This window comes from Tachyglossus aculeatus, chromosome 9, assembly GCF_015852505.1.
Source record: "Tachyglossus aculeatus isolate mTacAcu1 chromosome 9, mTacAcu1.pri, whole genome shotgun sequence".
NCBI classification, from domain to species: Eukaryota; Metazoa; Chordata; class Mammalia; order Monotremata; family Tachyglossidae; genus Tachyglossus; species Tachyglossus aculeatus.
This window is the reverse complement of record NC_052074.1, coordinates 291,776-434,088: the sequence shown is the minus strand read 5'-3', so window position 1 is coordinate 434,088 and position 142,313 is coordinate 291,776. Positions and strand designations below refer to the sequence as shown.

General features: G+C 52.9%; 3 protein-coding genes and 1 non-coding gene across 6 annotated transcripts in view; 2 read left to right on the top strand and 2 right to left on the bottom strand.

Moving 5' to 3' along the window:
- Nucleotides 1–23,215: 23,215 nt before the first annotated feature.
- On the bottom strand, nucleotides 23,216–23,311 carry TRNAI-UAU. The gene is made up of 2 exons: nucleotides 23,274–23,311; nucleotides 23,216–23,251 (listed from the first exon to the last, which is right to left on the bottom strand). It is a non-coding gene; the product is annotated as a tRNA-Ile (tRNA).
- A 6,158-nt stretch (nucleotides 23,312–29,469) lies between these two features.
- Nucleotides 29,470–44,156, top strand: HAAO (3-hydroxyanthranilate 3,4-dioxygenase). Its single transcript, XM_038751448.1, has 10 exons — nucleotides 29,470–29,563; nucleotides 32,933–33,011; nucleotides 36,971–37,054; nucleotides 37,183–37,289; nucleotides 39,907–39,996; nucleotides 40,164–40,207; nucleotides 41,079–41,224; nucleotides 42,832–42,900; nucleotides 43,055–43,137; nucleotides 43,971–44,156. Exons 1-10 carry the CDS (start codon nucleotides 29,487–29,489, stop codon nucleotides 44,047–44,049), a joined length of 858 nt encoding a protein of 285 aa, XP_038607376.1. The 5' UTR covers nucleotides 29,470–29,486; the 3' UTR covers nucleotides 44,050–44,156.
- A 2,610-nt stretch (nucleotides 44,157–46,766) lies between these two features.
- Nucleotides 46,767–115,630, bottom strand: MTA3 (metastasis associated 1 family member 3). 3 transcript variants are annotated; one of them, XM_038751633.1, is made up of 17 exons: nucleotides 115,584–115,630; nucleotides 108,931–108,998; nucleotides 101,453–101,546; nucleotides 93,577–93,706; nucleotides 85,713–85,776; nucleotides 84,785–84,902; nucleotides 68,604–68,706; nucleotides 66,113–66,212; nucleotides 59,948–60,136; nucleotides 59,408–59,482; nucleotides 59,156–59,214; nucleotides 58,188–58,312; nucleotides 56,896–57,047; nucleotides 55,641–55,863; nucleotides 54,018–54,110; nucleotides 53,613–53,774; nucleotides 46,767–51,296 (listed from the first exon to the last, which is right to left on the bottom strand). In XM_038751633.1, the coding sequence occupies exons 1-17, from the start codon at nucleotides 115,609–115,611 to the stop codon at nucleotides 51,271–51,273; spliced, it is 1,809 nt and encodes a 602-aa protein (XP_038607561.1). In that variant the 5' UTR covers nucleotides 115,612–115,630; the 3' UTR covers nucleotides 46,767–51,270. The 3 variants fall into 3 exon arrangements, with proteins under 3 accessions (XP_038607561.1, XP_038607562.1, XP_038607563.1); XM_038751634.1 differs by having other exon boundaries at nucleotides 93,577–93,703; XM_038751635.1 differs by lacking the exon at nucleotides 53,613–53,774.
- A 23,578-nt stretch (nucleotides 115,631–139,208) lies between these two features.
- KCNG3 (potassium voltage-gated channel modifier subfamily G member 3) overlaps nucleotides 139,209–142,313 on the top strand; it is a 14,684-nt gene continuing 11,579 nt past the window's right edge. Inside the window, exon 1 of the mRNA XM_038751566.1 lies at nucleotides 139,209–139,912. Within this exon, the coding sequence (XP_038607494.1) occupies nucleotides 139,209–139,912 (704 nt within the window). The remainder of the gene's footprint in view (nucleotides 139,913–142,313) is intronic.

Here is a 142,313-nt window from a genome sequence, read left to right as displayed (position 1 = left end):
GATGGGGGGCGGGCGCTGGGCCGGGGCCGAAGCGCTCCGAAAACTTTTCTTCTCCGGGCAGCGACGGACACAATGGAGGGGCGCCCGGGGGGTGGGGGGTAGGGGAGGAGGGACGGAGGGGCCGGTCCAGGTCTGAAGTCCCGAGTCCTCCCTCGGCCGGGCGGGGGCCGGACCTGAGGCCCCCGGAGCCGCTGGGCGGTCAGCACCGGCCCGGCCGGGGAAGCCCCCCGTTGACTCCAGCTAGCCCGCTCCCGGGTTAACCGGCTGGAGTTTGCTCACCGCGGCCACACTGTAGCAATCGGGCTGGTCCCCTTGGGCCAGGAGTCCCGGCATTCCTTCAGTCGTATTTATTGAGCGCTTACTGTGTGCAGAAAACTGGACTAAGCGCTTGGAAAGTACAATACAGCAATAAAGAGAGACAAGCCCTGACCACAACGGGCTTACGGTCTAGAGAGGGGAAGACAGCCATCAAAACAAGTACACAGCCAAGGCCCGGACCCTCCATGTGGCAGAAACCGCACACCCCATCACTTTGGTCTGAACGATCCGCCATCTCGGCCCGTGGACACAGGCCCCATTAAGCAGATTCTGTTGGGGTCTCCCTCCCACAAAGAGATGGTTCCCAGGGGAGTCCCCTCGCCCCCGGGTGGGGAGGCCCAGACCCACCACATTTTAACCGGTGTGGATCCACACCCCCCCAACCCTGGCCCCCAGTCTCCAGCCCTGAGCGTTGCTCAGAGGATAGTGCTTGGGTCCAGGGGTGTGGGGAAGGCTGCCAGAGACCAGCAGCCTTGGAGTAGGTCGAAGAATTCCAGGACTGATGCGGCTCCGAGGGGCTGCGGGCCTACCGACCAAGCCAGCCAGGCCCAACAGGCCCGGCCTCCGGTTCGGTCCGATCCTCGGCGCCGTCGGCTCAGGGCAGGTCCCTCCTTCGCCCCAATCTCCGGGCAGGTCCGAGGAGCCTGGGGGAAGAAGCGGATGAAGTTCTCGACACCACCCCAGGAGAGGGGACTATGATGGAGGGATTTCTGCCCCCATTGGACTGTGTTGGGGTGGGGGGTGGGGTGCCCTCAGTTCTTCCCAGCAGGGTCCGGGACACTCCGTGGCCAGAGCAGAGAGTCTGAGTCGGGGGAGCGTCTGGACGACCCCAGGAGCTGTTGCCTGCCCTTGTGGAGGGAAACCCCGGGGCTGAGCCCTTTCCTCTGACCCGGACCTGCTGATGATGACTGACACGGAATCAGAGGCCTGGACCCAGCTTGGAAGGCCAGAGGTCATTGACTCCAATCCTCTGCTCCCTAAGAGGCCTAATGCCTCTGGGCGTGCCCGGACATTTGAGTGTGGCTGGCAGCGGGTGTCCGGCTACTCGCAGTGGACTCGGAGTCCACTGTCTGCTCCAGTGGCGGTCAGTGGAGAGTGGAAGGGCTGGGGGACAGAGCCAGACTGGAAACTCTCCACCCTGGAAGAGAGAGAGGCGGGGAGGGGCCGCCGGAGGGGTTCGGATTAGTTAGAGATCTGGCTCTGGAGAAGCAGGTTATTTGAGAGGAATTTAGGCGCTCGATAGACTCAAGGAATGAAAACCAGCTGCAAGAATCCCCCCGCCCCGCCCCCAACCCCCCCACACCCTTAAGCCCAGAGGGAGGGGGAGGGGGAGGGGGAGAGGTGCCGAGAACAGGAAGAGGCAGGCCCTAACTGCAGCTCACTGCCCCCTGGTGGACACTGAGGCTGTTTGACTGTCCAACGCGAGTCCCAACTATCTTCCCGAATGACGGATTGACTACCTTGCCGACTGTCACCAACATCGTCATCATCATCATCAACATCTCTTTCTGGACTCAGACTGTCTGCCCATCTTCTTGGCTACTCATCTGAACTGTGACTGTCAAGAAATCAATCCATAGTAATAGTAGTAGTGATAGTGTGATCAGGGAAGGGTGACAGGTTGGATTTTGCTTCTGCCCCCTTTGGCGCTCTCTCTCCTACTGTCTTTAGTAAGTCTAATTTCCTGGGTTTAAAGGTTACATGGTGGTTTGAGAATGTCTGGAGCGATCGTGAGTTCTCCCTTCGTAATAATAATACTAATGGTATTTGTTAAGCTCTTACTATGTACCAGGCACTGTACTAAGCGCTGGAGTGGATACAAGCAAATCGGGTTCTCCCACTGCCACCGTCGCTGGCCCTGGCTGAGCTGCTTTCACAGAGCCCTCCTTGGGTTCACCCTTCCCAGGCCGGGCCCCGCATCCAGCAAGTTTAAGCCCCCCGACCTGGCTCCTTCAGCTTTCTCAGTCCAGAGCGAGCCCAGCACCCTGTGGGAAGTTAAACCCAATCTGCTGGGGGCATCTGATTGATGATATAATGAAGGCACTGTTAGACACTTTTCTTTTCTCAAAGCACTTTACCCTCAATTATCTTCCTTGATCCTTACAACATCCCTGCGAAATGGGGAGCAGCAAGGAAGAGGGCCCCCATTATTACGGGGGTGGGTGGGAGGAGGAGGGAAGTGAGTCCACAGAGGTTGTGACTTGACAGAGGTCACACAGCAGGCCAATGGCAGGGCTGGGCCTAGAACCCCCAATTCTGGACCCCAGTCCAGCTAGACCTTGTGGGGGAGGTTGCCTGGGGGACAAAGGAAAATTTGAGCAGTAGCCAGCAGATGAGGGAGTTAGAGGAGGGCATATTTTGGAACCCCCTCAGCCATGGCACCCCACCCCCACCCCAACTCTCACAATAGTGTCCCCAGCCATCCTGGAGGAACTCCTGGGATTTCTGCCTCTGGAGAGAGGGACTAGGTGGGAAGACCTTTGGAAGGGAGGGATTGGAAGGGACTGGCCTGGAGATGGAGGTGACCCCCTCCAAACCACCTCCTGGTAGATCCCTGGCTCAAGGCAGCTGGTATACCCAGTCCCGCAGGGGGGCGGGGCTGTTTTCCCGCAATTTGAGCTGGAATGTTCACCCAGTCACGGGCAAGTTCCAACAGCACTGGGATTTCTGTCTCCCCCACCCTCCCGGGCCCCTGCACGGCCGCCCCCTCCCTCTCGTCCTCTCTCCTTCCTCCTCTCCTCTCCCCCAGTCTCTCCCTCTCTCCCTCCTCCTTTTCCTCCTTTTCTCCCTCTTCCCCTTCCTCCTCCTCTCCTCTCCCTCAGTCTCTCCCTCATTTATTCAATTATTCAATCGTATTTACTGAGAGCTTACTGTGTGCAAAGCTTGGTATTAAGCGCTTGGGAGAGTACAATATAACAACAGACACATTCCTGCCCACAACGAGCTCACCCTCCCTTTCTCCCTCCTCCCTTTCCTCTTTCTCTCTCTCCTGCCCTTCCTCCTCCTCTCCTCCTCTCCCCGAGTCTCTCCCTCCCTTTCTCTCTCTTCCCTTTCTTCCTTCTCTCCCTTCCCTTTCTCTCTTCACCCTCCTCTCCCGCCTCCCCTCCCTCCCTTACTCCCCACAGCCCTCCTCCCCTTTCTTCTTTCTCCCTCTGGAGCCCCGCGGGCAGGGCTCTGGCTGGGCCGGGGGCACGCTGTAAAAGTTAAAGACCCCAACTACCTGTCCCTGGTCTTCAGGAGCTTCCCATCAGGAGGAGACAAGAGGACAGAATTTGAGGTAGATGTGATAGGTTAAGTGGGAGGAGAAAACAGGACAGTTATGAGGGGAAGAGTTGGTAGAAGAATTCTGGGATATGAAAACCTGAGAAAATAAGAAATTCTCTGTAAATTACTCTCCCACCCAACCGAGCCTTTGGAGGGACTCTTTCTGGGTCGCTTGCCCCTTCGCTCCCTTCCTGAACCCTCTGCTACCCCTTCCTGCCTGGTGCCATGTTGCGCTGCCTCCCAATCTCATCCCCTGCCCAGCCTCTCAATTCCAGCCTCTAAGAACCTTGGAATCCCAGCCTCGGCCAGCCTCATTCATTCATTCATTCAATCGTATTTATTGAACACTTACTGTGTGCAGAGCACTGTACTAAGCGCTTGGGAAGTATAAGTTGGCAACACCTAGATATGGTCCCTACCCAACAACGGTCTCACAGTCTAGAAGGGGGAGACAGACAACAAAACACATTAACAAAATAAAATAAATAGAATAGTAAATATGTACAAGTAAAATGGAGTAATAAATCTGTACAAACATATATACAGGTGCTGTGGGGAAGGGAAGGCTCCAAAACCCATCCCCTGCACTGCATCCCAATCCAGCTACCAGCCTTTACCAACCTCCTTATCCCAGCCTCGCATTCCCATCCCCTTCCTTGCATCCAATCCCAATCTCAGCCTCTGCCAGCCTCCATCCAGCCTTCAAATCCCCATGGCTGATGGTCCCTGGACACCCCAGCTGTCCTCACTGTTTCTGATAGAAACAAGGACCCCCCTCAGTGACTAAACATCCCGATTGGGATAGCACCTCGGGTTTCAGGTTAGTCCCTCAGCCTGAGTTGGACGGTTTGTGTCCCAATCCAAAGGGGTGGTGAGGTGGGCAGACACATGTGCTTGTGGCAGCTGAGAACCACGGTCTTGGGGAGGGAGGCTGGCCCCCTGGCACCTCCTTCCTTCGTGAGTGGCAGCAAGCAGGGGCAGGCAGGCAGGGGTGGGTGAAGGGTGAGAGCCTTGTGTTCACCAGGGACAGTCCAGTCTGAGCATCTGGCAGTGCCCCTGGCCCGGTGGGGCAGGCAGGCAGGCGGGGAGGAGCTGGGGGATGTCTCAGGCCAGGTCCCGGCCGGGTGCCAGGCAGGTGGGGATGAGAGGGGTGGGTGCGGGAGCAGGAAACATTTCCCCAGGAAGCGGCCTGGCCTGTTGTGGGTCTCAGCAGTCCGGCTGACAGCCTTGGGCATCGAAACAAACTCCCCTTTGTTTCTGGTGCCTGGGGCCACAATGTAATCCCTGTGTCTCAGCAAATTCTGGGCCCTGGAGGAGACAGGGCATGAGTATGTGTCTGTGCGAGAGAGAAAAAGAGAGAGAGAGAGAGAGAGAGAGAGAGAGAGAGAGAGAGAGTAATTGAGGGACTGGGTGAATCTGTGTGTGTGTGTGATTGTGGAACTAGGCATGTATGTGTGTGTGTGTGTATGTGTGTGCTCATGACTGTGAGTAGGCTCATGATTGTGTGTAGGCTGATACATGACTGGTTTTCTTCAGGCTCATCACCAGGTGGTAACACACCTTTTTACTGTTGATTTACTGGGCAGAGGTGGCATGTGCACTTTGCAATGTGTGGCACACCTGCCCACCTACTTGCTCATTGCACCCTGTGCCCTGGTGGGAACATAACGGGTGGAAATATGAGAAAGAATCAACTGCTCCGTATAGATTCTCAGCCCTGAAGGCCGAGGTTCTGCTGTTGTTACTGATGGAGACCCTACTGGGGAAGCAGGCTACAATCATTTTTGGGTCTTCTTGGTTGTGGGCCTCTAGGAAGCAGTTCTAGGAATTATGGATCCAGGACTTTCGGGGCTACTCCAAATCTGTTAAGTTGGAAGAGTTTCCCTGAGGTGCAGCAGCATATTCTCACACAATAAATATGACTGATTGACCTGCAAGAGATCCAGGTTGCTTGTTGCGCCTTCCAGCTTGTCACGTAGATTAAATGAAACAATTTAAATGATTTAATGAAACAAGTCTGTACTCACTACACAAGAAACAGCGTGGCTTAGTGGATAGAGCTAAGGCCTGGGAGCCAGGAGGACCTGATTTATAATTCTGGTTCTGCTACATGTCTGCTGTGTGACCCTGGGCAAGTCACTTCACTTCTCTGGGCCCCGGTTCCCTCATCTGTAAAATGGGGATTAAGATTGTGAGCCCCAAGTGGGACAGGGTCTGTGTCCAACCTGATTAACTTGTATCTACCCCAGAACAGTGCTTGGCACATCCTAAGTGTAGAACAATTAATATTACTATTAATATTATTATTCTTCATATTTCAGTTTCCTCATCTGTGAAATGGAGATAAAATACTTATTTTCCCTTCTTCTTAGTCTATGTCAGACCTGATTGTGATTTATCTTAGTGCCTACTACAGTACTTGGCACATAGTGTGGGCTTAACAAATATCCCAGTTATTACTGAAAAGTCTGCAAACATGGCTTGCATGGCTCAAGGCCTCTGGGCTGAATGTTAACCCTTCAGCAGTGACTGCCCAAGGTTGGACCGTGGGAAGATGGGAAACACGGAACCCATGGGGGCAGAGAGTTGGAGGGGAGACAACTGTGGCCATAAGATGATGTGTTTACAGGGGAGTTCTCGCACAGCTAAAAAATGAGCCAATCCTAGAGGGCCATTCATTCATTCATTCAATCATATTTATTGAGCGCTTACTGTGTGCAGAGCACTGTACTAAGCGCTTGGGAAGTACAAGTCGGCAACATATACAGACCCTACCGAACAACGGGCTCACAGTCCAGAAGGGGGAGACGGACAACAAAACATGTAGATGGGTGTCAAAATCGTCAGGACAAATAGAATAAAAGCTATATGCACATCATTAACAAAATAAATAGAATAGTAAATATGTACAAGTAAAATAAATAGAGTAATAAATCTGTACAAATACATACAAGTGCTGTCGGGAAGGGAAGGAGGTAGGGCCGGGGGGATGGGGAGGAGGAGAGGAAAAGGGGGCCACATTCTTCTAGGCTGCTCCTGACCAATTACGTGAGAGCAGATTCTTCCAGACAGATCCTAAGCAATCTTTGGGACCAAGTTCTTCCAGGATGATTCTGGCCAATCACGGGATACCAGATTTTTTCCAGACTGATTCCGACCAATCAATGAAGCTCAGTCTGTCCTTGCCCATCCTCCTCGTCCCTCTTCCCTACCCCACAGGACAGGAATCGGCCACTTATTAGAAGTTAAATAGCAGGGAGGGCAGGGAGTTCTCCTGCTGGGAGTGTTTTCATAGCCCAAAGGGCTTGGATTTTGTTCCTGGTCCAGGAGTCCTTCTTTGGAAATGAGGCCCTGGGAAATTCCAAACAGATGGACGGATGGAAGGTTGGACGGTTGGCTCCTCTTCACTGGAGTTCTGGGGAGGCACTGCTGCCCCCTCAGCTTAGCCCAGCCTTACCAGCAAGGCCTCCCGCCCACCCGGGCCCCCTCTCCCCTCAACGTCCCACTGTTATCACAATGACTCTCCCCCACTTCAAAGCCTTATTTATTGAAGGCACATCTCCTCCAAGAGGCCTTCCCTGACTAAGCCCTCCTTTCCTCTTAATGCACTCCCTTTTGCAGTTGCCCTGACTTGCTTCCTTTAGTCAAGCCCCCTCCTAGCCCCACAGCATTTATGTATATTTCTGTAATTTAGTTATTTATATTAATGTCTGTCTCCCCCTCTAGACTCTAAGCTCGTTGTGGGTTGGGAACGTGTTTATTGTTATATTGTACTCTTCCATGTACTTATACAGTGCTATGAACACAGTAAGCACTCAATAAATACAACTGAATGAATACACACACACACACACAAAAATGACACCAGTACCCAGCATGTCACACATGTGCACACAAATGATACAATCATACATACTCACACACATCACCTCCAGGCACTTGCCTGCTGTGTGACATTGGACAAGTCACTATTTTCCCGTACTCCAATTTCCTCCTTTGAAAAATGGTGATTAACTACCTCTCCTCCCCCGCCCCACCCCCCCATCCCCTCCGCCATTACACTGTAAGCCACATGTGGAATAAGGACTGTGTCTGTCCTTGATTATCTTGTATCTACCCCTGTGCTTAGTATGGCGCTTGATACATAATAAGCCCGTAACACAGACTTCAGTGATTATGATTATTGGAGACAGAGAAGCAGAGAGGAGAGGAGAGAGATGGAGGGGGAGGTGGGGAAAGATGACCCGTGCCTCACTCTTGCCTCTCATCTCCAATCCCTTACTCATGCAATTTCCTCAGCCTATAGCTCCCTTGTCCCCTTAACTGCCAGGCCGCAGCTCTCTCCCATCATCAAAGGCCTCCTGGAATCCCATTTCCTCCAGAAAGTCCTCCCCTGTTTCTTTCCAACACTCCAGGGGCTTCAACCCAACACCCAGCCTGGGTGGACTTCAGATTCCTATCCTCAGGACACGAGGACTTGCATACCTTTTCCTTATACATTTGCACCTTCAACTCTTACCTGTCTCTCCCACTAGATTGTCAACTCCTTGAGGGCGGGGACTTGTCTTTTATTTCTGCTGTCCTCTCCCAAGTGCTTGGTGCTCAGTAAATGCCACTGACTGCTTAATTCCTCCTTTACTGCCTTATGGCTCTTGGGGCTCTGGGCTGCTGCAGGTGCACGATTATTAGGTGATCAGCAAGATAAGATAGGAAGGGCCAGAGTTGTTGGAAGGCCTTAAAGCCAATGGTGAGGAGACACTGATTCCACCCCTACCCCCACCTGCACCCAATAGCAAGGCCAAGGCTGGTTCCCGTTGTTGGGTAGGGACCGTCTCTATATGTTAACGATCTGTACTTCCCAAGCGCTTAGTACAGTGCTCTGCACACAGTAAGTGCTCAATAAATACGATTGAATGCTCCCTCCCGTTCTGTCCCCACTCTCCTCCTCCATCTTTACCTGGCTGTCCCCTGTCTGCAGCAGGAGGGATTTGCAGTAGACTCGAGTTAGCGGTTTGGCTCTGATGGCTGGAAATCTTTATCCCTGGCTTGAGCTGGCCAGGAGGCCGGGGGGAAACCGATTCGTGCCAAGCTGCCTGGAGGTGGGGGAGGAGGGGGTAAGCCAGCCTCTCCGGAACCACCCCAGGACCTCAGACCTACGGCTCCGGGTGGCTTTTCCCTCTGCCTGGTGGTGGCCAGGGACCGAGCCAGTGCTCTGGCCTCTAGGAAGAGCTGACAATCATTGCGATCATTTCCGCCTCGTCGGTCTGGTGGCTTGGGTGTGGGGGCAGGGTTGGGCGGGGCTGTTCATCCCCTCCCCAAGTAGTTCCCGTCCCACTCGAGCCTGGCTGGTCCAGGATCTCTGCAGCCTCAGAGGCAGGCTAGGGCAGGGCAGGGTTGGGCAGGGCTGAGCACAGTCGGGTCCATCAGAGACCCAGAGGAACACACGGAAAATGGGAGTGTGTGTGGTGACCTCCTCCACGCAGCTGGGCTGCAGCCAGGCCCCACTGCTGCAGGTCGACGCTGGGGCGGTCAGCGCTGTGAAAGCTGGCACTGTGGCTGCTGCCTAGGGGACGGGGATGGGGAATGGGGGTGGGGGAGTGGACACGGGGAGGGGGGGGAGAGGGAAGGAAAAGGGAGGGGGAAGGAGAAGAAGAGGAGGAAGGGGAAAGGGAGGGGGGAGGGGAAGGCGGTGGAGGGGAGAGTTTGTGTTTAAGTAAAACATCTGCTTCCGATCCCTCGGGCTCAGGCCAACACAAACGGCCTCACTGCCCACGCGGCTATGGCGGGGGGGAGGGGAGAGCGAGAGCGAAGGAAAAAGCCAAAACGGGAAAATTGTTCCAGTGGGGAACTGCCTCTTCCCAAATGGGAGCCGGGAAGCTGGGTGCAGAAACCCACCCTCAGCCCTGCTGGGAACATTGGAAAGTACCTGTGACTGTATGGGTGGGGGAAGACCCAGGGGTTCAGACCCCCACGCCCACCCCCAGGTGCCCTCGGCTCCAGAGCTCCATCAGCCCCCTAAGGGTGCCACCAAACATTTCTCTCCCCAACCCCCAGAGGGTCAGAGAATACTTGTGGAAAACCTCGTCCACTAAATCGTGTCTCCGATGAGGCCTCATGGCCTCCAGGGGCCCAGCCAAGAAAATGTGTTTTATTTTTAAAGAAAAAAAAGAAGCCTGGCGTAGTGGGAGTGGATAGAGCACCGGCCTGGGAGTCAGAAGGTCATGGGTTCTAATCCCAGCTCCGCCACTTGTCTGCTGTGTGACCTTGGGCAAGTCACTTCACTTCTTTGGGCCTCAGTTACCTTGTCTGTCAAGTGGGGATGGGGAATGTGAGCTCCACGAGGGACAGGAATGTGTCCAGCTCGATTTGCTTGTATTCACCCAGCGCTTCGTACAGGGCCTAGCACATAGAAAGCGCTTAAAAATACCATTATTATTATTACTGGGACTCCCGCCCCCCGTTCTCGGCTCCTGGGGCTCCCCCGGCTCCCGTACTCTTTGGACTTTTCCTGAGGAGGAGCAGATACAGTGTCGTGGTGGGGAGGACCCACGCATCTAAGGTCCCCTCAGGGCTCACACATGGCAGCACCCAGGACAGCGTTCTGCACACAGCAGGCACCCAATACAGCGCTGTGCATACGACAGGCATCCAATACAGCGCCACGCACACAGCAGGCCCCCAGCCCAGAGCTGTGCACACAGCACGCACCCTGTACAATGCTCTGAACACTGTTGGCGTCCAGCACAGCGCTCTGCCCATGCCAGGGGGCCTAACTGGCCTGGTCCTGAACCCGCAGGCCCTCCTTTCTCAGACTTGGCTGAGGGCTGGAGCTTCCATCCAGGCCCACTGGCCAGCTTCCCTTTCATTTCTATAAATAGGCCCAAGTGTGCTTGGTCTTCTGCTTCCAGTGCCCCCACCCCCACTCTTCCCAACCCTGGTCTCCCTCTGCTCTCCCTCTCACTGACCTCCAAGTTCTTCCCCTCCTTGCCTCCCCCTACTCTGACTCTCCCCACCCTGTTCTCCTTCTTCCTGGCCTCCCCCTGCTCTCCCTCTCCTGGCCTTCCCTCCTCTCACTTTCCCCTCTCCCCAGCCCTAGCCTCCCCCGCCTGCTCTCCCCGTCCCTGGCCTCCCTTCCTCTTCGAGCTGCCCCACCCCTACTGATCCTGCACGAGCCACAGGGGCTGTTTGGAAAGCAGATTAAAGAAGAACGTTTAGCCAATTAACTCAATTATCTTGGGGTGTGGAAGTGCCCAAGGGAAGTTCAGTCTTTAGAGCAGGAGGGTGTGTGTGTGTATGTATGTATTATTAATTAATTAATTACATTACATTCACATGCATGTGATGGTATGTGTGCATGTCCTTGGAGATGTATGTGATTACATGTATATATGACTGTGCATATGTGTGTGCATATAGGTAAACTAATAATAATCATTGTGCTATTTGCTATGCCTTTACTATATGCACCGTTCTAAGTGCAGGGGAAGAGCCAGAATGATCAAGATTATGGATGCAGGCATGATCGCCATGTGCATAATGTGAGGCTGTGTTTGTGTGTCCCTGTGCATGTCTGTGTTTGTGTAGGGAAGCAGTGTGGCTTAGTGGATAGAGCACAGAACTGGGAGTCGGAAGAACCGACTTGCCTGCTTTGTGACCTTGAGCAAGTCACTTAACCTCTCTGTGCCTCCATTTCCTTATCTGAAGAGGATAAAATACCGGTTTTCCCTTCCTCTTACAATGCAAGCCCAGTATGGGATGGGGCAGTGTCCGATATGATTATCTTGTATCTACCCAAGCACTCACAGTAAGCAATAAAGGATAATAATAATACTAATAACAATAATGATTATTATTACTATTATTATACTCTAGACCATAAGCTCCTCGTGGACAGAGAATGTCTACCAACTCTATTATACTGTATTCTCCCAATGCTTAGCACAATGCTCTGCACTCAATAAATATGATTGACATTATTATTATTTATGTGTTTGAGTGTGTGTCTATGGGTGGACACATAGTAGGCATCCTGTATAGTACTCAGCTCACCCACACATAGCAAACACCCAGTTCATGTTTATGAACTCACCCACCACCCCAGCTCGCCCTCTCCATTTACCCTCACTGCTCACCCTCTTCACCCACCCACTCCCAGCTCACGCTCTTTACCCCCTAAACTGCAAGCTCATTGTGGTCACGGAACATGTTTGCAATCTCTGTTATAATTTACTCTCTCAAACACTTAGTACAGTGCTCTGCACACAGGAAGCGCTCAGTAAGTATGATCGATCATTGATTGGTTGGTTCACCCCCCCCCCCCCCCCCAGTTCACCCTCTTTGTTTCTCTCAAGGTCTCGACTTCTTTCATCTCCAACCCCTCGCTCTCAACGTTCTCCTAACTGGGAACCTTCTGCCTCTCACAAATCATCCAGACCACAGTCAGTTCTGTCAGACCGCAGCCCTCACCACCTTCAAACCTCCTGAAATCCCATCTCTTCCAGTGAGCTTTTCCGGATTAATTTCCCAACACTCAATCCTGAGTCAACTCATCAGCCACTGCCAGCCCTTTGGTACTGGTGTTTTTAGATCCATCATCCTCAGCACATGAAGTACAGGAATACACCCCTCCTCAGCACCTGGTATACAGGTATACGCCTATGCTCAGCATCTGGTGTACAGGAATAGACTGTGAGCCCGTTGTTAGGTAGGGACCGTCTCTATATACTGCCAATTTGTACTTCCCAAGCGCTTAGTACAGTGCTTTGCACACAGTAAGCACTCAATACGATTGAATGAATGAATCCTCAGCACCTGATGTGCAGGTAAACACTCACCCTCCATTATGGGAAGCAGCATGGTACAGTGGATAGGGCATGGGCTTGGAAGTCAGAAGATCATGGGTTCTAATCCTTGCTCCACCACCACACTTCACTTCTCTGGACCTCAGTTACTTCATCTGTACAAAATGGGGATTAAGGGTGTGAAACCAATGTGGGACAGGGACCGAGTCCAACCCGATTAACTTGCATCTACCCCAGTGCCTAGAACTGTGCTTGGCAAATATTAAGCACTTAACAAGTACCATAATTATTATAGGTATTATTATCCTCAGCCCCTGGTGTACAGCGATATATAATATATACCGTTTAGGAGGGCAGGGACGGCCGACGGGAAGGGCCCGGGCAGCCGTGGGGCTACGGGCGTCATGGGGGACGGCGTGTTCGCTCAGGGAAGGCCTCGTGGAGGAGGAGTGTGGTCTTGGAAGTTTGGGAAGGGGGAAAGGGCCGGGACTGTGGGGGGCTTGGGCAGGGAAGGGACTTTGCTGCCTCATTTAGGGGACATTTGCTCGGCTCCTCCTTCTGCATCTCTCGTGTGGGGGCAGAGAGAGGGGCTGTGCCCGTCCCACGCAGAGCCCGCCCCACACGCTCAGGGACTTCCCAGGGCGGGAGACGAAGCCGGCTGGAGCGGGAGAGGAAACAGCTGGGGGTGGGGGAGGGGGAAGGGAGGAGAAGGGGGAAGGGAGCATTTCCTGCTCTTTAGCTCCCCAGGAAAATAGCTTCAGCCCCCCTTCTCCACGCCTTCAGTTTAACCCTTTTTTGCCCGCTCCGGCCCGGGAATTTTCAAAATCCAAGCCGCAGTGGGGCCCAGCACCCCGCCCGTCCCCCTTTCCTTCCTGCCCAACCTCTCCTTTCAAAAAAAACCAATAATAATAGTATTTGTTAAACGCTTACTATACTAAGCACTGGGGTGGATGCAAGCAAATCGGGATGGACACAGTCCCTGTCTCAGGTTGGGTTCACAGTCTAAACCCCCATTTTACGGATGAGGTACCTGAGGCCCAGGAAAGTGAAGTGATTTGCCCAAGGTCGCAGAGCGAACAAGTGGTGGAGCCGGGATTAGAACCCATGACCTTCTGACTCCCAAGCTCGTGCTCTATCCACTATGCCAGGCTGCTCCTTCCGGCTGGGAGACTCGGTTGGGTGACCCCCAGACTGAGCCAGGGCATCTGCCGGCACGCAAACACCACGACATGCTCCAAGTGAGAAGCAGCGTGGCCTTGTGGAAAAAGCCCGGGCATGGGAATCAGAGAACCTGGGGTCTAATCCCAGTACTGCCACTTAACTGCTGTGTGACTTTACTCAAGTCACTTCACTTCTCTGTGCCTCAGTTCTTTCATCTGCAAAACGGGCGTTCGATCCCTGTTCTCCCTCCTACTTAGATTGTGTGAGGGCCCTGATGACCTTGAATCTACCCCAGCGCTTAGTACAGTGCTCGGTACACGGTAACTACTTAAGGAATGCTACAGGGGTCTCTATATGTTGCCAAATTGTACTTCCCAAGCGCTTAGTACAGTGCTCCGCACACAGTAAGCGCTCAATAAATACGATTGATTGATTGATTGATTGACAGCCGATGGGAAGGGCCCGGGCAACAGGCTTGATGGGGGATGGCACGCTCAGGGAAGGCCTCGTGGAGGAGGAGTGTGGTCTCGGAGGTTTGGGGAGGGGGTTGGGCAGGGAAGGGGCTTTGCTGCGGGGAAGCAGTGTGGCTCAGTGGAAAGAGCCCGGGCTTTGGAGTCAGAGGTCATCGGTTCAAATCCCGGCTCCGCCACTTGTCAGCTGTGTGACTTTGGGCAAGTCACTTCACTTCTCTGGGCCTCAGTTCCCTCATCTGTACAATGGGGATTAAGACTGTGAGCACCCCCCTTGGGACAACCTGATCACCTTGTAAACTCCCCAGCACTTAGAACAGTGCTTTGCACATAGTAAGTGCTTAATAAATGCCATTATTATTATTATTATTTAGGGGGCATTTGCTCGGCCCCTCCTTCTGCGCTGCTTGTGTGGGGCGGAGAGAGGGGCTGTGCCCGTCCCGTCCAGACCCCGCCCCGCCGCACGGGGCCAGGGTAACTGCTTAATAATAATAATAATAATAATGGTGGCATTTATTAAGCGCTTACTATGTGCAAAGCACTGTTCTAAGCACTGGGGAGTCTACAAAGTGATCAGGTTGTCCTACGGGGGGCTCACAGTCTTAATCCCCATTTTACAGATGAGGTAACTGAGGCCCGGAGAAGTGACTTGCCCAAGGTCACCCAGCTGACAATTGGCGGAGCCGGGATTTGAACCCATGACCTCTGACTCCAAAGCCCATGCTCTTTCCACTGAGCCACGCTGCATAAAGAATACAACAATTATTATCACTCACACACACACAGACACACACATGCACGGGCGTACAAACACACTCCCCTGCACAGGTCTGCACACACACATGTGCAAACCCACCCGTGCGTCCACGGGCCCGGACAGGCCCCGAGAAGCCTCTCCCTTCCCGCGCACGTGGCCCGCGGCCGCGCCTCCTGCCGCCCCCTAGCGGTCAGGCCTGGGCCTAGCTCTTCAGGACTCCTCGGCCCCGAGTGAAGCGCATTTTCGGGTCATTATAATAATAATAATGGCATTTATTAATTGCTTACCATCATCATCATCATCAATCGTATTTATTGAGCGCTTACTATGTGCAGAGCACTGTACTAAGCGCTTGGGAAGTACAAGTTGGCAACATATAGAGACAGTCCCTACCCAACAGTGGGCTCACAGTCTAAATGGGGGCCCCGAGTGAGGTGAATTTTCGGGTCATTAATAATAATAATAATAATAATGACATTTATTAATTGCTTACTATGTGCAAAGCACTGTTCTAACCGCCGCAGAGGTTACAAGGTGATCAGTTTGTCCCACGGGGGGCTCACAGTCTTCACCCCCATTTTACAGATGAGGTAACTGAGGCACAGAGAATGATGGTATTTAATGATGGTGTTTTTTAAGCGCTTACTATGTGCAAAGCACTGTTCTAAGCCCTGGGGAGGTTACAAGGTGATCAGGTTTTTTAGACTGTGAGCCCACTGTTGGGTAGGGACTGTCTCTATATGTTGCCAACTTGGACTTCCCAAGGGCTTAGTACAGTGCTCTGCACACAGTAAGTGCTCAATAAATACGATTGATGATGATGATCAGGTTGTCCCACAGGGGGCTCACAGTTTTAATCCCCATTTTTTTACAGATGAGGGAGCTGAGGCACAGAGAAGTTAAGTGACTTGCCCAGAGTCACACAGCTGACAACTGGCGGAGCCGGGATTTGAACCCATGACCTCTGACTCCAAAGCCCATGCTCTTTCCACTGCACCACGCTCCTTCAATCGTATTTATTGAGCGCTGACTGTGTGCAGAGCACTGTACTAAGCGTTTGGGAAGTACAAGTTGGCAACATATAGAGACAGTCCCTACCCAACAGTGGGCTCACAGTCTAGAAGGGGGAGACAAAAAACAAAACCAAACATACTAACAAAATAAAATAAATAGAATAGATATGTACAAGTAAAATAAATAGAGTAATAAATATGTACGAACATATATACATATATACAGGTGCTGTGGGGAAGGGAAGGAGGTAAGATGGGGGGGATGGAGAGGGGGACGAGGGGGAGAGGAAGGAAGGGCCTCAGTCTGGGAAGGCCTCCTGGAGGAGGTGAGCTCTCAGTAGGGCCTTGAAGGGAGGAAGAGAGCTAGCTTGGCGGATGGGCAGAGGGATTGGGGGCATTCCAGGCCCGGGGGAGGATGTGGGCCGGGGGTCGATGTCAGGACAGGCGAGAATGAGGTACGGTGAGGAGATTAGTGGTACAGGAGCGGAGGGTGCGGGGTGGGCTGTAGAAGGAGAGAAGGGAGGTGAGGTAGGAGGGGGCGAGGTAGCCACGGAGAGACAGACAGTAGTGTCTAGAGGCGCACTGGGTGATAATAATAAGAACAATTAAAAATAATAATGATGGTATTAAGCACTTACTATGTGGCAAGCACTAGAGTTGTCCCACGTGGAGCTCACAGTCTTAATCCCCATTTTACAGACAGCATAACTGAGGCCCAGAGAAGTTAAGTGACTTGCCCAAGATCACACGGCAGACAAGTGGCGGAGCCGGGATTAGAATTTAGGTCTTCTGACTCCCAAGCCCGTGTTCTCGCCACTAGGCCAGGCGGCTTCTCTCCATCCGTGACTTCAGGTCGGGGCAGCAAACGCTGCACGTGGCTGGAGGCGGCGGTGGTGGCGGCGGGAAGGGCCCCGGGTCCCCGTTCTTCCACGGAGCTAAGGCATCCCCTCCCGGCCCGGGGGCCGGGGGGGGTCGGGGGGTGGGGGCTGCAGGAGGAAAACCTTCTGCGAAAAGCTCCAAAGGGCAGCCCGGCCCGGAGAACAACGTGGACTATTCATTTACTTGTATAATCATTACGGTATTTGTTAAGCGCTTACTATGTGCCGAGAGCTGTTCTAAACGCTGGGGTAGATACAAGGTAACTAGATTGTCCCACGGGGGGGCTCACGGTTTTAATCCCCATTTTACACATGAGGTAACTAAGGCACAGAGAAGTTAAGTGGCTTGCCCAAGGTCACACAGCAGACGAGTGGCAGAGACTCGAAAGTACCGAGCGATTTACTCTGTGCCCAGTGGGAATAATAATGATGGCATTTATTAAGCGCTTACTATGTGCAAAGCACTGTTCTAAGCACTAGGGAGGTTACAAGGTGATCAGGTTTGTCCCACGGAGGGCTCACAGTCTTAACCCCCATTTTCCAGATGAGGTAACAGAGGCCCAGAGAAGTTAAGTGACTTGCCCAAAGTCACACAGCTGACAATTGGCAGAGCCGGGATTTGAACCCATGCCCTCTGACTCCAAAGTCCGTGCTCTTTCCACTGAGCCATGCTGCTTCTCTACAAGTGGCTAGTCACTTTTGGCTAGTGGCTAGAGGCTAGTCACTTGTAGAGAAGTCACTCAGGTTCGTGCTAGTGGGAAGAGCACGGACCTGAGACTCAGAGGGCCTGGATTCTAATTCAGCATCAGTCACATGTCTGCTATGTGGCCTTGGGCAAGTCACTTCATTTCTCTGTGCTTCTGTTTCCTCATCTGGAAAATGGGGAACAAGACCATGAGCCGCACGTAGGACATGGACCGTGTCCAACCTGATTAGCCTGTACGTACCCCAGTGCTTAGTACAATGCCTGGCGCAGCATAAATCCTTAACAAATATCATTTTAAAAAATAAGAGACAGGGACATGGGCGAGCTGACCTCCTCTCCCAGGTAGATTCCAAGTCTGAAACCCGGCTTACGTTTTGGGGCCCACCCTCGCAGAGACCCCACTCACAGTTGCTTTGTCTCTTCCCTCAGCTTTTCCCCAAGTCCCTCCTGGAGCCCACAGTTAGCCAGGCTGAACTAGGGTGGGGAAGGGGAGTCCCGGCTTGGTTCTGACTAACCCAACTCCCACCCTCTTCCAGGCAATGTGGGATAAGAGTCTTCAGATAATCAATCAATGGCATTATTATTATTATTTCATTATCATTATTATTAATAATAATGGTAATTATGATATTTAAGTGCATACTATGTGCCAGGCACTGTACTAATCAATCATCATCATCATCATCAATCGTATTTATTGAGCAATTACTATGTGCAGAGCACTGTACTAAGTGCTTGGGAAGTACAAGTTGGCAACATCTAGAGACAGTCCCTACCCAACAGTGGGCTCACAGTCTAAAAGGGGGAGACTGTGGCTGGGAAGCGCTGGCTGGGAAGGATACAAGCAAATTGTGTTGGACGCGGACCCTGTCCGTCATGCAGCTCACAGACTTAATACCCATTTTACAGCTGAGGTAACTGAGGCCCAGAGAAGTGAAGTGACATGCAAGATCACACAGCAGATAAGTCTTTTAGACTGTGAGCCCAATGTTGGGTAGGGACTGTCTCTATATGTTGCCAATTTGTACTTCCCAAGCGCTTAGTACAGTGCTCTGCACATAGTAAGCGCTCAATAAATACGATTGATTGATAAGCGGTGGAGTCAGGATTAGAACCCACAACCTTCTGACACTCAGGCCCATGTTCTATCCACTATGTCATGCTGCTTCTCATAATAATATTATTATTGTTGTTATTATGTGCACAGGGGCACAGGCCCATTCACCCCTAAAGCTGGAACCTGGGGACACCGGCACCCTGACCCCCATGACTAGTTTCCTGGCCAGTGCAGGGGCCACTCGCGTGGGTCCAGCAGATCCCTTCATGCTGCGTAAGCAGAGCCTCAGGCCACCACTCAGTCCCACCATCCAACCTGTGAGGCAGTCAATCAATCAATCAATCATTTTTAATGAGCGCTTCCTACGTGTAGAGCACTGTACAATAAGCTCTCGGGAGAGTATAATTCAACAGAATTAGCAGACACGTTCCCTGCCCTTACCGAGCTTACAGACTAGTGGTGGAGAATAACATTAACATGAATAAAAAGTTTTCCCAAACGCTTAGTACAGTGCTCTGCGCACAGTAAGCGCTCAATAAATATGATCGAATGAATTTATAATATATAATTTAAAGATATAATGGACTTCAGCCCTCCTCCCCCAGCCTTGTTGGCTGCAGCCTAAGCAAACTGTGTGTGGGTTGGGGTGAGAGAGCAGGATATCTGGGAGTTCTGCTTTTTGTTTCGTTTTGTTTTGAAGAAAGTCGCTGTGGGTGTGTCTCGGGGTGTCTGCGGCGGCTCAGCCAGCTGAATGCCGACGGCTGGACCTAAGCCAGTCCTGCGGCCTGCAGTGGGGTGCAATGTGGTCACCACTGCTGGTGGCAGCTGGCCTTTCAGAATGTCCACACCCATGTACACTCACAAACACACTCCCCTCCATATCCATGCCCTTACACGAACACGTGAGAAGCAGCATGGCATAGTGGATAGAGCATCGGCCTGGGCGGCAGAAGGGCATGGGTTCTAGTCCCGGCTCCACCATTTGTCTGCTTGATGATCCTGGGCAAGTCACTTCACTTCCCTGGGCCTCAGTGACCTCATCTGTAAAGTGAGGATTGAGACTGTGAGCCCCCCCATGCCATCACATATTGTTAACTGCTCTGTGATGTCATCATCATCATCAATCGTATTTATTGAGCGCTTACTATGTACAGAGCACTGTACTAAGCACTTGGGAAGTACAAATTGGCAACATATAGAGACAGTCCCTACCCAACAGTGGGCTCACAGTCTAAAAGATGTCATCATCTGCTTATGTTATTATTGCCATCGCATGTTAATTGTTAACTACTCTCTGTGATGTCATCATCATCAAAGCAGCGTGGCTCAGTGGAAACAGCACGGGCTTTGGAGTCAGAGGTCATGGGTTCGAATCCTGACTCTGCCACGTGTCTGCTGTATGACCTTGGACAAGTCACTTAACTTCTCTGAGCCTCAGTTACCTCATCTGTAAAATGTGGATTAAGACTGTGAGCCCCACATGGGACAACCTGATCACTTTGTATCCCCCCCAGCGCTTAGAACAGTGCTTTGCACATAGTAAACGCTTAACAAATGCCAACATTATTATTATTACTTATTTTATTATTGCTACTGCATGTTAACTACCCACTGTGCTGTCATTCACCTTGCTGGCCTCACCATGAACTATCAATTCCCCTGCTCCCAACTGCCCTTCCATTCCTCACCTTTCCCTCTCCCACCCAGCTCTTTCCCTCCCTTTCCCCCCGCCCCATCCCAGTTCTCCTTTCTCATCGCCAACCCTCTTCCCCCTCTCCCTGCCCAGGACCCTGCCAACTCATTCCAATTTAAATCCTCCCTCCCCTCGCACCATTCCCCCTCTGTCACAATTCCCAGTCTGGGGAACACTGTTGGCCCTGGAGGGGGAGGAGAAGAAGGGTGGCTTTTTGTTGGGGGGCTGTCGGGCTCCGAGGGAAACCTAGATGGGAAGGCAGCCGCTGGTGTCTTCATTTTCTTCCCCACTCAGGGGCAGAATGGACACCTACAGGACACCAGCTGGAAACAAGCTTCCCTTTTGCCCTAGGGTGTAGTGCCCCTCTAGACTGTAAGGTCGTTATGGGCAGGGAATGTGTCTGTTTATTGTTATATTGTACTTTCCCAAGCGCTTAGTACAGTGCTCAGCACGGTAAGTGCTCAATAAATACGATTGATGAACTGACAGCGTCCTTATCTGGAAGCGCGCGCGCGTACAGATTCATTCATTCATTCAATCAATCGTTCAATCCTATTTAGTAAGCGCTTATGTGTGCAGAGCACTGTACTAAGCGCTTGGGAAAGTACAGTACAAAAATAAAGAGTGACAATCTATTGCAGAAGTAGCATGGCCTAGTGGCAAGAGCACAGGCTTGGAAGTCAGAGGATGTGGGTCCTAATTCCTGCTCTGCCACTTGCTTTTTGTTTTTTTTTAATGGCATTTATTAAGCACTTACTATGTGCAAAGCACTGTTCTAAGCGCTGGGGAGGATACAAGGTGATCAGGTTGTCCCACGGGGGGGCTCACAGTCTTCATCCCCATTTTACAGATGAGGGAACTGAGGCCCAGAGAAGTGAAGTGACTTGCCCAAAGTCACACAGCTGACAATTGGTGGAGCTGGGATTTGAACCCCTGACCTCTGACTCCAGAGTCCGGGCTCTTTCCACTGAACCACGCTGCTTCTCATTTGTGTGCTGTGTGACCTTGGGCAAGTCACTTCACTTCTCTGTGCCTCAGTTTCCTCATCTGTAAAATGGGGATTAAGACTGTGCATCCCAAGTGGTATAGGGTCTGTCCAACCTGATTACTTTGTACTACCCCAGCGCTTAGAACAGTGCTTGGCACTGTTATTATTAATCCCCGCCCGCACACCCTAGAGGCAGGGGGAAAGCGAAGTCCTGGACTTCCCGATTGGAGAGGGACCCGGAGGGGTCACTCTGGTCACCCTGTCCAGCCTCCGACCTCCAAGGCGACCAGGCTGAACTCTGGCCTGCACGTCCCCGGGGACAGTGATCCCACAGCCGGCCAGGGAGCGAGGTGGATACCCTTTCGGCGAGGAATTCCGTCTCGGAGGCTAGAGCCCAGGCAGGGGGCATAAGATCAATCAATCAATCAATCGTATTTATTGAGCGCTTACTGTGTGCAGAGCACTGTACTAAGCGCTTGGGAAGTACAAGTTGGCAACATATAGAGACAGTCCCTACCCAACAGTGGGCTCACAGTCTAGAAGGGGGAGACAGAGAACAAAACCAAACATACTAACAAAATAAAATAGAATAGATATGTACAAGATAAATAAATAAATAGGGTAATAAATATGTACAAACATATATACATATATACAGGTGCAGAAGTCAGAGGTCATGGGTTCCAATCCCGGCACTGCCACATATCTGCTGTGTGACCTTGGGCAAGTCACAACTTCTCTGGGCCTCAGTTACCTCATTGTGTGCAGAGCACTGTACTGAGCGCTTGGGAAGTACAAGTTGGCAACATATAGAGACGGTCCCTACCCAACAGCGGGCGCAGTCCAAGGTCACCCAGCCAGCAGACAGGTGATGAGAGTTTGGGGGGGTCCGGGGGGGGGGAAGGGGGAGGAGGATTAGGGGGTGGCCACTTGTCTCCCATTCTTGGAGGAAGCGCTGGGCTCGGTCAGGCCCTCCCTCTGCCCATCCGCCAAGCTAGCTCTCTTCCTCCCTTCAAGGCCCTACTGAGAGCTCGCCTCCTCCAGGAGGCCTTCCCAGACTGAGCCCCTTCCTTCCTCTCCCCCTCGTCCCCCTCTCCATCCCCCCCATCTTACCTCCTTCCCTTCCCCACAGCACCTGTATATATGTATATATGTTTGTACAGATTGATTACTCTATTTATTTATCTATTTATTTTACTTGTACATATCTATTCTATTTATTTCATTTTGTTAGTATGTTTGGTTTTGTTCTCTGTCTCCCCCTGTTAGACTGTGAGCCCACTGTTGGGTAGGGACTGTCTCTATATGTTGCCAATTTGTACTTCCCAAGCGCTTAGTCCAGTGCTCTGCACACAGTAAGCGTTCAATAAATATGATTGACGATGATGATATCTATTCTATTTATTTTATTTCGTTAGTATGTTTGGTTTTGTTCTCCGTCTCCCCGTTTTAGACTGCAAGCCCACTGTCGGGTAGGGACTGTCTCTAGATGTTGCCAATTTGTACTTCCTAAGCGCTTAGTCCAGTGCTCTGCAGATAGTAAGCGCTCAATAAATACGATTGATGATGACCGGCCGGTGGCGTCTAAACTCGTCCCGGACACGTACCCGTCGCCCAAGGCCTTGAGGGCGTCATCATCATCATCATCATCAGTCGTATTTATTGAGCGCTTACTATGTGCAGAGCACTGTACTAAGCGCTTGGGAAGTACAAATTGGCAACATATAGAGACAGTCCCTACCCAACGGTGGGCTCACAGTCTAAAAGGGGGAGACAGAGAACAAAACCAAACATACTAACAAAATAAAATAAATAGAATAGATATGTACAAATAAAATAAATAAATAAATAAATCGAGTAATAAATATGTACAACCAGATATCCATATGTACAGGTGCTGTGGGGAAGGGAAGGAGGGAAGATGGGGGGGATGGAGAGGGGGACGAGGGGGAGAGGAAAGAAGGAAGGGCTGGCCGTGGGCTAGGGGCGAAACCGGGAAATCTCTCGCTTTAAAAACCCCCAAAAAACAGGACTAAATCATTCGGTTCGCGCCGGCCCCGCTTGGGCCCCGGAGGGAGTGGGGGCGGGGCCGCGCACAAAATGGAGATGTGCTCCAGGTGAGGCTCGAACTCACAACCTCGGCATCGCTCGCTCGCTCGCACCGCTCTATAAGTACCGCGCGCTAACCGATTGCGCCACTGGAGCTCCGGCTCCCTCCGCCGCAGATGGCGCTATCAGCTCCGCGCAGGCTCGGGGGAGGGGGGCGGGGCCACGCCCGGGAGGAGGAGGACGGGCGCGCGCACGAACCCGCGCGCCCGCGAGCACGCGCTTCCTGCTCCACCTCGGGCCCCATCACACTAACGGCCGGGTGGGGCGGGGCAGCGATGACGCCACCACACCCGAGCCGTGGGGGGCGGGGCTAACGGCCGCTGGCGCCTGCGCACTAAGGCGGAGACCTGGGGGCCTCCAGTCCCGGCTGCCCGTCCATCATCATCGTCATCATCAGTCGTATTTATTGAGCGCTTACTATGTGCAGAGCACTGTGCTAAGCGCTTGGGAAGTACAAATTGGCAACATATAGAGACGGTCCCTACCCAACAGTGGGCTCACAGTCTAAAAGGGGGAGACAGAGAACAAAACCAAACATACTAGCAAAATAAAATAGAGTAGATATGTACAAATAAATTAAATAAATCATCATCATCAATCGTATTTATTGAGCGCTGACTGTGTGCAGAGCACTGGACTAAGCGCTTGGGAAGTACAAATTGGCAACATATAGAGACGGTCCCTACCCAACAGTGGGCTCACAGTCTCAAAGTCCAGCCGTTCATTCATTCGATCGTATTCATTCATTCATTCAATCGTATTCATCGAGCGCTTACTGCGTGCAAGCACTGGACTAAGCGCCTGGGAAGTCCAAGTTGGCAACATAGAGAGACGGTCCCTACCCAACAGCGGGCTCACAGTCTAGAAGGGGGAGACAGACGACAAAACCATCATCATCATCATCAATCGTATTTATTGAGCGCTTACTATGTGCAGAGCACTGGACTAAGTGCCTGGGAAATCCAAGTTGGCAACATAGAGAGACGGTCCCTACCCAACAGCAGGCTCACAGTCTAGAAGGGGGAGACAGACGACAAAACCAAACGTATTAAGAAGATAAAATAAATGGAATATGTAGAAATAAAATAAATAAATAAATTGAGTAACAAATACGTTCAAACACAACACAATAAACACATTTATTGAGCGCTTACTGTGTGCAGAGCACTGGACTAAGCGCTTGGGAAGTCCAAGTTGGCAATATGTAGAGACGATCCCTACCCAACACCTGGCTCACAGTCTAGAAGGGGGAGACAGGCAACAAAACAAAGCATGCGGACGGGTGTCAAAATCGTCAGAACATTCATTCTTTCAATCGTATTTATTGAGTGCTTACTGTGTGCAGGGGACTGTACTAAGCGCTTGGGAAGTACAAGTCGGCAACATATAGAGACGGTCCCTATCCAACAGCGGGCTCACAGTCTAGAAGGGGATAATAAGAACAAAACAAAACATATTAACAGAATAAAATAAATAGAATAAATATGTACAAGTAAAATAAATAAATAGAGTAATAGTAAGTGCTTAATAAATGCCAGCAGTATTATTATCCCCTTCTAGACTGTGAGCCCGCTGTTGGGTTGGGACCGTCTCTACATGTTGCCGACTTGTACTTCCCAAGCGCTTAGTACAGTGCCCTGCACACAGTAAGCGCTCAATAAATACGATTGAATGAGTGAATGAATTAAGCACTTACTAGTACTCTATTTATTTTACTTGTGCATGTTTATTCTATTTATTTTATTCTGTTTAATATGTTTTGTTTTGTTTTCTGTCTCCCCTTCTAGACTGTGAGCCCACTGTTGTGCAGGGTCCGTCTCTATATGTTGCCAACTTGTACTTCCCAAGCGCTTAGTACAGTGCTCTGCACACAGTAAGTGCTCAATAAATACGATTGAATGAATGAATGAATTAATGTGTAAAGCACTGTTCTAAGCGCTGGGGAGGTTGCAAGGTGATCAGGTTGTCCCTTGGGGGCTCACAGTCTTAATCCCCATTTTACAGATGAGGTAACTGAGGCCCAGAGAAGTGAAATGACCCGCCAAAAGCCACACATCTGACAATTGGCGGAGCCAGGACTTGAACCCATGACCTCTGACTCCAGAGCCCAGGTTTTTTCCACTGAGCCACGCTGTATTAATTGAGTGCTTACTGTGAGCAGGACACTGTACTAAGCGCTTGGAAGTACAATTTGGCAACATATAGAGACGCTCTGTACCCAACAGCGGCTCACAGTCTAGAAGGGGATAATAATAATGATGGCATTTATTAAGCACTTACTATGTGCAAAGCACTGTTCTAAGCGCTGGGGAGGTTGCAAGGTGATCAGGTTGTCCCTCGGGGGCTCACAGTCTTAATCCCCATTTTACAGATGAGGTAACTGAGGCCCAGAGAAGGGAAGTGACTTGCCCAAAGTCACACATCTGATAATTGGTGTAGCCGGGATTTGAAACCATGACCTTTGACTCCAAAGCTCAGGTTCTTTCCACTGAGCCATGCTGTATTAATTGAGTGCTTACTGTGAGCAGGGCACTGTACTAAGCGCTTGGAAGTACAAGTTGGCAACATATAGAGATGCTCTGTACCCAACAGCGGGCTCACAGTCTAGAAGGGGATAATAATAATGATGGCATTTATTAAGCACTTACTATTTGCAAAGCACTGTTCTAAGCGCTGGGGAGGTTGCAAGGTGATCAGGTTGTCCTTCGGGGGCTCACCGTCTTAATCCCCATTTTACAGATGAAGTAACTGAAGCCCAGAGAAGTGAAGTGACTTGCCCAAAGTCACACTTCTGATAATTGGTGTAGCCGGGATTTGAACCCATGGCCTTTGACTCCAAAGCTCAGGTTCTTTCCCTGAGCCACGCTGTATTTATTGAGCGCTTACTGTGTGCAGGGCACTGTACTAAGCGCTTGGGAAGTACAAGTAGGCAACATATAGAGACGGATCCTACCCAACTGGCTCACAATCTAGAAGGGGGAGACAGACAACTAAACATGTAGACAGGTGTCAAAACCGTCAGAATAAATAGAATTAGAGCTATATGCACATCATTAATAAAACAGAGTAGTAAATATGTGCAAGTAAAATAGAGTAATAAATACGTACAAATATATAGAAGTGTTGAGGGGAAGGAGGTAGGGCAGGGTGGGGGGTGATGGGGTGGAGAGGAAAAAGGGGGCTCAGTCTGGGAAGGCCTCCTGGAGAAGGTGAGCTCTCAGTAGGAGAGCCCGTGGGCCCTCGGCCCCTTATTATTATTAAGTGCCGTCGAGTCGTTTCCGATTCGTAACGACTTCATGCGTGTACTTTCTCCAGAACGTCCTGTCCTCTGCCATAATTCGCAACCTTTCTAAAGGTTCTTCCGTTATCGTTGTAACGGTCTCTAACCATCTAGCTGCCTGTCTGCCTCTTCCGTGGCTCAGTGGAAAGAGCACGGGCTTTGGAGTCAGAGGTCATGAGTTCAAATCCCGGCTCCACCAATTGTCAGCTGTGTGACTTTGGGCAAGTCACTTAACTTCTCTGTGCCTCAGTTACCTCATCTGTAAAATGGGGTACAGACTGTGAGCCACATGTGGGACAACCTGATCACTTTGTAACCTCCCCAGCGCTTAGAACAGTGTTTTGCACATAGTAAGCGCTTAATAAATGCCATTATTATTATTATTCCACGTTTTCCCTGGACTTTCCCTAGCATTAATGTCTTCTCCTGAGAATTAGTCCTCTTGATTATGTGTCCAAAATATGCTAATCTGAGTCGAGTCATTTGGCCCCTACCCTCAGGCTTTTAATGGAAAAACTCTCGCGCCGTGGATAAAAGCTCCCCGGAGGCTCCGGAGCCGGAGGAGCAGCAGCCACTTGCTTTCTGTGAGACCGTAACTAAGTCACTTCACTGCACCTGTTTCCCCCGCGTCTAGATTGTGAGCTCGTTGTGGGCAGAGAATGTCACTGTTTATTGTAGTATTGTACTGTCCCAAACGCTCGGTACAGTGCACAGTAAGCGCTTAATAAATACGATTGAATGAATGAATGAATCTGTAGAACGGGGATTCAATCCCTGCTCTCCCTCCTACTTATCCATTCATTGGGACCTGATCATCTTGTGTCTACCCCGGCGCTTAGAACGGCGCTTGACACGGAGTAGGCGCTTAACAAATACCACAATTGTGAGGGGAGAGTCAGGGGTGTTGGGTGGTCCTTGCTGTGCCACCGGGGAGTCAGGGGTGGAAAGAGGAGAGTCAGGTGTGTTGGATGGTCCCCGATTTGTTTGCATCCACCCCAGCGTTTAGAACACTGACTGGCACATGGTAAGTGCTTAACATGGTGAGAAGCAGCATGGCTTAGTGGAAAGAGCACGGGTTTGGGAGTCAGAGGTCATGGGTTCTAATTCCAACTCCGCCACTTGTCAGCTGGGTGACTTTGGGCAAGTCACTTAACTTCTCTGGGCCTCAGTTACCTCCTCTGTAAAATGGGGATTAAGACCGTGACCCCCAAGTGGGACAACCTGATGACCTTGTATCTACCCCAGCGCTTAGAACAGTGCTTGGCACATAGTAAGCGCTTAACAAATACCAACATTATTATTATTATTAATTACCATCATTATTATTAATTATTGTGCTGGGTGCTGCCAGGCTAGGCGCTGCTGGGCTCTAAAGTCGGACTGCAAAAGGGCCTTGTGGGCAGGGAACGTGTCTACCATCACTCTTCTACTCTCCTAAGTGCTTAGTACAGTGCTCTGCACATAGTAAATGCTCAATAAATACCATTTCTTGCTTCCTTGATTGATTGATTGGGCTGGGCGCTAGTGGGAGCCCACCCCCACCCAATGTAATGGGAAAGTCTGGAGGCTGGACCCGGTCCCCGCTGGTGACAAGGCTGGGGGCTGGCCTTCAGAGAGCTTGCCCTCCCGCTCCCGGCTGCCAGGATCGGCTCCGGGCTGTGTTCTCCTCGTTCCTCTGCCCGCTCCAGGTTCCCTGAAACCCGACCCCCTTCCCGCCCCGTCTCCACGCCCCTTTCTCCCTCGGCCCCTGACGGTGTGGGAGTCCAAGTGTCCTCGACGGAGGAGATTGGGGCGAGGCCCGGATATCCCCAGACCCGCTCCTCCACCTAGAAATAGGCAGCATGGTGTAATCCATAGAGCACACGGCTGGGAGTCAGAGGATGTGCTCCCTAATCCCTGCTCTGCCACTTGTCTGCTGTGTGGCCTCGGGCAGGTTACTTCACTTCTCTGTACCTCAGTTACCTCATCTGTACAACGGGGACTAAGACTGAGCCCCATGTGGGATAGGGACTGTGTCCAACCCGATTTGCTTGTATCCACCCCAGCGCTTAATGCAGTGCCTGGAACGTAGTAGGCGCTTAACAAATACCACATTATTATTATTATTATTATTGTTATTATTATTACCCCAGCCTGCTCCAGTTTTAGGCAGAGCCTTATCCGGGGCTGGGGGCCAAAGGGGCTACAGGCCTAGTCCGCGGGGGGCGGGGGGTGTTTCAGGCCCTGCGGGGGTGCTGGATCCGGGGCCCCGAAGGGCAGAGTTTCCCAGTGCTCCCCACTCCCGCAGCCTGGATCGGCCCCAGAGGTTCTAGGAAAAAGGGAAACGGAAGCCGGGCCTCTCCTGCTCCCTCCTGATCCTCCCCACTTCCTCCTCCCACCCGGGCCTCCCCACTTCTTCGTCCCCGACCTCTCCCTCCCCGCCCACCTGGCGGAGGGTCGGGGCACGGAACACGGGACACGAAGGGGGCAATTCTGCCTGATTTTGCCGAATTAGCCGGGCCGGCAGAAAGGGGCACAGAATTTTCCGTGTCATCCCACGACCCCGCCCCTCTGGGCGCCTGCCAAGAGTAGCCCAACTGGGTCTGGCAGTCCCTCACCGACCTTCTCCCGCCTCTCATCCCGGTAGGGGCCCACTTTCCAGATGGACAAACTGAGGCCACCTCAGCCCCCGCCACCCTCCGGTCCTGTCCCGCCCGCAAGGCTTCAGACAAGAGCCTCCTCCCCCACGGCGAAGTCCCGGGCTGCCTTAGCCGGCTCTGGCGGGGCCGGAGGTCACCCGGAATGTGCGGACTGGCGGAGGCCGGGACGGACCCGGTGTCCTCGGATCACAGACGGGCGATGCTGTGGGAAGGCCGGCTGGGCCAGAAGGTCACCCGGGGGGATGGGGAGGGGGAAGCCGCGCCCCGCCCCGCCCCGCCCCCCCTTGGTCCTCCCCTCCTACCTGCCCCCTCCAGCCTCCCGGGGAGCCGGGGAGTCCGGGAGCTGCGGACCATGGAGCCGGTAAACGTGCGAACGTGGGTGGAGGAGAACCGGGCGGCCTTCCTGCCCCCGGTGTGCAACAAGCTCATGTAAGGCTGCTCCCCGCACCCCAACTTCAAACAGCCCCAGCGAGACCCCCGACCCGACCCCCTCGCACCCGGGGATCCCCCACCCCAAGAGCACCAAGAACCCCAACTCCCAACCCCCAACCAGTGTCCGGCTCCCAAGACCCCCAAAGACGGGTGCCCCAACTCCAACTCCTGTGCCCGGGCCCCCAAACCCCCAGCACCCGGCACCCCAACTCCAACGCCCCAACCCAACCTCTGCACCCGGGCCCCCAAACTAATTCCCCGCACCCCAACCCCTGCTGGGGGAGAGGCTGCGCTGGATGCTCTGGCTCGCTGCACTCTCGGTTCCTCCCGGGTTTCCTGCCCCGTACCTCCCGCCCACCGAGGGTGGGGCAGTGCCCAGAGGCGCAGGGACACTCGGGTGGGTGGCTTAGTGGAAAGAGCACGGGCTTGGGAGACAGAGGTCGTGGGTTCTAATCCCGCCTCTGCCACTTGTCAGCTGCGTGACTTTGGGTAAATCACTTAACTCCTCTGGGCCTCAGTGACCTCATCTGTCACATGGGGATGAAGCCTGTGGGCCCCAAGTGGGCCAACCTGATTATCTTGTATCTACCCCAGCGCTTAGAACAGTGCTTGGCACATGGTAAGCAAGCGCTTAACAAAAACTAATACTATTATTTATTATTATTGTCCCCCGCCGCCCCCCGATGTGAGCTGGCAACTTCAGCCGAGGTGAAGGGGTGGGGGCGGGGGCGTTGGCACGGGCTCTCGGGGCTTGCGGGAATTCATTTTTATGCAGACAAGCCCCGGGCGGGTTGAGGTCGGACTGAGAATAAAATTCTCAGCCGAGAATGGGCGTTCAAAGGGGGTCGTGGGACCTGGCTCGCCACTGGCTGGGGCTGCCCCGTCCGGAGGCCGGGGAATGGTCGAGATGGTCGAGCCCCCTGTTGGGTAGAGACTGTCTCTATATGTTGCCAACTTGTACTTCCCAAGCGCTTAGTACAGTGCTCTGCACACAGTAAGCGCTCAATAAATACGATTGATTGATTGATTGATTGATTGATTGACTGATTGATTGAGAGCACCCCACTCCCACCCCAGACCGGTCTGGGGGGGAGTCAGGGTCAGGGCGGGGCCGGTTCGGGGTAGGGGAGAGAGGACTCAGAGAGCGGGGGGCTCTACTGCCTCTCAGGAAACAGGGGCTTCAGTTCTAGGTCCTGACGCCCCCCGGGAGGGCAACAGAAGCACGAACTCACCTTCCCCACCCGCTTCTTGCCTCCAAAATCAGTGAATCAATCAATCAACCGTATTTATTGAGCGCTTACTGTGTGCAGAGCACTGTACTAAGCGCTTGGGAAGTACAAGTTGGCAACATATAGAGACAGTCCCTACCCAACAGTGGGCTCACAGTCTAAAAGAGGGAGACAGAGAACAAAACCAGACATACTAACAAAATAAAATAAATAGAATAGATATGTACAAGTAAAATAAATAAATAAATAAATAGAGTAATAAATAGGTACAAACGCCCAGCCCCGCCCTTATAGCGGAGGGGGGGGGGGCGGGGAGGTTCTCCCCATTAAACAGAAGGGCACACCGAGGCCCGGAGGGGCCAGGGCCAAGGTCCGAGGTGAGTGGGGAAGTCAGGGGTCCGGGCTCGGGGCCGAGACCCGGGGGGGCCAGCCCTGCCCGCACCTGCGGACGACGACCGCAGGAAAGCCCCGCCTCGGCCACCCCGTCCCCTGGCCCCGCTGCAAGGCCGCCCCCCCGCATCCCGGGCCCCGCACACCGGGCTCCGTCCCCCTCATCCCGGGCCCCGCGCCCCGCACCCGACTCGGGGCCGCAATCTCGTCTTCACGGGGCAGCGTGGATCCGCCGCTCTGCTCGGGCCCGGGAGGGACCTTAGCCAAAGAGAAGGGGCCGAGCTGCCGAAGGGGCTGGACGGGACAACCGGGACGGTCAGGGGGACGGGATGGCCAAGGAGGACGGGACGGTTAGGGGAATGGGACGGTCGGGGGAATGGGATGGTCAAGAAGGGATGGACGGTCGGGGGACGGGATGGTCAGGAGGACGGGATGGTCGAGAAGGGAGAGACGGTTAGGGGAATGGGGAGGTCGGGGGACGGGAGGGTCAAGACGGGAGGGACGGCGGTCGGGAGGACGGGATGGTCAAGAAGGGAGGGACGGTCGGGAACGGGATGGTCAGGAAAACGGGATGGTCAAGAAGGGAAGGACGGTTAGGGGAATGGGACGGTCGGGGGACGGTTGGGTCAAGAAGGGAGGGACGGTCGGGAGGAAGGGATGGTCAAGGAGGACAGGACGGTCGGGGGGCGGGATGGTCAAGGAGGACGGGACGGTCGGGGGGTGGGATGGTCAAGTTGGAAGGGACGTTCAGGGCAACGGGCCGGTCAGGGGGACGGGACAGTCGGGGAGACAGAGCAGCTTCCGGCCGAGGACAGACTGGGGTGTCTGACGGCTGGACAGTGGCGGGCCTGGCGGGCCTGGCGGGCCTGGCGGTGGAGCGGTTGGACTTCACAGAAGCACGAAGGAAGTGGGCAGGGCGAACCCGGAGTTGCTGCTCCCCAAATCCCACTCCCAGAGCGACGATCCTCACTGAAGCTGGAGTAAGCGCTCAATAAATACGACTGACTGACAATGAATGAAAGCAAAGGCAGGTTCTGAACCAAAAGCGGGAGATTCATCTTTCCCCAGCGGGGCGCGGGAAGCCCGCCGGGCAGCAGGGAACCCCAGCGCGTCCCAGGGGGATTGGGCGGACTTTTGGATGAGCGTTCAGGCTGGGGCACTGGGGGAGAGGCAGGGACGAAGAGGGGAGAGTCGGAGTGTTGGCTGGTCTGTGCTGGGTTACTGGGGGAGTGTCAGGGGTGTCGAAAAGTCCGTGCTGGGTCTCTGGGGAGAGTCAGGGACGGAGAGGGGAGAGTCAGGGGCTTTGAAAGTTCTGTGCTGGGTCACTGGGGGAGAGTCAGGGATGGAGAGGGGAGGAGAGTCGGAGGTTTCGGATGGTCCATGCTGGGTCACTGGAGGAGAGTCAGAGATGGAGAGGGAAGAGTCAGGGACATTGAATGGTCCGTTCTGGGTTACAGGGGGAGATTCAGGGATGTCCAGTGGTCCATGCTGGGTCACTGGGGAGAGTCAGGGATGGAGAGAGGAGGGTCAGGGGCGTTGGGTGGTTCGTGCTGGGTCACTGGGGGAGAGTCAGGGGTGTGGGATGGTTCGTGCTGGGTCACTGGGGGAGAATCAGGGATGGAGAGGGGATGGCCTACCTCTACCCATATGGGTGGGGTCTTTGAGGGTCTGAGGATCCAGGACTGGAAGCCCCGAGACACCATCTTCCCCCTCCCCCTTCCTCAACCGCTCCCCTTTCCCTTCTTAGGCACCGAACGCAGCTCAACATCATGTTCGTCGGAGGCCCTAACCAGCGGGAGGATTTCCACATTGAAGAGGGCGAAGAGGTCCGTATCTCCCTTCCCTTCCCTTAGTCCCCGAGGGCTTACACTGCAGCAGGACGGATCGGGGTTAAACGGGAGCAAATTCCGGTCGGGGACCAGGGCCCGGGGAGGCTGGGTGGACCTGGGTACGGGGTCGGGGGAAATGACTAAGCCTCGGGTGCCCCCTCCTCAACCTCCACTGCCCAAGGGGTGGTAACTCTTTTGCTGGCCATGACAGCAAAATGCCAGGGGGACCCCTGGAGTCCTTCCCCACCACGTCCACCGGCTCTTCTGGTCCGGGGGGCTTTGGTGGGCCACGGCCCGGGCGGGTTCGGTCTAAAAGTCGGAAATCCAGCACCCGCTGGCTCCCCTCCCGTACCGCGCCCCTCCTGCACCACTCCCCTCACGCTCCGCTCCCGCCCTCCGGGATGGGACGGCGGCCTCCACTCTACCGGGCCCTGCGACAGCCTCGTTGAATAATAATAATGATAACAATTATGGTATTTGTTAAGCGCTTACTATGTGCCAGGCACTGTACTAAGCGCTAGGGTGGGTACAAGCAAATCAGGTTGGACACAGCCCCTGCCCCACGTGAGGCTCACGGTCTCAATCCCCATTTCACAAACGAGGTAACAGAGGCACAGAGAAGTGAAGTGATTTGCCTAAGGTCACCCAGCAGACAAGTGGAGGAGCTGGGATTAGAATTTATGACCGTCTGACTCCAGGCCCGGGCTCGCTCCCTCGGTCGCCTCCGCCCCCTCACCCCCTTCCCCCCAAAGCACGGGAGGCAGCGGGGGGCGGGGGGCACCCGGTCCCGTCGATCTGTGCTTCCGAGCGCTATCGCAGCATCAGCAAACAGCACCCGACCGCTCCACCGAGCAGGCAAAGCTCAAAAGTCCACGGCCGCGGGGTCGGGGGGAGGGGGTGGGTCAGCGAGGAGACACGGGCCGGCCGGTGGGGAGGGCGACAAGGGAGGGGAAGGGAGAATCGGGCACGGGGAGGGGAATAGGGGCTGTTGGACGGTCCGTGCTGGGTTACAGGGGGAGAGTCCGGGGTAGAGAAGCAGCATGGCCTAGTGCCAAGAGCCCGGGCTTGGGAGTCAGAGGATGTGGGTTCTAATACCAGCTCCGCCACTTGTCTACTGCGTGGCCTTTAGCCAGACACTTCAATTCTCTGTGGCTCAGTTACCTCATCTATAAAATGGAGCCCCACGTGGCACAACCTGATTACCTTAGATCTACCCCAGGGCTTAGAACAATGCTTGGCACTTAGTAAGCGCTTAACAAATACTATAATGAGAAGCAGCATGGCATAGTGGATAGAGCACAGGCCTGGGAGTTAGAAGGTCATGGGTTTTAATACCGGTTCCGCCACTTGTCTGCTGTGTGGCCTTAGGCCAGACACTTCCTTCTCTGTGCCTCAGTTGCCTTAAGGCTATGATTAAGACTATGAGGACCATGCAGGACAAGGGCTGTGTCCAACCCAATTTGCTTGTATCCAACCCAGCGCTTGGTACAGTGCCTGGCAATTAGTAAGCGCTTAACATCCCCCCCTCGTCCCCCTCTCCATCCCCCCCATCTTACCTCCTTCCCTTCCCCACAGCACCTGTATATATGTATATATGTTTGTACATATTTATTACTCTATTTATTTATTTATTTATTTTAATTGTACATATCTATTCTATTTATTTTATTTTGTTAGTATGTTTGGTTTTGTTCTCTGTCTCCCCCTTTTATACTGTGAGCCCACTGTTGGGTAGGGACTGTCTCTATATGTTGCCAACTTGTACTTCCCAAGCGCTTAGTACGGTGCTCTGCACAAGGTAAGCGCTCAATAAATACGATTGATTGATTGATTAACGAATACCACAATTATTATTATTATTATTAGAGAGGGAAGAGTCTGGAGTGTTGGATGGTCCGTGCTGGGTCCCTGGGGGAGAGTTAGATCTGAATTAGAACCCAGGTCCCCACAGTCTGCCACTTCCCCTCTCTGTAAGGTGTGCCTCCCTCTCTAGTCTGTCAGCACCCAAGCACTCAATAAATTCCACCGACTGGGCCGAAGCTGCGCACAGAGCCGTCCCCGGCCGCTCTCCCGAGGTCGAAGTTCCGCTTGCAGCTCCATTACCGCCAGGTGGCGCCGCAGGCCCGGCTCTGCTCGGCCGGCTGGGCGCCCCGGGGAGCCAGCAGGGGGTAATCAATCAATCAATCAATCGTATTTATTGAGCGCTTACTGTGTGCAGGGCGCTGTACTACGCGCTTGGGAAGTACAAGTTGGCAACATATAGAGACGGTCCCTACCCAACAGCGGGCTCACAGTCTAGAAGGGGGAGACAGACAACAAAACAAAACATATTAACAAAATAAAATAAATAGAATAAATATGTACAAGTAAAATAAATGGAGTAATAAATATGTACAAACATATATACAGGTACATATATATATATATACAGGAGGCAGTGGACCGAACTCTGGGCCGGGCCTGGCCTCGCCAGTTTTGGCGGGATGGGAGGGATGGGAGGGATGGGAGGGATGGGAGGGAGCCCTCCCCACAACTCCAGACCCTGCCCGACCTTTATCCCTGAGCCCGTGCTGTTCTCAGCTACCTCCCTCCCCCCCGCCTCCTCTCCCTGCAACCTTCCCCTGATGCCCACTTTTCCTCAGAACACGGTTGGTCTCTCGTCTCGGCCTCCCCGCTGGTCTCCCTGCCTCCAGCCTCTCCCCACTTCGGTCCGGCCTTCAGGCTGCTGCCCGGGTTACCCCGCTGAAACATCGCTCAGCACACATCTCCCCTCGCTCCAAAACCTCCGACTGCTGCCCATCTCTCTGGGCACCAAGCAAAAACTGTGGCCAGCTCCCTGCGCTAGCTCTCTCCACTCATTTCACCTATGCCGGCGGTCTTCGCTCCTCCCAAAGCCACCTCCTAGACTTCTCTGACCCATTCCTTACATATAGTCTCTGGCAGCATGGCACAGTGGAAAAAGCCCGGGCTTGGGAGTAAGAGGTCATGGGTTCGAATCCTGGCTCCACCACTTGTCAGCTGTGTGACCTTGGAAAAGCCACTTAACTTCTCTGTGCCTCAGTTCCCTCATCTGTAAAATGGGGATTAAAACTATGAGCCCCATGTGGGACAATCTCATCACCTTGTATCCCCCAGCGCTTAGAACAGTGCTTTGCACATTCATTCATTCATTCAATTGCATTTATTGAGCGCTTACTGTGCTTCCCAAGCGCTTAGTACAATGCTCTGCACACAGTAGGCACTGAATAAGTACGACTGAATGAATGAATGCAGAGCACTGTACTAAGCGCTTGGGAAGTACAAGTTGGCAACATATAGAGACGGTCCCTACCCAACAGCAGGCTCACAGTCTAGAAGGGGGAGACAGACAACAAAACAAAACATATTAACAAAATAAAATAAATAGAATAAATATGTACAAGTAAAATAAATGGAGTAATAAATATGTACAAACATATATACATATATACAGGTGCTGTGGGGAGGGGAAGGAGGTAAGGCGGGAGAGGGGAGGGGGAGGAACGCTTAACAAGTACCATTATTATTATTATCCACAAAACCTCAGTCCTCCCTCCTACAAAGTCCTCTTAAAACCCTACCTCCTCCCAGATGTCTTCCTTGATTAATCACCAAAATCCCAAGTCGTTATTAACCTCTTGCACTTTTTTATTTATGGCCATCTGCCGCACTTGTGAATGTCCGCACGCTGAAAGTCACCCCGTCCACCACCCTGCCTCCACTCTACTTCTCTCTCCCCCATTAGGACACAAGCTCCCTGTGGGCAGGGAACCTGTCCCGGGGTTCTGTTGTACTGACCAACCACTTAGCCCGGTGCCCTGCACTCGGCAGGCGCTCAATAAATAGCCTTTCCTCTCTTCTTCTCTCCCACCCGCCCCTCTGCCCCACGACCCTCTCCTTCCCACCTCCTCCATGGCCTACTCCTTCTCGGGCTCCAGGTTTTCTTCCAGCTGGAGGGCGACATGGTACTCCGAGTGGTGGAGGCCGGCCATCATCGGGATATTCACATCCGGGAAGGGGAGGTGAGGCCGGTGCCCAGGGGGTGTGGTGAATGGGCATCGTCGGCGGGGCGGGCAGGGCCCCATGGGGCAGACAGGACTCTGAGTGGGGGGCAGGGTTGGACGGGGCAGGAGTCCCTTCCTCTGGCCAGATGCTGCTGTTACCGGCACGGATCCCGCACTCCCCGCAGAGGTTTGCCCGCACCGTGGGCCTCGTCGTCGAGCGACGGCGGCTGAGCACTGAGACCGATGGGCTCAGGTGAGCAGGGATCGGCCGGCCCCCTCCCCATCCCCGGGGTCCAGGGAGTCAGGGCCTGCTGCTCTCCAGCCGCCTCTGAGGGGCGGGAAGCTGCAGCAGGAGGGACTGGGGCTAGACTGCATGGAAGACTTCCGGCCCCTTCTTCCCCGGGGAAGGCCTACCGGGGGGGTGGGGGGCCATGCCATCAGCCCGGATCCCGTGTGGAGGCAGGGTGGTGGGCGGGGTGACTTCCAGGGCCCTCACCCAGTGACGCGCGGAATAATCAATTCTCTCGGTCGGAACAGGTTTGAATCCGGGGAAGGCGTTGTGATCGGGTGGGGGAGGCAAGAGGGAAAACCAGCAAACCAACCCCAGGCCGGTCAGGTGGGGCTGATTTGACCCTGAGGGGGGCTGGCTGGAATGCGGAGGGGGGACCTGGGCGGGGCTGAATGCCAGGGGTGCCCTCTAGCAGAGCAGGGAAGTTAAGGGAAAGCCAGGATAGATCTGGGCCGAGGGGGAGGCCTGGGCAGAACTGAACTGGGCTGGCCAGATCCATTTTCAATCAATCAGTGGTATTTATTGAGCAGGGTGGAGCAGGGGGATTCGGACCTATGTGCTGGTTCAGGGTGCTGGGGTTCTGATCCTGTCTCTGCTGCTAGGGTGATGTGTGAACGCTTGGGTGGGAGAGAGAGTACACTGAAATGGAGTAGGTATCAATCAATCAATCATATTCCCCCTTTTAGACTGTGAGCCCACTGTTGGGTAGGGACTTTCTCTATATGTTGCCAACTTGTACTTCCCAAGCGCTTAGTACAGTGCTCTGCACACAGTAAGCGCTCAATAAATACGATTGATTGATTGATTGATTTTACTGCGTGCAGGGTACTATACTAAGCACTTGGGAGAGTACAACAATATAACAGACATATTCCCTGCCCACAACGAGCTTACCGTCTAGGGTAGGTGGACATGTTCCCTGCCCTCAAGGAGATTACAGCCTAGAGAGGGAGACAGACATTAAAATAAATTACAAATGGTTATGTACATAAGTGCTGTGGGCCTGCGAGTAGGGTGAATATCAAAGCGTTTAAGGGGTACAGACCCAAGTACCTAGTGTAAAAGTGACCCAGAAGGGAGAGTTTAGACAGGGAAGTGAAAGCTTAGTCAGGGAAGGCTGCTTGGAGGAGATGTGACTTTGAGAAGGCGTTGAAGGTGGGAAGAGTGGTGATCAATCAGATATGAGGTGGGAGGGAGTTCCAGGCCAGAGGGAGAAGGTGGGCAAGGGGTCAGCGGCAAGAAAGATGAGATGGAGCTACGGTGAGTACATTGGCATTAGAGCAGTGAAGTGTGCAGGCTGGACTGGAGTAGATCAGGGAGGTAAGGTAGGAAGGTGAGAAGTCTCTAGAATCCACCTTTATTGTCCGTCCAACATGCTACCACGCTGATCCAAGCACTTACACCCTATCTCACCTTGATTATTGTATCAACTTCCTTGGTGACCTCCCAACCTCCTGTCTCTCCCCACTGCAGTCCATACTTCACTTTGCTGCCTGGATCATTTTTCTAAAAAAAATTCAGTCCATGTCTCTCCACTCCTGAAGAACCTCCAGTGGTTGCCCATCCACCTCCACGTCAAACATAATCCATTCAGTTCTCCCCCTCCTACTTACACCTCACTGATCTCCTACTACAACCCAGCCCATACGCTCCACTCCTCTAATGCCAGTTATTCACTGTACCTCCATCTCATCTATCCTGCTGCCAAGCCCTTGCCCAAGTCCTCCCTCTGGCTTGTAACTCCCTCCCCTTTTATGTCTACTAGTCTACTAGATCTGTTAAATTGTGTTCTCCCAAGCGTTTAGTACAGGGTCTGCACACAGTAAAAGTGCTCAAGAAATACCATTGACAGATTGATAGTCGACAGTCCACTACTCTCCTAATCCTAAAATCACATCTCCTCCAAGAAGCCTTCCCTAAATCCTCATTTCCCCTCCACTCCCTCTCCTCTGCATTGCACTCAGATCTGTACCCTTGAAACACTTGTTACTTATCCCATCCCCAGCCCCTCAGCAGTCCGTCACTTGCCTGCTGTGTGACCTTAGGCACGTCACTTAACTTCTCTGTGCCTGTTACTTCATCTGTAAAATGGGGATTGAGACTGTGAGCCCATGTGGGACAGCCTGATTACCTTGTATCTACCCCAGCGCTTAAAACAGTGTTTGGCACATAGTAAGCACTTAACAAATACCATTATTATTATTATTATTTTGCATGTGTCCTTACACTCTGCTGTTTTCCCCTTTATGTAATTTATTTTAATCCTTGTCTCCCACTCAAGACTGCAAATTCCTTTTGGTCAAGATAGGGACCACTAACTCTATTGTATCATATTCTGCTTAGTGCCATGAGGACAGAAATGTTTAAGGGCTTTAAAACAGATTGTCCGCGGCAGTAGCAACGTAATCAATGTCATTTGCTTTACAAATGTCATTATTATAATTATTATTAAGTGCTGTGGTAGATACAGGATAATAATGTCAGGGTGGTGTAGCTGGGGGTGTGGGCATGTGGGGGCAGCTGGGGCATAAGAGCATAGTTGGGGGGGCAGAATGCCACATGAGTTGCGAATACTTCCCAGGTACTACGTGGGCGAGTCCACGGATGTGCTGTACGAGAAGTGGTTTCACTGCGAGGACTTGGGGAAGCAGCTGATCCCGATCATTCAGGCGTAAGCACCCCCCATCCCTCCCCGAGAGTCCCCCCCCCTCCCCTGCATGGCCTCCGTGGCCTCGCCCGTGTCTACCTCTCTAGGCTCTCTCTTTTGTCCACCCTGGCTGGCCCCTTGGTGGACACCAGGTGATCTCTCTCCCCAACGGGGCTCCTTTCTCCTTCCAGTTTCCTCGACTCCGAACAACACCGCACCGGCAAACCCGACCCAGGTAACTTGGCATTTTCCTTGGGTCAGAGGGCAGAGAGCCCAGTTCAGCCCAGCCCCACCCCGCTGATGGCTTCAGTAGAGGAGGAGGGAGGAGGCGGGGCCCGAGCTCACTAAGGTGGATTCAGGGTCATGAGGGGGTATGGGGGTGCCAGGGACTCAGTTTCCTCTGCCACTGGGGCCTTCCAGGGTGGCAGCAGGGGGATTCTGACCTGTAGGCTGGGTGGCAGGGTGCCTGGGTTCCAATCCTGTCTCTGTCGCTAGGGTGCTGTGTGACCATGGGATGAGCAATGCTCTGCAATGGGTGGGAGGAGATGGTGAAGGGAGGAAAGGCAGTGGAAGCAGTTCAGAGAGACAAAGGGAGCTTCTTCTTCCTTCTTTCTTGCTTCTTCTTCTTCTTCTTCTTCTTCTTCTTCTTCTTCTTCTTTAGATACAAGTTAATCAGGTCCCAACATGGGGCTCAGAGTCAAAAATACGAGGGAAACCAGATGTTGAATCCTCACTTTTGTGGATGAGGGAAATGCACAGAGAAGTGAAGTGACTTGCCCAAGGTCACACAGAAAAAACGTGGTGGAGCTGGCATTAGGACCCATGTCCTGTGAATCCCAGACACTTTCTCTTCCCACTAGACCACACTGCTTCTCATCCTTCCTCAGTGCAGCAGGCAGCTCTCCAGGGACCAGGGATTACCTAGGGGGCTGGGAGTCCTAATGGGGGCATTGGGTGGGGGTGGGTCTTTCTATGAGCAGGACTTTGTCCATCCTGTCTCCTTGCCAGGATAGGGCAGTACTGGGGGTGGGGGGGAGGGGAACGCACCATTCACTCTGTGTGTGTGTGTGTGTGTGTGTGTGTGTGTGTGTGTGTGTGTGTGTCAGACGAGCATTGCAGAGAGACCCCGTTCCCGCTGAATCCCCAGGCGGTGATGGCCCCGTTCTCCTTCCGGTCTTGGCTTGATGCCCACCGTGGGGCCCTCAAGCAGGGGCAGACCTGCAACCTGGTTGGAAACACCTTTGAGACAGAGGTAAATGGCACCGGCGGGCAGAACCGGCCCCAGGCCCAGCATTGCTGCTGCCCCCTGGGAAGGGCTGTGCCAGGGTTTCAGTGTGGGTGTTGGTGGGAGGAAGAAGACTCAGAGGCCGAATCTAAGAAATTCTCAATTCCCTAAACTTTCCATCCTCCCCTTCCCACATGGTAATCACACTTGGGACCTCGAGAAGTCATTTGGTCCAGCCCCTTGCCCCAGAACAGTGGTGGGGAGGTTTGGTGTATCAAAGACCTTACGAGCTGGCCAGTTCAGTGTGGCTCTCAGGGGCTTGGAGCACACATTGGCCAGGGGCCAGCGCCCACTGGCATCCTCAGTTTTCAGTCCTGGCCAGCCAGGTCAGTTCACGCCCAGCCAAGGCTCCAAACAAGTCAGAGGGCCTGCTGGGCTGGGGACAGGACCAGCATGAAACTCGGAGCCCACAGGCTGGGGGAGCAACTGTGGCTGCAAGCCCTTGGGCCAGAAACATCTGGCTCTCTAGACTGTAAACCTCTTGTGGGCACAAAACGTGTCTAGCACGTCTACTAACTCTGTTGTATTGTCCTCTGCTAAGCACTTGGTACCTTGCTCTTCATACAGTACTCAATAAATACCATTGATTGACAGATTGTTGCAGAGTGTTTGGAGACTGGGGTGTGCAAATGGGCAATCTAGGCCAGGAGTTACAGTATGGTTATGTATAGTCTGGGAGTTATGGTACTGAGAGAGTACAGACCTGGAATTATGGTACTGGGTGTGCATAGCATGGGGGTTATGGTACTGTGTGGAGAAGCAGCATGGCTTAGTGGACAGAGCGCAGGCCTGAGAATAAGAAGTACCTGGACTCTAATCTGAGCTCCGCCATGTGTGCTGTGTGACCTTGGGCAAGTTACTTCACTTTTCTGGGCCTCAGTTACCTCATTTGTAAAATGGGGATTGAGACTGTGAGCCCAACCTGGGACAAACAACTGTGTCCAACCTGATTTGCTTAAGGGAAGAAGCATGGCTTTGTGGTAAGAGCACAGGCTTGGGAGCCAGAGGTCATGAGTTCTAATCCTGGCTCCGCCACTTGTCAGCTGTGTGACTTTGGGCAAGTCACTTAACTTCTCTGTGCCTCAATTACTTCATCTGTAAAATGGGGATTAAAGACTGTGAGCACCATGTGGGACAACCAATTACCTTGCATCTACCTCAGTGCTTAGAACAGTGCTTGGCACATAATAAGCGCTTAAGAAATACCATCATTATTATTATTATATCCACCCCAGTGCTTAGTACAGTGCCTGACACGTAGCAAGCACTTAACAAATACCAGAAAAACTCAACTCCTTGATATAAACATAATGTAACCCCAATGTACCTCATTTTAAAAATAGGGATTAAGACTGTGCGTCCCTGTAGGACAGGGCCAACCTGATTACCTTGTATCTACCCCCGTGTTTAGAACAGTGCTTGGCACAGAGTAAGCGCTCAACAAATGCCACGATTATTATTATTACTGTGAAACTTTAAGTACCACAACTGCTAGAATATAAACTGGGAGTTAAAGTACTTGCCTGACTTGGTTCTGTTGGGGCCTAAACGTGACTCCGGCTCTGTTTCCACAGGCAGAAGTCCATGGCCGGGGAGATAGTAAAGGCAGAAAGCTGAATGCAGACATCTGGATCTGGCAGCTGGTGAGTGGGGTCTCCTGGGGTGAGGGGCAAGGCCCAGGGGGAAGAAAGGATCTCACCACTGCCTGGAAATCAGCTGGGAGCCCATTGGATGGTGCCAAACTCATGGCCGGAGGCTGTCAGGGATGGGGCGCTAACCTTTGCTTCTCCCCCTCAGGAGGGCGAGTCCACAGTGACCTTGGATGGGAAGACCCTGAGGCTGAATCCCCAGGATAGCCTCTTGGTGCCAGGGCAGACCCGGTGAGTATCCCGCAGTTGTGATGGGTGGGGCCTAGCCACCCCTCCCTCACATCTCCTCCAGCCCCACAACCCCACTTCACCTCCTAAACTCAAGCCCTGCCCTGGCATTCATTCATTCAATCGTATTTATTGAATGCTTACTGTGTGCACAGCACTGTACTAAGTCTTGGGAGAGTACAATACAACAATAAACCGACACATTCCTTGCCCACAACGAGCTTACGGTCTTGGCGGGGCAGCCGGGGAGGGAGAGACACCAATACAAATAAATAAAATGACAGCTATGTACATTAAGTGCTTTGGGGCTGTAAGAGGGGAATAGCAAAAGGAAGAAGTCAAGGAGATGTTGAAGAGAGTGGGAGATGAGAAAAAGTGGGGCTTCGCCTGGGAAAGCCACTTGGGAGAGATGTACCTTCAACAAGGTTTTGAAGGGGGAGGAGAGCAATTGTCTGTCGGATTTGAGGAGGGAGGGTATTGCAGGCCAGAGGCAGGAAGGCAGTAGGCATCCCTCTCCGCCACGACCCACGATCCACCTCCAGGGCATCCCGTCCCAGAAGAGCCCTGTTTGTGAGGAAAGTTCGCACGTCTTCGGGTAGAAGGGGCATCCAATTCCCAAATTTATTCAGTCGTATCTACTGAGCGCTTACTGTGTGCAGAGCACTGTACTAAGCGCTTGGGAAATACGAGTCGGCAACATAATAGGCACGGTCCCTACCCAACAACGGGCCAAATCTCTTTGAGGTGCCGCCTGATTTGTCAGCCGGCTGCCTGATTTCCGTGGGAGTCAGGGTGGGGCTCGGCCTCCAGCTGGCTCTCCTCCCCCGCCCGCGCAGGTTTGACTGGGCTCGAGCCGAAGGCTGCATCGCGCTGTCCGTGGCTCAGGACCCCGCCCGCAAGAGACCCTACCCCTGACACACCCCCCCCCCTCCCGCCCTGAGACCCCCGGGCCGAAGCCCGGGACCCCCCGCGCGGACAAGAAGTTTCCGCCCCTTCCTCGGGGCACCTGAATAAAAGGAATCAAAGACGATTTGTGGATTTGAAATCTCTTTGGCCACGTTAGAAGACGTGCTTTTGGGGGCTTCCCAGGAGGGGCCCCGTGCGCGGGGGGCTCGTTCGCGGGCCCACGTCATCCCCCGGGCCTGGAATGCCCTCCCTCTGCCCATCCGCCAAGCTCGCTCTCTTCCTCCCTTCAAGGCCCTACTGAGAGCTCACCTCCTCCAGAAGGCTTTCCCAGACTGAGCCCCTTCCTTCCTCTCCCCCTCGTCCCCCTCTCCATCCCCACATCTTACCTCCTTCCCTTCCCCACAGCACCTGTATATATGTATATATGTTTGTACATATTTATTACTCTATTTATTTTACTTGTACGTATCTATTCTATTTATTTTATTTTGTTAGTATGTTTGGTTTTGTTTTCTGTCTCCCCCTTTTAGACTGTGAGCCCACTGTTGGGTAGGGACTGTCTCTGTATGTTGCCAACTTGTACTTCCCAAGCGCTTAGTACAGTGCTCTGCACACAGTAAGCGCTCAATAAATACGATTGATTGATTGATTGATTGAGAGCGGGAGCCTCCGGACTCCACTAGAGGCTGTTTGCAGTGGAGAAGCCTGTCGGCCATGGGCCTCGCCCCACTTCCCCGCAGGCTCAGGAAGTGGTGAAATGTCCGCCCGTCCGTCCCGCCCCGGGGTACTCCTTTTTATTTATTTGGGTTTTTTTTTTTTACTCGTTTTCCGTGGCTACGTGATAAGGGGAAGGTTGTGGGGAGGGTCAGTCAGGGGACGGGACACCAGATCATCGGGCGCAATCGCCACCGGGGTGGCCACATCCTCACACCCTTCTAGACTGTGAGCCAGCTGTTGGACAGGGACCGTCTCTATATGTTGCCGACCTGTACTTCCCAAGCACTTAGTACAGTACTCTGCACACAGTCAGCGCTCAATAAATACGATTGAATGAATGAATGAATCCTCGGCAGGAAGAGTCTCCCCTCTTGGTAGAGGCTACAGAGGCCCCCCCGAAGGGCCGACACCAGCCCCGACCGCAGAACGAGGATGCAGGCCCCGGAGGTGGCCCTCGGCCTGTGTAACCTGAGCAAGAACCCGGCCGTGTCCGCCTTCCTGGAGCCCGCACTGGGCCTGGAGTTGGCCTTCGGGCTGCTGAGCCACGGGCTAGCGCTGGTCATCTTCAGCTTCCACACCCGTCAATGGGTGGCCAATACCGTCTACCTGGTCAGCCTGGTGGCGGTGGCCGACATGCTCCTCCTGGGCGGCCTGCCCTCCTGCGTCCATTACTACCGGCGGGGCGAGTTCTGGTGGTTTGGCGATGCCTTCTGCCATGCCAACCTGTCCCTGCTGTCCGCCAACCGCACGGCCAGCATTGTCTTCCTGACGGCGGTGGCCGGGCACCGCTACTTCAAGACGGTGCGGCGCTGGTAGCTGGGGCTACGGGGCCCATGCTGGGCGCGGTCCTGGCTGCCTTTACACCCTACTTCCTGCCCAGCCTGGCCCTGGCCTGCACCGCCCAGCAGGTCACCACTGAGCTGTTCCACGTCTCGCTGGCCTTCACTTACCTGAACAGCATGCTGGACCCCCTGCTCTACTGCTTCTCCAGCCCCGCCTTCCTTCTCCAAGCCCGGGTGCTGTTCGGGGGTCTCCTCGGGGGTCGGCAGGCGGAGGTGGGGCCCGAGGACCCCGGTGGCAGCATCAGCGACACCCACTACTTGGTGCCAGCGTGGGGCCCCCACCGGGCCTCCGCACCTTCGGACCCCCATCTTGCCCCCCGGATCCCACCCTCCCCATCCCCAGGATCGCCAGGATCCCATCTGCATCCCCTTCCCCGCTCCCGCCCTGAGCCCTGGTCTCGGGGCCTCACGCGCTCTCTGTCCCTCGTACCCCCGGATCCCAGCCTTCCCCGAGCTGGAACTGGCGATCTGGGTGGGTGGGGCGCTGGAACGGAGTGGACCTAGGGGAGAGGTGTGTGTGGGGGGGATGAGGTTCCCGCACTGACCACGGGAGTGGACCCTCGCCCCATCTTGCGACCTCCCCGGAAAGCTGTCCTTGGGCCTAACAGATGGCCGTACTGACCAAGGCCTGGGTGACTAGGTTCGGCCCTGGACCCTGAACAATGGACACCGTGAGCAGCATCAGTGTGCAGGCAATGCAGACCATGCTGCCCCTGCCCCCTGCCCAGCCCCTCCTCCCAGACCCCAGCGAGACAAACCAGTCTGAAACCGCAGCACCAGAAACGGAGGTTAGACTCTAGGGGTTGGGGGGTAAGGGGAGGATGGAGCGAATAATAATAATAATAATAATGGTATTTGTTAAGCTCTTACTATGTGCAAAGCACTGTTCTAAGCGCTGGGGGGATACAAGGTGATCAGGTTGTCTCGTGGGGCTCACAATCTTAATCCCCATTTTACAGATGAGGTAACTGAGGCACAGAGAAAAGTTAAATGACTTGCCCAAAGTCACACAGCTGACAAGTGGCAGAGTCGGGATTACCTGAACAGCAACAGTTTGGGAGATCTGCCTTCCCCTCCCCTCAGCCTCCACCCCCACCCCAGTGCACCCTCCCCGCGCTTAGAAGCTGCAGGCTCAGAGGAGCGATTGAGAAGTCGAGATAAGAAAGTTGAGCAATTTCTGTAAGCTGAGGTTGGGGAGGAAGACACGTCCACATTGGGCCAATAATCCACTTTCGGGTCTTATTTGGATCTGGGTGTTCACAGGCAAAAGCTAGCTAGATACTTCAGCCGTTTATGCCCCTGAATCAGAATTGTCTCCTCCAAGCACAGTACTTGATACTTGTGAACAAACCAGAATGTGTTCCCTGCTCTTGAGGAGCTCACAGTCTAACCGGGGAGACTGCAGACATAAACTGACGCATGCACGGCGGACAAGAGGAAGACGGCAGATATCCTCAGTAGACACAGAGGGGTACACAATAAATAGCAAATCAATGAACCGATCAATCCTTAAGTGCTGAACTCACTGATGGGGTAACAGACCAGAAGTTGGGGTGGGGTGGGAGGGAGGCTGCATATTAGTACAGTATTTAGCACTAAATACTTGGTACAGTTCTCTGTACATAGTAAACGCTCAATAAATGCCATTGATTGCATCCGGAAGGCTTCTCTGAGGAGAAGGTTTTCCAAATGGGAGAGGGGCAGGCACGTGCGGGGTTCCCTTGGGAGGGGAGCGTGAGAGGAGCAGAGAGGGGAAGCTGCAGAGCTGAGAAGTTGTGGATGAAGGGAAAAGTTGGTGGAGAACATCGAAGCCGGTGGTCAGGAGTTTCTGCTTAATACAGAGGGATGGGTCTCAACTGGACGTTCTGGAGGACTGGGGAAACGTGCACAGAACAACATTCTAAGGAAATGATTCCAGGAGCAGAACGAAGCCTGGATTGGAGAGGGGAGAGGCTGGAGGCAGAGAAGTCAGCAGAGAGGCTGATTTAAGTGGGCATAATGAAAGTTTGGACTGGGGTGATCATTGGGGTGGAATGGATTCTGGGGTGTAGTTCCGGAGCTGTGAGCCCCAGGTCATACTGGACCATTATGGTGAGTGTGGGGATGGGGATGGTCACCTGCAGGGTCACCGAGGTAGAAACCCTGAATCCTGGGGAATTCTCCACCTGCCCCTTGTCCTTGCACTCTGTGCTCATCACCATGCTCCCTCCCATCCCCACCAGCCCAGTTCCCTCTTCTAAAAGCTTCTTTGAGCTTCACAGAACCGGAGAGCTGAGTCAACGTCCTTATCTTCCCCCACCTCAATCCCGGTCCCAATCAGAACTAGCCCAGCTGTTGCCTCTGTTCTCTCAGGAAGGGACAGAGCCACTCTGTCCCTCCATCCTCCCCCCGCCCATGGGTGGCCTGAACCAAGGTTGTGGAACACACACACACACACACACACACACACACACACACACTGCCCCCCAGAGAACTCTGCCCACACCCCTACAGAGCACAGACTAAAGCCCAGGTCAGGGATCAAGTCTCTGTGTGTGTCCTATCCTCCCCCCAGCCCAGTGCCTTGTGAAGTCCTCTCCTGAAGCAATGGCCACTGGCTACAAAGCAGCAGGAAAGATTGTCAAGGAAAACATGGAAGAACTTCCAGGGGGGTGAACCCTAGGGTAGGTAACACAGCAATGTTGTGGAGTCACCCCTCTGGAGAGTTGTGAGGCCACACCCCAGAAAATTGTGAGGCCTGCCTGTCCTGCTGGATATATGTGTGTGTGTGTGTTGGGATGGGAAATTGTTCATCTGCTTGGAGGCAGGGTCCTGGACTGAATGACCTTCTAGGGAAGTATAAACACTTGGGACAGAGTCCTAGGAATTTTCCTCAACCCCCCAGGGGTCACTGCTGATCACCAGAGAGCCCACTCTTCACCTGCCCCTGAGCTGGGAGATTTGTGGTCACTAAGGGATAGAGCCCCACCTCCCCACCCCTGAAAACACATGCACACACATCTCATGAAACAGCTGCTGGGGCTGGGTTGGACCCTTCTACAGAGGAGCAGATGAACAGACAGACAGATACAGGGGCAGAGAGAGACGGGGGGTTCCAGAGACGGGGATCGAGACAGACACAGGCACAAAGACAGAGACACAGAAATAGAGACAGTGCAAAGATAGAGCCATAGTCCCAAGCTCCCAATATAACGCACTACATCAAGTGGGTGCTCAGTAAATTCTACTACTACTGCTAGTACAGCCACTCAGAGACAGTAACAGAGGAGCAGAGATGGACACAGAGAGAAAGACAGTGACAAAGAAGCAGGGTTCCATAGTCTGTGGCCAGCGATCATCTCCCATTGACCAGGCCCTCACCATTCCTTTCCTGCCCACAGAAAGTCCGTGAGAGAGGTGAGATCAGATTGGGCAATGCAGGTGGGGACTCTGGGCCTGGTCAGGGGAGCTGGGGGACAGGGCCAGGGGTGGTGCTGGGCTGGTGGCATTCAGGCTAGGGCTAGTACTGTAGGGTCATTGGCAGCAGGTGACCACACAGAGAAACTGCCCTTCAGTCCTGAATGAGTCCAGCTCTGACCAGCGGCATGGCCCCCATGGAAACCAAGCCTCACTGTCAGCAGCCTTCACTTGGCTCTGCCACCCTCCCCCCTGCCCCTAGTAGTCCCGGCCTCTTGGGGATCTCAGAACCAAAGGAATCTGGGCCAGGCTTGGAAGAAATCAAGCTGCAGATAAGTAGGAAGCTGCATAAAACCTGGAAATTCAGGAAGTGGCCCCAGTGTGGCCCATTCCTGGCTCATGCTCTGGCAGAGGGATGGCAGGGGCATGCACATGGGGAGAGGCTGAGTGTTCACCCTCTGGGCAGCGACACACTGAGCAAATCTCTGCAGCACCAGATGAAGGGGCCAAGCACTCTGGCAGAGTCGGGGTCCAAAGCAGAAACATCAAAGACATTTTTGTTCACAGAGAATACCGGCCGGTCATGGGGGTTTGGACAGCTCTGAGGATGGGCATCCGTGCTGGGTCACTGGGTGTTGGGGGGGATGTTGTGGGCACAGGGGTCAGGGATAGAGGGGCATGCTGAAGGCCCATGCTGGGTCACTAGGGGAGAGTCAGGGATGGAGAAGGGAAGAGTTGGAGGTATTGGATGGTCCGTGCTGGGTCACTGGGGGAGAGTCAGGGATGGAGAAGTCAGGGGCTGTTGGATGATCCATGTTGGGTCACTTGGGGAGAGTCAAGGATGAAGAAGAGTCAGGAGTGTTGGTCAGTCTGTGCTGAATCAGTGGAGGAGAGTCAGGGATAGAGACAGAAATCAGGTGTATTGAACCATCCATCTCTACTACCCAAGAGGATGGGTGTCCAGGAGGGCACAAAACTCCTGGATTTTCCTGGCATCCGATTGTGCTGTTGGAGGTGGATCCCGGGTTGGAGGGACCGTGGGGCTGAGCCAGAGTAGGAACCATCACACAGAGGCCGGCAGATGTGGAGAGCCACACTGACCTTCAGGGACAGGACAGACTCTGTCCATCCTCCAACAACAACCTGCGTGACTGTGATAGTGAGAGAGTGTGTGCATTGGGGTGGAGAGGGAGGGAGAGAACAAAGCAGTGGAAGAACAGGGTCTCAGGGCTGAGGTTGGTGGGACTGGCAGTGACAGCTAGGGGGTAGGGCTGGACCTGGCCTGAGGCCCTGTGGCCTCCAGGAGCTGAGTGGCCAGTTCAGGGAGGAGGAGCCCCCAGAGCTGGGGGTGAGGGGAGACGGGCATTGGATCAACAAATCTTGCACTGGTGACTGTTAACCCAGACTCTCCCTCTACCCTTGCCCGGGACATCCGCCCAACCTGCAGACATCCCAAGAACTCTCTAGATCTCCTCGACCCTTTTCTCCCTTCATTCTCCTCTCCCCATTGAGCTCCAGGCCCCAGGCTGTGGGGATTGGGGGCAGAGCTGGGCCTAGGGCAGCTGTAGTGTGAATGCAGTGATAGCAATGCAACTGAAGAGATTCAGCAACAGCAGGGTGGAGTAGGTGCAGTGATCGCAGTATGTGAGGGCAGTAACAGCCATGGGCCGAGCGAATGCAGCAGCGGTAGGGCGACTGTGCGGATGCAGTGATTGAATGCAGCAACAGCAGGGCAGCTGTGCAGATGCAGTGGGGCCCAGTGGCTGTAATGGTGCCCGGGGACTGGACTGGCCACATTGGCTCCACAAGACAGAGGTGTTGGGCCAGGACTGACAATCTCTTACTCCCGTCACTGTAGAAACTGTGGGAAAATCCACTCTAAAAGAGGCTCAGCTGCTGGCCTCTGGCTCACTCCAGCTGGGGCCAGGCTCCATGGACTCACGGACTGCCTGCTTTGCAGGCCCAGGGCCCAGGGCCCAGGGGAGAATCTTGGCCAGGGGTCCATGGGTGGAGACATGCACCGCCTGGCAAGCACAGGAGACAAGTGTGTGGGGGACAAGGTGCAGGTGGTCCTGCAGATGCAGTGCTGGTGCCACCTCCGGCTGGGCTGGAATTCCCACGCCGGCGTCCCGGGCCCCAGCCCCGGTGCAGGCTGTCCTCTAGGCGGGCCACGCACCCCCACGAGGGCAGGGCACAGCTGGGCAGGGCGGGGCTGGGGACATCTCGCCTTGCGCAGGTGGGGCCCAGTGGCTGCAATGGGCAGATGGACGGCGGCTCAGTCGGAGACGCAGCACGTGAGATCTGCAAAGGAGAAGCGCCATCAGGGGAGGGAGGACTGGGGAGGAGGCTGGGCCGGGCCAGGGCCACGCAGGCAAGGGTGAGGGCCACTGGACAGGACCTGGTCCTGGCTAAGGATCAGAGGAGCCCTGGTGGTATGAGGCTCTCTGCTCGGAGCCCAGGAAATTTTTAGTGGTGAATCGGTCTTGCAAAGATTTGGCTCTAGTTTCCAGGTTGCTCCTCTCCCTCGTTTGCCCCAACCAACCAGCAGCCAATGCTGGGCAGTGTTCCTATGGCTTGTTAAAAGGCCACCTACTCCTCCCTGTAGGGGGCTGAAACCCAGCTGTGGGGGCGGGTGAGGGGAGGGGGGCCCACCACGGCGTGGACATGCAAAAAACTGGGGCTGGGCTGGTTCCCGGCCACCAGTCTCCAAACTCTCCCCAAACCCTCACTGTGTCCCATCTTCCTCCTGGGTCAGCCCTTCAGCCCACCCAGCCCAGGACTCTTGTCTCCAATAGCCGCATCAGGGCACTTGCAGGAAATGTATGTTGGTTGCCTTCTTGGACACCCATCTGGTTGGGATGGATCAGCCAATACTCCCGACTCCCCATGAGCCAGGATGGACCACCCAACAACCCGACTCCCTCTCAGTGACCTAGCACAGACTGTCCAACACCCCTGACTTCCCTCTCCATCCCTGACTCTCCCACAGTGGACCATACAACACCCCTGACTCTCCTCTTTCCATTCCCGACTCTCCTCCAGTGACCCAGCACAGAAATTCCCACCTTAAGAGCACCTCAGCACCACTCAAAGGAAACAACAAAGGCTGGGAGTCAGGACTCTTGGGCTCTAGTCCAGCTCTGTCCCTCTCGTGCTGTGACTTGGGCAAGTCACTTGACCTCTCTGAACCACAGTTTTCTCTGCAAAATGGGATTCTTGCTTTCCCCTTGTTAAACTGTGAGCCCTGTTTGGGGCAGGGATTGTGTTTGGTCTGATGATCCTGTGTTTAGCATAGGCAAAGTTCTGAATAGATGTTGTAATAAGAATTACACTAATTAATAAGATCCTAGAAGAAGGACTCAGTAGATGGGATGCTCAATGTGATGATAGGAGCTGGAAAGGCTAGACCAGGCAGGGAAAGCCATAGAACCAGGGCAGGGACTTTGATATCCTCCCTGGGACTGGCTGAATACAGCCCGTTGGCAAGAGAGCTGAGGGCAAGGTTGGCTGTTTTCCTCCATCATCATCAATAATATTTACTGAGAGCCTACTGTGGGCCGAGCACTGTACTGAGCACTTGGGAGAGGACAACAGAGTTAGACAACACGTCCCCTGTCCTCAAGAAGCTTACAGTCTAGCATCCTATTTTCTCAAAAAGATCCCCTGGAAAGGTCATAGGAGGGATTTAGAAATGCCATGTTGAGGACCCGGGATAAATGGGGGTCCCAAACAGATACACCAGACAACCAAGCAGGAGTCCTGCCCAGCTAACTGGAAGGGTAAAAGAGGTCACCAGGTGGGGAAGGTTGTCTGCAGAACCAAACAAGGAGGGCAAGAAAATCCAGAGAGAGAGACAGGTCAGGAGCAAGAGGAATCAACTGGGAGCTTTGTACAAGGAAGGTCCAAGTCAGTAACTGAAGATTAAAGATTCCTCCCACGCTGTCCCAAGCAGGAAGCCTGCCGGGAAAGCAGTGGGATCACTGGCAATAGTGGGGGGGATGGAGGAGGCAGTGGAGAGATGGGCAATTAATTCTTCAGTTGTCAGTCAATCCTATTTATTGAGAGCTTACTGTGAGCAGGGCACTATATTAAGCACTTGGGAGAGTACAATATAACCCTATAACAGGCACATTCCCTGCCCACAATGAGTTTATAGTCTAGAGGGGGAGACAGACATTAATAGAAATAAATAAATTATAGATATGGACATAAGTGCTGTGGGGCTGGAAGGAGGTGATGAATAAAGGGAGCAAGTCAGGGAGATGTGGAAGGGAGTGGGAGAAGAGGAAAGGAAGGCCTCTGACTTGTGAAGCTGTGACTTAACTGAGAACTTCTGAGTGGATCTGGAATGACCCCAAATCTGGAATTTTGGACCTGGTTGCCCCGCTCAACCTTCCGGCTTACATCCCCTGGTCCATCCCGGGCCTCATTCCAGGCTGAACATCTCCCAGGCTTGGACAATGGATGTTAGCAAAACCAGGAGACATCCCTGCTCCTGTTCCAATACCCTCTCCCTCAGCTAGGTCCCTGGACATCCAGGCTGCTGGGTTTACCCTCACCGTGCCCACCAGCCCCCACCCCACCGTGACCCACCGTCCTCTGAGCCCACCCACGCACCTCCGAGCCCACGGTGGTGGCTGAAATTCCTCTTGCCCCGGAGGCTGAGGGCCGTGTGGCTGGGGGCTGGGAGCATCCGCTTGGTGGCTGGGCTGTGCAGGGGCGTGGAGGGGTGGGGTGAAGAGGAGCGGGTCCCAGGGACTCTCCTGGTGGGATGGATCTCTGGAGACAAGCACGACATCCAGGATGGGGAACAGAGTCACTGGGGATTGCCCAGCTCCCCCCAGGATGAGGTGGAAGCTGGGAACTGCTCCCAGGCAGGGGGCCCTGGGCTGTTGGGATGGCATAGCACTTTTCACAGTTTCTCAGAGCATCCTTCACAGCTGTGGTCACTTTCCCCCACACCCCTCCCCCCTGCCTCCCCCACAGGTGGACTGGAGAGGGAGGAGAAGCCTGTACTCTCACCTAAGTAGCCCACGATACACGACAGAGTCTTCCGAGGAATCCTCGTCTTCAGGGGACTCCTGGAGGCTTCAGTGTCCGGGTGTCTGTCTGCGTCTGAGATCAGAGAGGAAGCAGCCCATCAGGCCCCATCTGCACCATGGGGACCCTTTTATCTGGTGGGCAAAAGCCCCAAGGCCTCCAGCCAAGGGCATAGTGGGAGGAGGTGGCAGACATCTGCCGGGCTGGAATCTGCCCCCTGCCCCCACCTTCCCCCTTTGCCTTCTGCCCCCTTTCATCTCCCCAGCCCCTCCCTCTGCCCCCTGCCTCCTATGCGGAGCCACCAGCTTGGGGCAGTGGCAGCTCTGCACGGGGAAGGAGGGTTACCGGTACAGAGGGGTCACCATGGCACAATGTGCCCCTGAATGGCTGTTTCCTCCTGGTTTCCTCTCACCAGTGGCTGTCTGCCCCCTTTGAGCCAGTGGCCAACAAAGCAGAAGGAAAGACCCTATTAAGCCTTGGTTGCTGGCAACCTCATGCTGACCCTTCCAGTCCAGCATTCACCAAAGGGAACCTTCACTGGTACTGCCAGGTCAAGCCCCAGCGGGCACTCTCTGTGGCTGGGGGGCTGGGCCACAGCGGTCACTCTCTCTTTCTCTTAGGCCACCAGGCCAGGCTTCTCCATCCCCCAAGCTGCCTTTGGCTCTGATGCCAGACTGGGCCATCCTTCCAGAGGGCAACTAGCCCCAGCCAGACCACGCAAAGGTCCAGGGGCAAGTGGTGCATCTGGCTTGCCCCAGGAGAAACCTGCTCCAAGAGCTGGTAAGTACTGGCCTGGGTATTCAGATGCCCAAGTGGTTGCCTGGCAGGAAGCTGGCAGCTGGGCCAGTTCCCAACAGGACACGCCAAGAGGCAGAAACAAACAGCTCTGAGGGGTTTTGAAAACTGTCCCTGGCAGAGCCTGTGCTCCCCCTGCCTCCCAGGTCTGCTTGGAAAGCCCCTTCCCTGGCTATGGCGGAGCGGCCAGGGGTCCAGTCTCCCCAGGGATGACTTGATCAGGACAGCGAGGGCCGTTCTGGGCAATCCCAAGGCGTTGAAGAAGCAGCTCAGGACGATGGTTTCCACATCGCCCGACGTCCGCTCCGTGGCTCTCCTCACTTCCAGGCAGAGGTAGGCGTCTACACTTACCAGAAAAGGCTAATCCCACTGAAGAAGGAAAATGGAACTGCCAGGCAAGAGAGGTCCAGATTCCTCCAGATTACTCACACCAGGAGCACGCAAATGCAGCAGCCGCAGCCCACCGCTGCAACCGCCGCAGCCGCAACCGTTGCGACCGCAGGCACGGACACGGGAATGTCTATGAGTGGATGAGAGAGAGCGGATGGACACTGACACGGACATGGAGATGGCCCCGGGGCAGCCGATGGGACACATGCGAAGGCGGGTGCCCGCCCACCTCGGGCCCACATGGACACAGACATGAGGTGCGAAATAAAATAAAAAATAAACCGAATGACGGCGAGTTGACAAGAAACCGTGTTTATTGCGAACAAACCAACGAGCAGGCAGCAGGCAGGAGGATGATGGAGAGCGGCGGCCACCCCTCCCCCCGGGGACCCCACAGCTAGGAATGGAAAAATGTCTTACACTCTGCCCTGACGGCCGCACAGTTGAGGGGCACGAACGGGCGCCGGGCCGCCCTCCGCAGCTGCAGCGCACCCCTGCACACCTGCCGCGCCAGCTTGGTCAAGCACGTCGTGTGGAGGAAGAAGGCCTGGCGCGTCTTCACGGCCGAACGTGGGCTGCCCGTGTTGCGCACTGGTGCTCCCTGAGTGGCGTGGCGGGACATGTGACCGCGGACACGGGAATCCTGCAAATCACAAGTCTTAACCCCTCACCCATGTCCGGGACTGTAAACTCATTGTGGGTAGGGAACGTGCCTGCTTAATTCTGCTGCATTGTGCTCTCCCAAGCACTTAGTGCAGGGCAGATAGTAAGCACTCAATAAATACCATTGGCTGGTGAGAGGAGCGTGGGCATTGGCGCTGGGAGGTGGTGGGCAAACAGCAATGGTGGGCACAGAATGATGGGCGTGGGCAGCGTTGCTGGGGATAATGGTGGCCATAGCCATTGTGAGCACAGGCAACGGTGGGCAGGCCACCAGCACTGAGCGCAGTGAATAACCCAGGCTAACATTTGTTGGACCAAACCCAAGGTCCTCTCCTTTAGGATCTGCCCAATAAGGAACTGGGGGACAGGCTGAGCCAGACCAGGGGATGGCCCAGGAGAAGAGGGATTTTTCTTGAGGTCCCAGACCGAACACCCAAGGGCGATGCAAGGCTGTCTGGGAAAGAATGCAACCGAGGGGTTTTCCCTGGGCCAATCCTGCTGCGGGGTAGGAGTGGGGCCCGGAAGGACCTGAGCCAGCCTCCTGTACCCCCAGGCACCTGCGAAAGGGTGGGCACTGGGCATTTCCACTGCTTAATGGGTCCGCTTGGGCTCCTCCTCCTTCCTTCATAATAATAATAATATTGGCATTTATTAAGAGCTTCCTATGTGCAAAGCACTGTTCTAAGCGCTGCGGAGGTTATAAGGTGATCAGGTTGTCCCACGTGGGGCTCACAGTCTTCATCCCCATTTTACAGATGAGGTAAGTGAGGCACAGAGAAGTGAAGTGACTTGACCAAAGTTACACAGCTGACAGTTGGCGGAGCTGAGATTTGAACCCATGACCTCTGACTCCAAAGCCCGGGCTCTTTCCACTGAGCCACACTGCTTCATGCCCTGGCCAGACAGCTGACCAGGGAATGGGAGGACAGAGCAGGATGGCTGAGATGCTGGTGCCCCAGGTACCCACCTGCCCCCATGGCCGTTTCTCGCTGGGCCAGGAATTCACACCTACCTCCGTGGCGGGGTTGGGGGACAGTCTCTCTTCCTCAGTCTGTGTGGGCATTTTCAGGCCTCCATACTTTTTCCAATAAAGCCAACACGTCGCACATAGTCTACACTGCATGTTTGGTGGCCCCCAGGAATACCACTGGTGGGACTGCGTGGCTGCAGATGGGAAAACAGGGTCATAGCATTCTCCACTCGGTCTCCCCCACCCCCAGTCCTGGCTGCTGCCCCAGCCCCCTCCGGTCAGCAAGCTGAGAGTCTCGGGGTCTCTGCAGCTTGAGGAGCCTGTGCCAGCCCCTGGATGACCCCTCCCCACACAGCTCGCCACCAGGAAACACACATAAAACTGACAGTTCGATAGAGCTGAAGGTTACAAAAATGTCATGCCAATCCCATCCTGTAGAAATCAGGTTTCAGAGAGAAATCAGTGACCTCAAACTGCAGGGACAAAAGACTCTGCCCTCCACAAGTTCACTGAGTCTCCAGGATCCCATCCCCTCCCCGTGGCAGCCAACCCCCGCTGCCCCGCTCACCCCCTGACACTCCTGGGGTGGATGATGGGACGACATCATCATCATTATCAAAGTAATCATGGTGGGATTTGTCAAGTGCTTACTAGTTGCCAAATACTGGACTAAGCCCTGGGGTAGACGCAAGATCATAATGATAATAACAATAATAATTATAGCATTTGTTAAGCACTTAGTATGTGACAAGCACTGTATTCATTCCTTCATTCATATTTATTGAGTACTTACTGTGTGCAGAGCACTGTACTAAGCACTTGGAAAGTGTACTAAGTGCTGGGGTGGATACAAACAAATCGGGTTGGAGATAGCCTCTGTCCCACAAAGGGCATGCAGTTTTAATCCCCACTTTACAGATGAGGTAACTGAGGCACAGAGAAGTGATTTGCCCAAGGTCACAGAGCAGGCAAGTGGTGGAGCCGGGACTAGAATTCAGGTCTCCTGGCTCCCAGCCCTGGGTTCTATCCGCTAGGCCATGCTACTTCTTGCATGTGGTGGTGAGGAACTCAGCTCAAACCAGAGCCAGCTCACTCTTTGTACCACCCCTCCCTGGCCTTGGGCAAAGCTTGCTATTGGGACCCTCCCTTCCCCTGGACAAAAGCTCGGTGCCAGCCCTGGACCGGACTCTGTGACTCCATGTGCTTCCGGAACAGCACAGTGACCCGAGGGTGGCCACCGTGGTCTTGGAGCCCCAGGGTGGGCCCCTTACCCTTCTGGGGACTTCCTCATAGGGCTGGTGTGTCCACCCATGGTGAGTGGGAGTGATACTCACTGTAGCAGCTCTCACAGGCCCGGCCGGCCAGAGGGTTCTGGGGTGGGCCAGGGGGTCCAGTGGCCCCGTTCACGGAGCCCGGCTTTGTGCTGCCACTGGCGATCTGATTGGGGTTGGGTTTGTTGCTTTGAAGGAAATGAAAAGTGAGGTCTAAAAACTGGGGTCCCGAGACGGGAGCCCAAAACAAGGAAAGCCCCTGCTTTGGCCCACCTGGAGCTCCCTTCTCTGCCCAAGAGGGAGGGGCAGACAGGCAGGCACCGTGGGGGCCGGCTGTATCGCCGGGGCCGGGGTGGCTTCATCCCTCGGCCTTTCCTGGCTCAGTCTCCACAGGCAGCGCGGCCTCCCCAAGACTCCGGAGGAGCATTACAGGTGGGGAGTGTGGCACTACCAGCTAATACCAGGCGAGGCTGATCCCCTCATCCCAGCAGGGGGAAGCGCCTGGGATCCGGCTGGGGGAAGCATGCCTTCCTGGTCCCCAGCACAGAGAGGGTGCTCCCAGCTGGTAATGGCTTTAGCTGCAGCAGCTGAGGCCCACAGGAAGGCTGACCGCATGGATTTTGCAATGAAGACTGCCTGGACCGCAGGTGCCCACTGGTCAGTTTCATGGCATGAAGGTGGTTGAGAATGCTGTGATGACCTGCAAATACCTCCCCTCCTGCCCTCTGTGGGGGAGCGTCTGGTCTGGCCCCACCCCCAGCCCATCCATTTCCTGGAAGGAGAGGGTCATGCACAGTGTGGTTGAGTGGCTTGCTTCCAGGCAGGCGGCCAGCAAGTGGACTGAGGTGGAACCAGATCCTGGCCTTGTGGCCTGCTGTCCCATTAACCTGCAGTCCCATGGTTCCCGTGCCCCACAGCCTGGTGGCCCCCTGGGCCCGTGACCCAAGGGCCTCGTGGTCCCCTGGCTGGCATGGACCCCCTCCCCTCGCACCCCGTCCAGGAGCAGGCAGCCTAAAGCAGTTGGCACTTACTAGGATGGGATGTACACCTGTTTCAGCTTGCTCTCTGCTTCAGCTGCCTTCAGGCGTTTCTGAGGAAAAGGGCACACAAAATGTTGCACATTCAGCTCCCTGTAACCGGCCCCAACCACCGTTATCACTTCCCGGGACAGGGACAACCAGAGACCAGGGGATGAAGTGGAGCAGAGTGGAGTGTGCCCGTGGGGTCGAGCAGCATCTCCTCTAGCGAGGGGGCCGCGCTCTCTGTGATGGCAGGGGAGTCACCTGCTGCACGTATCTGTCCGTTGTCTTCCACATGTAGTAGTACTCGATGATGCTCGTCAGAGACTTCCATGGGAGCTGCAAGACATTGGGTATGTGCCTGGCTTCCTGAGCATCCAGAGCAGGCGGAAATGAGGCAGCTCCACCCTTGGATAGAGGTCCCCAGGAAGATACTCTTTGCAGAGCGCTGGACAGGGCTCTGCTGCGTGCAGAGAGCTGGATCAGGCACCCTGCCGCGTGAAGAGCACTGAATGGGGCACCCACTGTGTGCAGAGCACTGGACCATGCACCCACTGTGTGCAGAGCACAGTCCCTTTGTTGGAGATGATGACAATGCTGGAATCACAGAGAAACCCCCACCCCTCACCCCACAACCCTCTACAGCCTGGCCCTCTCAGCTGGGCGCTAGACCAGAGCTCTTTAGGCTCCATCCCCTCTAAACTTCCAGGACAAGGACGCCTCTGCTCAGGCTCCCGAGGCAAGAAGATCACCTCCATGGACCTCAGGAGCAGAGGGAGGAAAGCCGGGCCTTTCCCTACTTACGAAATCCTGCCGGATGTCGTTGAAGTCTTTGCCGTACTTCTCCAAAGCCTCTTCGAACAGGCTGGCCTCCGAGGCAGACCACTCTTCCATCTCGTCTCGACACAGGACGGGCCCCCCGAGGGGCACCAGCACCCCCAGAGCGCTGCTCAGGTCACAGCTGTGCCGGAACAGCGTGTCCATGGCGTGGAACTGGCGGGGACACAGCAAGATACCTGGAGGCCAGATCAGCTTCCCCGAACCTATCTCGTCCATCCCCTTCCACCCCAGGGCCACGTCCTTCCACACCCCAAACGGCCGGGTACACCGGCCAAGAACACAGGGATTTGAGTGACCCCCGGAGCACAGCCTCCAGGGACTCCACACAGCCTCCAAGGACTCTACCCAGCTGAATTGCTAATAAGATGCACTGCAGTAGATTGTGAGCTCCTTGTCTGCCAACTCTGTTGTTCTGGACTCTCCAAGCACTTAGTACTGTGCTCTGCACAAATACGTTTTTAATATTTAAGGGCTTACTACGGGCCAGACGTTGTATTAAGTGCTGAAATAGATATGAGTCAGGTTGGATACAGTCAATGTCCTACATGGGGCTCAAAGCTTTAATTCTCATTTTATAGATGAGGTAAATGAGGCACAGAGAAGTTAAGTGACTTGCCCAAGTTCACACAGCAGACAAGTGGTTCAATAAATACTACTGATGATGATGATGATGAAGCATGCCCTATAATGCCCAAGTAAATCAATCCTCAGGATCCCCAGGTCTTTGTAATAAAAATAATAATAATGACTGTGGTATTTGTTAAGTGCTTACTATGTGTCAAGCACTTTTCTAAGCACTGGGGTAGATACAAGCAATCAGGTTGGACACAGGCCCTGTCCCACGTGGGGCTCACAGTCTTAATCCCCATTTTACAGATGAGGTAACCGAGACACAGAGAAGTGAAGTGACTTGCTCAAGGTCACACAGCAGACAAGTGGCGGAACAAGGATTACAACCCAGGTCCTTCTGACTCTTATGCCCTTGCTCTACCCAGTAGGCCACACTGCTTCCTATCACATTCACACCTGACTACAGAAGGAATGGCTGAGGAAGCCGTTTGACCACTCCAACTGACCTTCCCTTTCTCTCAAGGACAGAGGAAAAAAAAGACTCAGTTTTATCAGTCAATAGTAGTTATTGAGATAGGTGGGCTCTAAGGGACAGGGAGGCAGGGGGGATTATGGGAAGAAACAGGAGGCTGGGAGGCAGGAGACTTTGGTCCCACACCGGACTGCTGGGTGACCACAAGCAAGTCACTTAATGCCTCTGAGCCTCTGTTTCCTCTTACATAAAACGGAGAGAAGGAAAGCTGCTCTACCTCTTCCTTAGAGTGGGAGGTGGGTCACTAGCTACTGGAAACCATAGCACCTCGCTGCCTTGGGCCCTGACGGAGGCCCCGGTGATGTGGCTTCCTGGAGGGCGAGTGGAATGGGCAGGGGCCTTTGCTTCGCCCACCCATGACTCCTGCTCCTCCTGGACCACAGTGCACTGGGCCAGACCAGACTGGACCGGATTTCCTGCCGCCATTTCCCCAGGCCTCAGCTGGACTGCAGCACTGTCTGAGACTGCACCTCATTGTGTCCTTGAAATGTCTCCTCTGCCCTCCTTGATTTGGATCCACCTCTTCCAGCTAACCAAACCGCAGCTGGTGCTGTCGGCTGTCCTGCTGCGTTCCATTTCCTGCACAGCAGACGCAGGATAATGTTGCTGCCATGGTGGGCCGGGAAGGAGGGGGCAGGGGGAGAGAGGTGTCGACTAGTTTCCCTGCCTCATTCAATATCTGTGCTCCTGATGCTCCTGGCATTTAGTTTCACGTTCCCCCACTTCCCGCTGTTGTTTGCTCATCAAGCCAAGCCTCTTCCCAAATGGCCAGGGGCCCTGCGCTCTGCCCCAGGAACGTGATCTTAATCATGGTCTTAACCGGATGTTGTTGTCGGCTCCGGAGATCGCCTAGGCTGGCATGCAGAGGAGGAAGAACTCCAGGGACAATTTGAAGTCAGCAGAAGACTTTCTGACGTCTAGCCTATGCAGCTGAATGACGCCGACCCTTGCCCAGCTGGTGGAATGACCCCAGAAGAGATCAAAGAGTGTCCGACAAGCCTGGGGTTGTGGATCGAAGGTCAGATTAAAGCTAAATGGAGATCGGGTACAACGAGGCAGAACCTGGAGAAAGGAGGCAGGAATTCTGCACAGTGCTGTCCTAGGTGCCTAACTGGTTGTAGAGCACTTAGGGTAGACAGAGCACGGGGCTGGGAGTGAGATGGATCTGAGTTCTAATCCTGGCTTCACCGCTTGTCTGCTGTGTGACCTTGGGCAAATCACTTCACTTCTCCGGGTCTCAGTTCCCTCATCTGGAAAATGGGGACAGGGACTGTGTCCAACCTGATTTGCTTGTACCCACCCCAGTGCTTAGTACGGTGGCTGGCATATAGTAAGTGCTTAATAACACCACCAGGGCATTGTATGGGGTGCAGACCACAGTACTGAGCACTGAACTGGACAGTTGGGACCCTATAAAGAAGGCTACCATTGCGAAGCTTACAGTCTAATGGCAGAGACCCTAACAGACTCGAATTGTTAAAATCTGGCATCACCTAGGCAGAGACAGAGGTGACTGTGAATGAACACTAGCAGAGTCCGTCTGCCTGTCAGTGGCCCCGGCCCTCACAGGAAACCAGAGGATGGCCCAAAGAACATGGTGATGGTGGAAACGAGAATGAGCAAGGAAACACCACAGATCAGAAGCAATGGGATACAGCCAGAAAATAGAGCTGGGGGCCAGGAAACCCAGGTGTCCAGGGGCCCAGCCCCACAAGGTGGAGGGGCCCAGTGCTGAGAGAACAACATGGGTGATCCCGCTAGAATCCCGGGCCCTGAGCCACCCTGCACTAACCTAAATGGGATCAGTTTCCCTGCTCTGGAAAGTGACGACTTGGGAATGGGGAGGGGGCCCTCAGGGTCTCTGGGCCATCGGTTCTGGGGCTGGGTTCTCCCGAGTCCAGAGCCTTGCCCCTGGGTCTGCACGCCCAGACCTGCCCAGTCCTCCAGGAGGCCTAAGTGGAGTAGGTGCTGGTGATGCTGCCGTGTACGTGTGAGCTTCTGTCTCTGCCCACTGGACATTCCTGCTCAAACCCACCGAGCCCCAGTAAAGGCTTTCCCTGGGACCCCAGCCGCTCTGAAGACCAGGCACCAGAACACCTCAACCTTCCTGGGGCTCACCTGAGCACTGGGCATTCCCCTTCCTGGCCACTGAGCCTGATCTTCTCCCCGGTGGCTGCCACTCTCAAACCCCATAGAATTTTGTGTTTCCCTTTTTTAAAAAATGGCTTTTGTCTGGCCTTTACTACTTGCCAGGCACTGTTCTAAGTGCTGAGGTAGATACAAATTAATCAGGTCAGATACGGTCCCCATTCCAAATGGGGCTGACAGGCTTAATCCCCATTTTACAGACAAAGTAACTGAGGCCCAGAGAAGTGAAGTGACAAGGTCACAGAGCAGGCAAGGGCAAAGCCAAGATTAGAACGCAGGTCCTTCTGACTCCCAAGCCTATGCTCTATCCACTAATAATAATAATAATAATGATGGCATTTATTAAGCGCTTACTATTTGCAAAGCACTGTTCTAAGTGCTGGGGGGGTTACAAGGTGATCAGGCTGTCCCTTGGGGGGGCTCACAGTTTTAATCCCCATTTTCCAGTTGAGGTAACTGAGGCCCAGAGAAATTAAGCTACTTGCCCAAAGTCACACTGCTGACAATTGTCGGAGCCTGGATTTGAACCCATGACCTCTGACTCCAAAGCCCGTGCTCTTTCCACTGAGCCACGCTGCTTCTCTCCACTAGGCCATACTGCTTCTCCCCACCCCCCCACCAATTAAAACAGGTCTTCTAGACAGCGTGCTCTGGCCTCCTGGGTCCTGTCCACAGCAAACCTCTAAGATCCAAGCTGTTTCTCGCTGACACACCGGTTCTTGCTCCAGGGTCTGTGCTAAGAAGGACTTCCCTGCAAGTTCCTGTGAGTCCTTCACAAGGACATCAGTGGACACTGGCTCCCAGCTGAACTCCACAGATCAGAGCCCGTTGCTGGGTAGGGACCGTTTCTATATGTTGCCGACTTGTACTTCCCAAGCGCTCAGTACAGTGCGCTGCACACAGTAAGCGCTCACTAAATACGATTGAATGAATGAACCTTGTTTTAGCGCCCCGGCGCGGGGGAAGCCAGGAGATGGCTAGGCGGCGAAGGGGCTGCCGCCACGAGGGGGCGCTCTTCCACCATCGCAGATAATAATAATAATGATGGCATTTGTTAAGCGCTTATTATGTGCAAAGCACTGTTCTAGGCGCTGGAGAGGATACAAGGTGATCAGGTTGTCCCACGTGGGGCTCACAGTCTTCATCCCCATTTTACAGAAGAGGCAACTGAGGCCCAGAGAAGTTAAGTGACTTGCCCAAAGTCACACTGTTGACAATTGGCGGAGCCTGGATTTGAACCCATGACCTCTGACTCCAAAGCCCATGCTCTTTCCACCGAGCCACGCTGCTTCTCTAATCCAGCAGTCAGTCATCATCATCAATCGTATTTACTGAGCGCTTACTGTGTGCAGAGCACTGTACTAAGCGCTTGGGAAGTACAAGTTGGCAACATATAGAGACAGTCCCTACCCCTCCTCTGGGGAGGACCAACAGGAAAGGACGACACCACCAGCCCCACCACCAAGAGGCGCTACTCTACATCCAGCCCCAGTTTCCGGGCCACCCTCGGTCATGGGATCGTCGGCCATTCCCACAGCTGGGGCAGCTGGAGTGCTATTTAACAAAGTCCACTTACCACCAGGAGAAAGGAAATCACTAACCTATCTAATATGGATTAGATAGATCTAATACGGATTAGATACTCATTATAACTCAGCAAAAACATTCATAAAATGTTCTATGCCACATGAATTCATGACTGCTTCCGTCCCCACTGGCCTCTGCTGATGCATTCTGAGATTTACATGATGATTTCTCAGCTGCAACAACAATCCCCGGGGCCCTTGAGGCGGACTGCCTGCAGGAAAGCCTGTGTCAGGCCACTCAGGCTTCACCTGGGGCATATGCCTGCCTGTCTGCTACTGGCAGATCCCACCCCAAGCAGAGTCCACCCTGCTTGGGATACTATGACAGCCCTGTGCCCAATGTCTGGGGCCCCTCCTCCCCAGCTCTGGCAGTGAGGCACGCGCTGAGATATTTTCTCAGGGGTGAAGGGGCATCCTCAGCCAACCACACTCCTGCTCACTCTGCACTGGAACAGCGAGGGGAGCCTGAACACATGGCTGAAACCCTGGGGTCTCTCCTCATAATAATAATAATGATGGCATTTGTTAAGCGCTTACTATGTGCAAAGCACTGTTCTAAGCACTGGGGGGGGGATACAAGGTGATCAAGTTGTCCCATGTGGGGCTCACAGTCTTGATCCCCATTTTACAGATGAGGTAACGGAGGCTCAGAGAAGTTAAGTGACTTGCCCAAGGTCACACAGCAGACATGTGGCAGAGCCGGGATTAAGCCTCATCCACCCAGACCTTCTTCCTGTCCACTGATTTGAAGATGACACTACTATGGATGACAAAATTCACCTCTGGGACGGGTGTGGCCAATTTATTTCAAGTACATTCATCTTGCACAGCAACAGATGAAATTTTTAAAACCAGCATTAGTTGAAAATTCTCCCGATAGCTGGGCACTGAGTGTACAGAACACTGGAAAACCTGGTTTGAGCACCTCCTACCTCTCTTACCAAGCTAGCACTTCTGTGAGAATCAAGCAAATGTTAAACCTTGGGGCAACCCTGGTGGTGGGCAGAGGGCGGTCCAGGTATCGCCTGATCCGGAGTGCGCACTGCTTTGTTCTCTAGGCGGTTCGGGGAGGCCAAGCTAGATCTGAACCCCAGGCGCCACAAGAGATTGGCAATATGCGACTGCATCTGTGACTGGCTACATGTGACCGCCCTCCCTGAGGATTCCAGGAGTGATGGTGACTGGGGAGATGAGAGGTGAGCTCAGAGCAAGGGAGAGTTGAGGCAGGATAGGGAGCAGGAGGGAGTGGCGCCAGTCCTGGTCCCAGCCCCATCCCCATCCCCTTCCTCTTACCAGCGTGATGTCTCGGGAAGCTGCTGCTGCGCTCAGGTGGAGACTCGGCTGCCGGACCGAGCTGCTACAGTCCAGGGCTCGGGCAAACGTCCCCACCGCGCTGCACGGAAACACATTCCATCTGATGCCCTCCCACTCGCGGGAGACCCTTTGTTCCTTCCCCTGGCCACCCAAGGTAACCTCCCTCCAATTGAGATGGGCACCGCCCTAGGTGCCTCCCCTTCATCCCAGCTAAAACAGGTCCTCTAATCAGCATGCTCTGGGTTTCTGGGTCCTGTCCACAGAGGCCCCCCCAAGACCTGAGCTCTTTCTTGCCAACACAACGGTTCTTGCTCCAGAGTCCGTGCTATGATGTTGCCTGCCGAAGGGAGTAGACAATGCAAGTGGAAGGGCTGGGAGCTCAAGGTTGGTGGAGGAGTAAAACTACAGTGAACAGAGAATGGAGGTTTGCAGGAAGCCACTACAAGTAAGGAGGTTGGAGATGGAGAAGCTGCCCTCAGAGAACAGGCCTGAAGGCAGCCAGGCCTCCTTGGGGCTTAAGCTGACCCTAAACCAACGGTTTGCTCGCTATTAAATGGGCACCTACCCCTCCAGCTCAGCTTGGCTGTGGCGATGAGAAGAGGCACCACGGATCCAACTATAATGAGCCGGTGGAAGGCTCAAGAAGACCGCCCGAGACCAAACAATAACAATTGAAATGCAGAAAGACACCGGAAACCCCATTCATTATTTAGTGAGTGTCTTGCTCTGAGCTAGCGCTGTCCAGACCCCCTTCTGCTCGGCGCCACACAAGCCCTCCTGGGAATGGGGAACGAGTTCTTTCAGCGCATGCCAGCTGGTCATCCACTGGATGTCTTATTCTTGGTGGGCTGGGGAGGGGGGTGGAGAGTGGGTCTCCGCTTTCCAGACCCCAGATGAGGCCGCTGGGACCATGAAGGAGAGCTTCCTTTGGGGAGTCTCTACAGAATCCGTGTTCTGCTTTTCAAGAGCACGTCTCCGCCTGCCTCTCTGTTCCTGAACAGCCCTCTCTTCATCAGTCTCTCTGCCCACGAGCTGCCGTGTCCTGCATATTGGAATGGCAGATGCGATGCCAATACTGCCCAGCCCCTGCAGTCTTTGGGCAAAGTGCCCTGCATCTCCAGGAGGGGAAGGCTGAGGCTGTTGTGCCTGAGGCTGCTGAGGCTGTTGTCTGTCACCCAGGGCAAGGCAGAGCCCACTGGGAGCCAGGTTCATCAGGGTAACGATGGGAACTGGGGGCCTGGCAGAACGGGGGTGCTGCAGAGAGTCAGGGGTGGAGAGGGGAGAGTCGAGGGTGCTGGAGATGGTCCATGCTGGGTCACTGAGATGGAGTCAGGGGTCTATGCTGGGTCACTGGGGGAGAGTTAGAGATAGAGAGGGGAGAGTCAGGGGTGTGGGATGGTCCATCCCTAGACATGAGGGTTGTGGAGGTCGGGAGAGAAAGTGGTCCAGGAGATGAACCAGCACACAGTTCCCCCAGGCATCTGGGTGCCGCTGTCAGAGACAAAGAGTCCTGGGCTGGACAAGCCTTGGGGCTGAGCCGGGCAGGCCTTGCTTAAGGTTTTGTGCTCCCTTTCTGCCTTACTCCTTCCCTGAGAGGAAAGGGTAGGGGGAGGCAGGCTCACGAGGTGGAAAACCCACCCAAGCAGAACAAAACAGGGATTTAACATCTCCATCTCTGCTGCAAATTCAACTGAAAACGATCAGCTCACAAAACCTGATGTTGCTAGGCGGCCTCCCTCCCAGTCCTTGTTTTGGGGCATGCACAGGGAACCCAGTGAGTGGAAACAGAACTCTTGAGCCCAGGGTGAGAGCAGGAGGTGGCTCTTTCCCCGTCTCTCTAGGTCACCTGACACGGCAGAATCCCTTCTGCTCCCAACTGATGAGGCTGCCTCTCATGGGCCATGCCCGCCAAGCCCCTCGTCCCACCCTGGACCCCCAAGCCCAGGACCCCAGTACTGGGGTGTGCACTGGGGAAGAGGCACTGTACACACAAACTACAGTGTTTCACGCTTTCTCTACCACACTACTATACTGAAACACTCATTACCATTGCCCAACACCACACCAGGCCACCTTGTCATGGATACTGGCATCTGCCCCCAGGGGTGATGGTCCCCAGATGTGCCAACTGGACTCCCAGCCCTCCCCCCTCAGCACTCTAACAAGCCCCAGTGTCCAGGCAGGGCTGAGAAGACCCAAAATGGCAGGTTTCTGGCCTGTTTGTTCTGATAGCCCTGTCTTTTCCCACTACACCTAGCCTGCCCCACGCTGACAATGGAGTCCCGCCCCTCTTTCACCCGCCCCCTCCCAACTCCTCAGTTCTACGTGGTCCCAGAAATCCTCTCATGGGGGTTGCCCTGAGCTAGGTTGCGGGTCGATAATCTGGGGGCTCTACCTTAGAGAGGAAAGGTGAGCCTGCCCAGGGAGAAGGCAGAAGAGGACAGCAGAAGACGGGGGAGGGATGACTTACCGGGCCACGACGAGAAACTGGTCTATCTGTCGGTCGGTCAGAGGGCTATCGGGGTCCCACACTTTTACTTCTAGCTTGGATGGCTCACGCTCATCTCCTTCTCCTGCAACAGGTGGGTGAGAAAAAGCATGGTTATGAACTTGGACCCGCTCTCCCACATGATTTCCAAAAGGGAGCCCCTCTCCCACTGAATTATGGGAAGGCGCTCCTTCTCTTGCATGATGACAGAAAGGGGCTCACACTCTCACAAGTTTATGGGAAAGGGCTCTTGCACAATTATGGAAAAGGACTCTCTTCGGAACAATTTGGCTATTGTGTACAAAAGAAAAATGATGCTCCCTAGAACTATGTGCCACTTGATAATGATCATCACATATCTGATTGCATTTCATATTACTATTTCAATATCTTCTATCACCAGACTACATTTTAATGACTTCAAACAGTGAAGACATTACTGAATTAACAGATTTCCTAGCACTGACACAGAATAATCACTCTGAAATTGGAAAACCATCTCCTAGTTGGGGCTGAAAGCTGCACAGAGTCACTGCTTCATACTCTGCGTGCCATCCATGCTTAAGCTCACCTAGTCCAACTGCGAGGAATAGGTTGTCCTGGGCCCACGGTGGAAATTAATTCAAGATATAACATTTCAGGAAATAGATGCGAGCTAATATGTCGGACAAGCAAACTATCTGCCTTGCCCATGCATCTTGAGGAAGCAGCAGGGGCAGAAAAGATGGTTGTCAAGCTCTCTGCCACTTGCCCTTTCTGTATTCTTGGGAAAGTCACAACTGTTCTGTACCCAAGTTTCCTCATCTATAAAATGGGGATTAAATTCCTTTTCTCCATGCCTCTCAGACTGCAAGCCCCATATGGGACTGCGACTGTGTCCAATATGATTGCATAATAATAATAATACTTGTAAAGTGGTTACTATGTGCCAGACACTGTTCTAAGCACTGGGGTAGATACAAGTTAATCAAGTTGGACCATCTCTGTCATACATGGGGCTCTCAGTCTACGTAGAATGGAGTGGTATTTAATCACTGTTTTACAGATGGGTTAACCATTGAGGCACAGAGAAGTTACGTGATTTGCCCAAGGTCACACAGCAGACATGTGGTAGAGCCAGGATTAGAACCTGAGTCCCCGCCCATGGTCTCTGTAAAATAATAATAAATAATAAATAATGATGGCATTTGTTAATCATATTTATTGAGCGCTTACTGTGTGCAGGGCACTGTACTAAGTGCTTGCGAAGTACAAGTCGGCAACATATAGAGACGGTCCCTACGGAACAGCGGGCTCACAGTCTAGACGGGGATAATAATAATGATGGCATTTATTAAGCACTTACTATGTGCAAAGCACTGTTCTAAGTGCTGGGGAGGTTACAAGGTGATCGGGTTGTCCCACAGGGGACTCACAGTCTTCATCCCCATTTTACAGATGAGGTAACTGAGGCGCAGAGAAGTTAAGTGACTTGCCCAAAGTCACACAGCTGACAACTGGCAGAGCTGGGATTTGAACCCATGACCTCTGACTCCAAAACCTGGGCTCTTTCCACTGAGCCACGCTGCTTCTCTAATAATTACATCTACTCCAGGGTTTTAGCACAGTACTTGGCACATGGTGAGCACTTAACTAATACTGTAATCATCATTATTAGGCTCGTGGTAGAAACCAAGGAGGCCCAGTGGCCCGGCTGGGAGCCAATGTGCCACATCCTCCAGGGACCAGGGCTCTCATGCATTTGCCAGCCATCTCTGCTCACACCCTGGAAAAGGAGTATGTGGTGTAAGGCTCCAACTTTGCCAGAGACATTCAACTTCCCTGCGGGGAGGAGCGGCGGGGTGGTGGCGTGGATGGGCAGGCAGGACAGCAGCACCAGGAAGGCAGCGGACTGCAAGGAACCCAGGCAGAAACAAGGCTGTGGACAAAGCAGCAGCAGGGAGCGTGAGAGCTCGTCTGCCCCCAGTGAAGACCCCAGGCCCGAGTCACAACTCCAGTCATCCTCAGCTCAGAATGGCCCGACACTGACCCCCTGCTCCAGCTTTATAGCAACCCATTCCCACTTTACGACACCAGCCTCCTTTACAGCACAAGCTCCAGGGTGTGTGGGAGCAGAAGGGAAATGGTGAAACCATGTTCAAAGCCACGATCACGGAGAGGAGAGTCTGGACACAGTGGCGGGGAAGGGGAGAGGAGGAGGAGAGGATTAACTTGAAGTCCTTCACCTCCTCCAGGAGGCCTTCCCAGACTGAGCCCCCTCCTTCCCCTCCCTCTCCCTCCATCTCCCCCACCTTACCTCATTCCCCTCCCCACAGCACCTGTATATATGTATATATGTTTGTATGAATTTATTACTCTTTATTTTATTTGTGCATATTTATTCTATTTATTTTATTTTGTTAATATGTTTTGTTTTGTTCTCTGTGTCCCCCTTCTAGACTGTGAGCCCACTGTTGGGTAGGGACCGTCTCTATATGTTGCCAACTTGTACTTCCCAAGCGCTTAATACAGTGCTCTGCACACAGTAAGCGCTCAATAATACGATTGAATGAATGAATGAAAGTCAGAAGGGCCAACGTTCCCATCACACTTCAGGTGGAGTAAAGGTCAAATGGTTACCCTGGGGAGGAGCCCCTCTGGCTCAAGAGAAAGCCACCTGGGGAGTTGGGCTGCCCGTCTACCTCAGACTGAGTGCACAATTTGGGGTAATGGAGGTAAAGGGAAAGAACCAGACTTTGGCTCTGGAATCAACCTCTCCCATTTAGGGCACCGTCCCTACCCGAAAATCAGTTCCGATGTTCAGCACGTCAACGGTGGGTGCCATTTCCAAGAGTTCGTTGCACCAGCCGCCTGAGCACGGCCTCTGCACTGAGATGGCAGGGATTCATTCAATTGTATTTATTGAGCGCTTACTGTGTGCAAACCACTTAATAATGTTAAGCACTTACTATGTGCCAAGCACTGTTCTAAGTGCTGGGGTAGATACAAGGTCATCAGGTTGTCCCACGTGTAGCTCACAGTCTTAATCCCCATTTTCCAGATGAGGTAACTGAGGCACAGAGAAGTTATAAGTGGCATGCTCAAGGTCGTTCATTCATTCATTCATTCAATCGTATTTACTGAGCGCTTACTGTGTGCAGAGAACTATACTAAGCGCTTGGGAAGTACAAGTTGGCAATATATAGAGACGGTCCCTACCCAACAGTGGGCTCACAGTCTAGAAGGGGGAGACAGGGAACAAAAGCAAACATATTAACAAAATAAAATAAATAGAATAAATATGTACAAATAAAATAGAGTAATAAATGCATACAAACATATATACATATATACAGGTGCTGTGGGGAGGGGAAGGAGGTAAGGTGGGGGGTATGGGGAGGTCACACAGCAGACAAGTGGCAGAGCCGGGATTAGAACCCACATCCTCTGACTCCCAAACCTGCGCTCTTTCCACACCAGTACCCACTAGAGAAAGATATCAGCAGTCTCTGGGACCCCCAGAGATGGTAGAGGCAGCCAGGACCCCTTAAAGGAGGCTGCAGAGACTACCTAGGCCCTGAGAGAGACAGCAGAGACTGCTGGAACAACCCAAGAAAGATAGTGGAAAGCAATGGGGCCCTCAGACAGGGACGGCAGAGAGAGATGGCAGAGACTGCTAGAACCCACCAGAGAGAGATGACAGAGCCTGCCAGAGAAGCCCCCAGAAAGAAAGCAGAGGCCACCGGGGCCGTCGGGGCCCCAAGAGAAATGGTAGAGATAATCAGGGCCCCCAGAGAAATGGCAGAGACCACCAAGGCCGTCCCCCCAGCCCCTGAGACATGGCAGAGACCACCGAGACCCACGCCCCCACCCAAACAGAAACTATGCCACAGGCATCGTGACTTTGATCGGGGACAGGGTATGGAGGAGACATAACAGGCACAGATTTTAGTCTGTGTGAATGTACACACACACACACACACCTGAGGGTTCAGGATTGGAGTTCACAGCAGAAGGAAGTGGGTGGGCAGCAACCTGGAATTGCTGCTCCCCAAATCCCTCCCAATGCAAAGGAACTGGAGGACGGCAGTTTTGGAACAAAGAGCAGAAAACACATCTTCCCCCAGAGGGGTTGGTGGGGGGTGCATGCTGAATCGTTACCCATAGGGAGTTGGTCAGCAAGGAACACCAGCTGATCTGGGGGGGTTGGAGGGTTAAACGAAGGGTTGGATAGATCCATGGACTGGCGGAGAGTCACGGGTATAGGTATTCTGGGTCACGGGGGGACAGTCAAAGATGGAGAGGGAGAGTCAGAGGTTTTGGACAGTCTGTGCTGGGTCAGTGGGGAGATTAAGTACAAGTGCCAACTTGTACTTCCCAAGCGCTTAGTACAGTGCTCTGCACACAGTAAGCACTCAATAAATACAATTGATTGATTGATTGATTAAGGGATGGAGAAGGGAGGGTCAGCGGTGTTGGATGGTCTGTTCTTGATCATGAAGGTGAGTGACCAGAAAAACAATCAGACCACGGGTTCTCCCACCATCCTTGCACCCTGCTGAAGACAAGAGTTCTGGGTAGGTGGGCTGTGCGGCTATCCAAGATATCCAAAATTAGACAAAATCATCCCCCAGAGCCCCAGCTAACCTCAAAGAGCCAAAATACTCCCTCTCCACCCACTGGACTGCAGGCGGCCAGGCAGGCAAGGCTCCAGCCACAGAGCAGCCAGGAGCTGGCGGAGATTATTTTATAATTGACTTCCTGGCAAGTTTGAAAGAAAAACATTCCCTGGTTTGCAAAGTGGACGTTGAAGCATCACACCCCCGCCACCCCACCCCTTGCTTCTCCTCCTCCTGGTATCCAGGCACTGAGGACGCTGCCCTGAGCCCCTGGGCAACCAATTACTTCTGTCCAAGAGGAAGCTGGGCTGCACGGAGCCTGTGGAAATGAGAGCCTGCTGGGAGCATGGGGGGAGAGCGTGGGGCGGTAGGAAGAGCATGGAACAGAAGGAAGAGCAAGGTGTGGAGGGAAGAGCGAGGCGCAGAGGGATGAGCAAGGCATGGAGGGGAGAGCGAGATGGGGAATGGAGCGGAGGCAGGGAGAGGGAAGAACAGGGGAGGGGGATCACAGGGGAGAGGGAAGAACGGGGGCAAGCAAAGTATGGGGGCGAGGGAAGTACGGGGGAGTGGAGCAAGGCACAGCAGGGCAGGATGGCGGAGCAGGTCAGAAGCAGCCGCCGAGCTGCTGTGAACACTCTAAGGGCTTTTGTGTTCGTGTTGTTTACATGCCCTCCGCCTGCCAAGTCGGGCAATCAGGTCCATTAATCACTGTCCCCGTAGGCCTCACCCCAGACCGGACCGGCAGCCGAGACAGCCGAGCCAAAGGCGGAGGCGGCCGAGATGGCGGAGGTGGAGGCGGCGCAGACTTGCAGGGTAGGAAGACAAACTGGCCGCCTCAGCCCACTCGACCCTGGGGGCAGGGGGGAGGAAGTGGGGAGGGGAGAGGGAACCCTTCTGAGGTAGCGGAGATGGAGGCATGGGGCGGGAAGAACCGTGCTCCCATCTATATTTCCAGCAGAAACGGGTGAAGACTGGTTCTTCATGGCCACCCCTGGTTTTCCCCAGGATCCGCTCATTCTCTCTGTCTCTGTCAACATGTCTCTGTCTGCCTCACCCCAACACAGAGCCAGGAAATGAGGTGGACACTGACTGCAGGGCAGGCAGAAGCGGGCGTGAGGGCAGCTCGTGGTGGGGCGGAGGATGGACATCTGGAAGGGAAAAGTCTCCTGGCAGTGCCTCTTCAAAGCAGCGTGGCTCAGTGGAAAGAGCACGGGCTTTAGAGTCAGAGGTCATGGGTTCAAATCCCGGCTCTGCCACTTGTCAGCTGGGTGACTTTGGACAAGTCACTTAACTTCTCTGTGCCTCAGTTACCTCATCTGTAAAATGGGGATGAAGACTGTGAGCCCCCGTGGGACAATCTGATCACCTTGTAACCTCCCCAGCGCTTAGAACAGTGCTTTGCACATAGTAAGCGCTTAATAAATGCCATAAAAAAGGAGCCACCTCAGGAATTTCAATGTCCAATGGCTTCCAGCTGGAAAAACCACCACCCACCTGCGCCCCAGCTGGGACACTGGCCACTGCTCACTGATTCTGTCCTGACTGCTCCTTCATCACCTCCTCCTGAGCTCTTTCCAGCTCCACAGAACTAAGGGCTAATACCAGTGAAAACACCCTATTTACACAGCAGCCTGGACTGAAAAAATGTCTCCGGGCAGTTTAACCAAACAAAATTAAAGCTGCCCAGAGCAGGGACAGCATTGACTTTCATTGGAAACCTAAAATCTGCTCTGTTAACACCCAGTAGTTAGTCTCCTCGAAGATAAGCACAAATAGACAGAGGAATCCAGAGAACTTGACCCTTTATCCCTGGCAACAGAAACAGATCCCCAGGGCTGCAGAGCAGCACGATCCATAAAGCATGGTAGCCCAATGGGGCTGTCAACAGTTAAGTTGATCATTCATAGGTAGGATCAGTAGGGAGAGAGTCAGGGGAGTTGGATGGCCCATGCTGGATCACTACAGGAGTCAGGGATGGAGAGGGGAGAGTCAGGGGTGTTGGATGGTCTATGCTGGGTCACTAGGGGAGAGTCAGGGGTGTCAGATGCTTCGTGCTGGGTCACTGGGGGCGAAGTCAGGGATGGAGAGGGAAGAGTCAGGGGTGTTGAATAATAATAATAATAATAATAATAATAATAATAATAAAACAATAATTGGGGTATTTGTTAAGCCTTACTGTGTGCCAGGCACTGGACTAAGTGCTGGGGTAGATAAGAGTTAATCAGGTTGGACACAGTCCCTGTCCCACAGAGGGCTCACAGTCTTATTCCCCATTTTACAGATGAGGTAATTGAGGCACAGAGAAGTTAACTGACTTGCCCAAGGTCACACGGCAGACAAGTGATAGAGTCAGGATTAGAACCCATGACTTTCTGACTCCCAGGCCCATGCTCTATCCACTTTGGCATGCTGCTTCTGGTAGTGGAGGGTTGATTCCTAACTATGAGGGTGGGTGGCCAGGAGGGTAACCAGTACATAGTTCCCCCAAATGTCCTAGTGACCTGCCAGAAAGAGTCCTGGACTGGGAGAAGTGTGCAGCTAACAACAATAATGATGATGATAATAATAATATATCGAGTGAATATTATATGCCAAGAACTGTAGTAACTGCTGGGGTCGATACAAAACACTCAGGTCAGACACAAGTCCCTATCCCACTTGAGGCTCATGGTCCCAGAAGAAGGGAGAGCAGGTTTTAGTCCCTATTTTACAGATGAGGAAACAGACATAGAATTTAAATGACTTGTCCCAAATCATCCAGTAGGCAAGTGGCAGAGTCGGGACGAGAACCCAGTTCCTCTGCTTCTCAGACCCGGGCTCTTTCCACTAGACCACATTGCTTCTAAAGCAGCTGACCCCCAGTGGCATGCTCATGACACGGTGAAGCATTGTTTCAGCCCTGAGATTATCAAAGCTGGAACTAAACCGCCACTGGAAGAGGACCGGAGGAACAGCGAGAGGGAGAGGGGGAAATGCCAGGGTTGCGGGCATGGAGAGGGAAGAGAGATGCTTTCTGACTTCACCGGTGCCCCTTTGCCAAGGCACGGAGCAGAAACCCACATCACTTTGGCGGGCCTGAAAGCCTTGTGTAGATCTGCTTCCTAAAATGGTTCTCCCATGGATAATTTTCCCTGCTGCAGAATGCCCTTCTTAAGAGCCAACTTAGAGTCAGTCAGTCAATTGTATTTACTGAGCACTTACTGCACGCAGTACCAACCCCATCCAGTACTAAGACCTTAGGAAAGAACAGTATAAGATTACAGACACATTCCCTGCCCACAACGAGCTGACAGTCTAGAGGGTTTTTTTTATAGCACCCATGGGGAGCTGGGTATCAGCTGGGTAACAGTGCCAAGCTCTGTGCTGGCACGGGAGAAGATACGAGATCATCGGATCAGACACAGTCTCTGTCCTCCCTGGGGACTATAATCTAAGAAAGGGGCATTTTATCCCCATTTTAAAGAGGAGGAAACTAAGGCTCAGAAAGTTGCCGAGGTGACGGGGCAGGGAAGAGGCGGAGATGGGACGAGAGCCTGGCTCTCCTAATTGGCCACTAGGGGGCGCTGCCTGCACACTGTGCACTTCTCTGGCCCGGAGCAGCTACTTCAATCATTCATTCAATCAATCAATCAATCGTATTTACTGGGCGCTTACTATGTGCAGATCACTGTACTAAGCACTTGGGAGAGTACAATATAACACTATAACAGACACATTCCCTGCCCACGAACAGCATACAGTCTAGAAGGAGAGACAGAGATTAATATAAATAAATTACAGTATGAAATGAAGCAGCGTGGTTTAGTGGAAAGAGCACGGGCTTGGGAGTCGGAGGTTGTAGGTTCTAATCTCGATTCCACCACTTGTCAGCCGTGTGACTTTGTGCAAGTCACTTAACTTCTCCGTGCCTCAGTTGCCTCACCTGTGCTTGGCACATAGTAAGTGCTTAACGAATACCATCACTATTATTATTCAAATGGGGGATTGAGACTGTGAGCCCCACGTGGGACAACCTGATTACCTTGTATCTACCCCAGCTCTTGGAACAGTGCTTGGCACATTTATTCATTCGTATTTATTGAGCACTTACTTTGTGCAGAGCACTGTACTAAGCGCTTGGAAAGTACAATTTGGCAACAGACACAATCCCTACCGAACAACGGGCCCACAGTCTAGAACAGCGCTTAACAAATACCATTATTATTATTATTTTTATAATATGTACATAAGTGCTGTGGGGTTGGGAGGGGATGAATAAAAGGAGCAAGTCAGGGTGACACAGAAGGGAGTGGGAGAAGAGGAAAGGAGGGCTTAGTCAGGGAAGGTTTCTTCCAGCTATCTGTCTGCTGGGGCAAGACTGGGCTGGATAGGAAGCCCGCCCCTCCACCCAACCCTGGATCTTCCAGCCCTCCTCTATTGAGCGGGGAAGGACAGCATACTCGACCATCCTACCCCACCCAGCCCCCACTCCACCATGACCATTTCTACCCCAGGAGGCACACTCCTCCAGAGTGGACAGGGGATTCGGAAGCCCTGCTCTCTCCTCTGCTTATGGGGGCTCTGGCCTGGGTGATCTCGGTCCAGTGCTGCTGGCCCCCTCCATTTCGAGGCCACAGGAGTACCTCAGTGGTCGGGCTGACCAAGCGCTTAGTACAGTGCTCTTCATACAGTAAGCCCCCAGTAAGTACGATCCATGGATTGATCGGTAAGGAATGGGGGAGAGTGGGAAGAAGACGACTAGAAGGAGGGAGAGAAGGGGAGAAGAGGGAGAGAAGGATGGGAAGGAGGGAAAGAAGGGCGGGGAGGAGGGAGAGAAAGGAGGGAGCAAGGGAGAGAAAGATGGGAAGGAGGGAGGGAGCGAACCAGGTTTCTGGAGGAGGGGAGGGGGAGGAGCAGGCTTCCGTTTGGTTAATTAAAATTCCGTAATTACACGGCCCGAAGCCCAGCCGCTCCCCGCGGTGGGGAAGTCCCCAGTGCCGCCGCCGCCGCCGCCGCGCTCGCACTGGTAACAGGCTGAACAAGGAGCAGGGAAATACATTTTTGCATTTCAAGTGGATCACAGCGCCGTCCGCATCTCAGCTCATCACATCTCCCGCCGTCAGGAAATTGGCGGATTTGCAAGTGGAAGCGAGTCCCCGGGGCGCTGGGCGGGGCGCCTGCCTCCCCAACCCGGCAGACTCCCCCCATCTCTACCCTCCCCATACTCTCCCCATCTCCCCCCCCCCACTCCGGATTCTCCCCATTCCCTCCCCCGCTCTGCAGGGACTCTCCCCTCCATGCAGCCGGTAATTGGGAACTACGGAAGTGGACTGCCATTCCATTCCACGTTGGATTCGCCTCAGGCCTCCCCCTGCCACCTCCACACAAAACTTCCCTTCCACCTCCGCCCTAGTCCTACTCCTACAGTCCTATGGTCCTACTGGTTAATAATAATCAAAATAATAATGATGGTACTTGTTAAGCGCTTACTATGTGCCAAGCACGGTTCTAAACGCTGGGATTGATACAAGTCAATCAGATTGAACACAATCCCTGTCCTACACGGGGCTCATACTCTTAGTCCCCATTTTACAGATGAGGTAACTGAGGCCCAGAGAAGTGAAGTAACTTACCCAAGGTCACACAGAAAACATGTGGCGGAGCCAGGATTAGAATCTAGGTTCCCCTGAGTCCCGGGCCCATGCTCTACCCACTAGGCCACCCTCCACTTGGCCCCCCGCAATCTCAAGCTGCAGGAGGATGGACTGGATGCTTGGCAGACTCCCTCATCCTGGGCCGCAGGCCGGGAGAAGCGGGCTGAGCTGGAAAGTGCAGCCAGCATCCACAGCCTCCCTCACAGCCTGCTCCCACCCCAGTGCCGCCCGACCTCCCCCAGCACTCAGCCTCCCCCAAGATGGCCTCCCACAGCACTCAGCCTCCCTCTGCCAGATCTCTCACACGACTCAGCCTCCACTGGCCCGCGCTTCCCTGGTGTGCTCTTGAATGAAATGGGCTGGGAACATGTCTGCTAACTTGGTTGCATTGTACTCTCACAAGTTCTTCGTATATACAGTGCTCTGCAAATAGTAAGTTCTCAATAAAATCCATTAATTGACTGAAATGGTTTGGGTGCCCATCTGCCCATGGATCTTCCTCGTCCCTCACCGGCTTACTGAGGTCAAAGGCCATTTCATGGTGCTAGTCCAGAGCAACTGCCAGTATGCCCACTCCCACCCTGGGGCCAAGGGGAGACACTGGCTGACCACCCCTGCTCCCCCAGCCCCCATAGTACCCCTGACCCAACTGGCCAACAGTGGGTGAGGCCCAATCCAGGTGGCTTTAGTCTGGGGTTGCTGCAGGGAACTGGGGTGTACCAGAGGTCATTCCAGGAAATACGCCCACTCCCCAAAGACAGCATCCCCACAGGACCACATCAGCACAATTATCCCCGTGGGCCACATCCATTCTTGGTGATAGCTGCCCACCTGTGTGGAGACAGCACTGGAGACCAGAGAGGTTTAGTGGCTTGTCCAGGGTCACCCAGCTGCCCAGAGTCAGTGCTGGACCCAGAGATCAGATTTCCGGGTTCCTCACGGCCTCCTTCCTCACAGATGGCCCGGCCCCCAAGGGCCTCCGGGTCATCTGTTTCCTTACAGACCACTCGAAATTAGACCTAGTTTCAAAGTTCCCTTTCCTATGTAATGACCAGCTCGGAGCTAAAAGAACATGGGGTTATGGCAGGTGGTTATTGCCAAAACAATAGCAAATTGTATTTCTGATCCTACGCACATGTGCAAAAATAACAATCAAAACGCTCCAGTGGGTGAGGGAAAAATCATGAGACATACATTAAAATCAAGATCTCTAGTCCCTGCTGGACTGTTTTCAAAATTCTTACATATGCTAATTTGAAGCTGCAGAGATTTTAATGGACCTAACTGACAAAATGAAAAAGCATTCAAATGTGTCAGATTTCACAGTGAAGAATTTTAAATGTCAGATATCATAAAAAAGGGCATTAAACTTCCTACGGGAAAAGTTACGGAACCCAAAGAGCCGTCTGAAAGCAGGAGACGGGAGAGTTGCTGAACCACCGGGCGGGTCCAGGAATACTAGAGGCCCATTGAATGTCTTCCCTGTGGATGGGGCCATGGGACGATGCGGGGAGGGTGGATTGGCGACAAAGATGAGGTGGCAGCAGGGAGAGCTTCTTCCCTCCAGGATTTCCGTTCTGGGTCGGGACCCTTCCGGCCCTAGTCGGGAGCTCAAACCATCCAGCAGCAACACTACACCCGAGCTTGTCCCGAAGCTGGGGTGGGTCTGGTGGATCACTGTAGCTCCTGCTTTCTCCTGGAAACACCATCTGACCTGGTTTCTCCAACACCATCCCCTCCTGGTTCACCTGCTCTTCAGCCTCCTGCTCTCTAGCTGTGGGGGGATCCCTCAAGGCCCACTTCTGGGTCTGGGTCCCCTTCTCTTCATCCTCTACACCCACTCTCTTATTCTCCCTCCGATTTAGTTTGTGAGCCCCACATGGGACTAGATTATCTTGTATTTATCCCAGCGTTTATTTAGTACAGTGCTTGGCACATAGTAAGCACTTAACCAATACTAAAATCATTATTATTAATTCTGCTCCCACTACTTCTACCCCCATATCTCCATTTCTTGCTCTGATCTCTTCTTCTCTGCTAGCTCCCATCTCTTCCTTGTCTCCAGGACATCTCTACTTAAATGATCCACAACCAACTCAAGCTAAACAGATCCAAAGCTGAAGTCCTCATCTTTCCATCCAAACCCTGTTCTCTCCTTGTAGATGGGAAATCTACATCTCCAGACCTGTCCTCTCTCCTTCCCTGCCTGGCACATGGTAAGTGCTTAACAAAAACCATAATTATTACTTCCTTCTGCCTTCAAGACATATCTACCTGGATGTCCTGCCAACACTTCAAATTACACATTTCCAAAACTGAACTCCTTATCCTCTTAACTAAACCCTGTCCTCCTCCTGTCTTTCCCATCACTGTAGACAACACCACTGTCCCGCCTATCTCACAAGACTGTAAACTTGGCATTGTCCTAGACTCATTTCTCTCATTCCACCCACATACTCAATCTGTCACCAAATCCTGTCGGTTCCACCTTCATAACATTACTAAAATCCACCCTTTCCTCTCCAACCAAACTGTTACCATGCTGATCCAAGCACTTATCTTGCCTTAACTACTGTATCTGCCTTCTCGCTGACCTCTCTGCCTCCTGTCTCTCTCCGCTCTAGACCATTTTTCATTCTGCTGCACAGATCACTTAACAAAAATGCTCAGTCCATGTTTCCCCACTCCTCAATAACCTCCAATGGTTGCCCATCCACCTATGCAACAAACAGAAACTCATCACCATTGGCTTTAAAGCACTCAATCAGCTTGCCCCATCCTACCTCACTTTGCTGATCTCTTACTACAACACACCCTGGACACTCCGTTCCTCTAGCTCCAACTTTCTCATTGTACCCCAATTTTGTCTATCAGTTCCTACCCCTAGCCTGGAACTCCCTACCCATCCACATATGACAGACCACCACTCCCTCCAACTTTAGAGCATTAAGGACACAACTCCAAGAGGCCTTCCCTGATTAAGCCATCTTTTCCCCAGCTTGCTCTCCCTTCTGCATCATCTATGCACCTGCATCTGTGACCTTTGGACATTTGAAGTTCATTCCACAGCACTTATGTACATATCTTTAAATTATATGTCACTTATTTATTCATATTAATGTCTGTCTCCCCCTCTAGACTGTAAACTCATTATGGGCAGGGAACGGGTCTGCTAATTCTGTTGTATTCTCCCAAGCTCTCAGTACATTGCTCTGCACATAGTAAGTACTCAATAAATGCCATTGATTTATTTCCTCCCAAACACCATCCTTTTCCTACCTTTCCCATCACCATTGGCAACCCTGTCTCTTAAGCCTGCAACCCTGGTGTTATCCTTGACTCCTCTCTTTTTCTTTCTACCCCCACATTTAATCAGTCACCAAATCCTGTCAGTTCTATCTTCACAACATCTCTAGACTCTGTCTCTCCCTCTCCATCCAAACTGTCACTGACCTGGCCCAAGCACTTGTCAATCCCAACTCGGCTCCTGCATCAGCCCCCTTGCTGACCTCCCTGCCTTCAGTCTCTCCTTTCCCCAATGGATACTCCACTTTGCTGCCTGGATCATTTTTCTAAAACACTGTTCCGCACACGTCTCTCCTTGCTACTTAAAAACCTCCCACAGTTTCCCATCCATCTCTGTTTCAAACAGAAACACCTCATCATCGGCTTCAAGGCATTCAATCAGCTCTTCTCCCTATCTATCCTCCCTCCCTCCTCTCCCACTACAGGCCAGCTGGAATGTTGCACTCGTCTAATACCAACCTACTCAACTGTACCTCATTTTCATTTCTGTAACCATTGACCTTTTGCTCCCAACCTCCCCCTTCACATCTGTCAGACCACCATTTTCTCCATCTTCAAAGCACTTCTGAAATCACAATTCCTCCTGGGAGCCTTCCCTCACTAATCTCTCATCTCTCCATTCTGTTTGCACCCCTACTGCCATCATAGCACTGCCTTGTCACCTAATCAATTGGCTGCTCACTCCCCCACACCCAACAGCTTTTATGTACTCATTATAAATTATGCTGCTTCCCTCTACTTGTAATTTATTTTAGGTTCTCATCCCGTCACTAGACTGTAGTCTCCTTGAGGTCAAGGATCACATCTGCTAACTCTACTGTACTGTCCCTGCACAAAGTAACACTCAAAAAATGTCACTGATTGACTGGAAAGTCAGAGATGGAGAGTAGACATTGAGGGGTGTTGAATGGTCCATGCTGGGTCTCTGGGGGGAAGAGTCAGGGGAGTTGGATGGTCTGTGCTGCGTTACTGGGGGAGAGTCAGGGATGTTGGGTGGTCCATGTTGGGTCACTGGAGGAGAGTCAGGGATGGTGATTGAGAGAGTCAGGGGTGTTGGCTGGTCTGTGCTGAATCACTGGGGGATAGTCAGAGATGGTGAGTGGGAGCGTTAGGGGAGATGGCTGGTTTATCCCTGACCATGAGGGTGGGTGTCCAGGAGGACGACCAACCCCTGGTTCCTCCCAGCCCCCTTCTGTCCCTGGCAGAGCCGGAGTCCTGGGCCAGATGAACAGCGGGGGTGATCCAGGAATGGCATCTCTTATGTTCATAAAATATGTTGGTTTGTTTTTAAGAGCTATGCCATATTGCAGAAGGAAATGCTGGAGCAGTCACAAAAAAAATGAAAACTAAGGCATCATCTGGAAATTTCCTCTCGGCCCAGGAACATCCTCCCCTGTTGCTAAACCTCTGCTAGTGGGGCAGAGGGGTCAGTGCTTGTGTGTCTGGCCTCTCCATCCTGGCAGAAACAGATAGACCAAGGCTCGCTCTCTTCTTCTCTAAAACCATCCCGCTACAGCTCCAGATGCTGTCAGGCACACCTGTAGGGGCTTGCTCTCCCCACCCCTCAAATCCCTCTTGTGCCAGGGCTGTCCAGAAACCCCCAGCAACCTGGCCCCGTGGCTCCAGCCTCCCACCAACCCCCACCTTACCCCCACCACCCATTTGCCAAACCTTGGAAGATGCCGCTCAGGTTGCCCAGGGAAACAACCCTATCCAGAACTCGAGACCAGTGGAACTTTAACTCAGCCATGCAAATAGCCAGGGGCCCCTCAGGACTTAGACTGGTTCCCAAGGGTGCTTCTCCCTCCCTATTCCCTATCACTTCATTTTCTCAGAATCAGCCAGGACCACTGCTGGGGCCCTGAAGCTCAGAGTTGGGGGGCAGCAGAGGGCACCAATACCAATTTGGCAATGAAATGGAATCTCTGTGGGACAAAAGATGTAGATGCTTGAGTAATTTAACATTTGGGCATTTTCAGTTGTTATCATATGATTCCTGAAATGGCTGAAAATGAAGGACTGGTAAAAAAAAAATAATTCTGAAACCACATTCATAGGTCAGACTGCCACAAAATAATGGGAATCCCTTAGCACCAGGGCTGTCTGGAAAGGCCACTGTTCAAGAGCTGGATTAGGTTGTTAGCCACTGGGGTTTTGAAATGTCTCTGATGGGGACTGCAGTTGCTTCTCTCAGGGCACTGTGAGAGTGCTGGTCTACCAGGGCCGGTGGTGGAGGAACAGGGAAATGTTCAGGACACCCCAGACATTTCTCAAATCCTCAGCTGTTTATCATGCAGAAAGTGAAAAGGGAAAGAGAGCTACTCTCCCTCTCACTGGGTTCGAGTGGATGCTCCTTGAGTGCAGGGAATGTATCTTGTGCTTCTTTTGGCTTGCCCTAGTGCTTAGTCCAGTGCACTGCACTTAAATATCACAATTCTCTTAAAAGGGAAATCCCGATTCATCAGAGCACTGTAGGGTCCCCACCTTAGGGGGCATCTCTGGACCAGGAGTTGGGATCAGGTATTTTGACTTCTAAAGCCACAGCACTCAAAATGCCCTAGCTCTGCACTTTTCATTTCATGACTACTTGTAATACCACAACACCCCAAAGCCAATAAAACTGTACCTTCTTGGAGCATGTCTGGAATATCAGCTTGGTATCTGGGTCCCACCCTGATTTCACCCTTATCTGCCAAGAGTGTTTTCAGTGATGGGTCGTAAACCAAGGAGTAGAAAAAGGTGTCCTGAAAAAAGATGATAAATGACTTCATAAGTGTAATTCCTGTGGGAATCTTTATTCAAGATTAAATACAGCACTAATTCTGGTAGCAAAAAAGTCTCCCATCCTGATGTGATGTCCAATTCCTACTCAAGTTGGTGAGCCAACAGTCAGGCCCTGGGATTGGTCCCCTCCCCCTGGGGATGGAGGCTCAGGAATTAGTCCCCTCCCCAAGATGGAGTCTCTGGGAGTTGTCCCCTATGGGTTTAGAAAGACTCCTGGGTGAGGCCCAGTCAGTGGCTGAGGAACATGGTTATGGCAGAGCTCCCAGGGAAAGGTCAGGGACAGGGAACTCATTTGGGGTGGTGGTAGTAGGGGCACAGGGCGGGGAGGGGGGTCAGGGCACCACTCCAGCAACAGAAGCGAGGATGGGCCTTCCTTCAACTCTTTCCAATACAAAGTGGCCAGCCCAGGCCAATGCTTCCAAATGGTCCTCCACCCACCCCGGGGACTGAGCCCAGGGACACCAGAGCCAGCTGGCCCATCAGCAGGGGAAAGTCAGACCTCAAGACACAGCTGCCGCTCTACTTTCCAACACTGATGGCCCTGGCCAGGCAGCACTCAGACCTTGCCGCCGAGTCCTCTTCCCCAAAAGGAGCAACTCTGGCAATAGGCTCGGGAAGGTTTTGAGAGAAAACCTCTAACCCAGACGGCTGTAAAGCTACCTCAGCTCATTTGTGATGGATGGGGGGCAGAGCGGGACTGAAATATGTAAAGTGGAGAGCAGCACTAAGCCAAGCCCATAGCTAGGTGAATCGGGGTCCATTCCCATTACCTCTTTGTCAAGGTAGGACAGCACCGACTCGGTCTCGTTCAAAAGGGTGACGCTGCACTTCCCCCTGTGTGGACAGAAAGGACAGCTCAGGTCAGGAACATCTGGTCCCCATTAAGGGCCCCTGTCGGACTTGTACGGTGGACTTGTACGGTTTTGTGAGCTCCGGGAGGCGGGGGCAGCCTTCAGGGTGAGGATCCAGACACTAACCCATCCATGAGAAGTACATTGTATTCGGGTCAAGAGAAGGAGGTGAAAATCCTCAGGGCAAAACCAACATCCCTGGAGGATTCAGAAGTCTGAGAAGCTAAGACATGGGCCACCGAGAAACTCTGGAAATTTTGACCCAAGAAGTGAAGGGAAGAAGGGGCCCACCACTCAGAAAACCCAGAAACATCATGCGCCCAAGGATACCTGCCTACTGGTGGAGTCCGCATCCAGATACCACTCCTACACCCCGTTGACCTCTGGCCCCCAGTGATATAATTGTGGTGGTATTTGTTAAGCATTTACTATGTGTTAAGTGCTGTACTAAGCTCTGGGGAGGATACAAATAACCAGATTGGACACAGTCTCTGTACCACAGGGGGCTCCTAGTGTACATAAGAAGGAGGAAGGGTATTAAATCCCATTTTCCAGATGAGGAAACTGAGGCCCAGAGAAGTGAAGTGACTTGTTTCAGGTCATGTAGCAGGCAAGTGGTGATGCTGGGATTAGAACCCAGGTCCTGTGTTCCAGCAGCTTCCTGACTTGGGTGGAGGGTGGGTCATATTTTCCCGGGGAGCTGGTCGGAAGGGAAGTGGAGACAGTCCAACAGGGCTGAGGCCAGGGATGGGCCCTTGGGCCACCCAGGAGGCCACAGATCAAGGGCCGCATCTACAATCCACACAAATCTCAAGAGTCTCATCAACTTCAAGCTGCCTCGGAGATGGTCTGGGTACCCGCTTGGCAGCCACTCTCTCTTCCCCAGTCGCTAGTCTGGCCTCTTGTTGGGGCAGGGTCTGTCCTGATTTCTTTTGTATGGTGCCCAGCGCTGGGCCCACCGCTCATACTCAATAACCACTATCACCAACCACTGGCCCCAACCACCCACACTTCTCTTTTGCGTCTTTCTGCTACTGACTCCATGCTGGCAATGAAGGAAATGCCTTCAATTTCATTTGTGAGCACCTATTGTATGCAGAGCACTGTACTAAGCACTTGGGAGAGTACAAGAGAGTAAGCAGGCATGATCCCTGCCTTTGAGAAGCTTACAATCCAGCCTAGAATCACTTTCTGAGGAGGAAGGAGAAGGAAAGTAGCTGTGGTGAGTTCTTAAGTAAAGAGGGTCTAGACCAAAGTGTCCTGGGGCTTGCAAAAACTTAAGTGTATGGTTAGTGCTAAGTGCTATGGGGGTTAGGAGGGAGGAGGGAATAGAGGAAGAGGAGAAATGGAGAAGGCGATGAAAATTCGGAGGGCTTTGGAGATGTGGGTAGTTTCGGTGCACAGTCAAGCAAACAGAAGCAGGATTTCCCCGAGGGAAGGTTGGGAAACTGGCCTGCTGCCATCACTCCTACGGCCGATGTGTTGCCTGTTGGATTTGAAGCTCTGAGCGCTTAGTCCAGTGCACTGCAACCCATGAGTACTCAGTCCAGACTTTACTTCTCCACTGGACTGTAAACTCCTCCAAGACAGGGACCTCGCCTTTTACTCTGAGGCACATTCCCTTCACCATCACCAGTAGATTCCGAGCGCCTGTTGTGGACAGAGCACTGGATTGAGTGTTTGGAGAGTGCAATGATGGGTCGAGTCCTGCCCCAGAAAAAGAGTTCATAGTCGAACTGGGGAGAAAGACAGGCAGGCAGGCACACAGAAAGACAGGCAGGCAGGTAGGCACAGACGGGCAGACAGAAAGGCAGAAAGGCAGGCACAAAGGCAGACAAGCAGACAGGCAGATAGGCAGACAGAGAGATAGGAAGACAGAAAGGGTAGACAAGACCCAAAATGGGAACAAGAAAGTGAATCTACAGGTCTGGGGCTTCATTCCTACCCTCAGCACTTACACACCCATGCATATTTTATTTCTACATTCAATTATCTTTTCACCTATTCCATCTTGATTCAGCTGTAATACTCTTCCTGTTTAGATCCTCATTTTTTCTCCTGTACCCTCTAACCATAAATCGTCTTGGTCCATCCATTCCGTCAGACTGTGAGCTCCTGGAGAGCAGGAAGCACAGGCCTGGCTCCAGCTGGGCTTGCCCTAGCATTCAGTAAGATGCTTCTCATTAAGTGGGTGATCAACACCATGGATGACAATGATGATGATGGAAACAATAAAGAAATAAATAAATGGAATAAAATGAGTGGCTAATGGGATGACCTGATCAAGGAAGTGGGGATTACTCACAAACACTGACTACCACTCTCTGTCCACAGCAAGCACCCAAAGTTATCGATAATGATAACTATGGCATTTGATAAGCGCTTACTATGTACCAGGCACTGTACTAAGCGCTGGGGTGCATACAAGTGAATCGGGTTGGACACAGTCCTCGACCCACATGGGGCTCACAGTCTCAATCCCCATTTCACAGATGAGGTAACTGAGGCCCAGAGAAGTGAAGTGACTTGCCCAAGGCCACCTAGCAGACAAGTGGTGGAGCCTGGATTAGAACCCATGACCTTCCGACTCCCAGGCCCGTGCTCTATCCAGTACAACATGCTGCTTTCCCATGGTGCTGACGTGGTGCTATGTGGGGAGTAGGAGACTTCTTACTTAGCTGGCCAAATTAGGAGAGCCGAATTTTGACGCCTCGCTCCTCAGTCATGCCCAGGGGATGTCGGCCTTGGGACTTCTGGAGGCAATTTTCAGGACGGACTCGCCAGACCAAGGGCACTTCTGGCAGGAGGCTGACTAGAGGACGTCGCATCATTTTCCACCTCTAAATTTTTTTTCACGCTTGACAAGAAACCATAAATAACATTCACAAGTATTCCTCACACAGGCGACGTCTCATCCATGGTAAACATATTAGACGAGTCGCCAAAATTTAGCGTTTTGTCGGAAATCTTCGCGGCTCGTCATCTCCCTCCAAACTCAGGACTGCGGCTGGACAACAGCCAAATCCACCCTGCTTCCCCGAGCTGGGAACGTGGCTGGAGCTTCTGCCTCTCCTCCCACAAGACCCCAAGGCGACTTCCTCTCGGAAGCTCTCTCCATCGCACCTGCCCCCATGCCCACCCCGCCACAGGGCCCACTGTCGCACCAGGGGCAGGTGCCAGGCCAGAGGCCCACAAGAGGCCAGGTTCCACTGTGGGCAGGGCACCGGGCCTGGTGCCAAATGAGGAGGAAATGGCGCATACCAGAACAACGATGGTAACCCTAATGACCGCTCAGAGGGACGAGGAGGAAATGGACCTCAGCCAAAATCGGACTTTCCACAGATGCCCAGGGTAAGGCTTGGGTTCCCAGTGACTTTGTAAAAAGAGAATTATGCACTTTAGCAAACTGAAACGTGCTGGAAGACAAAAGACTTTAGCAGGAAGCCCCATCCCACTGCCTTCTCGGTGAAGTCATGTTTGGGGCGTGGTTGAAAAAGGTGGATGGAAGGCTCCAGCCCAGGGTATGTATGTATATATATATATATATATATATATATATATATATATACATGTATACTTTTTTTTATGGTATTTGTTAAGCAATCAGTCAATCATATTTATTGAGTGCTTACTGTGAGTAGGGCACTTTACTAAGCTCTAACTATATGCCAGGCATGAACTAAGCACAGGGGTAGATACAAGACAATCAGGTTGAACACAACGTCCATGTCTCACATCATCATCATCATCATCAATCGTATTTATTGAGCGCTTACTGTGTGCAGAGCACTGTACTAAGCGCTTGGGAAGTACAAATTGGCAACATATAGAGACAGTTCCTACCCAACAGTGGGCTCACATGGGAATCAGGGTCTGAATTCTCATTTTACAGATGAGGTAACTGAGGCACAGAGAAGTGAAGTAACTTGCCCAAGGTCACAAAGGTCACAAAGCAGAGAAGTGGTGGAGCTGAGATTAGTGCCCAGGTCCATCTGACTCCCAGGCCCATGCTGCAACTACTAGACCACCTTGCGTCCATCCGTATGTCTCTGTCTCTCTTTCCTGCCCCCCAGGAGGGTTTTCATCTTCTCGGTATCCAATCAGGCAGGCTGAGAGATGCAGATCTCCTCTTAATGAGGCTTCCCTGAGACAATCACACTCACCCAACGCGAGAACTGTCCGGAGAACAAAAGCAGCATCAGTGCCAGTTCCCCTTCGGACAGAACGAAGGGTGTCTGCCCAAACATCCCTCTAGGCAGAGCAAAGGTTCTGTCTGTCCGTCCAGCGCCACTCCAGGAGAGGAAAAGGGTATGCCTGCCCATCCAGTTGCACCTCCAGGCAGGAGAGAGGTTCTGTCTCTCTGTCCTGCACTCCTCTGGGTGGGGCAAAGGATCTGACAGTCCATCTGTCCGGCACCCCTCCTGGCGGGACAGAGGGTCTGTCTGTCCATCAGTACAGCGTCCCTCTGGGCAGGACGAAGGGTCTGTCTGTTCATCCCTCCAGCACCCTCTGGGAGGGACACAGGGTCTGTCTGTCCATCTGTTTAGAGCCCCCCAGATGGTTCTGGGAACTAGAATGGTCCAGGAGAGGATGCCAACTCTCTCCTTGACCCCCTCCAATCTGGCTACTGTCCCCTATATTCCAGGAAACTGCCCTCTCAAAAGTCACCAATGACCTCCTGCTTGCCAAATCCAACGGCTCATACTCTATCCTAATCCTCCTCGATCTCTCAGCTGCCTTCGACACTGTGGACCACCCCCTTCTCCTCAACATGCTATCCAATCTTGGCTTCACAAACTCCATCCTCTCCTGATTCTCCTCTTATCTCTCCGTTCATTCTCAGTCTCTTTGGCGGGCTCCTCCTCCCCGTCCCATCCCCTTACTGTAGGGGTTCCTCAAGGGTCAGTTCTTGGTCCCCTTCTGTTCTCAATCTACACTCACTCCCTTGGTGAACTCATTCGCTCTCATGGCTTAAACTATCATCTCTACGCTGATGACACCCAAATCTACATCTCTGCCGCTGCTCTCTCTCCCTTCCTCCAGGCTCGCATCTCCTCCTGCCTTCAGGACATCTCCATCTGGATGTCTGCCCACCATCTAAAACTCAACATGTCCAAGACTGAACTCCTTGTCTTCCCTCCCAAACCCTGCCCTCTCCCTGACTTTCCCATCACTGTTGACAGCACTACCATCCTTCCTGTCTCACAAGCCCGCAACCTTGGTGTCATCCTCGACCCCGCTCTCTCGTTCACCCCTCACATCCAATCTGTCACCAAAACCTGCCAGTCTCACCTCCGCAACATCGCCAAGATCCACCCTTTCCTCTCCATCCAAACCGCTACCCTGCTCTTTCAAGCTCTCATCCTATCCCGTCTGGATTACTGCATCGGCCTCCTCTCCGATCTCCCATCCTCCTGTCTCTCCCCACTTCAATCCATACTTCACGCTGCTGCCCGGATCGTCTTTGTCCAGAAACACTCTGGGCATGTTATTCCCCTCCTCAAAAATCTCCAGTGGCTACCAATCAACCTATGCATCAGGCAAAAACTCCTCACCCTCGGCTTCAAGGCTGTCCATCACCTCGCCCCCTCCTACCTCACCTCCCTTCTCTCCTTCTACAGCCCAGCTCACACCCTCCGCTCCTCTGCTGCTAATCTCCTCACCTTGCCTCGTTCTCGCCTGTCCCACCCTCGACCCCCGGCCCACGTCATCCCCCTGGCCCGGAATGCCCTCCCTCCGCACATCCGCCGAGCTAGCTCTCTTCCTCCCTTCAAAGCCCTACTGAGAGCTCACTTCCTCCAGGAGGTCTTCCCAGACTGAGCCCCCTCCTTCCTCCCCCCTCCTCCCCCTCCCCCCGCCTTACCTCCTTCCCCTCCCTATAGTACCTGTATATATGTATATATGTTTGTATGCATTTATTACTCTATTTAATTATTTATTTTATTTGTACATATTTATTCCATTTATTTTATTTTGTTAATATATTTGGTTTTGTTCCCTGTCTCCCTCCCCCTTCTAGAGTGTGAGCCCACTGTTCGGTAGGGACCGTCTCTATATGTTGCCAACTTGTACTTCCCAAGTGCTTAGTACAGTGCTCTGCACACAGTAAGCGCTCAATAAATACGATTGAATGAATGAATGAAGTTCTCACTAATGAGCACCTCCCTGACCCCAGGCTGCAGGAGCACAATGCAAACCCTCAAGAGGAATGCAGAAGTCCAGTGGCCGACCAAGTGAAAGACCACTTCCTGCTAAGCACTTAGTACAGTGCTCTGCACACAGTAAGCACTCGATAAATATGATTGATTGACTGATTCCTTCCCCTTGGAGTGCTGGAAACCCTGGCCATGATCGGTCTCTTGAGCTCTCAGAGGAGGCCGGAGCTGCAGGCAGGGGGTCATCTATCATGGACCTTCCCTACGGCCGGTGCTGCCCGTGGCGAGTGTTCAGCTGGTGGGCCTGGGGCCCACTGCCGCCTCTGCTCCCCATCCCACAGGGCAGCGCGTTTGACAGCTGGTTCCTTTGTCATGGCCCTCCGGATGGCACTTGGGCACCAAAGCGGCCTCGCCGGCTGCTTCCCCAAGTAACAGCCACCCTCACCACCCCTGGCCAGCCTCACCCCACTCCCGTTGGCCACACCCCCAATGGCATCACTCCTATGGATGACACATGAGATTCTGAACCGTCAGAGACCAATTTGAATGCATAATACCATGACTGAGGATAGCTCAGCCCCCCAAAATCAGCACCAGGATGGTAATTAGGGTAGCAGCATCGTTTAGTGGGAAGAGTATGGGCCTGGGAGTTGGAGGACATGGCTCTAAACCCGGCTCTGCCACATGTCTGCTGTGTGACCTTGGGTAAGTCACTTCACTTCTCTGTGCCTCAGTTCCCTCATCTGTAAAATGGGGAATAAGACTGAGAGCCCCACGTGGGACCTGAACTGTGTCCAACCTGATTAGCTTGTATCTACCCTAGCACTTACAAAGTTGCTTGGCACATAGTAAGCGCTAAAAAAATACCACAATTCTTTCAATTCTTCTTCTTCTTAATAATAATAATGGCATTTATTAAGCACTTACTATGTGCAAAACACTGTTCTAAGTGCTGGGGAGGTTACAAGGTGATCAGGTCGTCCCACGGGGGGCTCACAGTCTTAATCCCCATTTTACAGATGAGGTAACTGAGGCACAGAGAAGTTAAGTGACTTGCCCAAAGTCACACAGCTGACAATTGGCAGAGCTGGGATTTGAACCCGTGACCTCTGACTCCAAAGCCCGTGCTCTTTCCACTGAGCCATGCTGCTTCTCTAATTAGTTGTCTTCTCTTCTGCTTCTCTTATTACTAGTAGTAGTTATAATAATAATAATAATAATAATCAAGACACCGAGAAGGAGTGGGACCTAATGGAAGAGCACCACAGGTTTGGGAGTCAGAGTACCTGGGTTCTAATTTCAGCTCTGCCATTTGTCGGCTGGTGACCTCAGGCAAGTCATTTCTCTTCTCTGTGCCTCAGCTTCCTCATCTGTAAAATGGGGATTCACTGCCAGTTGTCTCTCCTATTTAGACTGTGAGCCTCATGTGGGGGACAGGGACTGTGTGTGACCTGATTAACTTGTACCTACCCCAATGCTTAGAACAGTGCTTGACACATTGTATATACTTAACAACATAGTAATAGTAGTAGTAGTAATAATAATAATAACAGACGTTTACAGCCCAACCCCTGGGAAATTTTCACACAATTACTGTCGACTCAAAATAAGCCCAGAAACGTTTTCACCTGATATGCGTTGCCGGAAGAGATTCGTATTGACGGGATAAGAACAGCTCTCTGTGTTTCAGCTGATGCTTCTGTTTGTCGGTCAAATCCGCTTCGTTCGTCGTTTCAGACTCTTCTTCCATTTCTTCTGCTCACAAAAAAGAGAGATAATTGCAATTAGTCGGGCCCATTACTGCCTTGCTCTGAAACGAAAATGAGATTGATTGGGCCTATTTTTAGCAATCAAAAAAAGACTCATTTTAGGCATGCATTTTAACTCAGGGAATTTCAAGGGCCTACTACAGTGCTCTGCCTGTAGCAGACTTCCCACACAGTGCTCTCCCTCCAGCAGGCGCCCAGGACAGAACTGTACACCCAGTAGTAGTAGCAGAAATAGCAATCTCTGAGGGCCCACTGTGGGCAGTGAGCTATACTAGGTTCAAAACAGAGACGCTACACATCCTCTACCCACAAGGAGCTTATTAATCAGGGGAAAGATTCAGTACTGCACGTAGCATGGTAGCCAGGAGGTGCCTAGCAGAGCGCTCTGGCCAGAACGGGCAGCCAGTTGGGTACTCTGTGTGCAGTAGGTGCCCAAGAGACAACACTGAGGATGATGAGCATGGTGAAGACAGTGAAGCCATCCTGCCTAGCCCAGCCTGGCCCAGCCCTCTGGGAGTAAGCCCCATGCTCTGCTGCTCGGGGCATAATCTCTCTCCACTCAGAGAAGCAGCGTGGCTCCGTGGAAAGAGCCCAGGCTTTGGAGTCAGAGGTCATGGGTTCGAATCCTGGCTCCACCGCAAGTCTGCTGTGTGACCTTGGGCAAATCACTTAACTTCTCTGAGCCTCAGTGACCTCATCTGTAAAAATGGGGATTAAGACTGTGAGCCCCACGTGGGACAACTTGATCACACTGTATCCCCCCAGCGCTTAGAACAGTGCTTTGCACATAGTAAGCGCTTAACAAATGCCATTATTATCATCATCATCACTGTGAAAGAGCATCAGCAACCTATTAGGTGGGGAAGAAAGCAAGCAAGTTGGAAGTTGGGTGGAGGGAGGCAGGAGCGGGGCATGACATGCAGGGTACAAACAGACCTGGCCCGGCGGGGCCAAGCCAGACAATTCGGCCTCTAACCTGGCCAAGATCTCCCAATCCACTGCCACTCGCCGCCCTCCCCATCCCCACCTCGGCCCCATTTAACCTGGCCGAGATCTCCTGCTGCCTGCTGCCCCAGCATCCATTTTGGGCTTCCAGCAGCCTGTGGGTGTAGGCACAAATATGGCAACAGCCTGACTACTGGCTGCAGCTGGATTGCCCCTCGACCCCTACAATTTGGCCCAGAGACCAGCCCTCGGACTTGCAGCCTATGACCTTTAGGTGGGCCAGGCAAGGGTTCACACCCGAGCCATTGCTGTGGCAACCATCTCCTCCCATGGACTAAATGGTGTGGCCAGGGATAGGTTAATTTCTTGTGTTGGGCTCAGTATAGAGTGATAAGGCCACTTGTAATGCCTGATTCCTCCCTCCCTCCTCCTCCAGCCTCGCACCATCCAGCCGTCCTTCCCCTCCTGCTGCACCAAGATGGGCCAACCATCAGGAGTCCCTCCATCCGTCTGTCCATCCCCGGATGGCCTGTTCTCCACCTCAGCCCTGCCCAAACCTAGATCTCCTTCAGACTCACAGTAAGGAAGGTTGTCTCGCGCAGACAAAAACACATATCTGGGAGCACATCTGAAACACACCTCTGTGCAGTTATAAATGCAGAGAAAATCAAACTGGCGGTGATAAGGCAATAAGGAAATGCTAAAGTCCTTTGACAGCAATTCTTTCAGTCAAAGGCCTGGAAAGGAAGCCAATCCTTCACTGTCTCTGGGCCCCTCTCCCCAATGGGGGAAGCTTCTGCACTCAAGAGATAAGGGACAGGCTCTCAGGGGCATGGCAAAGGAGCGGGAATCGTGGGAATCAAGGAATCACAGGGCTGGAAAGGATCTTGAGAGGTCAACTGGCCTCCTGGTTGGTGAAAGGCAGATAATAATAATGATGGCATTTGTTAAGTGCTTATTATATATCAAGTACTGTTCTGAGCACTGGGATAGATACCAGATCATCAGGTTGGACACAGTCCCTGTCCCACACGGGGCTCACATTCTTAATCCCCATTTTACAGATGAGGTAACTGAAGAACAGAGAAGCGAAGGGATTTGCCCACGGTCACACCACAGACAAGTGTCAGAGGTGGGATCAGAACCAGGTCCTCTGAGTCCCAGGCCCAGGCTCTAACCACTAGACCATGGGGGCACAGAACCACTGAGGGAAGGGAACGTGTTTACCAACTCTGTTATGTTGTACTCTTCCTAAGCGCTTAGTACAGTGCTCTGCATGCAGTAAGCACTCAATATATATCCTTGAATGATCAACAGCCATTAACCCAAATCAGCAGGAGCTACAGCTTGAAGATATGGCTGAAGAATATGGAGCTGACATATTGGCCCACACCGGGAAAGCCATGCTCACATCCCAAACTCTGCACTGGAAACCCAGAGCAGAAGTGGTAGCCTGAACTCCGTCACTGGGTGGGCCACACCAGCCAACTACATGACGATAAGACTAGGAAACAGAAAAACCAATTAAGCAGTCCGGAGCCTCCTCTTGGAGGCTGCCAGGTGGAGCAGGGCGGCAGAAGGGTGGTTCTTGGGTCCCAAACCCAACTCAAGCGGTCTGTGGGGCTGGGGTACCACCTACACCTCCTTGAGCGGTACCCCCAGGCATCACAGACGGGTTACTCTGAACATCAAATAAAAATAATGGTATTCGTTAAGCCCTTACTATACGATGGGCACTGTACAAAGCACTGGGGGAGATACAAGATAATTGGGTTGGACACAGTCCTGGTCATTCATTCATTCATACTTATTGAGCACTTACTGCATGCAGAGCACTGTACTAAGTACTTGGAAAGTACAATTTGGTAACAGATAAAGACAATCCCTAACCAACAATGGGCTCACAGTGTAGAAGGGGGAGACAGACAACAAAACAAAGCAAGTAGACAGGCATCAATACCATCAAAATAGATAAACAGAATTATAGATATATACACATCATTAATAGAAGAGTAATAAATATGTACAAATATACACAAGTGCTGTGGGGAGGAGACGGGGTAGAGCAGAGGGAGGGAGTAGGGGCGATGGGGAGAGGAGGAGGAGCAGAGGAAAAGGGGGGCTCAGTCTGGGAAGGCCGCCTGGAGGAGGTGAGCTCTCAGTAGGGCTTTGAAGAAGGGAAGAGAGCTAGTTAGGTGGATGTGAGGAGGGAAGGCATTCCAGGCCAGAGGTAGGACGTGGGCCAGGGGTTGATGGCAGGTCAGGCGAGAATGAGGCACAGTGAGGAGGTTAGCAGTGGAGGAGCAGAGTGTGTGGGCTGGGCTGTAGAAGGAGAGCAGGGAGGTGAAGTAGGAGGGGGCAAGGTGATGGACAGCTTTGAAGCCAATAGTGAGGAGTTTTCGCTTCATGCGAAGGTTGATAGGCAACCACTGGAGATTTCTGAGGAGGGGAGTGACATGCCCAGTGCGTTTCAGTAGAAAGATAATCTGGGCAGCAGAGTGAATTATAGACTGAAGTAGGGAGAGACAGGAAGATGGGAGATCAGAAAGGAGGCTGATGCAGTAATCCAGTCAGGATATGATGAGAGATTGTACCAGCAAGGTAGCAGTTTGGATGGATAGGGAAAGGCAGATCTTGCTGATTTTGTGAAGGTGACACTGGCAGGTTTTGGTGACGGATTGGATGTGTGAAGTGAACAAGAGAGACGCTCACAGTCCTAATCCCCATTTTACAGATGAGGTAACTGAGGCACAGAGAAGTGAAGTGACTTTCCCAAGGTCACAGAGTAGACAACTACCACAGCTTGGATTAGAAACTGGGTCCTTCTAACTTCCAGACCCATGCTCTATCCACTAGGCCATGCTGCTTCTCTAAGGCCAGGCAGGATCACAAACAGCAAAAAGCGTCCACTAGCATTGACGATCTGCTCACCAGGACCTAGCTATGCTGGGTGGTGGGTGGGGTGGAGGACACATGAAGAGAAGGAGCGACGGTAGGAGATCTGCCGGTTGCAGGACGGGGAGCTGAAACGGGAAATGGATGCCAGGAGGGCAGGCACAGGACACATTTTAAAACAAGGGTGAAACAAAGCCTCAGACCGAGCCGTGTCCCAGCCAAAAACTGGGAGTGAGTAGCCAAGGACGGACCAGAAGAGTACCCTGCCTTCAAGAAAGAAGCGGCTCTTTTTGAGAAGGTGCTTTGTAAGGAGTAAGACACACTGGAACCAAAGCAAGTCTCCCCCCGCCGGGGGCTACACATCAAACAGGACCACAGGACAAGAGGGCAGCCTCAGAGTGGTGCCCCCACCATGGCCTCATCATCCCAGCACCAACAGATTTACCCCCACCCCCTGCCAACGCTGCCTTCTTCAAGGGCAGAGAACAACTCCAGATGTTTTAGGTGGGTAGGCATCACTGAATAACCAACAGGCAGCGTAGCAAGCAATTTAAAAATATCACCCCCTTCTGTTTAAATTTCCACAGCACGGATCCCTCACATTCTCAGCCAAGGATCAATAAGAAATTTGGGCACCACAAATCTCAGTATCCATGGCACCTATGACACCTCCAGAGAATTCTGAGTTGGGAATAATCTGATTAATAATCTTGACTATTTGGAGGTGGAATTCTCCAATGGAAGAGTGTAGTAAAGCACAAAGAGCAAAAGGCCCTTGTTGGAGAATCTGTTTGAGTGTAGCGGCCAAGAATGTCTGTACTGCATAGTATCTTCCCGAACGGCGATTAAATTCCTTAGTTAAAAAATGGTAAATCCCATACGTCCACATCTCAGCTACAAAGTCAAAAGCAGCCCTCTGGCTTCCAGAAAAATGCTTTGGAGACCACTCCTCTGCCTCCTGTGTGGGAGGTGGGAGGGAGAGCCCGGGGAAGTGGGGACATGGAGGGGGGTGCCACGACACCCAAGCCCACCACACTCTGGCACGGGTACCAACGACCCATTGCTCACATCCTCCCTCCTGCTGGGAATTCCCATCCTCTTCATATCCAGCAGACCTCCGCTCTCTGCATCAAAGGCCCGAGAGTCAGAAGGACCTGGGTTCTAATCCAGGCTCTTCCATTTGTCTGCTGAATGATCTTGGGCAAGTCACTTTTCTCTGTGCTTCAGTTACCTCATCTGCAAAGAGACTGCATGTGAGACAGGGACTGTGTCCAACCTGATTTGCTTGTATCCACCCCAGTGCTCAGTATAGTGTCTGGCACAAAGTAAGCACTTAAGCCCCACAATTATTATAACATTGCCTTCAGGAAGCCTTCCTTGACTAACCTCTCACCTATGGAGTCAGCTGACAGAACCCTGGAAAGGCCTGACTTGTTTAACTGTTTCCCTTTTGACACGAAACCTCTCTCCTACAGACATACTGTTTTATAACAGCAGTGAGTCAGTTCTGGAGCCAGATCTCAGAGGCAGAGGTGTCTCTCACCTTTCACCTGGACCCCACACCCTGCCACGCCTTCATATTAAACTTGGGGAATAAAACCTGTGAGCGCCTGCTATGTACAGGACCCCATAAGAAGTGCGGAGGTGCATAAAGAGAAGCAAACGGTCTTGGTCGTTGCCCGCAAGAACTGACAATCTAATGGATTCGAAAGCGTGCACGGATTGACAAGTACACAAAATTAAAGGACGTTGAAGGGAAAAGATATAAATAACAGATTCAAGCAACGGAATGAATCACTGATAAAGAGATAAGGAAACAGGCTTGCTAGGTTGGTTGGGAGTTTGCGGGGGAAGAAGGTGGGGAGGATGGTGATCAGAGTCAGAAAGGCTTTGAGGAAGGGGGAGCAAAATAGGAACAGCAGCATCAGGGAAGTTCTTGTGAAAGATTTCCAAGATTTGAGACTCTGCTATACGAGAGGAAGGGCCTGGACACGAGCATAGCTGGGCTAGCAGATATTATTAGGAGGCGCTAGATGAGTCTGGGTAAATGCAGATAAATGCAGTGGTTCATATAGGGTCACTGAGGAAGAGTTGGGGACGGAAGAGAAGAGTCGGGGGTGTTGGATTCATTCATTCATTCAATCGTATTTATTGAGCGCTTACTGTGTGCAGAGCACTGTACTAAGTGCTTGGGAAGTACAAGTTGGTAACATATAGAGACGGTCCCTACCCAACAACGGGCTCACAGGGTCTCTGGAGAGAGTCAGGGTTGGAGAGGGGAGAATCAAGGATATTGGATGGTCCGTGCTGGGTCACTGAGGGAGAGTGAAGGATGTTAATGGCCCATCCCTAGCCATGAAGGAGGGTGTCCAGGAAGCCACCGAGAAATCAGTTCCCCTGAGCAGCTTGGTGCCCCTACCAGAGGCAGAGCCCTGGGACAGAAGCCAGCCCAGGCACTCTGAGGTCTGCACATGGGGAAGGAGAGCTAAATATGGTGGAAACATAGGCCCTCTGACCCAGTGGCTCCTAGTCAACGGGCAGGTCATTGCCAATCTCCCAGCTCGAGTCCACAAGTCTCTCCGCTGCCCAGTGGCCGGCTCTATCTCCAGCCCCTAGCGGGCTCTCCTCCAGGCCAGGACCTGGATTGTAATCCCAGCTCCACCACTTGTTTGCTGTGTGACCTTGGGCAAGTCTTTCCTAGTGGAAAGAGTACGGCCTGAGAGTCAGAGGACCTGGACTCCAAAGCCAGCTCCGCCACACACCTGCCTTGTGGTTTCGGGCAAGTCACTTAACCTTTCTGTGCCTGAGTTCCCTCATCTACTATGGGCAGGGAATGTATTTGTTACATTGTTGTTTGTACTCTCCCGTAGGCTTAGTACAGTGCGCTGCACAAAGTAAGCACTTAATAAATACAATTGATTGATTGCAAAATGGGAATTCAATACCTGTTCTTCCTCCTACATAGACTGTGAGCCCTGTGTGGGACCCGATTATCTTGTATCTACTCTAGCATTTAGTACAATGCTTGGCACATAAGTGCTTAATAAATTCCACAATTATTATTATTATTCTCTGTTCCTTCATTTTCTCATCCATGAAATGGGAATTAAATTTTACTCCCTCCTATCTAGACTGCAAGCCCCATGTGGAACAAGGACTGTGTCCATATTGATAACCTTATACCTACCCCACTGCTTAGTAATAATAATGATGGCATTTATTAAGCGCTTACTATGTGCAAAGCACTGTTCTAAGCACTGGGAAGGTTACAAGGTGATCAGGTTGTCCCACGGGGGGCTCACAGTTTTAATCCCCATTTTACAGATGAGGGAACTGAGGCCCAGAGAAGTTAAGTGACTTGTCCAAAGTCACACAGCTGACAGTTGGCGGAGCTGGGATTTGAACCCCTGACCTCTGACTCCAAAGCCCGTACAGAGAAGCAGTACAGAGAAGCAGCGTGGCTCAGTGGAAAGGGCATGGGTTTTGGAGTCAGAGGTCATGGGTTCAAATTCCGGCTCCGCCAATTGTGAGCTATGTGACTTTGGACAAGTCACTTAACTCCTCCGGCCCTCAGTTACCTCATCTGTAAAATGGGGATTAAGACTGTGAGCCCCCCGTGGGATAACATGATCATCTTGTAACCTCCCCAGCGCTTAGAACAGTGCTTTGCACATAGTAAGCACTTAATAAATGCCATCATTATTACAGTGCTTGGCACATAGTAAGCACTTAACAAATATCATGCTTATAAGTGGCGGAATCAGGATGAGAGCCCAGGACCCCTGATTCCAAGGCCTTTGCTCTTTTCCCTAGGTTGCCACACTGCTCCCATTTCTCCCCACCCCGGGCCACTCGCCGCACCCTCCCCTGGGACCACCTGTTTCAATCCACTTACTAGCATGTTTGTCAGCAAGCATTACGAGGCTGTTGGAGATGTCGCGACGCCGGTAAAAACACACCACTTTGGCTTCCACGTTGCCATTCGCAGTCTAGGAAATAAAAATAGAAGCAAATCAACTGGGCCGAACTACCAGACTTTCCCCGCAGGGCATTCAGATTCTGAGTCCTGACGGGTCATCCCCTCTGCTCGAGGCCTATGAGAGGCCGCTGGCTCAGTGGAAAGAGCACGGGCTTTGGAGTCAGAGGTCATGGGTTCAAATCCAGGCTCTGCCAATTGTCAGCTGTGTGACTTTGGTCAAGTCACTTAACTTCTCTGTGCCTCAGGTACCTCATCTGGAAAATGGGGATTAAGACTGTGAGCCTGATTATCTTGTAACCTCCCCAGCACTTAGAACAGTGCTTTGCACATAGTAAGAGCTTAATAAATGCCATAATTATTATTATTATTATTATTACTGGAGCAAAGCTCCTGACAATGGACCCAAGAAGGAAAAACAGCTCTGCCTCCAATGGCCATTAGCCGCACTGTGTGCTGGCCCACTGCCTCCACCTCACCCCCTAAGGGTCCCTGCCCCCAGAGAACCCGCATTGGCAGGAGATGCTCACATCTGCCCAGACTCTGAGGCGTTCCCCAAGGTCTTCTGGTCCATGGGACCCTGCCTTTCTCCTAATTGCCCGAGCACCACCGTTTTACTGTCTCAGCGTTTACAACTGCACCAAGGTGTGTTTTCAGATTCTTCCAGATACAGTATTTTTTCTGGGGGACCTGACCCATCTAACTGTGAGCCTGGAGGAGATCGAGTTCCCCACGCCTGTGGCTTGAGGAAGGGGTGGTGGAAGACAAGGGGAATGAGGAAAAAGGGAGAGAGGAACTACTAAACCATCTATGTCCACTCTTCTCTAACCACACACCCCAGCTCACTCTCCTCATTCCTGTCAAACCCCAACCTGCTCATGGGGCCTTGTCTCTTATTCACACCCTCCCTCCTGGCTGGGACTCACCACCCCTTCACATCTGGCAACCCCCACCCCCCACCCCACCCACCATCTCCAAAACCCCTTCTGAAATCCTGTATCCTCAGAAGGACTTCCAGTCAGTCAATTGTATTTATTGAGTGCTTACTGTGTGCAGAGCACTGTACTAAGAACTTGGGAGTGTACAATGTAACAACAAACAGACCCATTCCCTGCCCACAACGAGCTTACAGTCTACAGGAGGGAGACAGACATTAATATAAATAAATTACAGAAATGTCCATAAGTGCTGTGGGGAACCTTATGAACCTCTCCTCTCTCCATCTTATTTCTCCCCTATCTAATGATCCTTCAGCACTTTCACACCACCTATGGCCAGGGAACTCCCCCCACCCCTCTTCCCTGTCCCCTTCCACCCCTTGGCACTTCTGACCATACCTTTATCCTTCATTACTTCTGTGATGAATTTCAGTGGCAGTCTCTTGTTCAAGACCGTAAGTTCCTCAAGGGTAGAGATGGTGTCTATTAACTATACTAGAAGATTTCCCCAATTAAGCCCTCTTTTGCCCAGTTCCCTCTCCCTCCAGTGTCATCTATGGATAGAGCACGGGCCTAGAACTCAGAAGGACCTGGGCTCTAATCCCAGCAACATCACTTGTCCCCTGTGTGACTTGGGGAAGTCACTTAACTTCTTGGTGCAACTCTTACCTCATTTGCAAAATGAGGAATAAGACAGTGAGCCCCAGATGGGATAGGAACTGTGTCCAACCTGGTTTGCTTGTATCCACCCCAGCGCTTAGTATATCAATCAATCAATCGTATTTATTGAGCGCTTACTGTGTGCAGAGCACTGTACTAAGCGCTTGGGAAGTACAAGTTGGCAACATATAGAGACAGTCCCTACCCAACAGTGGGCTCACAGTCTAGAAGGGGGAGACAGAGAACAAAACCAAACATATTAACAAAATAAAATAAGTAGAATAGATATGTACAAGTAAAATAAATAAATAGAGTAATAAATATGTACAAACATATATACATATATACAGGTGCTGTGGGGAAGGGAAGGAGGTAAGATGGTGGGGATGGAGGGGGGACGAGGGGGAGAGGAAGGAGGGGGCTCAGTCTGGGAAGGCCTCCTGGAGGTGAGCTCTCAGTAGGGCCTTGAAGGGAGGAAGAGAGCTAGCTTGGCGGATGTGGGGAGGGAGGGCATTCCAAGCCAGGGGGATGACGTGGGCCGGGGGTCGACGGCGGGACAGGCGAGAACGAAGCACGGTGAGGAGATTAGCGGCAGAGCAGCGGAGGGTGCGGGCTGGGCTGTAGAAGGAGAGAAGGGAGGTGAGGTAGGAGGGGGCGAGGTGATGGAGAGCCTTGAAGCCGAAGGTGAGGAGTTTCTGCCTGATGCGCAGATTGGTAGCCACTGGAGATTTTTGAGGAGGGGAGTAACATGCCCAGAGTGTTTCTGGACAAAGACAATCTGGGCAGCAGCATGAAGTATGGATTGAAGTGGAGAGAGACACGAAGATGGGAGATCAGAGAGAAGGCTGATGCAGTAGTCCAGACGGGATAGGATGAGAGCTTGAACGAGCAGGGTAGCGGTTTGGATGGAGAGGAAAGGGCAGATCTTGGCAATGTTGCAGAGCTGAGACCGGCAGGTTTTGGTGACGGCTTGGATGTGAGAGGTGAATGAGAGAGCAGAGTCGAGGATGACACCAAGGTTGCGGGCTTGTGAGACGGGAAGGATGGTAGTGCCGTCAACAGTGATGGGAAAGTCAGGGAGAGGGCAGGGTTTGGGAGGGAAGACAAGGAGTTCAGTCTTGGACATGTATAGTATAGTGCCTGGCACATAGTAAGTGCTTAACAATTGCTACAATTATTATTATTACTATTATTATTAGAAGTAGTAGTAGTAATGTTTTTATTATAGCCAGTCGTTGTGGTCAGGGAATGTGTCTGTTTATTGTTGTAATATACTCTCCCAATTGCTTAGTACAGTGTTCTGCACACAGTAAGCACTCAAATACGACTGAAAGAAAGTTAAGACCCTTCAGTCTGGATCTAGAGCCAGGACAGGAGTTCACATCACCAGGAAAGGGATGGACACGATAACCATGGAAACACTGTTCCCCAAACCCCTCTGGTCCCAGGCAAGGGCATCCTGCCAGAGGTGGAGGGTGGCAGATTCAGGACACCCAGTGGGTAGTGGGTATATGAAAAACTGTTCCCAAAGGTAGATGAGAAGGCCAAAAATATCAGCTGGTTCCAGGGGGTGTTGGAGAGCCCATTTGACAAGCATCCATGCTGCATCATTGTGGGGAGACTCGGTGATGGAGAGGGGAGAGTCACAGATGGGAAAGAGAAAGTCAGGAATGTTGGATGGTCCATCTTGGGTCACTGGGGAAAGGAAGAGAGGTGAAGACAGGAGAGGCAGGAGTTTGGGATGATCCTTGCTGGGTCACTAGGAGAGAGTCAGGGACATCGGATCGTCCGTGCTGGGTCTACAAAGGGAGAATAAGGGATGGTCCATCCTGGGTCTCTGAGGGGAGAGTCAGGGCTATTGGATGGTCCATGCTGAGTCACTGGAGGAGAGTTGGGGATGGAGAGGGGAGAGTTGGGGTGTTGGATGGTCCCTGCTGGGTCAGGGTCAGGGATGTAGAGGGACCCCCTGACCGTAAGAATGGATGTCCAGGAGGGCAACCAGGGCCCTGTCCCTCTGTCTAAAGCAGAGCCCTAGACTGGTGGGCAGCAGATGGTGGGACTGCCCCCGGGGTGCAGAGTGGGGCGGGTGGAGGGCAGAGGGGAGTGGCTCTGGGAAGCCGATGCAGGAAGGGCCCGGGGTTGGACCCTGGGCTCAGCTGCTGCCATGTTAAAATCAGGCTTCAACATTTGACGTTAAAAACTGACCAAAATGATCTTGTTTTAGTTCCAGAACAAAACGATGCGCATGCCAGCCATCATTTCCTTGGAACCAGAAAAGACAAAAAAATTCTGGAGAAAATATAAAAACATATTTTGCCAGTAATTGTATTTAGGGCGCCAATTTTTTTGAGTAATATCTCAGACTGTGGTGGAGACTGAACTCTAACGTCAGCCTAAGTTTAACCTGATTAATTGCAAGGAATGGCTCAAAACAAAATTGGAACCAACTCACTTTGGACACTTAGGAATTGGAAGATTGGCAATCTAAGAATCTGCCCATCTTTCTTGATCTTTCAAAGCATCAAAACAAGAGGAAAATCAGAAATGAGAACCTCTTGGTTCTCGCTGACTGAAGGCTGCCCTACAAGCCCCGCTGGCTTGGGTTGAAATTCCTGGCTGCCCTTGGTCCCCAAGACCCGCTCCTAGAGAGCAAACTTTTCAGGGGAGGTGAAGAATTCCCACTCATACTAATACTGATTTTTACAATAATGATAATTATGGCATTTGCTAAGCGCTTACCATGTGTCAGGCATTGGTCTAAGTGCTGGGATAGATACAAGATAATCAGTTTGGACACAGTCCCTGTCCCACATGGGGCTCACAACCTAAGTAGGAGAGAGAACAGATTCTGATTCCACATTTTTTAGATGAGGAGACTGTGAGCCCATTGTTGGGTAGGGATTGTCTCTATTTGTTGCCGAATTGTACTTTCCAAGTGCTTAGTACAGTGCTCTGCACTCAGTAAGCGCTCAATAAATACGCTGAATGAATGAATGAAACCAAGGTAGAGAGAAGTTAAGTGACCTGCCCAAGGTCATACAGCAGGCAAGTGGTGGAGTCAGAATTAGAACCCAGATCTCTGACTCCCAAGCCTGCAATCCTCCCACTAGGCCAACCCATCACAGGCGTCTCCATCATCTTCCGCTTGCCAACTGTAGGGAGTCAGGATTTCTCTGGAAACCTGTGGCGAAGTCCCATGGACAAGACAGGTGCAATCTCCAGTTCTAAGCACGTAAGTACATTTGACCACGGGATCCTGCCTCCAGCCCCAACAACACTGTGATCACGGCACCATCGCTTGGTCCCTCTAACTGGCCCCTGCCTATCTCACTGGCAGAGTCCAGATCAGTCCCTCGACTCCCTCGAGCAGGGGCGCCCGGTTCTCTGGACCCACAGTATCACCGCTCACTGGCACAAGCCAACAACCCCGCATCTTGAAGTCATGAGAAAGCAAGTGAAAACCCAACAGAGACCATCAGATTAATATTTCAAGAGGCATGATGCGAGCGATGCTTTGCCCACTGATCCTTCACCACTGAGGTGCTTAATGGAGAAGGGAAGGGGCAGGAGACTTGGGGGGGTGAGGGAAAGGACAAAGGGGACATGGGGAGGGAGGGAGAAGTTAGAGAACATTAAATTCACTTCCTAAATGACTGCCAGGGCACCAGCCTCCCCCTCCCCCCAACAACCTAGCTAGCCCAAGCCCAGAGCCTCAAACACCTGAGGTGCCCCTTGGGCCTCCTCCAGCCAACTCTGAAACCTGGTACTCCATTCTAGACCATACTGACTGCCCCAAATGGCCCCAGGCTCAGCTGCCATCTTACACCCGGAGCCGGGATGGACCCCGATAGGCCACTCAGAACAAGCTTCACTCCAACCTCTTGGTGGTCCCTGGAGCTGGTGGGGGCCAGGACTGAGCCACTCCTGACTCTCCGGGTCACTGAGCTGCTCCACCGGTGCTCCCTACCACCATATTGTCCTGGGGCCTCCACCTCACCCTGCCTGTTCATTGTTGTAATGTACCCTTCCAAGCGCTTAGTACAATGCTCTGCACATGGTAAGAGCTCATTAAATACGACTGAATGAATGAAAGGTGGAAGGGTCAAATGCAGCAGCCAACAGCTCGCCACCTTGGTGCACCATGGGATGCTGGGGAGGATGAGATCCTGTCATCCCTGAGCCTCGGGATCACATGGTCCTGGGGCCACCACGGTTTTTGGGCCTCCAGGATCCATGGTCCTGAGACCATCCTCGGCCTGAGACAACCATGGTCCTAAGACCTGGGACCACTGTGGTCCTGGGGCCACCATGGTCTTGGGGCCTCCCTGGGCCTGGACTTGGTTGAACTCTGAGCTGCGGGAAGCCCAAAACCCTGCTCTCCTCACCCCACCACCCTACCTCCTCTTTATAATATTAAGTTTATCCCTGTCCCTCTTTTATGCTGGCTCGGTCTTCTCATTGTTTTATTTTTTCCTTATGGGTCTATGTTCCCTCCTTATTCTTAGATCATAAGCCCATCTCATCCATGGATTTATTTCTTTCCCAGTGCTTAGTACAGGGCTTTGCGCACAGTTAATACTACTACTACTACTACTACCACTACCACTACTACTACTACCATCACCGCCCCCTAGCCTGGCCCTTTTCGCCAGGCTCACTCCAGGGAAATTGCCACTATGTATTAATGGTCAGTTTCAAATTTCATATTTTTACTTGTGTTGTCACAGGATACTTTATGTTAGCTAAGTTCATTAAATAATAATTTATTAATAGCCCTTCGTGAAGTGGTATTTGTTCATTGAACTGGTATTTCATCCACCCAATTACATGGTCTGATTACTAGGGACAATTTAATCATCAAAATTCAGACATTTGTTCAGAAATCACAATGTGGTTATCAGTGCTCAACTGCTGCCCAGATGAGAGGAAAACGACACACCACTTTCAAGCCCTGTGTGGTGATCATCTGTCTGTCTGTCCCCCATGTGGACTCCCTCTCCCACTCCCCAGATGGCCCTGAGCTGGGCCCTCCCCCGCCCCTATCCCTTTGGTCAGAGAGAATAGCACAGAGAGGAGTCATACACATACATTTAAAGTGTCAACTCACATATTTTATTACTAAAGGTTTGGGTTATCGATGATTTTCATCACTGCTTCTATGACATCCTACTTGGTGTGTGTGTGTACGTACACATGCGTGCACACGCATGTATGTGTGTTTGTATATGGGTGCACCCCATCCCCACATGCCTTGGGCATGCCTTAGGCATGCCTTATGGGTCAGGGAATTCACTGCAACAACCCCTATGTCAAGGTGTCTCTCTAGACCATGAGCTTATTGTGGGCAAGATCTGTCACTCTTTACAGTTATATTGTGCATTCCCAAGCACATAGTACAATGCCCTGCACACAGTAGTAAGCGCTTAATAAATACGATTGACTGATTGAATAAATGAATGAATGAAAGGGCTGTTTGCCCATTGGAAGGACTGATCCATGTTAGTCATAACCCAACCCACCACCACTGGTTACAGGCTCTGCTGGGCTGATTTCCCGGCAGTAGTGACCACAGGCAACGGCTCACTAAGTGGCCACCTGCACATGACAAATGCAAAGTGCCCAGGTATGCACATACCTACCAATTAGGATGGCACAGATGCAACTTGACCATCAGTAGCCCAAACCACTAACTAGTGGACACGTGGAAATCAAATGCAACCAGCATTCTAATCAACTCCAGGGATTCAGAAAGCAAACTTATCGGGAGAGAACCGGGTTCACGGGACTGGCGCTACGTACTTTATTGAGTTCTTCGATTCTTCTGATCAGGTATGGATTACTTGAAGAGTTCTCAAAATAGACGTAATCTGAAACGAAAGTGGAAATCCGGATTGACCTTCCGTACATCCGAGAGCCCCGACCACCTTGTGAAAGACCTGATGTTCTATAACTAGCTTGACTCCAGCCACTGCTTTCACAGCCAAGAACAGAGTCTCGCGCCTCCCACCAGCCTGGACTTCATGGAATGAAGCCTTGGCTTACACTTTCCTTTTGCATAAAGTCAGTCAGTCGGTGGTACTTATTGAGAGCTTACTGCATGCAGAGCACTGTACTAAGCACTTGGGAAAGTGCAATATAACAGAGTTCCCTGCTTAACATAAATTACAGATATGTACATAAGTGATGCGGGGCTGAGGGTGAGGAAAATGCCAGATGCCCAAGGGGTACAGATCCAAGGTCTTAGGGGATACAGAAGGGACGAGATAGAGTCGAGGAAAAAGAGGGCTTAATTGGGGAGATGGTGCATGACAAGGGATGGGGAGAAAAGAGGACCACATCTTGGAGTACCACCCTCCCTGAATTTTCTCTTCAGAGATGAACCACAAGGCAGTGAGCTAGACACCCCCAAGCCCCAGGGGCCCATGGTGGGGGCCGCTCAGTCTTCCTATGAATCCACCAGACGTCTTCCAGCAAAACCCAGGCTCTCTGCCCCAACTTCCCTCTGAACCGGCACAATCCTGGTTGTGTCTTGCTTAAAACCACTGACATCTACAACCCAAACCCAGCAGCAGCAGCAGGCTTAGTGATCCGCCCAACTCTCCCTTCAGTTACCAGCTTTTTTTCTTTGTTTTTTTAATTTGGCATATGTTAAGCACTTACTATGGGCCAGATACTGTACAAAGCGCTGGGGTACATCTACAGCCACATGGGTCTCACAGTCTTAAACCTCATTTCACAGATGAGGTAATGGGCACAGAGAAGTGAAGTGACTTGCCCAAGGTCACAAAGCAGATGAGTGGCAGAGCTGAGATTTGAACCCAGATTCTTCAGGCTACCAGGCCCGGGAACTGCTTTGGGGAAACAAGCTAAAATGGAGTCAGAGCCAGGGGAGATTTTCATCAAAATTTCTGAAAATGGGAGTTTGCCTCTCCATGGCCCCTTTCCAGTCCCCCTCTCCCCAAATCAAAGTGTTTCCAGGGTCCTGGGGCAGGGACTCCTGGTGGGGCCACTAGGGTCATTTTAATCATTTCACCGCTTCTCTACGTGAGCATTTGAGACGAAGGAATCGGAGCAGGCATCCAACGAGAAGAGAGAAGAGATGGGGAAACTCTGCAGTGCAGCTTCTCCCGTCCGCCCAGAGCCTCTTCGGAACCGCCCTGTGGGATGGCCGGGTTCTGGGCCCTGACGGCCAGCCCAGAATGCCCTCCCTGCTTCCCCGATGGGGATGGCAACATGGCCATGACCCGTGAGGGATCTTTCCTGGCTCCAGCCTGCTGAGCCCGAAGGGGAGAGGACCATCCCTCCACATGTGTGGATGCGTGTGCTCGCACACACGCACATGCACACACACACAAACCTATCTGTAAATACTTCTTGCTACAGTCTACTCTTCCAAGCGCTTAGTACCATGCTCTGCACACAGTAAGCGTTCAATAAATATGTTTGATTGATTGACTATGGGGACTTTTGGGATTTTATCCAGAGTATAAAGTTGACTTGGAATGCACTCTGTCTCACTGCCTCCCCCTGACACTCTTTCTCTCTCTGTTTCCCCCCCTCCCCCTGCTCATACATTCCGTCTCCCACACACAGTCTCTACAGGACTAGACACACACAGTGTCTCCCACCCAGCCCCACATCACTTATGCACATATCTGTAACTCATTTATTTATATTAATGTCTGTCTCCCTCTCTAGACTGTAAGCTCACTGTGGGCAGGGAATGTGTCTGTTTATTGTTACATTGTAATCTCCCAAGTACTCAGTAATAATAATAATGATAATAATTTTGGTATTTGTTAAGTGCTTACTATGTGCAAAGCACTGTTCTAAGCCCTGGGGAAGATACAAGGTGATCAGGTTGTCCCATGTCCCTTGAATGAGTCATCTACACACGCTGCCTCGAATTCCTCAACGACAACTCTCTCCTCAACTCCCTCCAATCTGGCTTCCGTCCCCTACATTCCATGGAAACTGCCCTCTCAAAGGTCACCAATGACCTCCTGCTTGCCAAATCCAACGGCTCCTACTCTATCCTAATCCTCCTCGACCTCTCAGCTGCCTTTCACACTGTGGACCACCCCCTTCTCCTCAACACGCTATCCAACCTTGGCTTCACAGACTCTGTTCTCTCCTGGGTCTCCTCTTATCTCTCTGGCCGTTCATTCTCAGTATCCTTTGTGGGCTCCTCCTCCCCCTCCCATCCCCTTACTGTAGGGGTTCCTCAAGGGTCAGTTCTCAGTCCCCTTCTGTTCTCTCCCTACACTCACTGCCTTGGTGAACTCATTCGCTCCCACAGCTTCAACTATCATCTCTAAGCTGATGACACCCAAATCTACATCTCTGCCGCTGCTGTCTCTCCCTTCCTCTAGGATCGCATCTCCTCGTGCCTTCAGGACATCTCCATCTGGATGTCTGCCCGCCATCTAAAACTCAATATGTCCAAGACTGAACTCCTTATCTTCCCTCCCAAACCCTGCCCTCTCCCTGACTTTCCCATCACTGTAGATGGCACTACCATCCTTCCTGTCTCACAAGCCCGCAAACTTGGTGTCATCCTCGACCCCGCTCTCTTGTTCACCCCTCACATCCAATCGGTCACCAAATCCTGCTGGTCTCACCTCCGCAATATCGCCAAGATCCGCCCTTTCCTCTCCATCCAAACCGCTATCCTACTCGTTCAATCTCTCATCCTACCCCGACTGTATTACTGCATCAGTCTCCTCTCCGATCTCCCATCCTCCTGTCTCTCCCCACTTCAATCCATACTTCACGCCGCTTCCCGGATTGTCCTTGTGCAGAAATGCTCTGGGCATGTTACTCCCCTCCTCAAAAATCTCCAGTGGCTACCAATCAACCTACGCATCGGGCAAAAACTCCTCACCCTCGGCTTCAAGGCTGTCCATCCCCTCGCCCCCTCCTACCTCACCTCCCTTCTCTCCTTCTCCAGCCCATCCCACACCCTCCACTCCTCCGCCGCTAATCTCCTCACCGTACCTCGTTCTCGCCCGTCCTGCCGTCGACCCCCGGCCCACGTCCTCCCCCTGGCCCGGAATGCCCTCCCTCCGCACATCCGCCAAGCTAGCTCTCTTCCTCCCTTCAAAGCCTTACTGAGAGCTCACCTCCTCCAGAAGGCCTTCCCAGACTGAGCCCCCTCTTTCCTCTCCCCCTCCTCCCCCCTCCCCATCTCCCCCGCCTTACCTCCTTCCCCTCCCCACAGCACCTGTATATATGTATATATGTTTGTACATATTTATTACTCTACTTATTTTACTTGTACATATTTATTCTATTTATTTTATTTGGTTTGCATGTTTTGTTTTGTTGTCTGTCTCCCCCTTCTAGACTGTGAGCCCACTGTTGGGTAGGGACCGTCTCTATATGTTGCAAACTTGTACTTCCCAAGCGCTTAGTATAGTGCTCTGCACACAGTAAGCGCTCAATAAATTCGATTGAATAAATGAATGAATCAATGTAGGGCTCACAATCGTAATCCCCATTTTACAGATGAAGTAACTGAGGCCCAGAGAAGTTAAGTGATTTGCCCAAAGTCACACAGCTGACGAGAGGCAGAGCCGGCATTTGAACCCATGACCTCTGATTCCCAAGCCCAGTGCTTTTTCCACTGAGCCACGCTGCTTCTCCAGCGTGCTCTGCACTAGTACAGTGCTCTGCATCCAGTGAGTGCTCAATAAATACGACTGAACACACACTCAGGCATAGCGTCTCCCCCCAGTACACTCAAATACACACAGTATCTCCCCTCAGCATGCAAGCATAGTGCCTCCCCCTCAACAAACACACACACACACACACACACACACACACACACACACAAGCGGCCTCCCCTCCAACACAAATACAGGGCCTCCCCACCATCACGCCTGCAGGGCCTTCCCTCCGTCATGTACAGGGCCTCCTCTCCATCACACAAATACAGGGCCTCCCCACCATCAGGGCCTTCCCTCCGTCATGTACAGGGCCTCCTCTCCATCACACGTACAGGGCCTCTTCCCAGTACATCAACAGTGTTTCCCTCCAACACACATACAGTGTCTCCCTTCCAATACATGTACGGTGCCTCTCCCCAACACAAATGCTACAGTGCCACCCCCCACGCTTACAGTGCTTCCACTCCCCTGCGCACACAGTGCCTCTCCTACACACACACACACACACACACACACACACACACACACACACACAGTGTCGCCCCCAACACAGGAGCAGTGGTGGCCCACTGGACAGAGCCCCGGCCTGGGAGTCAGAAGACCCTGGATTCTAATCCCAGCTCAACCACCAGTCTGCTGTGTGACCCTGGGCAAGTTGCTTAACTTCTCTTTGCCTCACTTTCCTCATGTGTAAAATGGGGATGTGAGTCCCATGTGGGACAGGGACTGTGTCCAATCTGATTGGCTCGTATCTACCCCAGTGCTTTGTACAGTGCCTGGAAAATAGTAAACACTTAACAAATATTTAAAAAAAACAACAAAACATAGTGCCTCCCTCCAAAACACACAGTCTCCCTCCCAAACACACACACACACACAATGGCTCAGTGGGAAGAGTACAGGCTTGGGAGTCAGAGGTTGTGGGTCCTAATCCCGGCTCTGCCACTTGTCAGCTGCGTGACTTTGGGCAAGTCACTTCACTTCTCTGTGCCTCAGTTCCCTCATCTGTAAAAAGGGGATTAAGACTGTGAGCCCCACGTGGGACAACCTGATTAACTTGTATCTACACCAGTGCTTAGAACAGTGCTTGGCACATAGTAAGCGCTTAATAAATACCATCATTATTGTTATTACATGCACACAGTCTCCCTCCCCAACACACAGTCTCCCTCTCCAACACACAGTCTCACTTTCCAACAGTCCCAACACACACAGTCTCCCTCCCCAATACACACACACACACACACACACACACACACGTCTCCCTCCCCAATACACACATAGAGTCTCTCTCCCCAACACAGAGTCTCCCTCCCGAAAACAGTCTCCCTCGCCAATACACACACACACACACACACACACACACAATCTCCCTCCCCAACAGTCTCCCTCTCCAACACACACACAGTCTCCCTTTCCAACACAGTCCCAAAACACACACACACACACACACACAGTCTCCCTCCCCAATACACACAGAGTCCCAACACACACACACAGGGTCTCCCTCCCCAATACACACACACACACACACACACAGAGTCTCCCTCCCCAACACACACACACACACACACACACACACACACACAGTCTCCCTCCCCAAAACACACACACACTCTTCCTTTCCAACACACAGTCCCAACACACACACACACACACACACACACACACAGTCTCCCTCCCCAATACACACACGGGTCCCAACACACACACAGTCTCCCTCCCCAATACACACACGGGTCCCAACACACACACAGTCTCCCTCCCCAATACACACACGGGTCCCAACACACACAGTCTCCCTCCCCAATACACACACGGGTCCCAACACACACGCAGTCTCCCTCCCCAATACACACACGGGTCCCAACACACCACACAGTCTCCCTCCCCAATACACACACGGGTCCCAACAGACATAGTCTCCCTCCCCAATACACACACACACACACACACACACACACACACACAGAGTCTCCCTCCCCAAAAGTCTCCCTCTCCAGCACACACACACACACACACACACAGAGTCTCCCTCCCCGATACACATACGTTCTCTCTCCCCTCTCTCTCTCCCCCCCCCGCCCCCCGGCTCCGGCTCCGGCTCCCCCATCCAGGCTCCCCGGGAGTGTCTGCCCGGCCGAGGGGCCCAGCTCTCCCGGTCCCGGGCAGGCGGGAGCGTCGGACCTCAGGTCGGACCTCAGGTCGGACCCGGGCCGGGCAGGCGGGGGCGGGGGGTGGGGGGGTGGGGTGTGAGGCCTCGCTTGCCTCCCTCCTCCGTTCGGGACCCCCAGACCCGCGCTGGGGGACGGAGACCTCATGCCCTGCCTTGCCCAGCCCACCCCCTGCCCTGCCCAGCCCCTGCCCACCCCCTGCCCTGCCCCTGCCCCTGCCCAGGCCGGGTCCTCCTGCGGGCGGGTCCTTGAGAAGGGGCCGAGGGGGAGGGGGAGGCCGGGGGACGGGGGTCCGGAGGAGCGGGCGCTCGGGCCCAGGGCATGGGGCGGCCCTTCTTCATCCCCCTGGTCCAAGCCACAAGGCACCAAGTTCCTCCCCCCCCACGGGCGGGGCGGGGCGGGGTGGGGAGGATCCTGTCCACCCGACAGGGAAAGAGGCCCGGCCCCGGCCCCCCCAGCCCCTCACCCCCCCACCGGGCCGATTCCCCGCCCCGCCCCGCCCGGGGGCCCGGGGGCCCGGGGGCCCGGGGGTCGGGATTAGGGTTAGTCTGGCTGCTCGGCCCTGCCCGGCCCGGCCCGGCCCGGCCCGGCCCCGTGGGGCTCCTACCTCCGACCCGGTACATGTTGGCCGCCATGTCCGCGCCCCTCCCTCCCTCCCTCCCAACGCCTCCGCCCCGCCGCCACCGGCGGGAGTCCCCTGGGGGAGGGGACGACGAGGAGGAGGAGGAGGAGGAGGAGGAGGAGGAGGAGGAGGAGGAGGAGGACCGGGGAGGGGAGGGGAGGGTCGGCGCCGGCCCAGCCGCCCACTCGATCCCGCCGGCACCTGACTCCGCCCCTTCTGCATCCGACCCCGCCCCCTCCTGCGTCCGACTCATTCATTCATTCAACCCTATTTATTGAGCGCTTCCTGTGTGCAGAGCACTGCACTGAGCGTTTGAACTCCGTGACTCCGCCCCTTCCCGCATCCTTCCCCGGGCCCCGCCCCTCCCTCCTGCACGGGACTCCGCCCCGTTCTGTGCTCGGCCCCGCCCCCCTGCACCTGCACCTGCACCTGCACCTGCACCCGCCGGGAGCCGAACGGGTTAATCGTCCCGAGGCAGGCCGGGTCTGGCGGACGGTCATTCGTTCAATCCTATTCATTGAGCGCTAACCGTGTGCAGGGCACTGTACTAAGCGCCTGGCCGGGTTGGCAGCGAGGTGGGGTAACCGCGGGGCTCCCCGATCTCTTCGACGTTGGACCTCCAGGTACCCCAGCCTGGGCCCACGAGGAGTTGGGCAGGGGCAGGAGCCCTGGTCCCTACCCCTAGGGTTGTCCCTACGGCTCTCTGTCCCTGGCAGGTACGGAGACAGCGAGGTGTCAGTGTTCCTGATGGGCACCGTCTCGGAGGCCTGTGGCAGAGGGGTCACTTAACTTCTCCAAGCCTCAGTTACCTCATCTGTAAAATGGGGATTAAGACTGTGAGCCCCACGTGGGACAATTTGATCACCACGTACCCCCCCCCCCAGCGCTTAGAACAGTGCTCTGCACATAGTAAGCGCTTAACAAATGCCATCGAAAAACAAAACAAACGAAACAAACCAACGCGAGGGGCTAGGAGCCAGCTCCACGGCGCACGAGCTGGGGGACTGAGTTCACACTTGGCATCTTGTCTGGGGTCTAGCGGGGTTTCATCCTGTCTGGGATCTCGTCCTATCTGGGCCTCGTCTGGTCAGGGGTTTCGTCCTGTCCGGGCCTCGTCCTGTCAGGTGTCTCATCCCGTCCTGGCCTTGTCCCGTCAGGGGTCTGATCCCATTCCGGGCCTCGTCCTGTCATGTGTCTCATCCCGTCCTGGCCTTGTCCCGTCAGGGGTCTGATCCCATTCCGGGCCTCGTCCTGTCAGGTGTCTCATCCCATCCCGGCCTTGTCCCATCGGGGGTCTGATCCCATCCCGGCCTCATCCTGTCAGGGATCTCGTTTTATCAGGGGCTTCATCCTATTGGGAGCCTTGTCGTACCGGGGTTTCATCTATGAGGGTTTCATCCCATCGGGGGCCCGGTGGAGCATGGCCCGGGACTCGAGTGTGTTCTGATCCCTACCCCACTCCAAGGCTCTCCGGGCCCCCAGGGCAATGTCAGGGAACAGGATGAGTGATTCTCTGAAGAGGCTGTTGACTTTGGTCTTTGGTTTTCCCAGACTCGGCTTCACTGTCACTCTTTATTGCTTATACTGTACTTTCCCAACTGCTTAGTACAGTGCTGTGCACACAAGTAAGCCCTTAATAAATAAAATCGAATGAATGAATAAATTTTTCAAAACAAACATTTCAGTGTGCATATTTTTCTTTTACCGGCAAAGCAAGAGATTCAATGCAGCTACAGTGAACTGGTCTTTCCCAAAGAATCAAAATCATACTGCTGTTAGCCAAGCAAACTAATAAAGCATTCCCAAACCTTGTCATTTAATAAACACGAACATGGTGGAATGAATGCATCATTCCTTGTTTGGGCGTTCTGACCCAGGCAATGGCATTTCTGAGACATTGCTGGCTTCTGGGTGGGGAGAGCTTTCCCCCCCAAAGCAGCATAGTCTAGTGGAAAGAGCAGGGGCCGGGAATCAGAGGGAGATCTAATCCCAGCTTTGCCAATTGCTTGCTGTGTGACCTTGAGCCAGTCACTTAACTTTTCCTTGCATCAGTTTCCTCAACTGTAAAATGGGGATTCAATAGCTGTTCTCCCTCCTACTTAGACTGCGAGAGCCTCACGTGGGACAGGGATTGTGTCTGACCTAATTAACTTGTACTTACCCCAGCACTTTAGAAAAGTGTTTGACACATAGTAAGCACTAAAAGATACCATAAAAAAGAGAGTGGGACAGGGCAGGACACGGTGCAAGGTGGAGGGAGGTGGCAAGGGATGGAGGGGGTTAATAAAGGAAGCGGAGTAGGTCAGAGGTGGAGAGAATAAAGGGGTTTGCAGGAAGCAGAGAGGGGTGGAGGGAGGCTGAGGGAGTGGCAGGAGGTGGAGGGGGCGCAGATAATAATTATTGTACTTGTTAAGCACTTACTATGTGCCAAGCACTGTTCTAAGGGCTGGAGTAGACACGAGCTAACCCTGTTGGACACAGTCCCTGTCCCACATGGGGCTCACAGTTCTTCATCCTCATTTTACAGATGAGGAAACTGAGGCCCAGATAAATTAAGTTCATTCATTCATTCCTTCAATCATATTTATTGAGCGCTTACTGTGTGCAGAGCGCTGTACTGAGAGCTTAGAATGTACAATTCGGCAATAGAGACCATCTCTACCTAACAACGGGCTCATAGTCTAGAAGCGGGGAGACAGACATCAAAACAAGTAAACAAGCAGTGACTTGCCCAGGGTCACACAGCAAGCAATTGGCAAAAAACATGCGGGCAGAGCTGGTGTTAGAACCCAGGTCGTCCTGACTCCCAGGACCATGTTCTATCCATTAAGCCACAATGCTTCTCTTTAGATATCCTCTCATCAGATAGATGGGGGAATGTAAAGGTCGTGGATCAATGCCATGCAAATTGGATACAAATAGCCTTTGGCCAAAACGTCCCTGGTAAATGAGCTCTGCCTCTCCCACCTGCCAGGAGCTACCTGATGCTGGGCTCCACAGACTACAGGAGCCTGGACGGTCCTGAACGGCCTGCTGCCTTTCTTCATGGGCCCCAGGCAGTGAGGAATCTTTCCCCTTCTGCAGCAAGGACAGAGGTAAATGGGCTTACTGACTGCTCGGACTGGGCAGGAAGTCGAGAAGGCTTCTGGCCAAAAAAGCACCCAAGACCTCTGGGACTCTCTGCCTCTGACTTTCCTGAGGGCCCAGCTTCTGGCAGGTGACTCGGAGAGAGGGAGAGAGAGAGAGAGAGAGAGAGAGAGAGAGAGAGAGAGAGAGAGAGAGAGAGCACCTTTCTCAATCATATTTGCTGAGCATTTACTATGTGCAGGGACTTTACTAAGTGCTTTGGAGTGTACAACATAACAGATTTGTTAGGCAGGTTCACTGCCGACAAGGCGCTCTTACAGTCTAGAGGGGAAGGCAGACATGAATTATAAATAAATAAATTACGGATATGGACATAAGTACTGTGGGGCTGAGGGTGGGGTAAATAAAGGGTACAAATCCAGGTGCAGGGCTGACACAGAAGGGAGTGGGAGGAGAGGAATTGGGGACTTAGGGAAGGCCTCTTGGAGGAGATGTGATTTCAATGAGGCTTTGAATTTGGGGAGAGTGATCAGTTTGTTGGATGTGAAGGGAGAGGGCATCTCAGGCCAGAGGCAGGATGTAGGCGAGGCGGTCGCTGGCAAGATAGACGAGATCGAGGTACAGTGAAGTAGGTTGCCATTAGAGGAGCAAAGTGTGTGGGCTGCGTTGAGAACAGTGAGGTAACAGGAGGGGGCGGGGCGACTGACTGCTTTAAAGCCGGTGGTAAGGAGTTTACCTTCCTCCCGCAATGCTGAAACCTCTTTTGCCAAGGGCAAGGGTCCAAATGGAGACAATGGGAAACATGACACCCTCGGGACAGGCCCCTGCTCTGGCCCAGTAATCAGCTCCTAGATCTCAGCATCAAGTGGTTGCTGCCAATAGCCCAGGGGACAGTACCCAAAGCCCAGCGGTCAGTGAGGCCACTGACCTACTATACTCTACTTGAATGTCCTCTCACCACCTCAAACTCAACAAGTCCAAGACAAAGCTCCTTATCTTCCTTCCCAACTTTCCCTTCACTGTGGACGCCACAACCATCCTTCCCATCTTACAAGCCCGCAACCTTGGTGTCATCCTTGACTCCGCTCTCTCATTCAATCCACGTATCCAATCCATCGCCAAAGCCTGCTGGTCTCACCTTCACAACATCACCAAGATCCGCCCTTGACTCTCCATCCGAACCGCTACCACGTTAATACACTCATCCTATCCAGACTGGATTACTGCATCAGCCTCCTTTCTGACCTACCAACCTCCTGTCTCTTCCCACTTCAATCCATACTTCACTCCACTGCTTGGATTATCTTTTTACAGAAATGTTCAAGACATGTTAGCCCCCTCCTCAAAAATCTCCAGTGGTTACCTATCAACCTCTGTATCAAACAAAAAATCCTCACTATTTGCTTCGAAGCTCTCCGTCTCCTCGCCCCTTCTTATCTCACCTCCCTTCTCTCCTTCTACTTCCCAGCCCACACACTCTGCTCCTCTGGTTCTAGCCCGTCTTCTAGACTGTGAGCCCGTTGTTGGGTGGGGACCGTCTCTATATGTTGCCGACTTGTACTCCCAAGCGCTTAGTACAGTGTTCTGCACACAGTAAGCACTCAATAAATATGACTGAATAAATGAATGAATAAACTTCGCACTGTGCCTCGGTCTTGCCTGTCTCGCCGCCGACCCCTGGCCCACGTCCTACCTCTGGCCTGGAATACCCCCCCTCCTCAAATCCACCAAACAATCACTCTTCCCACCTTCAAAACCCTACTGAAGGTGCACCTCCTCCAAAAGGCCTTCCCAGACTAAGCCCTTTTCCTCAGCTTCCCCTCCCTTCTGCATCACCTCAACTCACTCCCTTTGCTCCCCCCGCCCCACAGTACTCATTTATAAATGTATATAACTATAATTCCATAATTATTTTAATTCCATTTATTTATATTGATGCCTGTTTACTTGTTTTGATGTCTGTCTCCCCTCCCCCCACCAGACTATAAACCTGTTGTGGGCAGGGATTGTCTCTATTGCTGTATTGTACTTTCCAAGCACTTAGTACAGTGCTCTGCACACAGTATGCGCTCAGTATACGATTGAATGAATGAATGAATGAATGAGGCGGGGCCCCAAGCATGCTCAGACTCAGAAGCAAACGGACAATGCAGCCATAGTCTGGCACCAAAGGCGTTCTTGGAGCTTTGCTGATTTGCTGGGGAGGGGGGGCTCTGGCGTCTTGCCCGGAAGGACCAGGTGGGATTCCTGGGAGGGCCCGGGATGTTGGGTGGTGGGGGATGCTGGCTGTCCGTCCAAGAAGAGTCCATATGCCTAAACGTCTGCACAATCAGGCCCTGGCAAAGTGAAAAAGAAAGGGAATTCCAAGGTCGGGGCCTGGAGAGGATCCGATTTTGGTCATCCACCAGTCAGAGGTATTTATTGGACACTTACTGTGTGCAAAGCACTGGACTAAGAGCTTGGAAAAGTACATTACTACAGAGTAGGTAGACACAATTTTTGTAGCTTACAGACTAGAGTGAGACACAGACATTAAAATAAATTATAGATGGATATGGATGTATGTGTTGTGGGGCTGGGGGAGGGGTGAAAATCAAAGTGTTTAGGGGGTACAGGTACAGACCCGGGTGCATAGATGATGCAGAAGGGAGAGTAAATAGGGGAAGAAAGGGCCTAGTCCAGGAAGGCCTCCTGAAAGAGATGTGATTTGGATGCAGCTGGACATCTGCTGTGTGCCGAGCACTGTATTTGGTGCCTACTGTGTATAGAGCACTGGCACCTGCCATATGCTGAGTACTACACTGGGTGTCTACTGTGTGCAGAGCATTGGCACCTGTTGTGTGCCAAACACTGTAATCAATCAATCAATCAATCATATTTATTGAGCGCTTACTGTGTGCAGAGCACTGTACTAAGCGCTTGGGAAGTACAAGTTGGCAACATATAGAGACAGTCCCTACCCAAGAGTGGGCTCACAGTCTAGAAGGGGGAGACAGAGAACAAAACAAACATATTAACAAAATAAAATAAATAGAATAGCTATGTATAAGTAAAATAAATAAATAAATAGAGTAATAAATACGTACAAACATATATACATATATACAGGTGCTGTGGGGAAGGGGAAGGAGGTACGGCGGGGGGGATGGAGAGGAGGAGAGGGGGAGAGGAAGGAGGGGGCTCAGTCTGGGAAGGCCTCCTGTAGGAGGTGAGCTCTCAGTAGGGCCTTGAAGGGAGGAAGAGAGCTAGCTTGGCGGATGTGGGGAGGGAGGGCATTCCAGGCCAGGGGGATGACGTGGTTGACGGCGGGACAGGCGAGAATGAGGCACGGTGAGGAGATTAGCGGCAGAGGAGCGGAGGGTGCAGGCTGGGTTGTAGAAGGAGAGAAGGGAGGTGAGGTAGGCAGGGGCGAGGTGATGGACAGTCTTGAAGCCGAGGGTGAGGAGTTTCTGCCTGATGCGTAGATTGATTGGTAGCCACTGGAGATTTTTGAGGAGTGTCTACTGTAATGAGTGTCTATCGTGTGCAGAGCACTGTCACCTGCTGTGTGTCAAGCGGTGCACTGATAATTGCATGAGGGAGTGCAATCGTAGTCAAGACACATGTTCCCTGCCCTCAGAGGGCTTACAATGTAATGGAGCTGGGAGTAGCCAGGGAAAAGAGCAGATATGAAAGGTGTAGAGAACGGGGCCAGTCTCGAAGCCTCCAGTGGTCGGAAGTTTCTGCTCTATGCAGAGCGAAGTGGGGAGCTGGTGGCGGCTTTCAAAATGTGGAATGGCAGGTTGAGAAGGATACTTTAGAAAGGCGATCCAAGCATCGGAGGGGCCTGATGAATAAGAGCTAGGAGCCTGGAGGGTACCTGGGACTCCCTGGCACTGAGGCCCTGAGGCCACTATCTGCCTGGTGCGTGGGGGGGGGTGGGGCGGGGGGAGAAGGAGGTAGGCCTGCATGCTCGGCCCTGCTCTGCCCGGCCCGCCCCAGCTGCTCCACGGGAAGCAGGTTTAGCTGGTCTCGCTTGCTAGTTCACTTGCACAGAATGGAAGCCTGGCCAGGGCATGGCAGGAGTCAGAGAGCACAGTGGGTAGGGGCAGAGGTGGATTCAGGTACCTGGCTCCTGGGGACCCGCCAGCAGCAGAGGGCCAGAGGCAGAACTAGGTCCCTGGATGCTGGGGACCAGCTGACGGGGAGAGGAAAGGCTAGCAGGGGCAGACTTGGGTCCCTGGCTCCTGACGGGGAGAGGGCCAGCCCTGCAAGGGAGGAGCAGAGGCAGATTTGGTCCCTGGCTCCTGGGAACTGGCTGGCCGGGAGATAATAATAGTAATAGTAATAACTATGATATTTGTTAAGTGTTTACTATGTGCCGAGCACTGTTCTAAGTGCTGGGGTAGACACAAGGTAATCAGGTTGTCCCACGTGGGGCTCAGTCTTAATCCCATTTTACAGATGAGGCAACTGAGGCACAGAGAAGTTAAGTGGCTTTCCCAAAGTCACAAAGCAGACAAGTGGTGGAGCCGGGATTACAACCCATATCCTCTGACTCCCAAGCCCGTGCTCTTTCCACTGCGCCACGGATGACCAACCAGCAGAGGAGGGGCAGAGGCAAACTGGGTCCCTCGCTCGGGCAGAGGCGGATTTGGGTCCCTGGCTCCTGGACCGGCCAGCAGGGAGAGACGACCAGCCCACAGAGATGGACTCAGGTCTCTGGTTCCTGGTTCAGAGAAGCAGCGTTGCTTAGTGGAAAGGGCACAGGCTTGGGAGTCAGAGGTCGTGGGTTCTAATCCCGGGTCCGCCACTGACCAGCCGTGTGACTTTGGGCAAGTCACTTGACTTCTCTGTGCCTCAGTTCCCTCATCTGTAAAATGAGGATTAAGACTGTGAGCCCCACTTGGGCCAACCTGATTACCTTGTATCTACCCCAGCGCTTAGAACAGTGCTCGGCACATAGTAAGCACTTAACGAATGCCATCATTATTATTATTATGAGGACTGGCCAGCCGGGAGAGGATCCCTCATCCCCCCAGTCCAGTAAGGAGTCTGTGTCCAGGGGCTGGGCACAAAAGGGCTTCCTAGGTCTCAGTGGCACAGGTAGCAGTCCACAGGTCCTAGAAGCCACAGAAAGATGCCAGAAAAGTCAGTCCTGACTAATCTCAGCCTCATCCTCGTGCCCTTCTTTTTGCTGATCCAGGTCAATCAATCAATCAATAAATCAATCAATCAATAAATCAATCATATTTATTGAGCGCTTACTGTGTGCAGAGCACTGTACTAAGCGCTTGGGAAGTACAAGTTGGCAGCATATAGAGACAGTCCCTACCCAACAGCGGACTCACAGTCTAAAAGGTCGTCACCAAGAACCTACTGGGTGTCAGGCATATTGCCAGTTGCTTGAGAATGGCAGCAAGATGTTCGTTCCCCGCCCTCAAGATGGTGATAATTCAAAAGGGGATTAGTGGAGGCCAGAGGAAGAACAAGAATCAAGTATAGCAGGGCAAGCAGCTGGAATCACGATTGGGCTGCCGGACTTAATCAGGAAGGGCATTCTGGAGGAGGTGGGGCATTCTGAGACGTGGGGAAGAGCTGTGACCTTGTGGGTCTGGGTCGGAGCAGCCTGAGCTAGAGGCAGAAGAGTTGAAAGTAGGTGAGCTTGGGTGGAGCCTGAGAAATCAGGGTGGCACGGGTATGGGCCTCTTGTGAGACAGGGATTGTGTCTGACTGGATATTATGCTATCTGCCTCCAGCACTTAGCATAGTTCTTGGCACATAGTAAGTGCTTAGCAAAAAGCACAATTCTGATTATTAGTGAAGAGTGTGAGCCGGAGAGCAGTGGATGAGGAGAGCCGATTTGTAAGCTGGAAAGCTCATGGCCAGCCATGAAAGCAAAGGTCAGGGGCTTCTGTTTGTTGTGGAGGGAGGTGGGGAGGTGGGGAGGTGGGGAGGCGGAGGGTTCAGAGGAGTAGAGAAACAATGCAATGCAGACTGGTGTGGCAGCAAGGCATAGAGAGCAGAATGGGGAGAGGCTGGAGGAAGGGAGATGGGTGTTAGTCTAGCCTTAATATAACCAGAGCCTGGACCAGGGAGGGGAAAAGAAGAGCCATATCTGAGAGATGTCATGGAGGAAGAATGGACAAGATTTTGACGTTGAATGCGTGAGTGAGCTGACAGGCAGTGAGGCATGGAAGGTGGCAAAAAGGTTGTGGATTTCTAGGAAAGGGAGGCCAGTGGTGTTACTGGCAAAGACAGGAAAGTTCAAAGGAAGGAGGAGGAGGAGGAGAAGGAGAAGAGGGGGAGAAGGAGGAAGCAGGGGAAGAGGAGTTGGAGGAGGAGGAAAAAAAAAGAAGAGGAAGAGGAGGAGAAGGAGGGCGAAGTGGAAGAGGAGGATGGGGAGGGGGAAGAGAAGAAGCATTGCCGAGTGGATGGAACATAAGCCTGGGAGTCCGAAGGATCTGGGTTCTAATCCTGACCCTGCCACTTGTCTGCTGTGTGACCTTGGGTAAGTGACTTAACTTCTCTGTGCCTCAGTTTCCTCATCCCTGGAATGGGGATTAAGACTGTGAGTCCCATGTGGGACATGGACTGTGTCCAATCTGATTATCTTGTAGTGTCTGGCACATAGTAAACGCTTAACAAATAGCACAGTTATTATTATTATTCCTCTCCCGCCTCCTCCTTCTCTTCCCCCTCCCTAACCTAACCCTCTCCAATCCTCCTCCTTCAGCACATTAATATGCCCAATGCCCTGGCCAACACCATGACCATCCAGATGCCCCAAAGCCACACCTACCCTCCCACTTTTTCTGAGATTGGTAAAGCAGCAGCAGCTGCTGCCCAGTGGTATCAAGGGGTTGGCCCAGAGGGGCCGGCAGGGACCGAACAGGGAGTCCCCGGTCCACCAGAGTCTTACCCAATCCTAGGCCCCTTCCAGCGCTACTACCAGGGCCCAGCTAGGGGCCGACCTGCCTCGACAAGCCCCGTCCAGGCACTGCTGCCAGCAGGCTGGCGGGCTCCACAAAGGCGTCTCCTCTCCAGGGCATGGCATGGGTGGCACCGCCAACCAGGAGGAGGGTCCAGGCCCCACCATGGGCATCAGGGGGCGATTCCCTGCCCTGTCAGCAATGACCTGACCTTCTGGCCCCAAAAGAGCAGAATGCTGAGCTCCTGGAGGAGTAGTATAAGCATTTATTAAGCACTTTGTGCAGAGCACTGTAGTAAGCACTGGGGAAGAATACACAAGTGGGAATTAGATATGGACCCTGTGCCTTGGTGGGTAGAGGGCTCTCAACCTAAGAAGGGAAGGGCAGGGAAGCCATGTGGCCTAGTGGAAAGAGCCAAGGCCTGGGAGTCAATCAATCAATCAATCAATCAATCGTATTTATTGAGCGCTTACTGTGTGCAGAGCACTGTACTAAGCACTTGGGAAGTACAAGTTGGCAACATATAGAGACAGTCCCTACCCAACAGTGGGCTCACAGTCTAGGAGACTAGAGTCAGAGGACCTGGGTTCTCATCCCGCAATTCGCTTAACTTCTCAGTTTCCTCATCTGCAAAATAAGGATTCAATACCTCCTCTCCCCCCTAGACTGTGAACTCCATGTGGAACAAGGACTATATTCCACCTAATGATCTTGTATCTATCCCAGTGCTTCATACAGTGCTTGGCTCATAGTAAATAAGCATTTAACAAATAACATTATTATTATTAGGAAATGGGAGTCCTGCTGCTGCTCTGTGCTCCCAAGTGCTCAGCACAACGCAGGCTCTCAGCACACAGTGTCAGGAAGTCAGTAAATGCCTCCAAGAATGGGGAGAAAGTGGCAGCCTGGTCCCCAAATGATCCTCTGTCTCCTCTTGTTCCTCCTCTTCCCCCTCCTTCTCTTCTCCCTCCCTAACCTAACCCTCCTGGACTAAGCTAGTGGACTGAAACTCCAAGTCCAGCCCTCTCTCTCACCCCTTCTAGTCCCCCTTTTCTTCCCCTCCACCTCCCTCTCCACAGAATCAACCAATCGGTGGTCTTTCTTGAGCTTTTATTGGGTGAAGAGCACTGCACTTAAGCCCTTGTGAGAGTACAGTACAATAGAACTGCTAGACATGATCCTTGCCCACAAGGAGTTTCAGTCTAGAGGAAGAGACAGGTATTAAAATACAGATAGAGAAAATAGCAGATTTAATTTCATCCTATAAAGATATGGACATAAGTGCCATGGGGCTGGGGGTGGGGGGTGGAGTGAATTTTAAATTCTTAAGGGTACAGATCCAAGGGCATAGGTAATGCAGAATTTCCTACTACACGGGCCCGGGAATGTGTCTGCTTGTTGTTGTAGTGCATTCATTCATTCATTCATTTGTACTTATTGAGCCCTTACTGTGTGCACAGCACTGTACTAAGCGCTTGGAAAGTACAATTCCATAACAAATAGAGACAATCCTTACCCAACAGTGGGCTCACAGTCTAGATGCGGGGAGACAGACAACAAATCAAAACATGTAGACAGGTGTCAAAACCATCAGAATAAATAGAATTATAGCTATCTGAACATCATTAATAAAATAGAGTAGTAAATATGTACAAGTAATATAAATAGAGTAATAAATATGTACAAATTTATACAAGTGCTGTGGGGAGGGGAAGGAGGTAGGGCAGGGGGGCGATGGGGAGGGGAGGAGGAGAGGAAAAAGGGGGCTCAGCCTGGGAAGGCCTCCTGGAGGAGGTGAACTCTCAGTAGGCCTTTGAAGGGAGGTAGAGAGCTAGTTTGGTGGATGTGTGGACGGAGGGCATTCCTGGCCAGGGGAAGGACGTGGGCCAGGGGATGATGGTGGGACAGGCGAGAACGAGGCACAGTGAGGACGTTAGTGGCAGAGGAGTGAGGGTGCTGGCAGAGCTGTAGAAGGAAAGAAGGGAGGTGAGGCAGAAGGGGGCGAGGTGATAGAGAGCTTTGGAGCTGAGAGTGAGGAGTTTTTGCTTGATTCAGAGGTTGACAGGCAACCACTGGAAATTTTTGAGGAGGTGAGTGACATGCCCAGATATATACATATCAAAACAAGTAAACAGGCATCAATATGAATAAATAAAATTATAGATATGTACATATACATATAAATATACACAAGGGCTGTTGTGGGGAGGGGTAGAACAAAGGGAACGAGTCAGGGTGATGTGGAGGGGAGGGCGAGCTGAGGAAAAGGGGGGCTTAGTCTGGAGGGAAGTGTGATTGTTTGACAGACTTGAGGAGGGAGGGCGTTCCAGGCCAGAGGTGGGAATGGGCCAGGGGTCTACGGAGGGACAGGCGAGAAAGAGGCACAGTGGGAAGGTTAGCACCAGAGGAGCAGAGTGTACAGGCTGGGTTGTAGAAGGAGAGAAGGGAGGTGAGGTAAGAGAGGGCAAGGTGATGGAGAGCTTTGAAGCAAATAGTGAGAAGTTTTTGTTTGATACGGAGGTTGATAGGCAACCACTGGAGATTTTTAAGGAGGGGAGTGACATTCCCAGAATGTTTCTATAGAAAGATAATCCGGGCAGCAGAGTGAAATATGGACTGAAGTGGGGAGAGACAGGAGGTTGGGAGGTCAGAAAGGAGGCTGATGCTGTAATAGGATGAGTGATTATACTAACTTGTTAGCAGTTTGGATGGAGAGGAAAGGGCAGATCTTGGTGATGTTGTGAAGGTGGGACTGGCAGGCTTTGGAGATAGATTGGATGTGGATTGAATAAGAGAGCGGAGTCAAGGATGACATCAAGGTTGCGGGCTTGTGCGATGGTTGTGTCTTCCACAGTGATGGGAAAGTCAGGGAGAGAACAGGGTTTGGGAGGGAAGATAAGGAGCTCCGTCTTGAGCACATTGAGTTTTAGGTGGCAGAAGGACATCCAAGTACAGATGACCTGAAGGCAGGAGGAGATGTGAGCCTGGAGGGAGGGACAGAGAACAAGGGAGGAGATATAGATTTGGCAGTCATCTGCATGGAGATGATAGTTGAAGCCTTGGGAGTGAATGAGTTCATCAAGGGAGTGAGTGTAGATGGGGCTCACCCTCTTAATCCCCATTTTACAGATGAGGTAACTGAGGCACAGAGAAGTTAAGCAACTTGCCTAAGGTCACACATCAGACAAGTGGCGGAGCCAGGATTAGAACCCACATCTGCTGGCTCCCAGGGCCCGTGCTCTGACCACTAAGCCACACCTCTTCTCCAGCGTGTGCTTAGGGGAGTACAATATAACAGAGTTGTTAGACATATTCCCTGCCCACAACACTCTTACAGTCTAGAGAAGGAGACAGATAAAAAACAAATTATGTGAAATTATGTGCAACTATGTGCAATTATGTGCAAAAACAATTATGTGCAGAAACAATTATGTGCAAAAGAGATGTGGGGCCAAGGAAGGGGGTGAATAAAGGGAGCAAATCCAAGTGTAAGGGTGATGCAGAAGGGAGTGGGAGAAGAGGAAAGAAAGGCTTAGTCAGGGAAGGCCTCTTGGAAGAGATGTGCCTTCACTAAGGCTTTGAAAATGGGAAGAGTGATCTGTCTGTTAGATACGAAGAGGGAGGGAGTTCCGGGCCAGAGGCAGGATGTGGGTGAGAGGTCGGCGACCAGATAGATGAGATGGAGGTACAATGAGTAGGTTGTCATTAGAGAAGTGAAGAGTGCCGGCTGGGTTGTGGTAGGAGAGTAGCAACACGAGGAAAAAGGGGCCAGGTTTGATGCGGAGGAGGATGGGCAACCACTGGAGGTTCTTGAGGAGTGGGGAAACATGGCTTGAGCGTTCTTGTAGAAAAACGATCTGGGCAGCAGAGTGAAGTATGAGACTGGCATGGGGAGAGACAGGAGGCAGGGAGGTCAGCAAGGAGACAGATATAAGAATCAAGGCCTGGATACGACAGTTGGATTGATTGATTGATTGATTGTCCCACGCCTCCCAAGGCCACTGCCCAAATGGGAGTGCGGCTGGGGGGGGAGCAGGTCGACTCCACGCCCAAGACAGTGGCAGAGCTTCTGACTGCCGCCCTGCCCGGAACAATGGGTCCGAGTTCTGCGGAATGGTTGCTCCATTGTTGCATGCTAATGAAGCCGGATGTCAGAACAATGGGGCAGTGTCGCCTGGATACTTGTCGAAGGAGATCTCGCCAGGCGGGGCCGGCTACCCAACGAACGACCGGCCGTCGGTGACCTTCCCTCCCCTGGCTTTGAGGCAGGCAGAGGGGGTAGGGCCGGCCTGCTTCGCGGGGGTGGAGGAGAAGAGAGGGTTGGGGGGGTGAGACGGGGGCGCCAGAAGCCCCTCTTTCTCTTCCTCCCATTCCCTGCTCCTTCCCCTTCTCACTGAGCAGGCTGCACCCTACAGAAGCTGCTGAAATTCAGGGCAGCTCCTCTACCACTCCAGCCGCCTCCCCCTCTTTTAAGTATTTGTGTGTGTGTGTGTGTGTGTGTGTGTGTGTTTGTCGACTAACTCTACTGTGGCTCTCTTGCAAGTGCCTAGTGTAGTGCTCTGCACACCCTCTGCACCAGTGGTCTCTCAATCAATCAATCATTCATTCCTTCAGTCGTATTTATTGAGCGCTTACTGTGTGCAGAGCACTGTACTAAGCGCTTGGGAAGTACAAGTTGGCAACATATAGAGATGGTCCCTACCCAACATTGGGCTCACAGTCTACAAATCATCTTCGTTGAACATTTACAACAAAGGCAGTGCACTGAACTAAACACTGGGGAGAGCACAGTATAACAGATTTGGTAGACGTTTCCTGCCCACAAGGGGTTTACAGACTAGAACGTGAAACAGACGTTTAAATAAATTACAGAAAGGCACCTAAGTGCTACGGGTGAAATAAAGCGAACAAATCCAAGTGCGAGGGCAATGCAGACTGTGAGCCCACTGTTGGGTAGCGACCATCTCTATATGTTGCCAACTTGTACTTCCCAAGCGCCTAGTACAGTGCTCTGCACACAGTAAGTGCTCAATAAATACGATTGAATGAAAGGCGAGGGGGGTAGGGGAAATGAGGGCTTAAACGGAAAAGACCTCTCAGAGGAGATGTGATTTTAATAAGGCTTTGAAGGTGGGGAGAGTGATCATCTGTTGGATATGAAGGAGGAGGGAGTTCAAGGCCAGAGGCAGGAAGTGGTTGAGGAGTCAGCCGTAAGATAGATGATAAAAGATAGATGAGATCAAGGTACGGTGAGTAGGTTGGCATTAAAGGAGTGAAATGAGGCTGCTGGGTTGTAGCATTCACTCATTCCTTCATTCAGTCAATTGTATTTTTGGAGTGCTAACTGTATGCAGAGTACTGTACTAGGCACTTGGGAGAGTACAACCCCGTGAGAAGGTCGGGGAGCCTGTCTACCCACCCTGTGGCCCTGTGTTCCCCCAGAAGGAGCAGCCTATTGATGCCTGTTTGTTTTGTTTTGTTGTCTGTCTCCCCGCATCTAGACTGTGAGCCCACTGTTGGGTAGGGATTGTCTCTATTTGTTACAGGATTGTACTTTCCAAGCGCTTAGTACAGTGCTGTGCACACAGTATACGCTCAACAAATACGATTGAATGAATGAATGATTCTATTTATATTGATGCTTGTTTACTTGTTTTGATGTCTTGTCTCCCCCCTTCTAAACTGTAAGCCCGGTGTGGGCAGGGATCATCTCTCTTTATTACCAAGTGCTTAATACAGTGCTCTGCACACAGTAAGTGCTCAATAAATACAATTGAATGAATGAACGATAACCTGATTACCTTGTATCTATCCCAGTGCTTAGAACAGTGCTTGGCACATACTAAGTGTTTAACAAATACCATAATTATTTTTATTAGTAAGTATGGAGCTCTGTACACAGTAAGTGCTCAATAAATATTACTGATTGATCAGTTGGCTAGTGAAGCCCCAGGGATGCTCTTGCCCTGGGGTTGGTGCTGCCCTAGGGTTGGAGTTGCCCCAGAGATGGTCCTGCCTTGGGGATGGTCTTGCCCGGGTTGGTGCCCCCCCCCCCCCCCCCCGGGGCCCCCGGGGGTGGGGGTGGAGGACTCACAGTGCTTTCCCTCCCTGGACAGTTCCTAAATCCAACCCACACTTCTTGCACTACAGAACTGCAAGAAGTGGCTTCCAAGGAAGCTTTGGTATGCCTATTTTTCCTCTCCGTAGATTTAGGCTGACATATGCTCCAATTGTTCGGCCTATTTCATCCATCACAATAGGAGGGCTAAAGAGGGTTTAAAAAGCGTCTCCTTGTCCCTTGCTCCCAAGTGTTCTGTTTGTGATTACTTTCCTTGGGAACAGAAAATCAAGCTGCAGGAACAGGGCTACCAAGAAACCTAAATGGCAAAGAGCAGGGAGGGCCAGAGTGGTGGTGCCTCGGGTGATAAAAGAGATCAGAAACTTCAGAAACCTCAAAGAAATGCTGAGGGAGGGAGGCAGAGGGAACTGAAGGGGAGGGGATGGGGGGATGGGGGTGAGGTTAATGGGGGGGAGAGAGAGAAGTGGAAAGAGCTGGAAAGGGAGAAAAGGAAAAGAGGTGGGGAGGGAAGAAGGATGGAGATGGATGGAAGGAGGAAGAAAATGACACGGAAGAGGGAGGGAAATCTGGAAGGATGTTGGAGGGAAGTGGGAGAGAGATGAGAGAAATGGGAGGGGAGGAGGGGAGGAGAAGAAGAGGGAAGGGAGAAGTTAAGGGAAGAAGGAGGGAGGACAGGAGAGGAGGGAGGGGGGAGGAAGAGGTAGGGGAGAAGGAGGTGGAAGGAGAGGAAGTGGGTGGAGATGAGAGGAAGATGGGAGGAAGTGAGAAGGAAGGAGGTGGGAGAAAGGTGAAGGGGGAGGGAAGGGAGAAAGGATTGAGAAGGAGAGGGAGGGGAGGATAAGGAGGGATGAGGGAGGAGAGAAGGGGATGAGAGGAAGGTGGGAGATGGGAGGAAGGAGTTGGGGGGAGAGAGGTGGGCTAAGCCTGGGAGAAATGTGGTATGAAGCGCTTACTAGGTGGCAGGCACTGTTTAAAGCTTTGGGGTGGGTACAAGATCATTGGGTTGGATGCTGTCCCCGTCCCACAATAGGGCTCACAGTCTTAACCCCCATTTTACAGATGAGGAACTGAGGCCCCGAGAAGTGAAATGACTTGCCCGAGTTCACACAGCAGACGAGTGGTGGAGCCAGCATTAGAAGCTCGGTCCTTCTGACTCCCAGACCAGTGCCTCTATCTACTAGGTCACACGGCTTCTCCAAAACCTGGCTCGGTTGACTGGCTGCACGGCGGTGGCTTCATCGGTGCTGAGGTGCTTCATTGCCGGTGCTCTGGCCTGTATCGGCAGGCAGTTTGGAAACGCTCCAATGAGGGCCCATGGTAAATGAGATGACCAGTCTCCTCCACCCTCCCCAAGTTCCACATCCCTGCCCCAACTCCCCACCCCGACTCCTGCCCTGCCCCCCACACTGCCCCTCTCCTCCTAGATATAGCTACTGCATCCTCAATATTAATCCAGGAGGGGAGGTTGAAGTTGGCTTCATTCAGTGTCCACCTGTGTGGGAGCCCAGCACGCACAAGCAGCAGTGTGGTTTAGTGGATGGAGCACGGGCCCGGAAGTCAGAAGGATCTGGGTTCTAATCCCGGCTCCGCCGCGTGTCTGCTCTGTGACCTTGGGCAAGTTACTTCACTTCGCTGGACCACAGTTACCTCATCTGTAAAATGGGGATTAAGAGTGTGAACCCCATGTGAGACTTGTTGATCTTCTATCTACCTTTCATTCATTCATTCAGTTGTATTTATTGAGTGATTACTGTTTGCACAACACTGTACTAAGTGCTTAAAAAATAATGTTAATAATGTTGGTATTTGTTAAGGACTTACTCTATGCCACGCAATGTTCTAAGCATTGAGGTAAATACAAGGTAATCAGGTTGTCCCACATGGGGCTCACGGTCTTCACCCCCATTTTACAGATGAGGGAACTGAAGCACAGAGAAGTGAAGTGACTCACCCAAGGTCACACAGCTGACAAATAGCAGAGTCGGAATTCGACCCCACAACCTCTGACTACCAAGCCCGTGTTCTTTCCACTAAGCGAAGATCAGAGCTTGGTACAGTGCTTGGTGCATAGTAAGCACCTGATAAGGAGAGACTCCTCCCCTATTTTGGCCCAGAATGGCTGTAACATTTGTAGCCTGGCATTAACAATCCCAAACATGAACTCTTCAAGAACCCATGTGAATCTCTCTCTCCCTGTCTCTCCATCTCCCTCTCTCAAGTCTTTTGAGGGAAAATGAGGTAAAAGACTGTAAAGCTTTTGAATTAATTTGGTTTCTCAACCTCAAATTTAATTTAAAATATGGTACAGTATATCATCAACTGATTCAAAGGGAGGTTAACTTTGCATGGAGGAACACAGGAAATAGAGATGCTGAAGAAAATAATTATCCTCGTGTCTAATCTACCCATTGTTGTTCAAGCTACGTGAAGAGCTCTTTTAAAAAGCCTTAAGGAATTAATACCTGCCAGCAGGAACCAGGAAAGGGTAAGTGACATGATAGGTAACTCAGAAAATAAACTATCTTAAAGCTTTCAATTACATTACAAGTTTATAGAACAAAGTATCCCAGCTTCCTTGAAAAGAGAAAGCTGGACAATTCTCTCCCGCAGGAAATTTCCGGGGACTCTCATCTGTCAGACAGCGCATTGAATCTCAGCTTTCCCCTGCACGCAAACAACATGCACAGATGACTGTCACATGGCCTGAAGTGGAAAAACCACGCTATGGAGGCTGGTGACCTCTGGGGATCTCTGGCAAGCCTAACGATCCCAGCTAGCAACAAGCCACCTGGGGACTCCGTGGGGCCCCGGAGAGCTGCTGGAGAAATGCAGATTTGGCCCCTCAAAAAATTCAATAACACTCAATCCAGTGTGCATTTTGCTTTGAAAGTATTTTGTTACCGGTTCTCTCCACAGGTCTGCAATAACAGGAACACGGCCTAGTGGATAGAACGTAGGCCTGGGAGTCAGAAGGCCCTGTGTTCTAATCCCGGCTCTTGCCACTTGTCTGCTGTGTGACCTTGGGTAAGACACTTCACTTCTCTTTGCCTCAGTTAACCTTATCTGTAAAATGGCAATTGAGACTGTGAGCCCCATGGGGGAAAGGTATTGTGTCCAACCCGACTCGCTTGTATCCACCCTGTGCTTAGAACAGTGCCTGGCACATAGTAAGTGCTTACAATTAGTACTAGGTGCTCACTACATGCCGAGCACTGTTCTAAGTGCTGGGCAGATACAAAGCAATCAGGTTGGGCCCAGATTCTGTCCCTTTTCATGCTCACGGTCTAAGTAGGAAGGAGAATGGGCATTGACTCCACATTGAACAGATAAGTGAAGATCATAGAACTGAAGTGACTTGCCCAAGGTCAACAAGCAGGCAAATGGAGGAACTGGAATTAGAACCCAGGTTCCCGTGACTCCCAGGCCCGTGTTTTTTTCACCAGGACACGATGGTTATTTTTGCAGAGATACAACGGCCACTGCAATTGGAATCAAGCCCAGGCTGGCCCTTCTGGGTCAGAGCCTTCTGGAAAGCCATGACCCACTGGAGATGGTTCAGGTGCAGCCAGTGGTGGCAGGAGAGGCAGACGGGGGAGGCTCCGTGTCTGTGCGCAGGCAGGGAGGGTTGGTGGCTCTCAGGCCTCACCACCGTTCTCACTCATGGGAGGTGTTCAGAATAATAATAATAATGATGACATTTATTAAGTGCTTACTATGTGCAAAGCACTGTTCTAAGCTCTGGAGCAGCGGCACAATCGCCACCGCAAAGTCGCTGATGAGCAGACACTTGCCTGGGCCTTGGACCTGCTGGCTGGGAGTGGTAAATGTGAAAACTTGGAGAGTGGCCAATGATGGTAATTAGAGGGACGCTAGAAGGATCAAGCCTTCACACTTAGATCAAGGTTTGATATTTACAAAGTGCTCTCATATTACTTATCTCACTTTTGCAGTATGGCCTGGGAATCAGAGGACCTGGATCCTAACCCCAGGTCGGCCACTTGCATGATGTGTGACTTTGGGCAGGTGATCTAACTTCTCTGTGCCTCAGTTTCCTTACTTGTAATATAATAATAATGATGGTATTTGTTACATGCTTACTATGTGCCAGGCACTGTACTAAGCGCTGGGGTGGATACAAGCTAATCGGGTTGGACACAGTCCCTGTCCCACCTGGGGCTCACAGTCTCAATCCCCATTTTCCAGGTGAGCTGAGGCACAGAAATGTGAAGTGACTTGCCCAAGGTCACACAGCAGACACGTGGTGGAGCCGGGAATAGGTCCCATGACCTGATTCCCAGGCCCATGCGGTAACCACGAAGCCATGCTGCTTTCTTCTCCATCCTACTTTAATCGCACGGCCCATGTGGATGGGGACAGTGTCCGATCTGATTTCTTGTCTGACTTGATCTACCCAGCAGTGGGTACAGTGCTTTGCACACAGTAAGTGCTTAACAAATGCTACGATAATTGCTGTTATCATTATGACTATTATTTTGCCCTCACAACAACCTTTTGAGGTAAGTAGACTAGAAAGGCTCATCGGCGGACAATAGGTCTCTAACAGATCATTAGGAGGAAAACTTGGACTGTGGAATGGTCCTTGCTGGGTCACTGAGGGAGAGTCAGGGATGGGAAAGGGAGAATCAGGGGTGAGGAATGGTCCATGCTGGGTCACGAGGGAAAGTCAGGGATGGAGAGGGGAGAATCAGGGCTGTTGGGTGGTCCATGCAGGGTCACTGGTGAGAGTCAGGGATGGAGAGGGAGAGTCGGGGAGAGATATTGAGTGATCCATGCTGGGTCAGGGGGAGAGTCAGGGATGGAGAAGGGGAGAGTTGGGGGTCACTGCATGCAAGGTCACTGGGGGAGTCAGAGGTGTTGGATTCTCCATCCCTGACTCTGAGGGATGTGTCCAGAAGGACCACCAGCATGCAATTCCTTCAAGAGTCCAGGTTCCCCTGTCGGAGACAGACCCCTGGGTGGGGAGCATGGCAGGGCCGATCCGGAATGATATGATATGGTATTATGGTATTGATAAGTTGAATTTTAAATTATATACACACATTTATGAGAATATTATTAATTAAAATTTACAAGCGTTTACATCACAGCTCCTTTTGCCCTGAAAGCAGGTGTATGGGGCAGAGACTATTGATCATGTGTACAAAGAAAACAATCAATTAATGGTGTTTATTGAGTGCTTACTGTGTGCAGAGCACTGTACTAAACGCCTGGGAGAGTACAAGCTGCAGAACTGGAAAAACTACTCCCTGCCCACAAGGAGCTTACAGTCTAGATCTAATAGACTAAGACCAGGTGCTTCGTTTTGAGGATGGGGCTTCAGAAATCTTTTCAAAGTACAAATCCACCGTACGGATGAGTGGGGATAGCTCAAATTTAAAGGGACACGTCGGATCATACGAAGCAGATTAGGTGTGCATAGTAATAGAAAATCCCGACAGATGAAAGATGAAGTTTAAATGAAAGATGTGATTCTGTAAAAGGAGAGCCGAGTAGCACCCTTATCCCCCCCGCCCCAGCATCACCCCCGCCGCCCAGACTTGCTCCTACTCAGTACCTTTGGCGGACAGATCTAGGTGGGGGAGGGCGGGTTGGCGTTTTGGGGGGAGAGCCAGGAGAGGACATCAGAAGCTGCAGAGTTTTCGGCAAAGATGTCTCCTCTAATGGAACAGAAGGCGTGTCTCAGAGAACACCGGGAGGGAGTCGCGGTGAAGCTAAAGAGAAAACTCCCGAAAAATGGAGGCTCTCAAAGAACAGGTTCCCCGCGGGAATCCGTTTTTGAGTGGACTGGAGCGGGAATGCTCTTCGGGAGCGGAGGCGGGGGAGAGGGGGGAAAGTGGAGGGCGGGGGAGGGGGGGAGGGAAGGGAAGAGCCAGGGAGGGGAGAAGAGAGGAGGCTGATGGAGGGGAGGCCGAGGGAAAGGGAGGGCGACGGAAGAGGAGGGTGAAGAGGGGAGGACGGGGTGGGCGGGAGAGAGAGGGGGGAAGGGAGACGGAGGGAAGGCAAGGGAGAAGGAAGTGGAAAGCAGACAGAGGGAGAGGGAGAGGGAAGGGGAGCGGAGGGCAGAGGACGGGAAGGGAGGGCGAGAGGGAGGGGAGCGGAGGGGAAGCGAAGGGAGGACGCTCTCCTCAGCCATGGGGTCTTTCCAGGAAGGGGTCTGCTCAGGGCTCGGAGGCCAGGTATGTGGGCCAACCGCTGCCACTGACCGTGCCGCTCCCAGACGCCCCTTTGCGGGGGGCTGGTTCGGCCGCCCCCTCTGGGGTCCGGGTCGGGGTCGGCGGGTTCCCCCGGTTGTCCCGGGCTCTGGAAGCCGGTAGCGGTCCCGCCCCGCCCCGCCCCGCCCCGCCCAGCGCGACCCAGCCCGGGCCCGGAGCGCCGGCCCCACTGAGCGAGGGGCGTCCCGGGGGGGGGGGGGGGGGTTGGGGAGAGGCCCCGCCCGGGCCCGCCCCGCACGCCCCGCCCCGCACGCCCCCGCCCCCGCCCCCCCCCCGGGAGCGGAGCCGCGGCCCCCGCCAGCGATCTCCGGCTCCGGCTCCTGCTCCGTCTCCGGCTCGTTGTCTGTGTCCGCGCCCGTGGCTCCCGGGCTCCGAGCGCAGCGGGGCCCCCGGGGGCGGCCCGGGGAGCCTCTCCCCGCCCGAAGCTCCCCCGGCCCGGGGCTCTCACTGTCCGCGCCGACGGCCGCGCGGGGAGCGGCTCCGGGGCCCGGGGGCATCACCGCTGGGCCCCATCGCCGGACTCTGCGGGCATCACCGGGCTTCATCTTCGGGGGCCGGGGCCGGGGCCGGGGGCGTCGGCGGGCTTCCGCCCTTGGCTCCGGGGGCATCACCGCCGGGCCCCGTCGCCGGACTCTGAGGGCATCACCGGGCTTCATCCTCGGGCTCCGTGGGCATCACCCCCGGGCTCCGGGGGCATCGCCGGGGCACCCAGCGCTTAGAACAGCGCTTTGCACATACTAAGCGCTTAATAAATGCCTTTACTATTATTATTAGTATTATCGCCGGACTCCGTGGGCATCGCCGGACTCTGAGGGCATCAGAGGGCTTCATCTTCGGGTTCCGAGGGCATCACCGGGCTCCGTCCCTTGGCTCCGGGGGCATCGCCGGACTCCTAGGGCATCACCCCTGGGCTCCGGGGGCATCACCGGGCTCCGTCCCTTGGCTCCGGGGGCATCGCCGGACTCCTAGGGCATCACCGCTGGGCTCCGGGGGAATCCCCGGACTCTGAAGGCATCACCGGTCTTCACCTTCGGGCTCCGGGCGCATCGCCGGACTCCATCGCCGGTCATTGAGGTCATCACCGGGCTTCATCTTCGGGCTCCGGGGGCACCACCACCGCCGGACTCCGGGGGCATCCGCCAGGCTCCGTCGCCGGGATCCGTCGCCGGGCTACGGGGGCATCGCCACTGGGCTCCATCGCCGGGCTCCGTGGGCACCACGGGCCAGGGGCGCGCCGTTCCTAGCTAAACAGGGCCGGTGTCGGAGAGACCACCGCGGCCGTCGGAGGGGCGGAGCGGCCATGGCCCGGGGCGGCGGCGTCGGAGCGTCGTCGGCGTCGGCGGCCCCCCCGGTGGTGCTGAACGTGGGCGGCGCCCGCTACTCTCTGTCCCGGGAGCTGCTGAAGGACTTCCCGCTGCGCCGGGTGAGCCGCCTGCACGGCTGCCGCTCGGAGCGCGACGTGCTGGAGGTGTGCGACGACTACGACCGGGAGCGCAACGAGTACTTCTTCGACCGGCACTCGGAGGCCTTCGGCTTCATCCTCCTCTACGTGCGGGGCCACGGCAAGCTGCGCTTCGCCCCGCGGATGTGCGAGCTGTCCTTCTACAACGAGATGGTCTACTGGGGGCTGGACGGCGCGCACCTGGACCACTGCTGCCAGCGGCGCCTCGACGACCGCCTGTCGGACGGCCAGCCCTTCGCCGCCGCGGGCCCCGACGCCCCCGCCGCCGCGGGCCCCGCCGCCGCGGGCCCCGCCTCCGCCGCCGCCTCCGCGGGCCCCGCGCCTCCCCTCCCCGACGGCGCGGCCCCCGGGCCCGCCCCGCGCCGCCGCTGGCTGGAGCGGATGCGCAGGACCTTCGAGGAGCCCGCCTCGTCGCTGGCCGCGCAGGTCCTGGCCGGCGTGTCGGTGGTGTTCGTCATCGTGTCCATGGTGGTCCTGTGCGCCAGCACCCTCCCCGACTGGCGGGCGGCGCCCGACCACCGCGGCCTGGAGGAGCGGAGCAGGTACGGCGAGCGCCCCCGCCGCCGCCGCCGCCTCCAGGGAGCCCGCCCCCCCATCAATCAATCGTATTTATTGAGCGCTTGCTGTGTGCAGAGCGCTGGACTAAGAGCTTGGGAAGTACAAGGTGGCAACATATAGAGACGGTCCCTACCCAAAAGTGGGCTCACAGTCTAGAAGGGGCATCGCTCCTTCCTTCCCTCAACCGTATTCATTGAGCGCCCTCCCTGTGCAGAGCACTGGACTGGGCGCTTGGGAAGGACAAAGACGGTCCCCACCCAACAGCGGGCTCACAGTCTCAGAATAATGATAATGGCATTGGTGAGAAGCAGCGTGGCTCGGTGGAAAGGGCGCGGGCTGGGGCGTCGGAGGTCGTGGGTGCAAATCCCGGCTACGCCAACTGTCGGCTGTGTGCCTTTCGGCAAGTCACTTAACTTAGAGAAGGAGCGTGGCTCAATGGAAAGAGCACGGGCTTTGGAGTCAGAGGTCGTGGGTTCGAATCCCGGCTCTGCCACGTATCTGCTGTGTGACCTTGGGCAAGTCACTTCACTTCTCTGAGCCTCAGTTACCTCATCTGTAAAATGGGGATTAAGACTGTGAGCCCCACATGGGACAACCTGATCACTTTGCATCCTCCCCAGCACTTAGAACAGTGCTTTGCACATAGTAAGCGCTTAACAAATGCCAACATTGTTATTATTATTATTATTCCCTGGGCCTCAGTGACCTCATCGCAAAAATGGGGATTAAGACTGTGAGCCCCACGTGGGACAACCCGATCACCTTCTGCCCTCCCCAGTGCTTAGAACAGTGTTTGGCACACAGTAAGTGCGTAACAAATACCATTATTGTTATTATTACTAAGCGCTTACTAGGTGCCAAGCACTGTTCTAAGTGCTGGGGGAGATACAAGGTGATCGGGTTGTCCCACGTGGGGCTCACACTCTTAATCCCCATTTTACAGATGAGGGAACTGAGGCACAGAGAGGTGAAGTGACTTGCCCAAGGTCACACAGCAGACGAGCGGCGAAGCCAGGATTAGAACCCATGACCTCTGACTCCCAACCCCGGGCTGTTTCTACTAAGCCACACCTCTAGTTGTACGAAGCGTGGTGGTGGTTAAGTGCTGACTATGTGCCAAGCATTGTACTCAGCGTGGGGCTTGGGTCGATCCAAGAGGCGCCCGGCCGAAGTCGGAGGGAGAACAGGGATTGAAGCCCCTTTTACAGATGAGGAAACCGAGGTCCAGATTGCCCAGCAGGTGGGTGGTGGTGTCAGGATTAGAACCCAGGTCCTCTGACTCCCCTGGCCACTAGGCCACGCCGCCTCCTGAACTGCCCAACACGCCCTGCTGTCTGCCCACCCTGCCTGCCTTTCATCCGCCTCCATCCATCTGCCTCATCGTCCATCCCGCCTCCAGAGGGAGAGTGGCATAGCCACCGCCCCCACTGTCCATCCCACCTCCAGCGACCCGAGGGAGAAGGGCATAGCCACCGCCGCGAGCTTCTGGTGGTGCCCGTGTCATGGGTGGGGGTCAGGCCCAAGGGACCCCAGCTTTCTGGGGGAATGTCCCTACCTGCTTTAGTTATGTGGAGCAGGGGGCCACAGGCTCTGAGGCCTGGAGAAGTGGGACTTGCCCAAGGTCACAAAGCAGGCAAGTGGAGGAGCTGGGATTAGAACCCGGGTGCCGCCTTCTTTCCACTAGACTGTGGCGCCTCTCATTCGTTCATTCAATCGTATTTATTGAGCGCTTACTGTGTGCAGAGCACTGTCCCAAGCGCTCCCCCAGTGGCATCAATGTCAGGTACCTGAGCACTGACCTCCCAGGCAAAATTATATCCTCTGCTCCGGTTGGAGAGCAGATGATTGTGGCCTCCGAGTTCCTCAAGGTTGTGGTCAGTCATGGGAGTAATGTAACCCAACCCTGCTCCCTTCAATCAATCAATCAATCGTATTTATTGAGCGCTTACTGTGTGCAGAGCACTGTACTAAGCGCTTGGGAAGTACAAGTTGGCAACATATAGAGACAGTCCCTACCCAACAGTGGGCTCACAGTCTAGAAGGGGAAGACAGAGAACAAAACCAAACATGGTAACAAAATAAAATAAATAGAATAGATATGTACAAGAGGGAAAAGAATCCTGTGAAACGAGGCCTGGACCAAGGAATGCCATCTTGGCGGTGTTTTCAGTCAATCAGTCAGTGGTATATATTGAGCATTTACTGTGTGCCAAGCACTGTACTAAGCGCCTAGGAGAGTACAGTATAACTGTTGACAGACATGTTCCCTTCCCTCAGCAAATTTACAGTCTAGAGGTGGGAATCAGGTGTTTGTCCAGTGAGACCTTTGATGTCTGCTCCAGAAGATGCTAGTTTCATTTAGTATTGTGGATCCATCAGTGGTAT

Coding starts and splice junctions, on each gene's coding strand:
- MTA3 (XM_038751633.1), bottom strand. CDS start 115,611: ATGGCGGCCAACATGTACCGGGTCGGAG. Junction 66,213..68,603: donor CAGTTTCTCGTCGTGGCCCG/GTAAGTCATCCC, acceptor GTTTCCGTGCAG/CGCGGTGGGGACGTTTGCCC. Junction 59,483..59,947: donor ACGACATCCGGCAGGATTTC/GTAAGTAGGGAA, acceptor AATGTCTTGCAG/CTCCCATGGAAGTCTCTGAC.
- HAAO (XM_038751448.1), top strand. CDS start 29,487: ATGGAGCCGGTAAACGTGCGAACGTGGGTGGAGGAGAACCGGGCGGCC. Junction 37,290..39,906: donor ACTGAGACCGATGGGCTCAG/GTGAGCAGGGAT, acceptor AATACTTCCCAG/GTACTACGTGGGCGAGTCCA. Junction 43,138..43,970: donor TTGGTGCCAGGGCAGACCCG/GTGAGTATCCCG, acceptor CCGCCCGCGCAG/GTTTGACTGGGCTCGAGCCG.